Genomic DNA, 135,093 nt, shown 5'->3' on the forward strand with positions numbered 1-135,093 from the left:
GGAAGGCTTCTTTGCAGCGGCTTTCTTTTCACCGGCTGCCTTTTTGGGTGCTGCTGCCTTCTTTTTCTTATCACCGGCTGGGACCTTCTTCTTCTTTTCAGCGCTCTTTGCTTTAGGTTCCTTCGAGGCAGATGGGGACAATTTGAATGAACCGGAGGCACCCTTACCTTTAGTTTGGATCAATTTTCCACTAGCAACAGCGCTCTTCAAGTACTTCTTGATGAATGGGGCCAATTTTACAGCATCAACTTTGTATGTGCTGGCCAAGTATTTCTTGATGGCAGGCAATGAGGAACCACCACGTTCTTTCAATGTTTTGATGGCAGCATCGACCATTTGTTGGGTTGGTGGATGGCTTGGGGCAGCAGAGGGTTTCTTTGCCTTGGCAGCGGCTTTCTTAGGTGCCTTTTTCTCAACAGCGGCGACTGGAGATGCGGTGGCTTCAACAACGGCGGCGTCAGACATGATTTCACTTATATTTTTCTTTTTAAACACACTTTAACACTTTGTAAATATACACTCACTACTGGTGTACGCTGATTGGTTGAAAATATGGTTTCAACCTTTAGATTAGTGATGGCTGGGTACATCGAAATTATGAGAAGTACATAGTAGTCAACTACGAAATTTTGCGAAACGTTGTGTGGAAGCGAATAAAAATTTTTACAAAAGTTTTCACAGAATTATTCATTTTACGATGAGATAGTAACAATTTCTTTTTATTTTTTATACAATTCTTCTAGTAGAGATATCCAGCTAATCATTAAAGAAAATCCGAGTTAATTATCTTTAAGCGTTACCGAGTTATAAGGGTTTGAGTTGAAAGTTTATAAAAATGTTATGATAAAATTGTAACTAAATTATAAAAATTTTCCAATTTTTATTGAAAATTGGTTTTTATAAAAATTTAGTATGGAATCTTGATATGTTTTCTTGAAAGAAGTGTAAAAAAAAGTGAAAATTTGGATGATTTTCATAGTGAAATAATCGATTTTATTATGTAGTCTATGACAGTTGAATTCACCATATTGGCGTATTTTCCATGAATAAAAGTTTTTCTGCAAATTAATTTGAAAGCTCTAATGTAAAAATGTTTTAGGAAAATTTTATCATAAAATATTATAGAAATGATAGATTTCTATTAAAATGTTACATAATTTGTAAAAAGTGTACGTTTGTTACGAAAAGTCTAAAATATTACGATGCTATGTTATACCAACGTCGTTGGCTATGCAAAATGTGCGGTGAGCTCTATTGCATTTATTATAAAATATTTTTTTCTATATAAAGTGGACTTGAAACTAAATAAAAAATTTAAAAATGTAAATTCTAAACAATGTATTGTTGCAATCACAAATTTAAAAAAATATATAATTTTTTTTTGGAAATTAAACACAAATTCAAAAATGCCCTTGTCTAAGCAAGCAAATGTAGAACAGTTGCATACCGAACGAAATCTATTTCCCTTTAATAATTTAAAATATTAAAATACTATTTTATTCTTTTTAAAACAGTTTTTAGAATAGCAAAAAATATCATTTGTTTAAAAATAATAAAAAATACAGAAAAAATTTATATTCAATGTATCTAAATTATCTATTTAAGGTTAAAATTCTCTCGAATGTATTGGCCTGCCTGTTTTTATCTTCATTCATTCTTGTTATGTAGCTACTACGAAAAATCAAATTTTGCAAAAAGAATAACAGCAAATATACTGTTGCTAATAGAAAATAAAAATTTTCAATTTAACATAAAAAGTAAATTAAATAATTTTTTTTTAAAAAAAAGTTTTTGATTTCGCTCCATGTTTTGAAACCCAATATTACCAAAAGTAAAACGCATAGAAAAGAAAAAAATTTTTTTAATATAAATAGTGTATTTTTCCATCCCCAAAAAAAGACTATATTTATTTATTTTAATAAAAATAAAAAGGTGTAAGTTTTGAATAAATTTTTTTCTCTTTTTTATAAAAATATTGTGGTCCTGAAAAGGACCGATTGTTTTTGTAAAAAAAAGTTGGCTTTTAAAATGTCAATAATTTAAGCACGTTCTCCACGAATACGTCTGGCCAATTGGATATCCTTGGGCATGATGGTGACACGCTTGGCATGGATGGCACACAAGTTGGTATCTTCGAAGAGACCGACCAAGTAGGCTTCGCTAGCTTCTTGCAAGGCCATGACAGCAGAGCTCTGGAAACGCAAGTCAGTCTTGAAATCTTGGGCAATTTCACGAACCAAACGTTGGAAAGGCAATTTGCGGATCAACAACTCAGTACTCTTCTGGTAGCGACGGATTTCACGCAAAGCAACGGTACCAGGGCGGAAACGATGTGGCTTCTTAACACCACCGGTGGCTGGTGCGCTCTTACGAGCAGCTTTGGTAGCCAATTGCTTACGAGGGGCTTTGCCACCAGTAGATTTACGGGCAGTTTGCTTAGTACGAGCCATTTTTCACTAGAGGTTTTTAGTTCACTTCACGATATGCACACAAACACTGTTAACACTGTAATAGTTGCCTTACGGAGCGATTCCCGATATTTATAGAAAAAATTTGGCGGGCTACAGTTTCCAATAAGGGTGTGTGCTGCGTATATGCTTCAACATTTGTATCTGTACACACGAAGTGTATACGAACAACCCCGAAGATAGATCGAAGCGTATGTGTATGTAGTAAATTCAGAGCGGATTTTGTATAAATATGAGGTATCGCAGCATGGTAAGTATTAGTTCTTGTGCATAACTTGTGAAGTGAATTTAATTTAAAAAGTGAAAAAATGACTGGTCGTGGTAAAGGTGGCAAGAACCAGGTACCTGCGATTTGACTGCTGAATTGTGAAGCTGCTATTAACAAACAAGTGTGTTATTGTGCCGTCGACATCTGGTTGGCCGAAGACTCAGGCAACAAACTTGATATTTTACCGAGAAGATATTTCCGAAGACTGAAGCAACGAACCTGATTTTGGTGGCGAATTTTGAGAGACTTAAGACACAAAGTCATTATTGTGTTTGTGGTCATTTTCGGTCAGAGTATAGCACTTTCTCTGCATCGAATTCTCAAAGGTGCATTGGTGTGGCTGTGTGCTCCAATCCAGGGGTCACATAGCCAGTTAACAAGATGTCAGTACGTCCGAGGGTTGAGTCCGATGAGGAGTACCCTGAGAAACGAATGGCGATGGAGACTGACATCGTGGTTTTAAACCGCGGTGATCTGCGAGAGAAGGACGAACTCCTGGAGACTTATGGTCGCCAAATCCAGGAATACCAGAAGAATGAGGCCAGCTATAGGCGTGTTATTGACCAGCTTACGGCCGACAACGCCAGAATCCTAGCTGAATTTGAGGATTTCCGAAGAGAGATGCGAGCCATGGCTTATGGCCAGAGGATGGAGTGTGAATCTGTGTCCACAACGCCGGTGGCACAGCCCGGGCTCAACAAGCCAATGCCCGGGGGAAGTGGATGTGTGAAGGCACCGCCGGCCTCACAGGAAGAGCTATTGAAGACGACAGAGCCGATAGCCAGTACATCGGCGGAAGCTAAGAAGAATTTGGGGGCGAAATCATCCAAGAAGCCCAAACGCAAAGTCACTGTGACTATAGTGAGAGATGGCAGTACAACAGCAGAGCGGCAAGACGAGCCGGTCCAACAACAAAAGATGTCTGAAGAAGCAGCCGTGAAGAGAGATGATACTAGTCCTAAGATTAACGGCGGGGCAGCTAATATCAGTAATGGATCATCTATGGTATCTAAAGCTAGAGAGAAAGCAATGCCTGCAGTCACCATCTATGATGCAAGCGTCAAGGAAATAAGCAGTCTCCTGAGAGCAATTCTGCGTCCAGGTGAGTTTTTTATGAGTCTGATTCGAAAGTCCATTATCTCGGTTAGAATCAAGGTCCTGGCAGGTTTCGAGACATTTAGGTCTAGGCTATTGGAAAGGGGGTATAGGTTCCATACACACACCCCTAGTGCTCTGGTTCCTCACACTGTTGTGATTGAGGGGTTGTCTTCGGAGTTTACGGTGGATGAGGTGGCTGAGTTCTTTGATAGTCAGCCTGAGTTGAATGCTCAATTCGTTGGGGGTTATAGCGTTGCTGGTGATAAGTGGGTCGTTCGCCTGGCAAAGGGTTGTGACATCGGTAGGGTGTATGCGGTTACGAGGATGTTGCACTGTAGGGTGAAGATTAGAAGGGACAGGAAGCTGAAGGTGACACAGTGCTTCAGATGCCAACGGTTTGGACATGTTTCGATCAACTGCGGGATGCCCCGCCGTTGTGTGAAATGTGGACAGGACCATGAATCATCTGAGTGCACTGTGCCTCCAAGGGGTGAGGAGGTTCCGGTTGATGTGTTGGATGCTTCTACGGGCGAGGTACTTAGGAAGGCGACGAAGGAGGTGAGTTGTGTCAACTGTGGTGTGGTTGGGCACTCTGCTGGTTACGTGCAGTGTCCGAAACGCGTGGAGTTCCTTGGGAGGCTGAACGAACGAAGGGAGGAGGCTCGTGCGAGGGGCCAGGCGCGTTCTTCTCGTTTGGCTGATATTCGGGCTGGTGTTTCGTATGCGGCTGCGATTGGAGGGCGCCCTGTAGGGACGACATCTGGTCTTCGGGCTACCCGGCCCACTGTGACTGCGCCGTCTGATGCTGGCATGATGGCGGATTGCAGGGACATCTTGGGTGGGGATTTCCTGGGGATCTTCAGGGTTTTGAAGGAGTTTGGACCGTCGTATCGTCGGTTGAGGGAGGAGAAAGGTAGAGATGTTGCTTTTGCAGCACTCTTGGAAAGATTCTGTGATGATTAGTCCCCTTAAATGTATATTCCTGAACGTAAACTCTCTTATCTCTCTGGATAAGAGACATTACCTCAGGAACTTCATTAGGGGTCAAAAGCCTGATGTTCTTCTTCTGGCAGAACACAAGCTTTCTGACCGTCACAGGGTCGAGTTCGACGGGTATACTATGTATAGACAGCATAGGTCGGTAGGTAGAGGAGGCGGAACCGCTGTGCTTGTGCGCGAGACTTGCGGTCATGATTTTATTCCCCTTCGGCTGGAGGGCGTTGAGGGCTGTGCGGTGAGGTTGCGGCGGAGTGATGGCTCATCGATTTCCTTTGTTTCCTTATACCTTGCTCCTTCAGCGGGGTTTGATGTATCAGCGCTGGATCCTGTGGTACGGCTGGCGGATGAAGGTGAGGTTGTAGTGGGATGTGATCTCAATGCTAGGCACCCCCTCTGGGGTGATGTGATGCGTAATCGGAGGGGCAATTTGCTGGCTGAGTTCTTGATGGAAAGGGCGGCTTTTTGTGTTGTTCCGTCCGACAGGCCATCGAGGCCCAATGGAGTATCGGGGTCATATATAGACTTCTTCCTCAGGTCACAGGGAGTCTCCTTGGCAGGTGGCGATGGTATGTGTAGGGCGCTCGACTTTGAGTCGGATCATAGGGCGGTCGCTATTGAACTTAGATTGGGCAGTCTGATGAGGGTGGAAGGTCGCACCTTTATGGACTTCGAGAGGATGGATGTTAGGCGATTTAGGCGTAGGCTTAATGCGAGTTTGAGGGATTCTGCTCTTCCGGTGGACCGGAATGTTGGGCCCCGTGAGATCGACTTGTGTGTAAGGGATCTGGACTCTGCGTTTTGTAGTGCTATTGGGGCTGCTGTTCCGAAGGTCCGGATTAAACGCAGAATGCTGGGTGAACTTCCACCTAGGATTATGCATTTTATCCGTGAGAGGAAGAGGCTTCGGGCTGTTTTGCGCAGATGTCCTGATCCGGACAGGGCTCGTGTTCTGAGGGCTGATGTGCGGAATTTAGGATGCATAATAGGCGACTTGATAAGGTTGTTTGAGGGTGATCGGGCTAGGCATTATCTTGAGGGCATTCGTGTGGATGCTAGGTCCTATAGTCGTGTGAGGAGGGCCGCTGGGTTATCGGCTGGGAATCCTGTCGGAGCCCTGGATGGGGTGGATGGTGTGCCGGTTCAGGATGATACGGCTAGGGCGGACCTTCTGGCTGATTATGTGGGGAGTTCCTTCGTATTTGAGGGAGATTCTATAGATGTCCCCCTACGCAACCTTGTTGCTGGGGCGGCGGAGGCGGCGATTGATGAATCCCCTCTTGTGGAATTCTCCACTTCCTTTTCGGCTGATGGTCGTACTGTTCACGACAGATCCCTCTGGAAGGATGGGGGATTTGTTGACTGTGATGCGATTACTTTGGCTATTTCCCGCAGGCCCTCGAAGAGATCGTGTGGACTTGATGGGATTCCGGATGTGGCATTGAAGAGGGCCGGTGATGTGGTGCACTCTTTTCTGGTTGTGTTATTCAACCATTGTCTCAACGTGGGGTATTTTCCGACTGCCTGGAAGAGGGCGATGGTTGTTCCTATCTTGAAGCCGGGCTCCAACCCGGCTCGTTGTTCCAGTTACAGGCCGGTGTCTCTCCTCTCTGTTTTTGGCAAATTATTTGAGTCCTTTCTGCTCGCTAGGATCACAGATTTCATTGAGGATAGGGGGGTCCTGAAGGACTTCCAGTTTGGCTTTCGGTCGGGGCACTCAGCCACACATGCACTCGCGGTTTTTGCGAATTATGTGACTGAGGGTCTCAACCGGGGACGTGGCACGATTGCGGTCGGGCTCGACTTCGCGAAGGCCTTTGACACTGTCTGGCATGACGGTGTCATCTACAAGCTTCGATCAATCGGGATTGATCGTCGGATTTGTAGACTGGTGGCGAGCTTCCTGACGGGTAGGACCTTCAGGGTGAGGGTGGATAGTGGACTCTCTTCGGAGAGACAGGTGGTCGCTGGAGTTCCTCAGGGGTCCTTACTTGGACCGATTTTGTTTAATATTTTTGTCCACGATGTTCCGGATCCGCCTCCTGGTGGCCTCTTGTTGGCATATGCCGATGATGTACTTCTTGCTTTTTCTGGGGTAAGGGCGTCTACTGTGGGTGGTGCGATGAACTCCTTCTTGGAGGAACTTCACCACTACTATATGAGGTGGAGACTTAGGTTGAATGTGGGTAAGTGCTCGGCACTGGTGGTAAGAGGGAGACCGGGGGTGACGTTCCCTAATTTTAGGAGATACAGACCCCACCTCTCGATTGGGGGCGAGGATATCTCCGTGGCGGATACGATGAAATACCTGGGGGTGGTATTCGACTCTCGTTTCACTTTTGCGAGACATGTTGATCATGCTCTGGATAGGGCGAATAGGGCGTATTTTGCATATGGTAGTCTTTTACGGATGCGGGGTGGTCTATCTCGAGAGGTTCGCCTTCTTATATATAGACAGGTGGTCAGGCCGGTGTTGGCGCATGCATTCCCCGTGTGGTATGACATAACGTCGTGTCAGATGGAAAGGTTTAGGGCCTGGGAGAGGCGTGTCCTATGGCGTTGTTTGGGCCTTAGGGCTGTCGCCGACGGGAATGGCGTCTTCAGATATCCGGCGTCAAGGATTGTGTATGACGAGTTTGGGGATCGAAGGATAGATGTGTTCCTTATGGGCTGTGCCCTTGATTTTATAGAAAAATGCCAGGACCTTGATAATGGACTTGTTGCAGACTCTGTGTGCCGAATTGTGGACCTAGACTTCGTTCTCAGGAGAAGACATCTTCCGACTGCTGCTCTGCCCGCACTCAAGGAGGCAGGGCATTTATATGTTGATGGGCGTCTCCTCTTCTATCATCGGAGAGCTGACTCTTATGGTCTAAGGGACTTGGTCTATGATCCTACGCAGTAAAGATGGTGTCTGCAACAATTGTAGATAGTGTACATAGTTAGTATTAAGTATAGGTTAGTTGATAGAATTAAGTTATATATTAAGTGGAAAGCTGCCTTGGCCTTTTTTAAATCTATTTTTTGGGTCTAACTTTTTGATTTTGTTTGAATTTTAATTTTCATTTTGATGTATGTAGTAACTGTTGCCTAAGAACGCAGTACATTTTAAATTTAAGGTAGAGTACTCAAGATCGCATTAGCAATGAGATAGTAGTTCTAAGAATTTATCAGTAAGCGCCTCTGGTACATGCAAATATGAATTTAGAAATAAAGCGTTATATTTAAAACAAAAAAAACATGGTAAGTATTAGTTCTTGTGCATAACTTGTGAAGTGAATTTAATTTAAAAAGTGAAAAAATGACTGGTCGTGGTAAAGGTGGCAAAGGCTTGGGAAAAGGTGGCGCTAAACGTCATCGTAAAGTGTTGCGTGATAACATCCAAGGTATCACCAAGCCTGCAATCAGACGTTTGGCTCGTCGTGGCGGTGTAAAGCGTATCTCTGGATTGATTTACGAAGAAACCCGTGGTGTCCTGAAGGTGTTTTTGGAAAACGTTATTCGTGATGCTGTCACCTACACTGAACACGCTAAGCGTAAAACCGTCACCGCTATGGATGTCGTCTACGCTTTGAAGAGACAAGGCCGCACTTTGTACGGTTTCGGCGGTTAAACATTATCTTGACGCTATTTTGGAGAAAATTTTAAGAACTTTAAAACTAAAACAATCGGTCCTTTTCAGGACCACAAAACATATTTAAAAAGAGATATATCTTGTTATAAATTTTTACTAAAAAAAAATACATAAAATTTATTTGAAAATAAATATTACCATTTTTCAATTTGCCGTCGGCCAAAATGTAGCTTCTATAATATACATACATACATGACGAAACTAAAACCGACGCCATTAGAACAATACGATGAAACGATGGTATACAACACTAAAAAGCATACATACACACAGATACCAAAATGCACGCATATACTACCATTAAATGTTTCCTTTGCTTGGAGCTGCTAACTTTGTCACAAATGTACGAAGAGGGACGATCGTAGATACTTCGTTTCGATGTTTTGTTATTACATATGCCAATTTTTTTCAGCATCAGAAAATGAACAATGATTACCATGTGATATTCAAATGTAAAATAAATAGTTTTTACAGTACCCTAATGGTAACATTGATCCTATTAAATGCCGATAATCTTGAGTAGGGTCGATAAAACTAAATTCTTATTATGTTAATGTATGCAAAAAGGCGAAATGTTGATGCATGATAATTGATAACTGATAATTATGACATGTATATTAAAAGACCTGCAATAGTCGATAAGATGTAAACATATTTGAAAATGTTTACCTATAAACAATAGATGGCAGATTTTTTTTGTATTTACGCCTAAAACAGGATTGTTTAAGGAAATTTCGAATAACGAAATTGCTAGCAAATTACCAAATCCACTGAAAAAAAATCGACCAAAAAATATTTTTTAAATTTAACTACAATTAAAATTTTATTTATTATTTAAAACTATTTTTTAAGTAAATTTTCTTGATAAAATAAGGTTTGATATAGTTTTTTCTCTTTTAAAAAAATTTTTGTCGTCCTGAAAAGGACGGATTGTTGTTGTTGATTTATACGATGGCCTGTATTTACATTTTTTCTTTGATGCTCGTAGATAATTTAAGCCTTCTTTTCGGTCTTCTTGGGCAAGAGAACAGCTTGAATGTTTGGCAATACACCACCTTGAGCAATGGTGACACCGGACAGCAATTTGTTCAATTCTTCGTCATTACGGATAGCCAATTGCAAGTGACGGGGGATAATTCTTGTCTTCTTGTTGTCACGAGCAGCGTTGCCAGCCAATTCAAGAACTTCAGCGGCCAAATACTCCATGACAGCAGCCAAGTAAACTGGAGCTCCGGCACCAACACGTTCAGCATAGTTGCCTTTGCGCAACAAACGATGGATACGACCGACGGGGAATTGAAGACCAGCACGGTTGGAACGGGACTTTGCCTTTCCCTTAACTTTGCCACCTTTACCACGACCAGACATTTTTAGTTATTTTTTTTTAATTCACTTCACTTAGCACTGAAACACAAATGATATTAGTTCGCAGCATGAACTGCAGTATTTATACTTTCGGATCCAACGTGTAGCTAAATTTAGAGGGTTGTTTTCGTAAACATAGCGACTGTTTTCGTCTACCTGAATATCTTGTGCATGAAATGGTTTAAATATTCCGAGTAAGCCATCAAACACACAAAATCGTGAACAGTGTTAAAAGTGTTTGTGTGACTTAAAAAAAAAACCAAGTGAAAATGCCTCCAAAAGCCAGTGGTAAAGCAGCAAAGAAGGCCGGCAAAGCCCAAAAGAACATCACTAAGGGTGACAAGACCAAGAGACGCACCAAGCGTAAGGAGAGTTATGCTATCTACATTTACAAAGTGTTGAAGCAAGTCCATCCCGATACTGGTATCTCCTCAAAGGCCATGAGCATCATGAACAGTTTCGTCAACGATATCTTTGAACGTATCGCCGCCGAAGCCTCCCGTTTGGCTCACTACAACAAGCGTTCCACCATCACCAGTCGGGAAATCCAAACTGCCGTCCGTCTATTATTGCCCGGTGAGTTGGCTAAGCACGCTGTCAGTGAAGGTACCAAAGCCGTTACTAAGTACACCAGCTCCAAGTAAATGGCATACTTATTTCGTCGTACAATATTTTCCCTACAACATCAAAGGCCCTTTTCAGGGCCACAAAATAAATTAAAAAAGAGACTTAATTCGTTATTCAACTAAAATTAATTTATATTTACAAATTTAAAGAAAAAATATATCTACCACTCACCCTCACATTGCCCTTATTACTTTTTTAAAATAAAATATGTATACTACCCATACTCTAATATTGCCCTCCTTGCTTAGCACCATCTACATCTACAGTAATATGATCAACACATATTGCTCTTATGCTCAAACACTCGGTATGCAACGTTGTATTGATGTTCGAGTATATGTGAGCGTGTGTGTTGATACTAAATTTTTTAGGGATGTATACTAGTATGTTAGCGTGAAATGGTGTAGAGATGTATATGTGGACTTATGCGTTTGTACGCGAGATCTATGGGTAGGTATGCTCGTAAAGAATGAAATAGGTATGCTAAGTGCGATTTTTGAAGGGAATATTGTACGCCACTCTCTTATTGGTTAGGTATGCTAAATGAGATTTTCTTTAACATTAACTGATTTTCATAGTTCTTAGTAATTGCTTTGGTTTATGACCCTAAGTGAAACAGTTAATCCAGTTGCGGAAAAAATCCCATTTAACATGTGATTACTTAAATTTCCTTAAAGGGTAATGTATTCCCATATTAGGTAACAATGGTATTAAAAGATTTCAACAGATGTTTTACAGCTACGAAAAGGGCTGTGATTAGCTTTTCCCTTAAAATTAACATAGTATTTATTAGGTAATTAAAAAATTGTTTGAGTTAAATTTGGTCTCTTTTTAAAAATTTTTTTGTAGCCCTGAAAAGGGCTGTTAGATATACTGCTTTCGAATATCGAAAATAATCATTTTGACATGATAAGTAATTTTGCATGGAAAAATTACTTCTTAGCGGCGGTCTTCTTGGCAGCTGGCTTCTTTGCTGCGGCAGCCTTTTTGGGCTTGGCAGCGGTGGTTTTTGCCTTGGGTGCCTTTGGTTTAGTGGCTGATGCTTTGGCGGCTGTTTTTGCGGGTTTAGCTTTAACTGTACCTGTCTTTTTGGCAGTTTTAGCCTTGGCCTTTTCGGTCTTCTTCTTCTCGGCGGTCTTTTTAGCAGCGGAAGGCTTCTTTGCAGCGGCTTTCTTTTCACCGGCTGCCTTTTTGGGTGCTGCTGCCTTCTTTTTCTTATCACCGGCTGGGACCTTCTTCTTCTTTTCAGCGCTCTTTGCTTTAGGTTCCTTCGAGGCAGATGGGGACAATTTGAATGAACCGGAGGCACCCTTACCTTTAGTTTGGATCAATTTTCCACTAGCAACAGCGCTCTTCAAGTACTTCTTGATGAATGGGGCCAATTTTACAGCATCAACTTTGTATGTGCTGGCCAAGTATTTCTTGATGGCAGGCAATGAGGAACCACCACGTTCTTTCAATGTTTTGATGGCAGCATCGACCATTTGTTGGGTTGGTGGATGGCTTGGGGCAGCAGAGGGTTTCTTTGCCTTGGCAGCGGCTTTCTTAGGTGCCTTTTTCTCAACAGCGGCGACTGGAGATGCGGTGGCTTCAACAACGGCGGCGTCAGACATGATTTCACTTATATTTTTCTTTTTAAACACACTTTAACACTTTGTAAATATACACTCACTACTGGTGTACGCTGATTGGTTGAAAATATGGTTTCAACCTTTAGATTAGTGATGGCTGGGTACATCGAAATTATGAGAAGTACATAGTAGTCAACTACGAAATTTTGCGAAACGTTGTGTGGAAGCGAATAAAAATTTTTACAAAAGTTTTCACAGAATTATTCATTTTACGATGAGATAGTAACAATTTCTTTTTATTTTTTATACAATTCTTCTAGTAGAGATATCCAGCTAATCATTAAAGAAAATCCGAGTTAATTATCTTTAAGCGTTACCGAGTTATAAGGGTTTGAGTTGAAAGTTTATAAAAATGTTATGATAAAATTGTAACTAAATTATAAAAATTTTCCAATTTTTATTGAAAATTGGTTTTTATAAAAATTTAGTATGGAATCTTGATATGTTTTCTTGAAAGAAGTGTAAAAAAAAGTGAAAATTTGGATGATTTTCATAGTGAAATAATCGATTTTATTATGTAGTCTATGACAGTTGAATTCACCATATTGGCGTATTTTCCATGAATAAAAGTTTTTCTGCAAATTAATTTGAAAGCTCTAATGTAAAAATGTTTTAGGAAAATTTTATCATAAAATATTATAGAAATGATAGATTTCTATTAAAATGTTACATAATTTGTAAAAAGTGTACGTTTGTTACGAAAAGTCTAAAATATTACGATGCTATGTTATACCAACGTCGTTGGCTATGCAAAATGTGCGGTGAGCTCTATTGCATTTATTATAAAATATTTTTTTCTATATAAAGTGGACTTGAAACTAAATAAAAAATTTAAAAATGTAAATTCTAAACAATGTATTGTTGCAATCACAAATTTAAAAAAATATATAATTTTTTTTTGGAAATTAAACACAAATTCAAAAATGCCCTTGTCTAAGCAAGCAAATGTAGAACAGTTGCATACCGAACGAAATCTATTTCCCTTTAATAATTTAAAATATTAAAATACTATTTTATTCTTTTTAAAACAGTTTTTAGAATAGCAAAAAATATCATTTGTTTAAAAATAATAAAAAATACAGAAAAAATTTATATTCAATGTATCTAAATTATCTATTTAAGGTTAAAATTCTCTCGAATGTATTGGCCTGCCTGTTTTTATCTTCATTCATTCTTGTTATGTAGCTACTACGAAAAATCAAATTTTGCAAAAAGAATAACAGCAAATATACTGTTGCTAATAGAAAATAAAAATTTTCAATTTAACATAAAAAGTAAATTAAATAATTTTTTTTTAAAAAAAAGTTTTTGATTTCGCTCCATGTTTTGAAACCCAATATTACCAAAAGTAAAACGCATAGAAAAGAAAAAAATTTTTTTAATATAAATAGTGTATTTTTCCATCCCCAAAAAAAGACTATATTTATTTATTTTAATAAAAATAAAAAGGTGTAAGTTTTGAATAAATTTTTTTCTCTTTTTTATAAAAATATTGTGGTCCTGAAAAGGACCGATTGTTTTTGTAAAAAAAAGTTGGCTTTTAAAATGTCAATAATTTAAGCACGTTCTCCACGAATACGTCTGGCCAATTGGATATCCTTGGGCATGATGGTGACACGCTTGGCATGGATGGCACACAAGTTGGTATCTTCGAAGAGACCGACCAAGTAGGCTTCGCTAGCTTCTTGCAAGGCCATGACAGCAGAGCTCTGGAAACGCAAGTCAGTCTTGAAATCTTGGGCAATTTCACGAACCAAACGTTGGAAAGGCAATTTGCGGATCAACAACTCAGTACTCTTCTGGTAGCGACGGATTTCACGCAAAGCAACGGTACCAGGGCGGAAACGATGTGGCTTCTTAACACCACCGGTGGCTGGTGCGCTCTTACGAGCAGCTTTGGTAGCCAATTGCTTACGAGGGGCTTTGCCACCAGTAGATTTACGGGCAGTTTGCTTAGTACGAGCCATTTTTCACTAGAGGTTTTTAGTTCACTTCACGATATGCACACAAACACTGTTAACACTGTAATAGTTGCCTTACGGAGCGATTCCCGATATTTATAGAAAAAATTTGGCGGGCTACAGTTTCCAATAAGGGTGTGTGCTGCGTATATGCTTCAACATTTGTATCTGTACACACGAAGTGTATACGAACAACCCCGAAGATAGATCGAAGCGTATGTGTATGTAGTAAATTCAGAGCGGATTTTGTATAAATATGAGGTATCGCAGCATGGTAAGTATTAGTTCTTGTGCATAACTTGTGAAGTGAATTTAATTTAAAAAGTGAAAAAATGACTGGTCGTGGTAAAGGTGGCAAAGGCTTGGGAAAAGGTGGCGCTAAACGTCATCGTAAAGTGTTGCGTGATAACATCCAAGGTATCACCAAGCCTGCAATCAGACGTTTGGCTCGTCGTGGCGGTGTAAAGCGTATCTCTGGATTGATTTACGAAGAAACCCGTGGTGTCCTGAAGGTGTTTTTGGAAAACGTTATTCGTGATGCTGTCACCTACACTGAACACGCTAAGCGTAAAACCGTCACCGCTATGGATGTCGTCTACGCTTTGAAGAGACAAGGCCGCACTTTGTACGGTTTCGGCGGTTAAACATTATCTTGACGCTATTTTGGAGAAAATTTTAAGAACTTTAAAACTAAAACAATCGGTCCTTTTCAGGACCACAAAACATATTTAAAAAGAGATATATCTTGTTATAAATTTTTACTAAAAAAAAATACATAAAATTTATTTGAAAATAAATATTACCATTTTTCAATTTGCCGTCGGCCAAAATGTAGCTTCTATAATATACATACATACATGACGAAACTAAAACCGACGCCATTAGAACAATACGATGAAACGATGGTATACAACACTAAAAAGCATACATACACACAGATACCAAAATGCACGCATATACTACCATTAAATGTTTCCTTTGCTTGGAGCTGCTAACTTTGTCACAAATGTACGAAGAGGGACGATCGTAGATACTTCGTTTCGATGTTTTGTTATTACATATGCCAATTTTTTTCAGCATCAGAAAATGAACAATGATTACCATGTGATATTCAAATGTAAAATAAATAGTTTTTACAGTACCCTAATGGTAACATTGATCCTATTAAATGCCGATAATCTTGAGTAGGGTCGATAAAACTAAATTCTTATTATGTTAATGTATGCAAAAAGGCGAAATGTTGATGCATGATAATTGATAACTGATAATTATGACATGTATATTAAAAGACCTGCAATAGTCGATAAGATGTAAACATATTTGAAAATGTTTACCTATAAACAATAGATGGCAGATTTTTTTTGTATTTACGCCTAAAACAGGATTGTTTAAGGAAATTTCGAATAACGAAATTGCTAGCAAATTACCAAATCCACTGAAAAAAAATCGACCAAAAAATATTTTTTAAATTTAACTACAATTAAAATTTTATTTATTATTTAAAACTATTTTTTAAGTAAATTTTCTTGATAAAATAAGGTTTGATATAGTTTTTTCTCTTTTAAAAAAATTTTTGTCGTCCTGAAAAGGACGGATTGTTGTTGTTGATTTATACGATGGCCTGTATTTACATTTTTTCTTTGATGCTCGTAGATAATTTAAGCCTTCTTTTCGGTCTTCTTGGGCAAGAGAACAGCTTGAATGTTTGGCAATACACCACCTTGAGCAATGGTGACACCGGACAGCAATTTGTTCAATTCTTCGTCATTACGGATAGCCAATTGCAAGTGACGGGGGATAATTCTTGTCTTCTTGTTGTCACGAGCAGCGTTGCCAGCCAATTCAAGAACTTCAGCGGCCAAATACTCCATGACAGCAGCCAAGTAAACTGGAGCTCCGGCACCAACACGTTCAGCATAGTTGCCTTTGCGCAACAAACGATGGATACGACCGACGGGGAATTGAAGACCAGCACGGTTGGAACGGGACTTTGCCTTTCCCTTAACTTTGCCACCTTTACCACGACCAGACATTTTTAGTTATTTTTTTTTAATTCACTTCACTTAGCACTGAAACACAAATGATATTAGTTCGCAGCATGAACTGCAGTATTTATACTTTCGGATCCAACGTGTAGCTAAATTTAGAGGGTTGTTTTCGTAAACATAGCGACTGTTTTCGTCTACCTGAATATCTTGTGCATGAAATGGTTTAAATATTCCGAGTAAGCCATCAAACACACAAAATCGTGAACAGTGTTAAAAGTGTTTGTGTGACTTAAAAAAAAAACCAAGTGAAAATGCCTCCAAAAGCCAGTGGTAAAGCAGCAAAGAAGGCCGGCAAAGCCCAAAAGAACATCACTAAGGGTGACAAGACCAAGAGACGCACCAAGCGTAAGGAGAGTTATGCTATCTACATTTACAAAGTGTTGAAGCAAGTCCATCCCGATACTGGTATCTCCTCAAAGGCCATGAGCATCATGAACAGTTTCGTCAACGATATCTTTGAACGTATCGCCGCCGAAGCCTCCCGTTTGGCTCACTACAACAAGCGTTCCACCATCACCAGTCGGGAAATCCAAACTGCCGTCCGTCTATTATTGCCCGGTGAGTTGGCTAAGCACGCTGTCAGTGAAGGTACCAAAGCCGTTACTAAGTACACCAGCTCCAAGTAAATGGCATACTTATTTCGTCGTACAATATTTTCCCTACAACATCAAAGGCCCTTTTCAGGGCCACAAAATAAATTAAAAAAGAGACTTAATTCGTTATTCAACTAAAATTAATTTATATTTACAAATTTAAAGAAAAAATATATCTACCACTCACCCTCACATTGCCCTTATTACTTTTTTAAAATAAAATATGTATACTACCCATACTCTAATATTGCCCTCCTTGCTTAGCACCATCTACATCTACAGTAATATGATCAACACATATTGCTCTTATGCTCAAACACTCGGTATGCAACGTTGTATTGATGTTCGAGTATATGTGAGCGTGTGTGTTGATACTAAATTTTTTAGGGATGTATACTAGTATGTTAGCGTGAAATGGTGTAGAGATGTATATGTGGACTTATGCGTTTGTACGCGAGATCTATGGGTAGGTATGCTCGTAAAGAATGAAATAGGTATGCTAAGTGCGATTTTTGAAGGGAATATTGTACGCCACTCTCTTATTGGTTAGGTATGCTAAATGAGATTTTCTTTAACATTAACTGATTTTCATAGTTCTTAGTAATTGCTTTGGTTTATGACCCTAAGTGAAACAGTTAATCCAGTTGCGGAAAAAATCCCATTTAACATGTGATTACTTAAATTTCCTTAAAGGGTAATGTATTCCCATATTAGGTAACAATGGTATTAAAAGATTTCAACAGATGTTTTACAGCTACGAAAAGGGCTGTGATTAGCTTTTCCCTTAAAATTAACATAGTATTTATTAGGTAATTAAAAAATTGTTTGAGTTAAATTTGGTCTCTTTTTAAAAATTTTTTTGTAGCCCTGAAAAGGGCTGTTAGATATACTGCTTTCGAATATCGAAAATAATCATTTTGACATGATAAGTAATTTTGCATGGAAAAATTACTTCTTAGCGGCGGTCTTCTTGGCAGCTGGCTTCTTTGCTGCGGCAGCCTTTTTGGGCTTGGCAGCGGTGGTTTTTGCCTTGGGTGCCTTTGGTTTAGTGGCTGATGCTTTGGCGGCTGTTTTTGCGGGTTTAGCTTTAACTGTACCTGTCTTTTTGGCAGTTTTAGCCTTGGCCTTTTCGGTCTTCTTCTTCTCGGCGGTCTTTTTAGCAGCGGAAGGCTTCTTTGCAGCGGCTTTCTTTTCACCGGCTGCCTTTTTGGGTGCTGCTGCCTTCTTTTTCTTATCACCGGCTGGGACCTTCTTCTTCTTTTCAGCGCTCTTTGCTTTAGGTTCCTTCGAGGCAGATGGGGACAATTTGAATGAACCGGAGGCACCCTTACCTTTAGTTTGGATCAATTTTCCACTAGCAACAGCGCTCTTCAAGTACTTCTTGATGAATGGGGCCAATTTTACAGCATCAACTTTGTATGTGCTGGCCAAGTATTTCTTGATGGCAGGCAATGAGGAACCACCACGTTCTTTCAATGTTTTGATGGCAGCATCGACCATTTGTTGGGTTGGTGGATGGCTTGGGGCAGCAGAGGGTTTCTTTGCCTTGGCAGCGGCTTTCTTAGGTGCCTTTTTCTCAACAGCGGCGACTGGAGATGCGGTGGCTTCAACAACGGCGGCGTCAGACATGATTTCACTTATATTTTTCTTTTTAAACACACTTTAACACTTTGTAAATATACACTCACTACTGGTGTACGCTGATTGGTTGAAAATATGGTTTCAACCTTTAGATTAGTGATGGCTGGGTACATCGAAATTATGAGAAGTACATAGTAGTCAACTACGAAATTTTGCGAAACGTTGTGTGGAAGCGAATAAAAATTTTTACAAAAGTTTTCACAGAATTATTCATTTTACGATGAGATAGTAACAATTTCTTTTTATTTTTTATACAATTCTTCTAGTAGAGATATCCAGCTAATCATTAAAGAAAATCCGAGTTAATTATCTTTAAGCGTTACCGAGTTATAAGGGTTTGAGTTGAAAGTTTATAAAAATGTTATGATAAAATTGTAACTAAATTATAAAAATTTTCCAATTTTTATTGAAAATTGGTTTTTATAAAAATTTAGTATGGAATCTTGATATGTTTTCTTGAAAGAAGTGTAAAAAAAAGTGAAAATTTGGATGATTTTCATAGTGAAATAATCGATTTTATTATGTAGTCTATGACAGTTGAATTCACCATATTGGCGTATTTTCCATGAATAAAAGTTTTTCTGCAAATTAATTTGAAAGCTCTAATGTAAAAATGTTTTAGGAAAATTTTATCATAAAATATTATAGAAATGATAGATTTCTATTAAAATGTTACATAATTTGTAAAAAGTGTACGTTTGTTACGAAAAGTCTAAAATATTACGATGCTATGTTATACCAACGTCGTTGGCTATGCAAAATGTGCGGTGAGCTCTATTGCATTTATTATAAAATATTTTTTTCTATATAAAGTGGACTTGAAACTAAATAAAAAATTTAAAAATGTAAATTCTAAACAATGTATTGTTGCAATCACAAATTTAAAAAAATATATAATTTTTTTTTGGAAATTAAACACAAATTCAAAAATGCCCTTGTCTAAGCAAGCAAATGTAGAACAGTTGCATACCGAACGAAATCTATTTCCCTTTAATAATTTAAAATATTAAAATACTATTTTATTCTTTTTAAAACAGTTTTTAGAATAGCAAAAAATATCATTTGTTTAAAAATAATAAAAAATACAGAAAAAATTTATATTCAATGTATCTAAATTATCTATTTAAGGTTAAAATTCTCTCGAATGTATTGGCCTGCCTGTTTTTATCTTCATTCATTCTTGTTATGTAGCTACTACGAAAAATCAAATTTTGCAAAAAGAATAACAGCAAATATACTGTTGCTAATAGAAAATAAAAATTTTCAATTTAACATAAAAAGTAAATTAAATAATTTTTTTTTAAAAAAAAGTTTTTGATTTCGCTCCATGTTTTGAAACCCAATATTACCAAAAGTAAAACGCATAGAAAAGAAAAAAATTTTTTTAATATAAATAGTGTATTTTTCCATCCCCAAAAAAAGACTATATTTATTTATTTTAATAAAAATAAAAAGGTGTAAGTTTTGAATAAATTTTTTTCTCTTTTTTATAAAAATATTGTGGTCCTGAAAAGGACCGATTGTTTTTGTAAAAAAAAGTTGGCTTTTAAAATGTCAATAATTTAAGCACGTTCTCCACGAATACGTCTGGCCAATTGGATATCCTTGGGCATGATGGTGACACGCTTGGCATGGATGGCACACAAGTTGGTATCTTCGAAGAGACCGACCAAGTAGGCTTCGCTAGCTTCTTGCAAGGCCATGACAGCAGAGCTCTGGAAACGCAAGTCAGTCTTGAAATCTTGGGCAATTTCACGAACCAAACGTTGGAAAGGCAATTTGCGGATCAACAACTCAGTACTCTTCTGGTAGCGACGGATTTCACGCAAAGCAACGGTACCAGGGCGGAAACGATGTGGCTTCTTAACACCACCGGTGGCTGGTGCGCTCTTACGAGCAGCTTTGGTAGCCAATTGCTTACGAGGGGCTTTGCCACCAGTAGATTTACGGGCAGTTTGCTTAGTACGAGCCATTTTTCACTAGAGGTTTTTAGTTCACTTCACGATATGCACACAAACACTGTTAACACTGTAATAGTTGCCTTACGGAGCGATTCCCGATATTTATAGAAAAAATTTGGCGGGCTACAGTTTCCAATAAGGGTGTGTGCTGCGTATATGCTTCAACATTTGTATCTGTACACACGAAGTGTATACGAACAACCCCGAAGATAGATCGAAGCGTATGTGTATGTAGTAAATTCAGAGCGGATTTTGTATAAATATGAGGTATCGCAGCATGGTAAGTATTAGTTCTTGTGCATAACTTGTGAAGTGAATTTAATTTAAAAAGTGAAAAAATGACTGGTCGTGGTAAAGGTGGCAAAGGCTTGGGAAAAGGTGGCGCTAAACGTCATCGTAAAGTGTTGCGTGATAACATCCAAGGTATCACCAAGCCTGCAATCAGACGTTTGGCTCGTCGTGGCGGTGTAAAGCGTATCTCTGGATTGATTTACGAAGAAACCCGTGGTGTCCTGAAGGTGTTTTTGGAAAACGTTATTCGTGATGCTGTCACCTACACTGAACACGCTAAGCGTAAAACCGTCACCGCTATGGATGTCGTCTACGCTTTGAAGAGACAAGGCCGCACTTTGTACGGTTTCGGCGGTTAAACATTATCTTGACGCTATTTTGGAGAAAATTTTAAGAACTTTAAAACTAAAACAATCGGTCCTTTTCAGGACCACAAAACATATTTAAAAAGAGATATATCTTGTTATAAATTTTTACTAAAAAAAAATACATAAAATTTATTTGAAAATAAATATTACCATTTTTCAATTTGCCGTCGGCCAAAATGTAGCTTCTATAATATACATACATACATGACGAAACTAAAACCGACGCCATTAGAACAATACGATGAAACGATGGTATACAACACTAAAAAGCATACATACACACAGATACCAAAATGCACGCATATACTACCATTAAATGTTTCCTTTGCTTGGAGCTGCTAACTTTGTCACAAATGTACGAAGAGGGACGATCGTAGATACTTCGTTTCGATGTTTTGTTATTACATATGCCAATTTTTTTCAGCATCAGAAAATGAACAATGATTACCATGTGATATTCAAATGTAAAATAAATAGTTTTTACAGTACCCTAATGGTAACATTGATCCTATTAAATGCCGATAATCTTGAGTAGGGTCGATAAAACTAAATTCTTATTATGTTAATGTATGCAAAAAGGCGAAATGTTGATGCATGATAATTGATAACTGATAATTATGACATGTATATTAAAAGACCTGCAATAGTCGATAAGATGTAAACATATTTGAAAATGTTTACCTATAAACAATAGATGGCAGATTTTTTTTGTATTTACGCCTAAAACAGGATTGTTTAAGGAAATTTCGAATAACGAAATTGCTAGCAAATTACCAAATCCACTGAAAAAAAATCGACCAAAAAATATTTTTTAAATTTAACTACAATTAAAATTTTATTTATTATTTAAAACTATTTTTTAAGTAAATTTTCTTGATAAAATAAGGTTTGATATAGTTTTTTCTCTTTTAAAAAAATTTTTGTCGTCCTGAAAAGGACGGATTGTTGTTGTTGATTTATACGATGGCCTGTATTTACATTTTTTCTTTGATGCTCGTAGATAATTTAAGCCTTCTTTTCGGTCTTCTTGGGCAAGAGAACAGCTTGAATGTTTGGCAATACACCACCTTGAGCAATGGTGACACCGGACAGCAATTTGTTCAATTCTTCGTCATTACGGATAGCCAATTGCAAGTGACGGGGGATAATTCTTGTCTTCTTGTTGTCACGAGCAGCGTTGCCAGCCAATTCAAGAACTTCAGCGGCCAAATACTCCATGACAGCAGCCAAGTAAACTGGAGCTCCGGCACCAACACGTTCAGCATAGTTGCCTTTGCGCAACAAACGATGGATACGACCGACGGGGAATTGAAGACCAGCACGGTTGGAACGGGACTTTGCCTTTCCCTTAACTTTGCCACCTTTACCACGACCAGACATTTTTAGTTATTTTTTTTTAATTCACTTCACTTAGCACTGAAACACAAATGATATTAGTTCGCAGCATGAACTGCAGTATTTATACTTTCGGATCCAACGTGTAGCTAAATTTAGAGGGTTGTTTTCGTAAACATAGCGACTGTTTTCGTCTACCTGAATATCTTGTGCATGAAATGGTTTAAATATTCCGAGTAAGCCATCAAACACAGAACAACACATTACAGAATTACAAGAGCAGCGCTCGAAGTGTAAACATCAAGTGTTAGAAGTGAACTTATACGAAGTGCAAAAGAAGTTAACTTTCGTAGTATTACGAAGTCTTGAAGTGCATCATGAGTGATAACAGTGGTGGTGCTATTGGCACCCCAGACGATGAGAATCGCATAGTAGTCAATTCTATGAACAATAGAAACCCGAGCATTAATGGTACTCTCAACGCCAATGTTGCCGAAGAAGAATTTTTAACAGCCGATGGTTTCCAGGTGGTTCAGAGTCGTGAATCCACGAAGAGAAAGAAAAACAGATCGGGAAATTCCGGCGACAGGGATTTCAAAAAATTGAAAGCCGATGCAGCAATAATAGAGCTCACGAGACAACTAGAGCAATTAAAAAATGATCATCAGATAGCCCTCCAGAAAATAAATGAGCTTATGATGGTAAACAATCAATTAACATCAAAATTGGCCGGTGGAGACGCCAACATCAATCTCCAACCGCCAAATAATGTGAACTATTGCCAAACGACAACAATGGCAAAAACGAATATAAATGCCGAAGCAGCCAACCCCCTCGGCAAAACTACAAAAACAACGGAAGTCGTCAACAACCCGACTAGAACTATCACAAAAGCCGATGTCATGCCGACAGCACATCATATAACAGCAACAGAGTGGAGCCTAGAAATCGACCATGAAATCGATATGGACATGAATGTAGATATAGCAGGGCAGCAGGCCACATTACCAGCCAACAAAGGAGCAGTGCCAAAACAGCCAGGGCAGCAACAACAACAACTGCAGAGAAATACTGAGAAGGAAGCCATGGATCATGAGAGAGGCCAAATTAATTCAACAACAAAGGGACCGACAACGTCAACAGGATCGAAAGGTAAGGCCAGCCCACCCGTCATAAAAATATATAATTCCAATTCGAAGGTATTGATAAGTAATGTTAAGGAGAGATTAGGACATAATCTTTTTTCACTGCATATTGTTAATAAGAACTTGATAAATCTTAAATTGAATACGAATGGGGACCATGAGGTGATTAGGAAGTTTTTGGAGGAAAGGGGGGTCTCTCATTTCACCTTTACGCCTAGGGAGTTAAAACCGGTTTCGGTTATTATAAAGGGGTTGTCGGACACGTTTGACAAGGAGGATTTAGAGGGGTATATTAATGAGAATATGCCGGAGCTGGGTCTGAGGAATGTGGTCAAGCTGAGGGGTGACCGATGGGTAGTCCAATTGGACAAGAGTGCTGATATAAAGGCTTTTCGGAGGCTTAGGTATCTGTTGAACTGCAGGGTCAGGGTTGAGACCCACAAGAGGAAGGGTCTGGTTCAGTGCCATAATTGCCAGAGGTTCGGGCATGTGTCCACTAATTGTAGAATGCCGTACAGATGCGTCAAGTGCGGCCAGTCGCATGGGGCCGGGAAATGCGAGGTCCCGAATAGAGAGCAGAATTGTCAGGAGACTTTGGAGAAGGACCCTGTGACCGGGGAGATAGTGAGGAGAATAGGTCGGCAGGTTCACTGTGTTAATTGCGGGGTGGATGGCCACGTGGCCAGTTCAAAGGAGTGTCCAAAGAGGATAAGTCTCCTTAGGGAGATGGAGGAGAGGAAGTCGTTTGCGAGGGCGAATAATGTGAATAGAGCGGTGGGGCCCCGGAGAGAGGCGGTGGCGCCTAGTTTTGTGCAGCAGGGTAGGACCTTCGCTGGCGCTGTAGGGATGGCTGAGTCGGCCGGTTTACGGACTAGGGTGGATGCGGTACCGGTGTCTAGGGAAGCGTCTGGGCAGGTAGGAGCCGCGATGGGCTGGTTTGATGGGGAGCTGAAGAGGCTCATAGGAAAGGACTTTGTCACGTGCATGAGGAAAGTGAATGGGTTTGTCGACACATACAGGCGATATACGAATGATGATGAGAGATTGCAGGGCGTTTTCGGTCTGCTTCTTAGCCTGAGACTCTATGACTAGTTTGAAGTGTATTTTCTTGAATGTGAATTCCTTAGTGTCTCGCCAGAAGAGACACTACTTGGAGCTGTTTGTGAGGGAGCACAGACCTGATGTACTACTGATAGCCGAGACGAAGTTATCAGCTAGGCACACATATGGTCTGCAGGGCTATACGGTCTTTAGGCAGGATCGGAGAGGGGGCAGCGCCGGTGGTGGTACGGCGATATGCTTGACGGACAGGTTGAGTGGGGAGAGGCTTGCGTCGGATTTCGGAAACGTCGAGGCTACAGTAGTCAGGATCAAAGGGACCGGGGGCAGGAGCGTCGTTGCCATGTCGTTGTACTTACGGCCGACTGAGGCGCTGGGAGTGGGAAGCCTCGATGCGGTCGAGGCAGTCATTGGGACTGATGAGGCGGTCATAGGCGCAGATCTTAATGCCAAGCATGGCTCATGGGGTGGGGTCCAGATGAACACAAGGGGGAGGGCGCTCTACGAGTGGCTGCTGTCGTGCCCGTCTTTGCTGGTTAGACCTACGGTTGGGCCGACAAGGTGTGCGATGGGGACAGGGTCGTATATAGACATGATTCTGACTACTGTGGGTATTCGACCTACAGAGGGTGCCATGAGGAGGGGTGGACTGAGGATCGTGGATTTTGAATCCGATCATAAGGCGGTGGTGTTAGAGGCCACAACTATTGGGTTGCGGGCTGGAGAGAGGGTGGAGGTCTATGATTTCAATAGGATGGATGTCAGGGCCTTCAATCGGAAACTGGCCGAGAGGCTTGGATCGGAATTGCTCCCTAGGGATCGCAATGTGTTGCCGGCTGAGATAGATGAGGCAGTTGGAAAGCTTTCATCTGCTATTAATCAGACCATGGTAGAGACCATTAGGAAGGTTACGCCAAAGAGAGATGGGTTGCCGGAACTGCCGCCCGACATTTTGGATTTGATCCGCCAAAAGAAGACGCTCAGGAGGAGAGTACATAGGACTCTTGACCCGCAAGGCTACACCACTGCGAAGGCTATTATCAAGAGGATGAATAAACTGATTGGCGAGCGGATAGCAAGGTTTGAAGAGGAGTATTACCTTCGAAGGCTGCAGGCCATCTCCGCAGACAAGGACATGTACAGAAAGGTGAAGGGGCTGAGTGGTGCCCTAAGGAGAAGGGGAATCGATGACTTGGTGGACTCGGGTGGCAGGAGAGCTGTGGCCGATCGAGAAAAGGCCGAGATACTAGCTAGTGAATTTGCGAGAATACAGGGGACTGCTGTAGCCGGATACGCCCCTGATGACGATGAAGAGCCCTTGGCACCTATGGTGGATTTTGGCACAGACTATTTTGCAGATGGGACAGTGATCCCGGGATCGACCGCAGTACCGTTACGGCTGGTCAAAGTGGAGGAAATAGGAGCCTATCTCAAGAGGCTAAATAACAAAAAGAGTTGTGGAGAAGACGGAATCCCGAATTTTGTTCTGAAGAGGGCTGGCAGAGGGGCATGGTCTGCCCTGACCCTAATATTCAACCACTCATTAAATGTTGGATATTTCCCTAAGGAGTGGAAGGTGTCCAAGGTTGTCGCAGTACCTAAACTGGGCAAGGATCCCACTGACCCAGGTGGATATAGGCCAATCTCGCTTCTATCGAACGTGGGGAAGCTGTTTGAGATAGTGATTCTGGAGAGGCTGAACGAACATCTCGATACGGAGGCTGTTCTTGGCGATTGCCAATTTGGTTTTAGAAGGCAGACCTCGACGGTACATGCACTGATGACCCTGACGGACAGGGTGACAAGAAGGTTGAACGACCGCTGTGCTACCATAGCCGTCAGCTTGGATTTCCAGAAGGCCTTCGATACCGTGTGGCAGATGGGTATTGTAGAGAAGATGAGGACATTCGGTTTCGATCGGTATGTTGTTGCCTTGGTGGGGGAGTACCTCAGAGGCAGATCATTTGCTGTGGCCTTAGGGACCGTTAGGTCTGATACGAGGGCCGTGATGGCGGGGGTACCACAGGGCTCGGTGCTGGGCCCTGTACTGTACAACATATACTTAGCAGATATTCCTCTCCCACAGGGAGGGGAACTTCTGCTAATGTATGCGGACGACATAATGGTGGCGTCCACTCATGCCAGCGCGAGGATAGCTGAGAGGAATTTGACCAGGTACCTGGAGACCCTCAGGATTTATTTCGACAGATGGAGACTCTCGCTCAACGTGGAGAAGTGCAGAACGATTATGTTCAAGGGCATCAAGAAGCGGATATTCAAGAACACTAGGGGATATATACCTAGGGTGACCATCGGAGGGGAGGTGATTGCTAATGCAAGGGTCCTGAAGTACCTGGGCATTGTATTTCAAGAGGACATGACCTATACGCGTCATGTGGACCATGTCATGGCGAAGGGTAGGGTGGCTTTCCAGGCATTGTACAGTGCCCTCGCGGGAAGGGGAGGCCTGAGCCGGAGGGTTAAACTGGCCATATATAGACAGATTGTGCGTCCGTCGATGTCATACGGATTCCCGATATGGTTCTCCATATCATCTCATCAGATGGAGAGGATTCGGATGTTGGAGAGAAGGATCCTTAGATATTGTCTGGATCTCAGATGCAGGATGGATGAGGAAGGGCACTGGATCAGGCCTAGCTGTAGGAGGATATATGAATTGAGCGCTTTGGGCCGGATCGATGTATTTATGACACGGACTGCCCTTGATCAACTCTCGAAATGCTCCAGCCATCCAAATGAGATGGTAAGGGGCTGCGCTGTCTCTGATGAGACTTTTGACCGATACATTCGACAAGGGGCATACTTACCCCCGGCCTCCTTGTTAAACATGTCCGAGAATGGGAAACTTTACGATGAGAATGGTCGGCTGCTGTTTTATCATAGACGGTTCCGAACATACGGTTTTGACGATCTTGTTTATCGTACTTCGCAATGAGAGATCCCCTATGGGGGAAATAGAATTTGGAGAGAATAATTTTATGACCTTTTTGTAAATACCTTAATAATTTTGCTTTCAAGAATGGATTGTTAATTTAAGTTTATGAACCTGTAAATATTATGTAAATACCTTTTTGAATTTTTGTTTTATTATGATTTCCTTTTTAGTTTTTGTTATGTAAATACGTTTTATTAGTTTTAAGTAGGAAATATAAAAAAAAAACATTTGAGAGTTAGATCCTAGAGTTTTTCTTTACCTTTTTACTAGGGCAAATATGATAAGAGACTCCACGGGCTTTTAAAGTGGAACTAGAATGAAATAAGGATAATGGGTTTGGCTGGCCTACCAAAAACATTAGTATATAATTAGAATGTAAGAACTTTATAGAAATATATATATATATATGCTAAAGAAAATAAGACATAAGATCGTAGCTTATAAGGCAAAAATTGTTAAATGAAAAATATGGTAAATAAAATAAATAAATAAATAAATAAATAAATAAATAAATCAAACACACAAAATCGTGAACAGTGTTAAAAGTGTTTGTGTGACTTAAAAAAAAAACCAAGTGAAAATGCCTCCAAAAGCCAGTGGTAAAGCAGCAAAGAAGGCCGGCAAAGCCCAAAAGAACATCACTAAGGGTGACAAGACCAAGAGACGCACCAAGCGTAAGGAGAGTTATGCTATCTACATTTACAAAGTGTTGAAGCAAGTCCATCCCGATACTGGTATCTCCTCAAAGGCCATGAGCATCATGAACAGTTTCGTCAACGATATCTTTGAACGTATCGCCGCCGAAGCCTCCCGTTTGGCTCACTACAACAAGCGTTCCACCATCACCAGTCGGGAAATCCAAACTGCCGTCCGTCTATTATTGCCCGGTGAGTTGGCTAAGCACGCTGTCAGTGAAGGTACCAAAGCCGTTACTAAGTACACCAGCTCCAAGTAAATGGCATACTTATTTCGTCGTACAATATTTTCCCTACAACATCAAAGGCCCTTTTCAGGGCCACAAAATAAATTAAAAAAGAGACTTAATTCGTTATTCAACTAAAATTAATTTATATTTACAAATTTAAAGAAAAAATATATCTACCACTCACCCTCACATTGCCCTTATTACTTTTTTAAAATAAAATATGTATACTACCCATACTCTAATATTGCCCTCCTTGCTTAGCACCATCTACATCTACAGTAATATGATCAACACATATTGCTCTTATGCTCAAACACTCGGTATGCAACGTTGTATTGATGTTCGAGTATATGTGAGCGTGTGTGTTGATACTAAATTTTTTAGGGATGTATACTAGTATGTTAGCGTGAAATGGTGTAGAGATGTATATGTGGACTTATGCGTTTGTACGCGAGATCTATGGGTAGGTATGCTCGTAAAGAATGAAATAGGTATGCTAAGTGCGATTTTTGAAGGGAATATTGTACGCCACTCTCTTATTGGTTAGGTATGCTAAATGAGATTTTCTTTAACATTAACTGATTTTCATAGTTCTTAGTAATTGCTTTGGTTTATGACCCTAAGTGAAACAGTTAATCCAGTTGCGGAAAAAATCCCATTTAACATGTGATTACTTAAATTTCCTTAAAGGGTAATGTATTCCCATATTAGGTAACAATGGTATTAAAAGATTTCAACAGATGTTTTACAGCTACGAAAAGGGCTGTGATTAGCTTTTCCCTTAAAATTAACATAGTATTTATTAGGTAATTAAAAAATTGTTTGAGTTAAATTTGGTCTCTTTTTAAAAATTTTTTTGTAGCCCTGAAAAGGGCTGTTAGATATACTGCTTTCGAATATCGAAAATAATCATTTTGACATGATAAGTAATTTTGCATGGAAAAATTACTTCTTAGCGGCGGTCTTCTTGGCAGCTGGCTTCTTTGCTGCGGCAGCCTTTTTGGGCTTGGCAGCGGTGGTTTTTGCCTTGGGTGCCTTTGGTTTAGTGGCTGATGCTTTGGCGGCTGTTTTTGCGGGTTTAGCTTTAACTGTACCTGTCTTTTTGGCAGTTTTAGCCTTGGCCTTTTCGGTCTTCTTCTTCTCGGCGGTCTTTTTAGCAGCGGAAGGCTTCTTTGCAGCGGCTTTCTTTTCACCGGCTGCCTTTTTGGGTGCTGCTGCCTTCTTTTTCTTATCACCGGCTGGGACCTTCTTCTTCTTTTCAGCGCTCTTTGCTTTAGGTTCCTTCGAGGCAGATGGGGACAATTTGAATGAACCGGAGGCACCCTTACCTTTAGTTTGGATCAATTTTCCACTAGCAACAGCGCTCTTCAAGTACTTCTTGATGAATGGGGCCAATTTTACAGCATCAACTTTGTATGTGCTGGCCAAGTATTTCTTGATGGCAGGCAATGAGGAACCACCACGTTCTTTCAATGTTTTGATGGCAGCATCGACCATTTGTTGGGTTGGTGGATGGCTTGGGGCAGCAGAGGGTTTCTTTGCCTTGGCAGCGGCTTTCTTAGGTGCCTTTTTCTCAACAGCGGCGACTGGAGATGCGGTGGCTTCAACAACGGCGGCGTCAGACATGATTTCACTTATATTTTTCTTTTTAAACACACTTTAACACTTTGTAAATATACACTCACTACTGGTGTACGCTGATTGGTTGAAAATATGGTTTCAACCTTTAGATTAGTGATGGCTGGGTACATCGAAATTATGAGAAGTACATAGTAGTCAACTACGAAATTTTGCGAAACGTTGTGTGGAAGCGAATAAAAATTTTTACAAAAGTTTTCACAGAATTATTCATTTTACGATGAGATAGTAACAATTTCTTTTTATTTTTTATACAATTCTTCTAGTAGAGATATCCAGCTAATCATTAAAGAAAATCCGAGTTAATTATCTTTAAGCGTTACCGAGTTATAAGGGTTTGAGTTGAAAGTTTATAAAAATGTTATGATAAAATTGTAACTAAATTATAAAAATTTTCCAATTTTTATTGAAAATTGGTTTTTATAAAAATTTAGTATGGAATCTTGATATGTTTTCTTGAAAGAAGTGTAAAAAAAAGTGAAAATTTGGATGATTTTCATAGTGAAATAATCGATTTTATTATGTAGTCTATGACAGTTGAATTCACCATATTGGCGTATTTTCCATGAATAAAAGTTTTTCTGCAAATTAATTTGAAAGCTCTAATGTAAAAATGTTTTAGGAAAATTTTATCATAAAATATTATAGAAATGATAGATTTCTATTAAAATGTTACATAATTTGTAAAAAGTGTACGTTTGTTACGAAAAGTCTAAAATATTACGATGCTATGTTATACCAACGTCGTTGGCTATGCAAAATGTGCGGTGAGCTCTATTGCATTTATTATAAAATATTTTTTTCTATATAAAGTGGACTTGAAACTAAATAAAAAATTTAAAAATGTAAATTCTAAACAATGTATTGTTGCAATCACAAATTTAAAAAAATATATAATTTTTTTTTGGAAATTAAACACAAATTCAAAAATGCCCTTGTCTAAGCAAGCAAATGTAGAACAGTTGCATACCGAACGAAATCTATTTCCCTTTAATAATTTAAAATATTAAAATACTATTTTATTCTTTTTAAAACAGTTTTTAGAATAGCAAAAAATATCATTTGTTTAAAAATAATAAAAAATACAGAAAAAATTTATATTCAATGTATCTAAATTATCTATTTAAGGTTAAAATTCTCTCGAATGTATTGGCCTGCCTGTTTTTATCTTCATTCATTCTTGTTATGTAGCTACTACGAAAAATCAAATTTTGCAAAAAGAATAACAGCAAATATACTGTTGCTAATAGAAAATAAAAATTTTCAATTTAACATAAAAAGTAAATTAAATAATTTTTTTTTAAAAAAAAGTTTTTGATTTCGCTCCATGTTTTGAAACCCAATATTACCAAAAGTAAAACGCATAGAAAAGAAAAAAATTTTTTTAATATAAATAGTGTATTTTTCCATCCCCAAAAAAAGACTATATTTATTTATTTTAATAAAAATAAAAAGGTGTAAGTTTTGAATAAATTTTTTTCTCTTTTTTATAAAAATATTGTGGTCCTGAAAAGGACCGATTGTTTTTGTAAAAAAAAGTTGGCTTTTAAAATGTCAATAATTTAAGCACGTTCTCCACGAATACGTCTGGCCAATTGGATATCCTTGGGCATGATGGTGACACGCTTGGCATGGATGGCACACAAGTTGGTATCTTCGAAGAGACCGACCAAGTAGGCTTCGCTAGCTTCTTGCAAGGCCATGACAGCAGAGCTCTGGAAACGCAAGTCAGTCTTGAAATCTTGGGCAATTTCACGAACCAAACGTTGGAAAGGCAATTTGCGGATCAACAACTCAGTACTCTTCTGGTAGCGACGGATTTCACGCAAAGCAACGGTACCAGGGCGGAAACGATGTGGCTTCTTAACACCACCGGTGGCTGGTGCGCTCTTACGAGCAGCTTTGGTAGCCAATTGCTTACGAGGGGCTTTGCCACCAGTAGATTTACGGGCAGTTTGCTTAGTACGAGCCATTTTTCACTAGAGGTTTTTAGTTCACTTCACGATATGCACACAAACACTGTTAACACTGTAATAGTTGCCTTACGGAGCGATTCCCGATATTTATAGAAAAAATTTGGCGGGCTACAGTTTCCAATAAGGGTGTGTGCTGCGTATATGCTTCAACATTTGTATCTGTACACACGAAGTGTATACGAACAACCCCGAAGATAGATCGAAGCGTATGTGTATGTAGTAAATTCAGAGCGGATTTTGTATAAATATGAGGTATCGCAGCATGGTAAGTATTAGTTCTTGTGCATAACTTGTGAAGTGAATTTAATTTAAAAAGTGAAAAAATGACTGGTCGTGGTAAAGGTGGCAAAGGCTTGGGAAAAGGTGGCGCTAAACGTCATCGTAAAGTGTTGCGTGATAACATCCAAGGTATCACCAAGCCTGCAATCAGACGTTTGGCTCGTCGTGGCGGTGTAAAGCGTATCTCTGGATTGATTTACGAAGAAACCCGTGGTGTCCTGAAGGTGTTTTTGGAAAACGTTATTCGTGATGCTGTCACCTACACTGAACACGCTAAGCGTAAAACCGTCACCGCTATGGATGTCGTCTACGCTTTGAAGAGACAAGGCCGCACTTTGTACGGTTTCGGCGGTTAAACATTATCTTGACGCTATTTTGGAGAAAATTTTAAGAACTTTAAAACTAAAACAATCGGTCCTTTTCAGGACCACAAAACATATTTAAAAAGAGATATATCTTGTTATAAATTTTTACTAAAAAAAAATACATAAAATTTATTTGAAAATAAATATTACCATTTTTCAATTTGCCGTCGGCCAAAATGTAGCTTCTATAATATACATACATACATGACGAAACTAAAACCGACGCCATTAGAACAATACGATGAAACGATGGTATACAACACTAAAAAGCATACATACACACAGATACCAAAATGCACGCATATACTACCATTAAATGTTTCCTTTGCTTGGAGCTGCTAACTTTGTCACAAATGTACGAAGAGGGACGATCGTAGATACTTCGTTTCGATGTTTTGTTATTACATATGCCAATTTTTTTCAGCATCAGAAAATGAACAATGATTACCATGTGATATTCAAATGTAAAATAAATAGTTTTTACAGTACCCTAATGGTAACATTGATCCTATTAAATGCCGATAATCTTGAGTAGGGTCGATAAAACTAAATTCTTATTATGTTAATGTATGCAAAAAGGCGAAATGTTGATGCATGATAATTGATAACTGATAATTATGACATGTATATTAAAAGACCTGCAATAGTCGATAAGATGTAAACATATTTGAAAATGTTTACCTATAAACAATAGATGGCAGATTTTTTTTGTATTTACGCCTAAAACAGGATTGTTTAAGGAAATTTCGAATAACGAAATTGCTAGCAAATTACCAAATCCACTGAAAAAAAATCGACCAAAAAATATTTTTTAAATTTAACTACAATTAAAATTTTATTTATTATTTAAAACTATTTTTTAAGTAAATTTTCTTGATAAAATAAGGTTTGATATAGTTTTTTCTCTTTTAAAAAAATTTTTGTCGTCCTGAAAAGGACGGATTGTTGTTGTTGATTTATACGATGGCCTGTATTTACATTTTTTCTTTGATGCTCGTAGATAATTTAAGCCTTCTTTTCGGTCTTCTTGGGCAAGAGAACAGCTTGAATGTTTGGCAATACACCACCTTGAGCAATGGTGACACCGGACAGCAATTTGTTCAATTCTTCGTCATTACGGATAGCCAATTGCAAGTGACGGGGGATAATTCTTGTCTTCTTGTTGTCACGAGCAGCGTTGCCAGCCAATTCAAGAACTTCAGCGGCCAAATACTCCATGACAGCAGCCAAGTAAACTGGAGCTCCGGCACCAACACGTTCAGCATAGTTGCCTTTGCGCAACAAACGATGGATACGACCGACGGGGAATTGAAGACCAGCACGGTTGGAACGGGACTTTGCCTTTCCCTTAACTTTGCCACCTTTACCACGACCAGACATTTTTAGTTATTTTTTTTTAATTCACTTCACTTAGCACTGAAACACAAATGATATTAGTTCGCAGCATGAACTGCAGTATTTATACTTTCGGATCCAACGTGTAGCTAAATTTAGAGGGTTGTTTTCGTAAACATAGCGACTGTTTTCGTCTACCTGAATATCTTGTGCATGAAATGGTTTAAATATTCCGAGTAAGCCATCAAACACACAAAATCGTGAACAGTGTTAAAAGTGTTTGTGTGACTTAAAAAAAAAACCAAGTGAAAATGCCTCCAAAAGCCAGTGGTAAAGCAGCAAAGAAGGCCGGCAAAGCCCAAAAGAACATCACTAAGGGTGACAAGACCAAGAGACGCACCAAGCGTAAGGAGAGTTATGCTATCTACATTTACAAAGTGTTGAAGCAAGTCCATCCCGATACTGGTATCTCCTCAAAGGCCATGAGCATCATGAACAGTTTCGTCAACGATATCTTTGAACGTATCGCCGCCGAAGCCTCCCGTTTGGCTCACTACAACAAGCGTTCCACCATCACCAGTCGGGAAATCCAAACTGCCGTCCGTCTATTATTGCCCGGTGAGTTGGCTAAGCACGCTGTCAGTGAAGGTACCAAAGCCGTTACTAAGTACACCAGCTCCAAGTAAATGGCATACTTATTTCGTCGTACAATATTTTCCCTACAACATCAAAGGCCCTTTTCAGGGCCACAAAATAAATTAAAAAAGAGACTTAATTCGTTATTCAACTAAAATTAATTTATATTTACAAATTTAAAGAAAAAATATATCTACCACTCACCCTCACATTGCCCTTATTACTTTTTTAAAATAAAATATGTATACTACCCATACTCTAATATTGCCCTCCTTGCTTAGCACCATCTACATCTACAGTAATATGATCAACACATATTGCTCTTATGCTCAAACACTCGGTATGCAACGTTGTATTGATGTTCGAGTATATGTGAGCGTGTGTGTTGATACTAAATTTTTTAGGGATGTATACTAGTATGTTAGCGTGAAATGGTGTAGAGATGTATATGTGGACTTATGCGTTTGTACGCGAGATCTATGGGTAGGTATGCTCGTAAAGAATGAAATAGGTATGCTAAGTGCGATTTTTGAAGGGAATATTGTACGCCACTCTCTTATTGGTTAGGTATGCTAAATGAGATTTTCTTTAACATTAACTGATTTTCATAGTTCTTAGTAATTGCTTTGGTTTATGACCCTAAGTGAAACAGTTAATCCAGTTGCGGAAAAAATCCCATTTAACATGTGATTACTTAAATTTCCTTAAAGGGTAATGTATTCCCATATTAGGTAACAATGGTATTAAAAGATTTCAACAGATGTTTTACAGCTACGAAAAGGGCTGTGATTAGCTTTTCCCTTAAAATTAACATAGTATTTATTAGGTAATTAAAAAATTGTTTGAGTTAAATTTGGTCTCTTTTTAAAAATTTTTTTGTAGCCCTGAAAAGGGCTGTTAGATATACTGCTTTCGAATATCGAAAATAATCATTTTGACATGATAAGTAATTTTGCATGGAAAAATTACTTCTTAGCGGCGGTCTTCTTGGCAGCTGGCTTCTTTGCTGCGGCAGCCTTTTTGGGCTTGGCAGCGGTGGTTTTTGCCTTGGGTGCCTTTGGTTTAGTGGCTGATGCTTTGGCGGCTGTTTTTGCGGGTTTAGCTTTAACTGTACCTGTCTTTTTGGCAGTTTTAGCCTTGGCCTTTTCGGTCTTCTTCTTCTCGGCGGTCTTTTTAGCAGCGGAAGGCTTCTTTGCAGCGGCTTTCTTTTCACCGGCTGCCTTTTTGGGTGCTGCTGCCTTCTTTTTCTTATCACCGGCTGGGACCTTCTTCTTCTTTTCAGCGCTCTTTGCTTTAGGTTCCTTCGAGGCAGATGGGGACAATTTGAATGAACCGGAGGCACCCTTACCTTTAGTTTGGATCAATTTTCCACTAGCAACAGCGCTCTTCAAGTACTTCTTGATGAATGGGGCCAATTTTACAGCATCAACTTTGTATGTGCTGGCCAAGTATTTCTTGATGGCAGGCAATGAGGAACCACCACGTTCTTTCAATGTTTTGATGGCAGCATCGACCATTTGTTGGGTTGGTGGATGGCTTGGGGCAGCAGAGGGTTTCTTTGCCTTGGCAGCGGCTTTCTTAGGTGCCTTTTTCTCAACAGCGGCGACTGGAGATGCGGTGGCTTCAACAACGGCGGCGTCAGACATGATTTCACTTATATTTTTCTTTTTAAACACACTTTAACACTTTGTAAATATACACTCACTACTGGTGTACGCTGATTGGTTGAAAATATGGTTTCAACCTTTAGATTAGTGATGGCTGGGTACATCGAAATTATGAGAAGTACATAGTAGTCAACTACGAAATTTTGCGAAACGTTGTGTGGAAGCGAATAAAAATTTTTACAAAAGTTTTCACAGAATTATTCATTTTACGATGAGATAGTAACAATTTCTTTTTATTTTTTATACAATTCTTCTAGTAGAGATATCCAGCTAATCATTAAAGAAAATCCGAGTTAATTATCTTTAAGCGTTACCGAGTTATAAGGGTTTGAGTTGAAAGTTTATAAAAATGTTATGATAAAATTGTAACTAAATTATAAAAATTTTCCAATTTTTATTGAAAATTGGTTTTTATAAAAATTTAGTATGGAATCTTGATATGTTTTCTTGAAAGAAGTGTAAAAAAAAGTGAAAATTTGGATGATTTTCATAGTGAAATAATCGATTTTATTATGTAGTCTATGACAGTTGAATTCACCATATTGGCGTATTTTCCATGAATAAAAGTTTTTCTGCAAATTAATTTGAAAGCTCTAATGTAAAAATGTTTTAGGAAAATTTTATCATAAAATATTATAGAAATGATAGATTTCTATTAAAATGTTACATAATTTGTAAAAAGTGTACGTTTGTTACGAAAAGTCTAAAATATTACGATGCTATGTTATACCAACGTCGTTGGCTATGCAAAATGTGCGGTGAGCTCTATTGCATTTATTATAAAATATTTTTTTCTATATAAAGTGGACTTGAAACTAAATAAAAAATTTAAAAATGTAAATTCTAAACAATGTATTGTTGCAATCACAAATTTAAAAAAATATATAATTTTTTTTTGGAAATTAAACACAAATTCAAAAATGCCCTTGTCTAAGCAAGCAAATGTAGAACAGTTGCATACCGAACGAAATCTATTTCCCTTTAATAATTTAAAATATTAAAATACTATTTTATTCTTTTTAAAACAGTTTTTAGAATAGCAAAAAATATCATTTGTTTAAAAATAATAAAAAATACAGAAAAAATTTATATTCAATGTATCTAAATTATCTATTTAAGGTTAAAATTCTCTCGAATGTATTGGCCTGCCTGTTTTTATCTTCATTCATTCTTGTTATGTAGCTACTACGAAAAATCAAATTTTGCAAAAAGAATAACAGCAAATATACTGTTGCTAATAGAAAATAAAAATTTTCAATTTAACATAAAAAGTAAATTAAATAATTTTTTTTTAAAAAAAAGTTTTTGATTTCGCTCCATGTTTTGAAACCCAATATTACCAAAAGTAAAACGCATAGAAAAGAAAAAAATTTTTTTAATATAAATAGTGTATTTTTCCATCCCCAAAAAAAGACTATATTTATTTATTTTAATAAAAATAAAAAGGTGTAAGTTTTGAATAAATTTTTTTCTCTTTTTTATAAAAATATTGTGGTCCTGAAAAGGACCGATTGTTTTTGTAAAAAAAAGTTGGCTTTTAAAATGTCAATAATTTAAGCACGTTCTCCACGAATACGTCTGGCCAATTGGATATCCTTGGGCATGATGGTGACACGCTTGGCATGGATGGCACACAAGTTGGTATCTTCGAAGAGACCGACCAAGTAGGCTTCGCTAGCTTCTTGCAAGGCCATGACAGCAGAGCTCTGGAAACGCAAGTCAGTCTTGAAATCTTGGGCAATTTCACGAACCAAACGTTGGAAAGGCAATTTGCGGATCAACAACTCAGTACTCTTCTGGTAGCGACGGATTTCACGCAAAGCAACGGTACCAGGGCGGAAACGATGTGGCTTCTTAACACCACCGGTGGCTGGTGCGCTCTTACGAGCAGCTTTGGTAGCCAATTGCTTACGAGGGGCTTTGCCACCAGTAGATTTACGGGCAGTTTGCTTAGTACGAGCCATTTTTCACTAGAGGTTTTTAGTTCACTTCACGATATGCACACAAACACTGTTAACACTGTAATAGTTGCCTTACGGAGCGATTCCCGATATTTATAGAAAAAATTTGGCGGGCTACAGTTTCCAATAAGGGTGTGTGCTGCGTATATGCTTCAACATTTGTATCTGTACACACGAAGTGTATACGAACAACCCCGAAGATAGATCGAAGCGTATGTGTATGTAGTAAATTCAGAGCGGATTTTGTATAAATATGAGGTATCGCAGCATGGTAAGTATTAGTTCTTGTGCATAACTTGTGAAGTGAATTTAATTTAAAAAGTGAAAAAATGACTGGTCGTGGTAAAGGTGGCAAAGGCTTGGGAAAAGGTGGCGCTAAACGTCATCGTAAAGTGTTGCGTGATAACATCCAAGGTATCACCAAGCCTGCAATCAGACGTTTGGCTCGTCGTGGCGGTGTAAAGCGTATCTCTGGATTGATTTACGAAGAAACCCGTGGTGTCCTGAAGGTGTTTTTGGAAAACGTTATTCGTGATGCTGTCACCTACACTGAACACGCTAAGCGTAAAACCGTCACCGCTATGGATGTCGTCTACGCTTTGAAGAGACAAGGCCGCACTTTGTACGGTTTCGGCGGTTAAACATTATCTTGACGCTATTTTGGAGAAAATTTTAAGAACTTTAAAACTAAAACAATCGGTCCTTTTCAGGACCACAAAACATATTTAAAAAGAGATATATCTTGTTATAAATTTTTACTAAAAAAAAATACATAAAATTTATTTGAAAATAAATATTACCATTTTTCAATTTGCCGTCGGCCAAAATGTAGCTTCTATAATATACATACATACATGACGAAACTAAAACCGACGCCATTAGAACAATACGATGAAACGATGGTATACAACACTAAAAAGCATACATACACACAGATACCAAAATGCACGCATATACTACCATTAAATGTTTCCTTTGCTTGGAGCTGCTAACTTTGTCACAAATGTACGAAGAGGGACGATCGTAGATACTTCGTTTCGATGTTTTGTTATTACATATGCCAATTTTTTTCAGCATCAGAAAATGAACAATGATTACCATGTGATATTCAAATGTAAAATAAATAGTTTTTACAGTACCCTAATGGTAACATTGATCCTATTAAATGCCGATAATCTTGAGTAGGGTCGATAAAACTAAATTCTTATTATGTTAATGTATGCAAAAAGGCGAAATGTTGATGCATGATAATTGATAACTGATAATTATGACATGTATATTAAAAGACCTGCAATAGTCGATAAGATGTAAACATATTTGAAAATGTTTACCTATAAACAATAGATGGCAGATTTTTTTTGTATTTACGCCTAAAACAGGATTGTTTAAGGAAATTTCGAATAACGAAATTGCTAGCAAATTACCAAATCCACTGAAAAAAAATCGACCAAAAAATATTTTTTAAATTTAACTACAATTAAAATTTTATTTATTATTTAAAACTATTTTTTAAGTAAATTTTCTTGATAAAATAAGGTTTGATATAGTTTTTTCTCTTTTAAAAAAATTTTTGTCGTCCTGAAAAGGACGGATTGTTGTTGTTGATTTATACGATGGCCTGTATTTACATTTTTTCTTTGATGCTCGTAGATAATTTAAGCCTTCTTTTCGGTCTTCTTGGGCAAGAGAACAGCTTGAATGTTTGGCAATACACCACCTTGAGCAATGGTGACACCGGACAGCAATTTGTTCAATTCTTCGTCATTACGGATAGCCAATTGCAAGTGACGGGGGATAATTCTTGTCTTCTTGTTGTCACGAGCAGCGTTGCCAGCCAATTCAAGAACTTCAGCGGCCAAATACTCCATGACAGCAGCCAAGTAAACTGGAGCTCCGGCACCAACACGTTCAGCATAGTTGCCTTTGCGCAACAAACGATGGATACGACCGACGGGGAATTGAAGACCAGCACGGTTGGAACGGGACTTTGCCTTTCCCTTAACTTTGCCACCTTTACCACGACCAGACATTTTTAGTTATTTTTTTTTAATTCACTTCACTTAGCACTGAAACACAAATGATATTAGTTCGCAGCATGAACTGCAGTATTTATACTTTCGGATCCAACGTGTAGCTAAATTTAGAGGGTTGTTTTCGTAAACATAGCGACTGTTTTCGTCTACCTGAATATCTTGTGCATGAAATGGTTTAAATATTCCGAGTAAGCCATCAAACACACAAAATCGTGAACAGTGTTAAAAGTGTTTGTGTGACTTAAAAAAAAAACCAAGTGAAAATGCCTCCAAAAGCCAGTGGTAAAGCAGCAAAGAAGGCCGGCAAAGCCCAAAAGAACATCACTAAGGGTGACAAGACCAAGAGACGCACCAAGCGTAAGGAGAGTTATGCTATCTACATTTACAAAGTGTTGAAGCAAGTCCATCCCGATACTGGTATCTCCTCAAAGGCCATGAGCATCATGAACAGTTTCGTCAACGATATCTTTGAACGTATCGCCGCCGAAGCCTCCCGTTTGGCTCACTACAACAAGCGTTCCACCATCACCAGTCGGGAAATCCAAACTGCCGTCCGTCTATTATTGCCCGGTGAGTTGGCTAAGCACGCTGTCAGTGAAGGTACCAAAGCCGTTACTAAGTACACCAGCTCCAAGTAAATGGCATACTTATTTCGTCGTACAATATTTTCCCTACAACATCAAAGGCCCTTTTCAGGGCCACAAAATAAATTAAAAAAGAGACTTAATTCGTTATTCAACTAAAATTAATTTATATTTACAAATTTAAAGAAAAAATATATCTACCACTCACCCTCACATTGCCCTTATTACTTTTTTAAAATAAAATATGTATACTACCCATACTCTAATATTGCCCTCCTTGCTTAGCACCATCTACATCTACAGTAATATGATCAACACATATTGCTCTTATGCTCAAACACTCGGTATGCAACGTTGTATTGATGTTCGAGTATATGTGAGCGTGTGTGTTGATACTAAATTTTTTAGGGATGTATACTAGTATGTTAGCGTGAAATGGTGTAGAGATGTATATGTGGACTTATGCGTTTGTACGCGAGATCTATGGGTAGGTATGCTCGTAAAGAATGAAATAGGTATGCTAAGTGCGATTTTTGAAGGGAATATTGTACGCCACTCTCTTATTGGTTAGGTATGCTAAATGAGATTTTCTTTAACATTAACTGATTTTCATAGTTCTTAGTAATTGCTTTGGTTTATGACCCTAAGTGAAACAGTTAATCCAGTTGCGGAAAAAATCCCATTTAACATGTGATTACTTAAATTTCCTTAAAGGGTAATGTATTCCCATATTAGGTAACAATGGTATTAAAAGATTTCAACAGATGTTTTACAGCTACGAAAAGGGCTGTGATTAGCTTTTCCCTTAAAATTAACATAGTATTTATTAGGTAATTAAAAAATTGTTTGAGTTAAATTTGGTCTCTTTTTAAAAATTTTTTTGTAGCCCTGAAAAGGGCTGTTAGATATACTGCTTTCGAATATCGAAAATAATCATTTTGACATGATAAGTAATTTTGCATGGAAAAATTACTTCTTAGCGGCGGTCTTCTTGGCAGCTGGCTTCTTTGCTGCGGCAGCCTTTTTGGGCTTGGCAGCGGTGGTTTTTGCCTTGGGTGCCTTTGGTTTAGTGGCTGATGCTTTGGCGGCTGTTTTTGCGGGTTTAGCTTTAACTGTACCTGTCTTTTTGGCAGTTTTAGCCTTGGCCTTTTCGGTCTTCTTCTTCTCGGCGGTCTTTTTAGCAGCGGAAGGCTTCTTTGCAGCGGCTTTCTTTTCACCGGCTGCCTTTTTGGGTGCTGCTGCCTTCTTTTTCTTATCACCGGCTGGGACCTTCTTCTTCTTTTCAGCGCTCTTTGCTTTAGGTTCCTTCGAGGCAGATGGGGACAATTTGAATGAACCGGAGGCACCCTTACCTTTAGTTTGGATCAATTTTCCACTAGCAACAGCGCTCTTCAAGTACTTCTTGATGAATGGGGCCAATTTTACAGCATCAACTTTGTATGTGCTGGCCAAGTATTTCTTGATGGCAGGCAATGAGGAACCACCACGTTCTTTCAATGTTTTGATGGCAGCATCGACCATTTGTTGGGTTGGTGGATGGCTTGGGGCAGCAGAGGGTTTCTTTGCCTTGGCAGCGGCTTTCTTAGGTGCCTTTTTCTCAACAGCGGCGACTGGAGATGCGGTGGCTTCAACAACGGCGGCGTCAGACATGATTTCACTTATATTTTTCTTTTTAAACACACTTTAACACTTTGTAAATATACACTCACTACTGGTGTACGCTGATTGGTTGAAAATATGGTTTCAACCTTTAGATTAGTGATGGCTGGGTACATCGAAATTATGAGAAGTACATAGTAGTCAACTACGAAATTTTGCGAAACGTTGTGTGGAAGCGAATAAAAATTTTTACAAAAGTTTTCACAGAATTATTCATTTTACGATGAGATAGTAACAATTTCTTTTTATTTTTTATACAATTCTTCTAGTAGAGATATCCAGCTAATCATTAAAGAAAATCCGAGTTAATTATCTTTAAGCGTTACCGAGTTATAAGGGTTTGAGTTGAAAGTTTATAAAAATGTTATGATAAAATTGTAACTAAATTATAAAAATTTTCCAATTTTTATTGAAAATTGGTTTTTATAAAAATTTAGTATGGAATCTTGATATGTTTTCTTGAAAGAAGTGTAAAAAAAAGTGAAAATTTGGATGATTTTCATAGTGAAATAATCGATTTTATTATGTAGTCTATGACAGTTGAATTCACCATATTGGCGTATTTTCCATGAATAAAAGTTTTTCTGCAAATTAATTTGAAAGCTCTAATGTAAAAATGTTTTAGGAAAATTTTATCATAAAATATTATAGAAATGATAGATTTCTATTAAAATGTTACATAATTTGTAAAAAGTGTACGTTTGTTACGAAAAGTCTAAAATATTACGATGCTATGTTATACCAACGTCGTTGGCTATGCAAAATGTGCGGTGAGCTCTATTGCATTTATTATAAAATATTTTTTTCTATATAAAGTGGACTTGAAACTAAATAAAAAATTTAAAAATGTAAATTCTAAACAATGTATTGTTGCAATCACAAATTTAAAAAAATATATAATTTTTTTTTGGAAATTAAACACAAATTCAAAAATGCCCTTGTCTAAGCAAGCAAATGTAGAACAGTTGCATACCGAACGAAATCTATTTCCCTTTAATAATTTAAAATATTAAAATACTATTTTATTCTTTTTAAAACAGTTTTTAGAATAGCAAAAAATATCATTTGTTTAAAAATAATAAAAAATACAGAAAAAATTTATATTCAATGTATCTAAATTATCTATTTAAGGTTAAAATTCTCTCGAATGTATTGGCCTGCCTGTTTTTATCTTCATTCATTCTTGTTATGTAGCTACTACGAAAAATCAAATTTTGCAAAAAGAATAACAGCAAATATACTGTTGCTAATAGAAAATAAAAATTTTCAATTTAACATAAAAAGTAAATTAAATAATTTTTTTTTAAAAAAAAGTTTTTGATTTCGCTCCATGTTTTGAAACCCAATATTACCAAAAGTAAAACGCATAGAAAAGAAAAAAATTTTTTTAATATAAATAGTGTATTTTTCCATCCCCAAAAAAAGACTATATTTATTTATTTTAATAAAAATAAAAAGGTGTAAGTTTTGAATAAATTTTTTTCTCTTTTTTATAAAAATATTGTGGTCCTGAAAAGGACCGATTGTTTTTGTAAAAAAAAGTTGGCTTTTAAAATGTCAATAATTTAAGCACGTTCTCCACGAATACGTCTGGCCAATTGGATATCCTTGGGCATGATGGTGACACGCTTGGCATGGATGGCACACAAGTTGGTATCTTCGAAGAGACCGACCAAGTAGGCTTCGCTAGCTTCTTGCAAGGCCATGACAGCAGAGCTCTGGAAACGCAAGTCAGTCTTGAAATCTTGGGCAATTTCACGAACCAAACGTTGGAAAGGCAATTTGCGGATCAACAACTCAGTACTCTTCTGGTAGCGACGGATTTCACGCAAAGCAACGGTACCAGGGCGGAAACGATGTGGCTTCTTAACACCACCGGTGGCTGGTGCGCTCTTACGAGCAGCTTTGGTAGCCAATTGCTTACGAGGGGCTTTGCCACCAGTAGATTTACGGGCAGTTTGCTTAGTACGAGCCATTTTTCACTAGAGGTTTTTAGTTCACTTCACGATATGCACACAAACACTGTTAACACTGTAATAGTTGCCTTACGGAGCGATTCCCGATATTTATAGAAAAAATTTGGCGGGCTACAGTTTCCAATAAGGGTGTGTGCTGCGTATATGCTTCAACATTTGTATCTGTACACACGAAGTGTATACGAACAACCCCGAAGATAGATCGAAGCGTATGTGTATGTAGTAAATTCAGAGCGGATTTTGTATAAATATGAGGTATCGCAGCATGGTAAGTATTAGTTCTTGTGCATAACTTGTGAAGTGAATTTAATTTAAAAAGTGAAAAAATGACTGGTCGTGGTAAAGGTGGCAAAGGCTTGGGAAAAGGTGGCGCTAAACGTCATCGTAAAGTGTTGCGTGATAACATCCAAGGTATCACCAAGCCTGCAATCAGACGTTTGGCTCGTCGTGGCGGTGTAAAGCGTATCTCTGGATTGATTTACGAAGAAACCCGTGGTGTCCTGAAGGTGTTTTTGGAAAACGTTATTCGTGATGCTGTCACCTACACTGAACACGCTAAGCGTAAAACCGTCACCGCTATGGATGTCGTCTACGCTTTGAAGAGACAAGGCCGCACTTTGTACGGTTTCGGCGGTTAAACATTATCTTGACGCTATTTTGGAGAAAATTTTAAGAACTTTAAAACTAAAACAATCGGTCCTTTTCAGGACCACAAAACATATTTAAAAAGAGATATATCTTGTTATAAATTTTTACTAAAAAAAAATACATAAAATTTATTTGAAAATAAATATTACCATTTTTCAATTTGCCGTCGGCCAAAATGTAGCTTCTATAATATACATACATACATGACGAAACTAAAACCGACGCCATTAGAACAATACGATGAAACGATGGTATACAACACTAAAAAGCATACATACACACAGATACCAAAATGCACGCATATACTACCATTAAATGTTTCCTTTGCTTGGAGCTGCTAACTTTGTCACAAATGTACGAAGAGGGACGATCGTAGATACTTCGTTTCGATGTTTTGTTATTACATATGCCAATTTTTTTCAGCATCAGAAAATGAACAATGATTACCATGTGATATTCAAATGTAAAATAAATAGTTTTTACAGTACCCTAATGGTAACATTGATCCTATTAAATGCCGATAATCTTGAGTAGGGTCGATAAAACTAAATTCTTATTATGTTAATGTATGCAAATAGGCGAAATGTTGATGCATGATAATTGATAACTGATAATTATGACATGTATATTAAAAGACCTGCAATAGTCGATAAGATGTAAACATATTTGAAAATGTTTACCTATAAACAATAGATGGCAGATTTTTTTGTATTTACGCCTAAAACAGGATTGTTTAAGGAAATTTCGAATAACGAAATTGCTAGCAAATTACCAAATCCACTGAAAAAAAAAATCGACCAAAAAATATTTTTTAAATTTAACTACAATTAAAATTTTATTTATTATTTAAAACTATTTTTTAAGTAAATTTTCTTGATAAAATAAGGTTTGATATAGTTTTTTCTCTTTTAAAAAAATTTTTGTCGTCCTGAAAAGGACGGATTGTTGTTGATTTATACGATGGCCTGTATTTACATTTTTTCTTTGATGCTCGTAGATAATTTAAGCCTTCTTTTCGGTCTTCTTGGGCAAGAGAACAGCTTGGATGTTTGGCAATACACCACCTTGAGCAATGGTGACACCGGACAGCAATTTGTTCAATTCTTCGTCATTACGGATAGCCAATTGCAAGTGACGGGGGATAATTCTTGTCTTCTTGTTGTCACGAGCAGCGTTGCCAGCCAATTCAAGAACTTCAGCGGCCAAATACTCCATGACAGCAGCCAAGTAAACTGGAGCTCCGGCACCAACACGTTCAGCATAGTTGCCTTTGCGCAACAAACGATGGATACGACCGACGGGGAATTGAAGACCAGCACGGTTGGAACGGGACTTTGCCTTTCCCTTAACTTTGCCACCTTTACCACGACCAGACATTTTTAGTTATTTTTTTTTTTAATTCACTTCACTTAGCACTGAAACACAAATGATATTAGTTCGCAGCATGAACTGCAGTATTTATACTTTCGGATCCAACGTGTAGCTAATTTTAGAGGGTTGTTTTCGTAAACATAGCGACTGTTTTCGTCTACCTGAATATCTTGTGCATGAAATGGTTTAAATATTCCGAGTAAGCCATCAAACACACAAAATCGTGAACAGTGTTAAAAGTGTTTGTGTGACTTAAAAAAAAAACCAAGTGAAAATGCCTCCAAAAGCCAGTGGTAAAGCAGCAAAGAAGGCCGGCAAAGCCCAAAAGAACATCACTAAGGGTGACAAGACCAAGAGACGCACCAAGCGTAAGGAGAGTTATGCTATCTACATTTACAAAGTGTTGAAGCAAGTCCATCCCGATACTGGTATCTCCTCAAAGGCCATGAGCATCATGAACAGTTTCGTCAACGATATCTTTGAACGTATCGCCGCCGAAGCCTCCCGTTTGGCTCACTACAACAAGCGTTCCACCATCACCAGTCGGGAAATCCAAACTGCCGTCCGTCTATTATTGCCCGGTGAGTTGGCTAAGCACGCTGTCAGTGAAGGTACCAAAGCCGTTACTAAGTACACCAGCTCCAAGTAAATGGCATACTTATTTCGTCGTACAATATTTTCCCTACAACATCAAAGGCCCTTTTCAGGGCCACAAAATAAATTAAAAAAGAGACTTAATTCGTTATTCAACTAAAATTAATTTATATTTACAAATTTAAAGAAAAAATATATCTACCACTCACCCTCACATTGCCCTTATTACTTTTTTAAAATAAAATATGTATACTACCCATACTCTAATATTGCCCTCCTTGCTTAGCACCATCTACATCTACAGTAATATGATCAACACATATTGCTCTTATGCTCAAACACTCGGTATGCAACGTTGTATTGATGTTCGAGTATATGTGAGCGTGTGTGTTGATACTAAATTTTTTAGGGATGTATACTAGTATGTTAGCGTGAAATGGTGTAGAGATGTATATGTGGACTTATGCGTTTGTACGCGAGATCTATGGGTAGGTATGCTCGTAAAGAATGAAATAGGTATGCTAAGTGCGATTTTTGAAGGGAATATTGTACGCCACTCTCTTATTGGTTAGGTATGCTAAATGAGATTTTCTTTAACATTAAGTGATTTTCATAATTCTTAGTAATTGCTTTGGTTTATGACCCTAAGTGAAACAGTTAATCCAGTTGCGGAAAAAATCCCATTTAACATGTGATTACTTAAATTTCCTTAAAGGGTAATGTATTCCCATATTAGGTAACAATGGTATTAAAAGATTTCAACAGATGTTTTACAGCTACGAAAAGGGCTGTGATTAGCTTTTCCCTTAAAATTAACATAGTATTTATTAGGTAATTAAAAAATTGTTTGAGTTAAATTTGGTCTCTTTTTAAAAATTTTTTTGTAGCCCTGAAAAGGGCTGTTAGATATACTGCTTTCGAATATCGAAAATAATCATTTTGACATGATAAGTAATTTTGCATGGAAAAATTACTTCTTAGCGGCGGTCTTCTTGGCAGCTGGCTTCTTTGCTGCGGCAGCCTTTTTGGGCTTGGCAGCGGTGGTTTTTGCCTTGGGTGCCTTTGGTTTAGTGGCTGATGCTTTGGCGGCTGTTTTTGCGGGTTTAGCTTTAACTGTACCTGTCTTTTTGGCAGTTTTAGCCTTGGCCTTTTCGGTCTTCTTCTTCTCGGCGGTCTTTTTAGCAGCGGAAGGCTTCTTTGCAGCGGCTTTCTTTTCACCGGCTGCCTTTTTGGGTGCTGCTGCCTTCTTTTTCTTATCACCGGCTGGGACCTTCTTCTTCTTTTCAGCGCTCTTTGCTTTAGGTTCCTTCGAGGCAGATGGGGACAATTTGAATGAACCGGAGGCACCCTTACCTTTAGTTTGGATCAATTTTCCACTAGCAACAGCGCTCTTCAAGTACTTCTTGATGAATGGGGCCAATTTTACAGCATCAACTTTGTATGTGCTGGCCAAGTATTTCTTGATGGCAGGCAATGAGGAACCACCACGTTCTTTCAATGTTTTGATGGCAGCATCGACCATTTGTTGGGTTGGTGGATGGCTTGGGGCAGCAGAGGGTTTCTTTGCCTTGGCAGCGGCTTTCTTAGGTGCCTTTTTCTCAACAGCGGCGACTGGAGATGCGGTGGCTTCAACAACGGCGGCGTCAGACATGATTTCACTTATATTTTTCTTTTTAAACACACTTTAACACTTTGTAAATATACACTCACTACTGGTGTACGCTGATTGGTTGAAAATATGGTTTCAACCTTTAGACTAGTGATGGCTGGGTACATCGAAATTATGAGAAGTACATAGTAGTCAACTACGAAATTTTGCGAAACGTTGTGTGGAAGCGAATAAAAATTTTTACAAAAGTTTTCACAGAATTATTCATTTTACGATGAGATAGTAACAATTTCTTTTTATTTTTTATACAATTCTTCTAGTAGAGATATCCAGCTAATCATTAAAGAAAATCCGAGTTAATTATCTTTAAGCGTTACCGAGTTATAAGGGTTTGAGTTGAAAGTTTATAAAAATGTTATGATAAAATTGTAACTAAATTATAAAAATTTTCCAATTTTTATTGAAAATTGGTTTTTATAAAAATTTAGTATGGAATCTTGATATGTTTTCTTGAAAGAAGTGTAAAAAAAAGTGAAAATTTGGATGATTTTCATAGTGAAATAATCGATTTTATTATGTAGTCTATGACAGTTGAATTCACCATATTGGCGTATTTTCCATGAATAAAAGTTTTTCTGCAAATTAATTTGAAAGCTCTAATGTAAAAATGTTTTAGGAAAATTTTATCATAAGATATTATAGAAATGATAGATTTCTATTAAAATGTTACATAATTTGTAAAAAGTGTACGTTTGTTACGAAAAGTCTAAAATATTACGATGCTATGTTATACCAACGTCGTTGGCTATGCAAAATGTGCGGTGAGCTCTATTGCATTTATTATAAAATATTTTTTTCTATATAAAGTGGACTTGAAACTAAATAAAAAATTTAAAAATGTAAATTCTAAACAATGTATTGTTGCAATCACAAATTTAAAAAAATATATAATTTTTTTTTGGAAATTAAACACAAATTCAAAAATGCCCTTGTCTAAGCAAGCAAATGTAGAACAGTTGCATACCGAACGAAATCTATTTCCCTTTAATAATTTAAAATATTAAAATACTATTTTATTCTTTTTAAAACAGTTTTTAGAATAGCAAAAAATATCATTTGTTTAAAAATAATAAAAAATACAGAAAAAATTTATATTCAATGTATCTAAATTATCTATTTAAGGTTAAAATTCTCTCGAATGTATTGGCCTGCCTGTTTTTATCTTCATTCATTCTTGTTATGTAGCTACTACGAAAAATCAAATTTTGCAAAAAGAATAACAGCAAATATACTGTTGCTAATAGAAAATAAAAATTTTCAGTTTAACATAAAAAGTAAATTAAATAATTTTTTTTTAAAAAAAAGTTTTTGATTTCGCTCCATGTTTTGAAACCCAATATTACCAAAAGTAAAACGCATAGAAAAGAAAAAAATTTTTTTAATATAAATAGTGTATTTTTCCATCCCCAAAAAAAGACTATATTTATTTATTTTAATAAAAATAAAAAGGTGTAAGTTTTGAATAAATTTTTTTCTCTTTTTTATAAAAATATTGTGGTCCTGAAAAGGACCGATTGTTTTTGTAAAAAAAAGTTGGCTTTTAAAATGTCAATAATTTAAGCACGTTCTCCACGAATACGTCTGGCCAATTGGATATCCTTGGGCATGATGGTGACACGCTTGGCATGGATGGCACACAAGTTGGTATCTTCGAAGAGACCGACCAAGTAGGCTTCGCTAGCTTCTTGCAAGGCCATGACAGCAGAGCTCTGGAAACGCAAGTCAGTCTTGAAATCTTGGGCAATTTCACGAACCAAACGTTGGAAAGGCAATTTGCGGATCAACAACTCAGTACTCTTCTGGTAGCGACGGATTTCACGCAAAGCAACGGTACCAGGGCGGAAACGATGTGGCTTCTTAACACCACCGGTGGCTGGTGCGCTCTTACGAGCAGCTTTGGTAGCCAATTGCTTACGAGGGGCTTTGCCACCAGTAGATTTACGGGCAGTTTGCTTAGTACGAGCCATTTTTCACTAGAGGTTTTTAGTTCACTTCACGATATGCACACAAACACTGTTAACACTGTAATAGTTGCCTTACGGAGCGATTCCCGATATTTATAGAAAAAATTTGGCGGGCTACAGTTTCCAATAAGGGTGTGTGCTGCGTATATGCTTCAACATTTGTATCTGTACACACGAAGTGTATACGAACAACCCCGAAGATAGATCGAAGCGTATGTGTATGTAGTAAATTCAGAGCGGATTTTGTATAAATATGAGGTATCGCAGCATGGTAAGTATTAGTTCTTGTGCATAACTTGTGAAGTGAATTTAATTTAAAAAGTGAAAAAATGACTGGTCGTGGTAAAGGTGGCAAAGGCTTGGGAAAAGGTGGCGCTAAACGTCATCGTAAAGTGTTGCGTGATAACATCCAAGGTATCACCAAGCCTGCAATCAGACGTTTGGCTCGTCGTGGCGGTGTAAAGCGTATCTCTGGATTGATTTACGAAGAAACCCGTGGTGTCCTGAAGGTGTTTTTGGAAAACGTTATTCGTGATGCTGTCACCTACACTGAACACGCTAAGCGTAAAACCGTCACCGCTATGGATGTCGTCTACGCTTTGAAGAGACAAGGCCGCACTTTGTACGGTTTCGGCGGTTAAACATTATCTTGACGCTATTTTGGAGAAAATTTTAAGAACTTTAAAACTAAAACAATCGGTCCTTTTCAGGACCACAAAACATATTTAAAAAGAGATATATCTTGTTATAAATTTTTACTAAAAAAAAATACATAAAATTTATTTGAAAATAAATATTACCATTTTTCAATTTGCCGTCGGCCAAAATGTAGCTTCTATAATATACATACATACATGACGAAACTAAAACCGACGCCATTAGAACAATACGATGAAACGATGGTATACAACACTAAAAAGCATACATACACACAGATACCAAAATGCACGCATATACTACCATTAAATGTTTCCTTTGCTTGGAGCTGCTAACTTTGTCACAAATGTACGAAGAGGGACGATCGTAGATACTTCGTTTCGATGTTTTGTTATTACATATGCCAATTTTTTTCAGCATCAGAAAATGAACAATGATTACCATGTGATATTCAAATGTAAAATAAATAGTTTTTACAGTACCCTAATGGTAACATTGATCCTATTAAATGCCGATAATCTTGAGTAGGGTCGATAAAACTAAATTCTTATTATGTTAATGTATGCAAATAGGCGAAATGTTGATGCATGATAATTGATAACTGATAATTATGACATGTATATTAAAAGACCTGCAATAGTCGATAAGATGTAAACATATTTGAAAATGTTTACCTATAAACAATAGATGGCAGATTTTTTTGTATTTACGCCTAAAACAGGATTGTTTAAGGAAATTTCGAATAACGAAATTGCTAGCAAATTACCAAATCCACTGAAAAAAAAAATCGACCAAAAAATATTTTTTTTTAAATTTAACTACAATTAAAATTTTATTTATTATTTAAAACTATTTTTTAAGTAAATTTTCTTGATAAAATAAGGGGTTTGATATAGTTTTTTCTCTTTTAAAAAAATTTTTGTCGTCCTGAAAAGGACGGATTGTTGTTGATTTATACGATGGCCTGTATTTACATTTTTTCTTTGATGCTCGTAGATAATTTAAGCCTTCTTTTCGGTCTTCTTGGGCAAGAGAACAGCTTGGATGTTTGGCAATACACCACCTTGAGCAATGGTGACACCGGACAGCAATTTGTTCAATTCTTCGTCATTACGGATAGCCAATTGCAAGTGACGGGGGATAATTCTTGTCTTCTTGTTGTCACGAGCAGCGTTGCCAGCCAATTCAAGAACTTCAGCGGCCAAATACTCCATGACAGCAGCCAAGTAAACTGGAGCTCCGGCACCAACACGTTCAGCATAGTTGCCTTTGCGCAACAAACGATGGATACGACCGACGGGGAATTGAAGACCAGCACGGTTGGAACGGGACTTTGCCTTTCCCTTAACTTTGCCACCTTTACCACGACCAGACATTTTTAGTTATTTTTTTTTTTAATTCACTTCACTTAGCACTGAAACACAAATGATATTAGTTCGCAGCATGAACTGCAGTATTTATACTTTCGGATCCAACGTGTAGCTAATTTTAGAGGGTTGTTTTCGTAAACATAGCGACTGTTTTCGTCTACCTGAATATCTTGTGCATGAAATGGTTTAAATATTCCGAGTAAGCCATCAAACACACAAAATCGTGAACAGTGTTAAAAGTGTTTGTGTGACTTAAAAAAAAAACCAAGTGAAAATGCCTCCAAAAGCCAGTGGTAAAGCAGCAAAGAAGGCCGGCAAAGCCCAAAAGAACATCACTAAGGGTGACAAGACCAAGAGACGCACCAAGCGTAAGGAGAGTTATGCTATCTACATTTACAAAGTGTTGAAGCAAGTCCATCCCGATACTGGTATCTCCTCAAAGGCCATGAGCATCATGAACAGTTTCGTCAACGATATCTTTGAACGTATCGCCGCCGAAGCCTCCCGTTTGGCTCACTACAACAAGCGTTCCACCATCACCAGTCGGGAAATCCAAACTGCCGTCCGTCTATTATTGCCCGGTGAGTTGGCTAAGCACGCTGTCAGTGAAGGTACCAAAGCCGTTACTAAGTACACCAGCTCCAAGTAAATGGCATACTTATTTCGTCGTACAATATTTTCCCTACAACATCAAAGGCCCTTTTCAGGGCCACAAAATAAATTAAAAAAGAGACTTAATTCGTTATTCAACTAAAATTAATTTATATTTACAAATTTAAAGAAAAAATATATCTACCACTCACCCTCACATTGCCCTTATTACTTTTTTAAAATAAAATATGTATACTACCCATACTCTAATATTGCCCTCCTTGCTTAGCACCATCTACATCTACAGTAATATGATCAACACATATTGCTCTTATGCTCAAACACTCGGTATGCAACGTTGTATTGATGTTCGAGTATATGTGAGCGTGTGTGTTGATACTAAATTTTTTAGGGATGTATACTAGTATGTTAGCGTGAAATGGTGTAGAGATGTATATGTGGACTTATGCGTTTGTACGCGAGATCTATGGGTAGGTATGCTCGTAAAGAATGAAATAGGTATGCTAAGTGCGATTTTTGAAGGGAATATTGTACGCCACTCTCTTATTGGTTAGGTATGCTAAATGAGATTTTCTTTAACATTAAGTGATTTTCATAATTCTTAGTAATTGCTTTGGTTTATGACCCTAAGTGAAACAGTTAATCCAGTTGCGGAAAAAATCCCATTTAACATGTGATTACTTAAATTTCCTTAAAGGGTAATGTATTCCCATATTAGGTAACAATGGTATTAAAAGATTTCAACAGATGTTTTACAGCTACGAAAAGGGCTGTGATTAGCTTTTCCCTTAAAATTAACATAGTATTTATTAGGTAATTAAAAAATTGTTTGAGTTAAATTTGGTCTCTTTTTAAAAATTTTTTTGTAGCCCTGAAAAGGGCTGTTAGATATACTGCTTTCGAATATCGAAAATAATCATTTTGACATGATAAGTAATTTTGCATGGAAAAATTACTTCTTAGCGGCGGTCTTCTTGGCAGCTGGCTTCTTTGCTGCGGCAGCCTTTTTGGGCTTGGCAGCGGTGGTTTTTGCCTTGGGTGCCTTTGGTTTAGTGGCTGATGCTTTGGCGGCTGTTTTTGCGGGTTTAGCTTTAACTGTACCTGTCTTTTTGGCAGTTTTAGCCTTGGCCTTTTCGGTCTTCTTCTTCTCGGCGGTCTTTTTAGCAGCGGAAGGCTTCTTTGCAGCGGCTTTCTTTTCACCGGCTGCCTTTTTGGGTGCTGCTGCCTTCTTTTTCTTATCACCGGCTGGGACCTTCTTCTTCTTTTCAGCGCTCTTTGCTTTAGGTTCCTTCGAGGCAGATGGGGACAATTTGAATGAACCGGAGGCACCCTTACCTTTAGTTTGGATCAATTTTCCACTAGCAACAGCGCTCTTCAAGTACTTCTTGATGAATGGGGCCAATTTTACAGCATCAACTTTGTATGTGCTGGCCAAGTATTTCTTGATGGCAGGCAATGAGGAACCACCACGTTCTTTCAATGTTTTGATGGCAGCATCGACCATTTGTTGGGTTGGTGGATGGCTTGGGGCAGCAGAGGGTTTCTTTGCCTTGGCAGCGGCTTTCTTAGGTGCCTTTTTCTCAACAGCGGCGACTGGAGATGCGGTGGCTTCAACAACGGCGGCGTCAGACATGATTTCACTTATATTTTTCTTTTTAAACACACTTTAACACTTTGTAAATATACACTCACTACTGGTGTACGCTGATTGGTTGAAAATATGGTTTCAACCTTTAGACTAGTGATGGCTGGGTACATCGAAATTATGAGAAGTACATAGTAGTCAACTACGAAATTTTGCGAAACGTTGTGTGGAAGCGAATAAAAATTTTTACAAAAGTTTTCACAGAATTATTCATTTTACGATGAGATAGTAACAATTTCTTTTTATTTTTTATACAATTCTTCTAGTAGAGATATCCAGCTAATCATTAAAGAAAATCCGAGTTAATTATCTTTAAGCGTTACCGAGTTATAAGGGTTTGAGTTGAAAGTTTATAAAAATGTTATGATAAAATTGTAACTAAATTATAAAAATTTTCCAATTTTTATTGAAAATTGGTTTTTATAAAAATTTAGTATGGAATCTTGATATGTTTTCTTGAAAGAAGTGTAAAAAAAAGTGAAAATTTGGATGATTTTCATAGTGAAATAATCGATTTTATTATGTAGTCTATGACAGTTGAATTCACCATATTGGCGTATTTTCCATGAATAAAAGTTTTTCTGCAAATTAATTTGAAAGCTCTAATGTAAAAATGTTTTAGGAAAATTTTATCATAAGATATTATAGAAATGATAGATTTCTATTAAAATGTTACATAATTTGTAAAAAGTGTACGTTTGTTACGAAAAGTCTAAAATATTACGATGCTATGTTATACCAACGTCGTTGGCTATGCAAAATGTGCGGTGAGCTCTATTGCATTTATTATAAAATATTTTTTTCTATATAAAGTGGACTTGAAACTAAATAAAAAATTTAAAAATGTAAATTCTAAACAATGTATTGTTGCAATCACAAATTTAAAAAAATATATAATTTTTTTTTGGAAATTAAACACAAATTCAAAAATGCCCTTGTCTAAGCAAGCAAATGTAGAACAGTTGCATACCGAACGAAATCTATTTCCCTTTAATAATTTAAAATATTAAAATACTATTTTATTCTTTTTAAAACAGTTTTTAGAATAGCAAAAAATATCATTTGTTTAAAAATAATAAAAAATACAGAAAAAATTTATATTCAATGTATCTAAATTATCTATTTAAGGTTAAAATTCTCTCGAATGTATTGGCCTGCCTGTTTTTATCTTCATTCATTCTTGTTATGTAGCTACTACGAAAAATCAAATTTTGCAAAAAGAATAACAGCAAATATACTGTTGCTAATAGAAAATAAAAATTTTCAGTTTAACATAAAAAGTAAATTAAATAATTTTTTTTTAAAAAAAAGTTTTTGATTTCGCTCCATGTTTTGAAACCCAATATTACCAAAAGTAAAACGCATAGAAAAGAAAAAAATTTTTTTAATATAAATAGTGTATTTTTCCATCCCCAAAAAAAGACTATATTTATTTATTTTAATAAAAATAAAAAGGTGTAAGTTTTGAATAAATTTTTTTCTCTTTTTTATAAAAATATTGTGGTCCTGAAAAGGACCGATTGTTTTTGTAAAAAAAAGTTGGCTTTTAAAATGTCAATAATTTAAGCACGTTCTCCACGAATACGTCTGGCCAATTGGATATCCTTGGGCATGATGGTGACACGCTTGGCATGGATGGCACACAAGTTGGTATCTTCGAAGAGACCGACCAAGTAGGCTTCGCTAGCTTCTTGCAAGGCCATGACAGCAGAGCTCTGGAAACGCAAGTCAGTCTTGAAATCTTGGGCAATTTCACGAACCAAACGTTGGAAAGGCAATTTGCGGATCAACAACTCAGTACTCTTCTGGTAGCGACGGATTTCACGCAAAGCAACGGTACCAGGGCGGAAACGATGTGGCTTCTTAACACCACCGGTGGCTGGTGCGCTCTTACGAGCAGCTTTGGTAGCCAATTGCTTACGAGGGGCTTTGCCACCAGTAGATTTACGGGCAGTTTGCTTAGTACGAGCCATTTTTCACTAGAGGTTTTTAGTTCACTTCACGATATGCACACAAACACTGTTAACACTGTAATAGTTGCCTTACGGAGCGATTCCCGATATTTATAGAAAAAATTTGGCGGGCTACAGTTTCCAATAAGGGTGTGTGCTGCGTATATGCTTCAACATTTGTATCTGTACACACGAAGTGTATACGAACAACCCCGAAGATAGATCGAAGCGTATGTGTATGTAGTAAATTCAGAGCGGATTTTGTATAAATATGAGGTATCGCAGCATGGTAAGTATTAGTTCTTGTGCATAACTTGTGAAGTGAATTTAATTTAAAAAGTGAAAAAATGACTGGTCGTGGTAAAGGTGGCAAAGGCTTGGGAAAAGGTGGCGCTAAACGTCATCGTAAAGTGTTGCGTGATAACATCCAAGGTATCACCAAGCCTGCAATCAGACGTTTGGCTCGTCGTGGCGGTGTAAAGCGTATCTCTGGATTGATTTACGAAGAAACCCGTGGTGTCCTGAAGGTGTTTTTGGAAAACGTTATTCGTGATGCTGTCACCTACACTGAACACGCTAAGCGTAAAACCGTCACCGCTATGGATGTCGTCTACGCTTTGAAGAGACAAGGCCGCACTTTGTACGGTTTCGGCGGTTAAACATTATCTTGACGCTATTTTGGAGAAAATTTTAAGAACTTTAAAACTAAAACAATCTGTCCTTTTCAGGACCACAAAACATATTTAAAAAGAGATATATCTTGTTATAAATTTTTACTAAAAAAAAATACATAAAATTTATTTGAAAATAAATATTACCATTTTTCAATTTGCCGTCGGCCAAAATGTAGCTTCTATAATATACATACATACATGACGAAACTAAAACCGACGCCATTAGAACAATACGATGAAACGATGGTATACAACACTAAAAAGCATACATACACACAGATACCAAAATGCACGCATATACTACCATTAAATGTTTCCTTTGCTTGGAGCTGCTAACTTTGTCACAAATGTACGAAGAGGGACGATCGTAGATACTTCGTTTCGATGTTTTGTTATTACATATGCCAATTTTTTTCAGCATCAGAAAATGAACAATGATTACCATGTGATATTCAAATGTAAAATAAATAGTTTTTACAGTACCCTAATGGTAACATTGATCCTATTAAATGCCGATAATCTTGAGTAGGGTCGATAAAACTAAATTCTTATTATGTTAATGTATGCAAATAGGCGAAATGTTGATGCATGATAATTGATAACTGATAATTATGACATGTATATTAAAAGACCTGCAATAGTCGATAAGATGTAAACATATTTGAAAATGTTTACCTATAAACAATAGATGGCAGATTTTTTTGTATTTACGCCTAAAACAGGATTGTTTAAGGAAATTTCGAATAACGAAATTGCTAGCAAATTACCAAATCCACTGAAAAAAAAAATCGACCAAAAAATATTTTTTAAATTTAACTACAATTAAAATTTTATTTATTATTTAAAACTATTTTTTAAGTAAATTTTCTTGATAAAATAAGGTTTGATATAGTTTTTTCTCTTTTAAAAAAATTTTTGTCGTCCTGAAAAGGACGGATTGTTGTTGATTTATACGATGGCCTGTATTTACATTTTTTCTTTGATGCTCGTAGATAATTTAAGCCTTCTTTTCGGTCTTCTTGGGCAAGAGAACAGCTTGGATGTTTGGCAATACACCACCTTGAGCAATGGTGACACCGGACAGCAATTTGTTCAATTCTTCGTCATTACGGATAGCCAATTGCAAGTGACGGGGGATAATTCTTGTCTTCTTGTTGTCACGAGCAGCGTTGCCAGCCAATTCAAGAACTTCAGCGGCCAAATACTCCATGACAGCAGCCAAGTAAACTGGAGCTCCGGCACCAACACGTTCAGCATAGTTGCCTTTGCGCAACAAACGATGGATACGACCGACGGGGAATTGAAGACCAGCACGGTTGGAACGGGACTTTGCCTTTCCCTTAACTTTGCCACCTTTACCACGACCAGACATTTTTAGTTATTTTTTTTTTTAATTCACTTCACTTAGCACTGAAACACAAATGATATTAGTTCGCAGCATGAACTGCAGTATTTATACTTTCGGATCCAACGTGTAGCTAATTTTAGAGGGTTGTTTTCGTAAACATAGCGACTGTTTTCGTCTACCTGAATATCTTGTGCATGAAATGGTTTAAATATTCCGAGTAAGCCATCAAACACACAAAATCGTGAACAGTGTTAAAAGTGTTTGTGTGACTTAAAAAAAAAACCAAGTGAAAATGCCTCCAAAAGCCAGTGGTAAAGCAGCAAAGAAGGCCGGCAAAGCCCAAAAGAACATCACTAAGGGTGACAAGACCAAGAGACGCACCAAGCGTAAGGAGAGTTATGCTATCTACATTTACAAAGTGTTGAAGCAAGTCCATCCCGATACTGGTATCTCCTCAAAGGCCATGAGCATCATGAACAGTTTCGTCAACGATATCTTTGAACGTATCGCCGCCGAAGCCTCCCGTTTGGCTCACTACAACAAGCGTTCCACCATCACCAGTCGGGAAATCCAAACTGCCGTCCGTCTATTATTGCCCGGTGAGTTGGCTAAGCACGCTGTCAGTGAAGGTACCAAAGCCGTTACTAAGTACACCAGCTCCAAGTAAATGGCATACTTATTTCGTCGTACAATATTTTCCCTACAACATCAAAGGCCCTTTTCAGGGCCACAAAATAAATTAAAAAAGAGACTTAATTCGTTATTCAACTAAAATTAATTTATATTTACAAATTTAAAGAAAAAATATATCTACCACTCACCCTCACATTGCCCTTATTACTTTTTTAAAATAAAATATGTATACTACCCATACTCTAATATTGCCCTCCTTGCTTAGCACCATCTACATCTACAGTAATATGATCAACACATATTGCTCTTATGCTCAAACACTCGGTATGCAACGTTGTATTGATGTTCGAGTATATGTGAGCGTGTGTGTTGATACTAAATTTTTTAGGGATGTATACTAGTATGTTAGCGTGAAATGGTGTAGAGATGTATATGTGGACTTATGCGTTTGTACGCGAGATCTATGGGTAGGTATGCTCGTAAAGAATGAAATAGGTATGCTAAGTGCGATTTTTGAAGGGAATATTGTACGCCACTCTCTTATTGGTTAGGTATGCTAAATGAGATTTTCTTTAACATTAAGTGATTTTCATAATTCTTAGTAATTGCTTTGGTTTATGACCCTAAGTGAAACAGTTAATCCAGTTGCGGAAAAAATCCCATTTAACATGTGATTACTTAAATTTCCTTAAAGGGTAATGTATTCCCATATTAGGTAACAATGGTATTAAAAGATTTCAACAGATGTTTTACAGCTACGAAAAGGGCTGTGATTAGCTTTTCCCTTAAAATTAACATAGTATTTATTAGGTAATTAAAAAATTGTTTGAGTTAAATTTGGTCTCTTTTTAAAAATTTTTTTGTAGCCCTGAAAAGGGCTGTTAGATATACTGCTTTCGAATATCGAAAATAATCATTTTGACATGATAAGTAATTTTGCATGGAAAAATTACTTCTTAGCGGCGGTCTTCTTGGCAGCTGGCTTCTTTGCTGCGGCAGCCTTTTTGGGCTTGGCAGCGGTGGTTTTTGCCTTGGGTGCCTTTGGTTTAGTGGCTGATGCTTTGGCGGCTGTTTTTGCGGGTTTAGCTTTAACTGTACCTGTCTTTTTGGCAGTTTTAGCCTTGGCCTTTTCGGTCTTCTTCTTCTCGGCGGTCTTTTTAGCAGCGGAAGGCTTCTTTGCAGCGGCTTTCTTTTCACCGGCTGCCTTTTTGGGTGCTGCTGCCTTCTTTTTCTTATCACCGGCTGGGACCTTCTTCTTCTTTTCAGCGCTCTTTGCTTTAGGTTCCTTCGAGGCAGATGGGGACAATTTGAATGAACCGGAGGCACCCTTACCTTTAGTTTGGATCAATTTTCCACTAGCAACAGCGCTCTTCAAGTACTTCTTGATGAATGGGGCCAATTTTACAGCATCAACTTTGTATGTGCTGGCCAAGTATTTCTTGATGGCAGGCAATGAGGAACCACCACGTTCTTTCAATGTTTTGATGGCAGCATCGACCATTTGTTGGGTTGGTGGATGGCTTGGGGCAGCAGAGGGTTTCTTTGCCTTGGCAGCGGCTTTCTTAGGTGCCTTTTTCTCAACAGCGGCGACTGGAGATGCGGTGGCTTCAACAACGGCGGCGTCAGACATGATTTCACTTATATTTTTCTTTTTAAACACACTTTAACACTTTGTAAATATACACTCACTACTGGTGTACGCTGATTGGTTGAAAATATGGTTTCAACCTTTAGACTAGTGATGGCTGGGTACATCGAAATTATGAGAAGTACATAGTAGTCAACTACGAAATTTTGCGAAACGTTGTGTGGAAGCGAATAAAAATTTTTACAAAAGTTTTCACAGAATTATTCATTTTACGATGAGATAGTAACAATTTCTTTTTATTTTTTATACAATTCTTCTAGTAGAGATATCCAGCTAATCATTAAAGAAAATCCGAGTTAATTATCTTTAAGCGTTACCGAGTTATAAGGGTTTGAGTTGAAAGTTTATAAAAATGTTATGATAAAATTGTAACTAAATTATAAAAATTTTCCAATTTTTATTGAAAATTGGTTTTTATAAAAATTTAGTATGGAATCTTGATATGTTTTCTTGAAAGAAGTGTAAAAAAAAGTGAAAATTTGGATGATTTTCATAGTGAAATAATCGATTTTATTATGTAGTCTATGACAGTTGAATTCACCATATTGGCGTATTTTCCATGAATAAAAGTTTTTCTGCAAATTAATTTGAAAGCTCTAATGTAAAAATGTTTTAGGAAAATTTTATCATAAGATATTATAGAAATGATAGATTTCTATTAAAATGTTACATAATTTGTAAAAAGTGTACGTTTGTTACGAAAAGTCTAAAATATTACGATGCTATGTTATACCAACGTCGTTGGCTATGCAAAATGTGCGGTGAGCTCTATTGCATTTATTATAAAATATTTTTTTCTATATAAAGTGGACTTGAAACTAAATAAAAAATTTAAAAATGTAAATTCTAAACAATGTATTGTTGCAATCACAAATTTAAAAAAATATATAATTTTTTTTTGGAAATTAAACACAAATTCAAAAATGCCCTTGTCTAAGCAAGCAAATGTAGAACAGTTGCATACCGAACGAAATCTATTTCCCTTTAATAATTTAAAATATTAAAATACTATTTTATTCTTTTTAAAACAGTTTTTAGAATAGCAAAAAATATCATTTGTTTAAAAATAATAAAAAATACAGAAAAAATTTATATTCAATGTATCTAAATTATCTATTTAAGGTTAAAATTCTCTCGAATGTATTGGCCTGCCTGTTTTTATCTTCATTCATTCTTGTTATGTAGCTACTACGAAAAATCAAATTTTGCAAAAAGAATAACAGCAAATATACTGTTGCTAATAGAAAATAAAAATTTTCAGTTTAACATAAAAAGTAAATTAAATAATTTTTTTTTAAAAAAAAGTTTTTGATTTCGCTCCATGTTTTGAAACCCAATATTACCAAAAGTAAAACGCATAGAAAAGAAAAAAATTTTTTTAATATAAATAGTGTATTTTTCCATCCCCAAAAAAAGACTATATTTATTTATTTTAATAAAAATAAAAAGGTGTAAGTTTTGAATAAATTTTTTTCTCTTTTTTATAAAAATATTGTGGTCCTGAAAAGGACCGATTGTTTTTGTAAAAAAAAGTTGGCTTTTAAAATGTCAATAATTTAAGCACGTTCTCCACGAATACGTCTGGCCAATTGGATATCCTTGGGCATGATGGTGACACGCTTGGCATGGATGGCACACAAGTTGGTATCTTCGAAGAGACCGACCAAGTAGGCTTCGCTAGCTTCTTGCAAGGCCATGACAGCAGAGCTCTGGAAACGCAAGTCAGTCTTGAAATCTTGGGCAATTTCACGAACCAAACGTTGGAAAGGCAATTTGCGGATCAACAACTCAGTACTCTTCTGGTAGCGACGGATTTCACGCAAAGCAACGGTACCAGGGCGGAAACGATGTGGCTTCTTAACACCACCGGTGGCTGGTGCGCTCTTACGAGCAGCTTTGGTAGCCAATTGCTTACGAGGGGCTTTGCCACCAGTAGATTTACGGGCAGTTTGCTTAGTACGAGCCATTTTTCACTAGAGGTTTTTAGTTCACTTCACGATATGCACACAAACACTGTTAACACTGTAATAGTTGCCTTACGGAGCGATTCCCGATATTTATAGAAAAAATTTGGCGGGCTACAGTTTCCAATAAGGGTGTGTGCTGCGTATATGCTTCAACATTTGTATCTGTACACACGAAGTGTATACGAACAACCCCGAAGATAGATCGAAGCGTATGTGTATGTAGTAAATTCAGAGCGGATTTTGTATAAATATGAGGTATCGCAGCATGGTAAGTATTAGTTCTTGTGCATAACTTGTGAAGTGAATTTAATTTAAAAAGTGAAAAAATGACTGGTCGTGGTAAAGGTGGCAAGAACCAGCTACCTGCGCTTTTGACTGCTGAATTGTGAAGCCGTTATTAACAAACACGTGTGTTATTGTGCCGTCGGCATTTGGTTGCCCGAAGACTTAGGCAACAAACTTGATATTTTGCCGAGAAGATATTTGCTTTCGAAGACTGAAGCAACGAACCTGATTTTGGTGGCGAATTTTGAAGGACTTAAGACACAAAGTCATTATTGTGCTTGTTGTCATTTTCGGTCAGAGTATAGCACTTTCTCTGCATCGAATTCTCAAAGCTGCATTGGTGTGGCTGTGTGCTCCAATCCAGGGGTCACATAGCCAGTTAACAAGATGTCAGTACGTCCGAGGGTTGAGTCCGATGAGGAGTACCCTGAGAAGCGAATGGCGATGGAGACTGACATCGTGGTTTTAAACCGCGGTGATCTGCGAGAGAAGGAAGAACTCCTGGAGACTTATGGTCGCCAAATCCAGGAATACCAGAAGAATGAGGCCAGCTATAGGCGTGTTATCGACCAGCTTACGGCCGACAACGCCAGATTTCAAGCTGAACTTGCGGAATTTCGAAAAGAGATGCGAGGCATGGCTTATGGCCAGACGATGGAGTGTGAATCTGTGTCCACAACGCCGGTGGCACAGCCCGGGCTCAATAAGCCAATGCCCGGGGGAAGTGGATGTGTGAAGGCACCGCCGGCCTCACAGGAAGAGCTATTGAAGATGACAGAGCCGATAGCCAGTACATCGGCGGAAGCTAAGAAGAATTTGGGGGCGAAATCATCCAAGAAGCCCAAACGCAAAGTCACTGTGAGCATAGTGAGAAATGACAGTACAACAGCAGAGCGGCAAGACGAGCCGGTCCAACAACAAAAGATGTCTGAAGAAGCAGCCGTGAAGAGAGATGATACTAGTCCTAAGATTAACGGCGGGGCAGCTAATATCAGTAATGGGTCATCTATGGTATCTAAAGCTAGAGAGAGAGCAATGCCTGCAGTCACCATCTATGATGCGGGCGTCAAGGAAATAAGCAGTCTCCTGAGAGCAATTCTGCGTCCAGGTGAGTTTTTTATGAGTCTGGTTCGAAAGTCCATTATCTCGGTTAGAATCAAGGTCCTGGCAGGTTTCGAGACATTTAGGTCTAGGCTATTGGAAAGGGGGTATGGGTTCCATACACACACCCCTAGTGCTCTGGTTCCTCACACTGTTGTGATTGAGGGGTTGTCTTCGGAGTTTACGGTGGATGAGGTGGCTGAGTTCTTTGATAGTCAGCCTGAGTTGAATGCTCAATTCGTTGGGGGTTATAGCGTTGCTGGTGATAAGTGGGTCGTTCGCCTGGCAAAGGGTTGTGACATCGGTAGGGTGTATGCGGTTACGAGGATGTTGCACTGTAGGGTGAAGATTAGAAGGGACAGGAAGCTGAAGGTGACACAGTGCTTCAGATGCCAACGGTTTGGACATGTTTCGATCAACTGCGGGATGCCCCGCCGTTGTGTGAAATGTGGACAGGACCATGAATCATCTGAGTGCACTGTGCCTCCAAGGGGTGAGGAGGTTCCGGTTGATGTGTTGGATGCTTCTACGGGCGAGGTACTTAGGAAGGCGACGAAGGAGGTGAGTTGTGTCAACTGTGGTGTGGTTGGGCACTCTGCTGGTTACGTGCAGTGTCCGAAACGCGTGGAGTTCCTTGGGAGGCTGAACGAACGAAGGGAGGAGGCTCGTGCGAGGGGCCAGGCGCGTTCTTCTCGTTTGGCTGATATTCGGGCTGGTGTTTCGTATGCGGCTGCGATTGGAGGGCGCCCTGTAGGGACGACATCTGGTCTTCGGGCTACCCGGCCCACTGTGACTGCGCCGTCTGATGCTGGCATGATGGCGGATTGCAGGGACATCTTGGGTGGGGATTTCCTGGGGATCTTCAGGGTTTTGAAGGAGTTTGGACCGTCGTATCGTCGGTTGAGGGAGGAGAAAGGTAGAGATGTTGCTTTTGCAGCACTCTTGGAAAGATTCTGTGATGATTAGTCCCCTTAAATGTATATTCCTGAACGTAAACTCTCTTATCTCTCTGGATAAGAGACATTACCTCAGGAACTTCATTAGGGGTCAAAAGCCTGATGTTCTTCTTCTGGCAGAACACAAGCTTTCTGACCGTCACAGGGTCGAGTTCGACGGGTATACTATGTATAGACAGCATAGGTCGGTAGGTAGAGGAGGCGGAACCGCTGTGCTTGTGCGCGAGACTTGCGGTCATGATTTTATTCCCCTTCGGCTGGAGGGCGTTGAGGGCTGTGCGGTGAGGTTGCGGCGGAGTGATGGCTCATCGATTTCCTTTGTTTCCTTATACCTTGCTCCTTCAGCGGGGTTTGATGTATCAGCGCTGGATCCTGTGGTACGGCTGGCGGATGAAGGTGAGGTTGTAGTGGGATGTGATCTCAATGCTAGGCACCCCCTCTGGGGTGATGTGATGCGTAATCGGAGGGGCAATTTGCTGGCTGAGTTCTTGATGGAAAGGGCGGCTTTTTGTGTTGTTCCGTCCGACAGGCCATCGAGGCCCAATGGAGTATCGGGGTCATATATAGACTTCTTCCTCAGGTCACAGGGAGTCTCCTTGGCAGGTGGCGATGGTATGTGTAGGGCGCTCGACTTTGAGTCGGATCATAGGGCGGTCGCTATTGAACTTAGATTGGGCAGTCTGATGAGGGTGGAAGGTCGCACCTTTATGGACTTCGAGAGGATGGATGTTAGGCGATTTAGGCGTAGGCTTAATGCGAGTTTGAGGGATTCTGCTCTTCCGGTGGACCGGAATGTTGGGCCCCGTGAGATCGACTTGTGTGTAAGGGATCTGGACTCTGCGTTTTGTAGTGCTATTGGGGCTGCTGTTCCGAAGGTCCGGATTAAACGCAGAATGCTGGGTGAACTTCCACCTAGGATTATGCATTTTATCCGTGAGAGGAAGAGGCTTCGGGCTGTTTTGCGCAGATGTCCTGATCCGGACAGGGCTCGTGTTCTGAGGGCTGATGTGCGGAATTTAGGATGCATAATAGGCGACTTGATAAGGTTGTTTGAGGGTGATCGGGCTAGGCATTATCTTGAGGGCATTCGTGTGGATGCTAGGTCCTATAGTCGTGTGAGGAGGGCCGCTGGGTTATCGGCTGGGAATCCTGTCGGAGCCCTGGATGGGGTGGATGGTGTGCCGGTTCAGGATGATACGGCTAGGGCGGACCTTCTGGCTGATTATGTGGGGAGTTCCTTCGTATTTGAGGGAGATTCTATAGATGTCCCCCTACGCAACCTTGTTGCTGGGGCGGCGGAGGCGGCGATTGATGAATCCCCTCTTGTGGAATTCTCCACTTCCTTTTCGGCTGATGGTCGTACTGTTCACGACAGATCCCTCTGGAAGGATGGGGGATTTGTTGACTGTGATGCGATTACTTTGGCTATTTCCCGCAGGCCCTCGAAGAGATCGTGTGGACTTGATGGGATTCCGGATGTGGCATTGAAGAGGGCCGGTGATGTGGTGCACTCTTTTCTGGTTGTGTTATTCAACCATTGTCTCAACGTGGGGTATTTTCCGACTGCCTGGAAGAGGGCGATGGTTGTTCCTATCTTGAAGCCGGGCTCCAACCCGGCTCGTTGTTCCAGTTACAGGCCGGTGTCTCTCCTCTCTGTTTTTGGCAAATTATTTGAGTCCTTTCTGCTCGCTAGGATCACAGATTTCATTGAGGATAGGGGGGTCCTGAAGGACTTCCAGTTTGGCTTTCGGTCGGGGCACTCAGCCACACATGCACTCGCGGTTTTTGCGAATTATGTGACTGAGGGTCTCAACCGGGGACGTGGCACGATTGCGGTCGGGCTCGACTTCGCGAAGGCCTTTGACACTGTCTGGCATGACGGTGTCATCTACAAGCTTCGATCAATCGGGATTGATCGTCGGATTTGTAGACTGGTGGCGAGCTTCCTGACGGGTAGGACCTTCAGGGTGAGGGTGGATAGTGGACTCTCTTCGGAGAGACAGGTGGTCGCTGGAGTTCCTCAGGGGTCCTTACTTGGACCGATTTTGTTTAATATTTTTGTCCACGATGTTCCGGATCCGCCTCCTGGTGGCCTCTTGTTGGCATATGCCGATGATGTACTTCTTGCTTTTTCTGGGGTAAGGGCGTCTACTGTGGGTGGTGCGATGAACTCCTTCTTGGAGGAACTTCACCACTACTATATGAGGTGGAGACTTAGGTTGAATGTGGGTAAGTGCTCGGCACTGGTGGTAAGAGGGAGACCGGGGGTGACGTTCCCTAATTTTAGGAGATACAGACCCCACCTCTCGATTGGGGGCGAGGATATCTCCGTGGCGGATACGATGAAATACCTGGGGGTGGTATTCGACTCTCGTTTCACTTTTGCGAGACATGTTGATCATGCTCTGGATAGGGCGAATAGGGCGTATTTTGCATATGGTAGTCTTTTACGGATGCGGGGTGGTCTATCTCGAGAGGTTCGCCTTCTTATATATAGACAGGTGGTCAGGCCGGTGTTGGCGCATGCATTCCCCGTGTGGTATGACATAACGTCGTGTCAGATGGAAAGGTTTAGGGCCTGGGAGAGGCGTGTCCTATGGCGTTGTTTGGGCCTTAGGGCTGTCGCCGACGGGAATGGCGTCTTCAGATATCCGGCGTCAAGGATTGTGTATGACGAGTTTGGGGATCGAAGGATAGATGTGTTCCTTATGGGCTGTGCCCTTGATTTTATAGAAAAATGCCAGGACCTTGATAATGGACTTGTTGCAGACTCTGTGTGCCGAATTGTGGACCTAGACTTCGTTCTCAGGAGAAGACATCTTCCGACTGCTGCTCTGCCCGCACTCAAGGAGGCAGGGCATTTATATGTTGATGGGCGTCTCCTCTTCTATCATCGGAGAGCTGACTCTTATGGTCTAAGGGACTTGGTCTATGATCCTACGCAGTAAAGATGGTGTCTGCAACAATTGTAGATAGTGTACATAGTTAGTATTAAGTATAGGTTAGTTGATAGAATTAAGTTATATATTAAGTGGAAAGCTGCCTTGGCCTTTTTTAAATCTATTTTTTGGGTCTAACTTTTTGATTTTGTTTGAATTTTAATTTTCATTTTGATGTATGTAGTAACTGTTGCCTAAGAACGCAGTACATTTTAAATTTAAGGTAGAGTACTCAAGATCGCATTAGCAATGAGATAGTAGTTCTAAGAATTTATCAGTAAGCGCCTCTGGTACATGCAAATATGAATTTAGAAATAAAGCGTTATATTTAAAACAAAAACAAAACATGGTAAGTATTAGTTCTTGTGCATAACTTGTGAAGTGAATTTAATTTAAAAAGTGAAAAAATGACTGGTCGTGGTAAAGGTGGCAAAGGCTTGGGAAAAGGTGGCGCTAAACGTCATCGTAAAGTGTTGCGTGATAACATCCAAGGTATCACCAAGCCTGCAATCAGACGTTTGGCTCGTCGTGGCGGTGTAAAGCGTATCTCTGGATTGATTTACGAAGAAACCCGTGGTGTCCTGAAGGTGTTTTTGGAAAACGTTATTCGTGATGCTGTCACCTACACTGAACACGCTAAGCGTAAAACCGTCACCGCTATGGATGTCGTCTACGCTTTGAAGAGACAAGGCCGCACTTTGTACGGTTTCGGCGGTTAAACATTATCTTGACGCTATTTTGGAGAAAATTTTAAGAACTTTAAAACTAAAACAATCGGTCCTTTTCAGGACCACAAAACATATTTAAAAAGAGATATATCTTGTTATAAATTTTTACTAAAAAAAAATACATAAAATTTATTTGAAAATAAATATTACCATTTTTCAATTTGCCGTCGGCCAAAATGTAGCTTCTATAATATACATACATACATGACGAAACTAAAACCGACGCCATTAGAACAATACGATGAAACGATGGTATACAACACTAAAAAGCATACATACACACAGATACCAAAATGCACGCATATACTACCATTAAATGTTTCCTTTGCTTGGAGCTGCTAACTTTGTCACAAATGTACGAAGAGGGACGATCGTAGATACTTCGTTTCGATGTTTTGTTATTACATATGCCAATTTTTTTCAGCATCAGAAAATGAACAATGATTACCATGTGATATTCAAATGTAAAATAAATAGTTTTTACAGTACCCTAATGGTAACATTGATCCTATTAAATGCCGATAATCTTGAGTAGGGTCGATAAAACTAAATTCTTATTATGTTAATGTATGCAAATAGGCGAAATGTTGATGCATGATAATTGATAACTGATAATTATGACATGTATATTAAAAGACCTGCAATAGTCGATAAGATGTAAACATATTTGAAAATGTTTACCTATAAACAATAGATGGCAGATTTTTTTGTATTTACGCCTAAAACAGGATTGTTTAAGGAAATTTCGAATAACGAAATTGCTAGCAAATTACCAAATCCACTGAAAAAAAAAATCGACCAAAAAATATTTTTTAAATTTAACTACAATTAAAATTTTATTTATTATTTAAAACTATTTTTTAAGTAAATTTTCTTGATAAAATAAGGTTTGATATAGTTTTTTCTCTTTTAAAAAAATTTTTGTCGTCCTGAAAAGGACGGATTGTTGTTGATTTATACGATGGCCTGTATTTACATTTTTTCTTTGATGCTCGTAGATAATTTAAGCCTTCTTTTCGGTCTTCTTGGGCAAGAGAACAGCTTGGATGTTTGGCAATACACCACCTTGAGCAATGGTGACACCGGACAGCAATTTGTTCAATTCTTCGTCATTACGGATAGCCAATTGCAAGTGACGGGGGATAATTCTTGTCTTCTTGTTGTCACGAGCAGCGTTGCCAGCCAATTCAAGAACTTCAGCGGCCAAATACTCCATGACAGCAGCCAAGTAAACTGGAGCTCCGGCACCAACACGTTCAGCATAGTTGCCTTTGCGCAACAAACGATGGATACGACCGACGGGGAATTGAAGACCAGCACGGTTGGAACGGGACTTTGCCTTTCCCTTAACTTTGCCACCTTTACCACGACCAGACATTTTTAGTTATTTTTTTTTTTTAATTCACTTCACTTAGCACTGAAACACAAATGATATTAGTTCGCAGCATGAACTGCAGTATTTATACTTTCGGATCCAACGTGTAGCTAATTTTAGAGGGTTGTTTTCGTAAACATAGCGACTGTTTTCGTCTACCTGAATATCTTGTGCATGAAATGGTTTAAATATTCCGAGTAAGCCATCAAACACACAAAATCGTGAACAGTGTTAAAAGTGTTTGTGTGACTTAAAAAAAAAACCAAGTGAAAATGCCTCCAAAAGCCAGTGGTAAAGCAGCAAAGAAGGCCGGCAAAGCCCAAAAGAACATCACTAAGGGTGACAAGACCAAGAGACGCACCAAGCGTAAGGAGAGTTATGCTATCTACATTTACAAAGTGTTGAAGCAAGTCCATCCCGATACTGGTATCTCCTCAAAGGCCATGAGCATCATGAACAGTTTCGTCAACGATATCTTTGAACGTATCGCCGCCGAAGCCTCCCGTTTGGCTCACTACAACAAGCGTTCCACCATCACCAGTCGGGAAATCCAAACTGCCGTCCGTCTATTATTGCCCGGTGAGTTGGCTAAGCACGCTGTCAGTGAAGGTACCAAAGCCGTTACTAAGTACACCAGCTCCAAGTAAATGGCATACTTATTTCGTCGTACAATATTTTCCCTACAACATCAAAGGCCCTTTTCAGGGCCACAAAATAAATTAAAAAAGAGACTTAATTCGTTATTCAACTAAAATTAATTTATATTTACAAATTTAAAGAAAAAATATATCTACCACTCACCCTCACATTGCCCTTATTACTTTTTTAAAATAAAATATGTATACTACCCATACTCTAATATTGCCCTCCTTGCTTAGCACCATCTACATCTACAGTAATATGATCAACACATATTGCTCTTATGCTCAAACACTCGGTATGCAACGTTGTATTGATGTTCGAGTATATGTGAGCGTGTGTGTTGATACTAAATTTTTTAGGGATGTATACTAGTATGTTAGCGTGAAATGGTGTAGAGATGTATATGTGGACTTATGCGTTTGTACGCGAGATCTATGGGTAGGTATGCTCGTAAAGAATGAAATAGGTATGCTAAGTGCGATTTTTGAAGGGAATATTGTACGCCACTCTCTTATTGGTTAGGTATGCTAAATGAGATTTTCTTTAACATTAAGTGATTTTCATAATTCTTAGTAATTGCTTTGGTTTATGACCCTAAGTGAAACAGTTAATCCAGTTGCGGAAAAAATCCCATTTAACATGTGATTACTTAAATTTCCTTAAAGGGTAATGTATTCCCATATTAGGTAACAATGGTATTAAAAGATTTCAACAGATGTTTTACAGCTACGAAAAGGGCTGTGATTAGCTTTTCCCTTAAAATTAACATAGTATTTATTAGGTAATTAAAAAATTGTTTGAGTTAAATTTGGTCTCTTTTTAAAAATTTTTTTGTAGCCCTGAAAAGGGCTGTTAGATATACTGCTTTCGAATATCGAAAATAATCATTTTGACATGATAAGTAATTTTGCATGGAAAAATTACTTCTTAGCGGCGGTCTTCTTGGCAGCTGGCTTCTTTGCTGCGGCAGCCTTTTTGGGCTTGGCAGCGGTGGTTTTTGCCTTGGGTGCCTTTGGTTTAGTGGCTGATGCTTTGGCGGCTGTTTTTGCGGGTTTAGCTTTAACTGTACCTGTCTTTTTGGCAGTTTTAGCCTTGGCCTTTTCGGTCTTCTTCTTCTCGGCGGTCTTTTTAGCAGCGGAAGGCTTCTTTGCAGCGGCTTTCTTTTCACCGGCTGCCTTTTTGGGTGCTGCTGCCTTCTTTTTCTTATCACCGGCTGGGACCTTCTTCTTCTTTTCAGCGCTCTTTGCTTTAGGTTCCTTCGAGGCAGATGGGGACAATTTGAATGAACCGGAGGCACCCTTACCTTTAGTTTGGATCAATTTTCCACTAGCAACAGCGCTCTTCAAGTACTTCTTGATGAATGGGGCCAATTTTACAGCATCAACTTTGTATGTGCTGGCCAAGTATTTCTTGATGGCAGGCAATGAGGAACCACCACGTTCTTTCAATGTTTTGATGGCAGCATCGACCATTTGTTGGGTTGGTGGATGGCTTGGGGCAGCAGAGGGTTTCTTTGCCTTGGCAGCGGCTTTCTTAGGTGCCTTTTTCTCAACAGCGGCGACTGGAGATGCGGTGGCTTCAACAACGGCGGCGTCAGACATGATTTCACTTATATTTTTCTTTTTAAACACACTTTAACACTTTGTAAATATACACTCACTACTGGTGTACGCTGATTGGTTGAAAATATGGTTTCAACCTTTAGACTAGTGATGGCTGGGTACATCGAAATTATGAGAAGTACATAGTAGTCAACTACGAAATTTTGCGAAACGTTGTGTGGAAGCGAATAAAAATTTTTACAAAAGTTTTCACAGAATTATTCATTTTACGATGAGATAGTAACAATTTCTTTTTATTTTTTATACAATTCTTCTAGTAGAGATATCCAGCTAATCATTAAAGAAAATCCGAGTTAATTATCTTTAAGCGTTACCGAGTTATAAGGGTTTGAGTTGAAAGTTTATAAAAATGTTATGATAAAATTGTAACTAAATTATAAAAATTTTCCAATTTTTATTGAAAATTGGTTTTTATAAAAATTTAGTATGGAATCTTGATATGTTTTCTTGAAAGAAGTGTAAAAAAAAGTGAAAATTTGGATGATTTTCATAGTGAAATAATCGATTTTATTATGTAGTCTATGACAGTTGAATTCACCATATTGGCGTATTTTCCATGAATAAAAGTTTTTCTGCAAATTAATTTGAAAGCTCTAATGTAAAAATGTTTTAGGAAAATTTTATCATAAAATATTATAGAAATGATAGATTTCTATTAAAATGTTACATAATTTGTAAAAAGTGTACGTTTGTTACGAAAAGTCTAAAATATTACGATGCTATGTTATACCAACGTCGTTGGCTATGCAAAATGTGCGGTGAGCTCTATTGCATTTATTATAAAATATTTTTTTCTATATAAAGTGGACTTGAAACTAAATAAAAAATTTAAAAATGTAAATTCTAAACAATGTATTGTTGCAATCACAAATTTAAAAAAATATATAATTTTTTTTTGGAAATTAAACACAAATTCAAAAATGCCCTTGTCTAAGCAAGCAAATGTAGAACAGTTGCATACCGAACGAAATCTATTTCCCTTTAATAATTTAAAATATTAAAATACTATTTTATTCTTTTTAAAACAGTTTTTAGAATAGCAAAAAATATCATTTGTTTAAAAATAATAAAAAATACAGAAAAAATTTATATTCAATGTATCTAAATTATCTATTTAAGGTTAAAATTCTCTCGAATGTATTGGCCTGCCTGTTTTTATCTTCATTCATTCTTGTTATGTAGCTACTACGAAAAATCAAATTTTGCAAAAAGAATAACAGCAAATATACTGTTGCTAATAGAAAATAAAAATTTTCAGTTTAACATAAAAAGTAAATTAAATAATTTTTTTTTAAAAAAAAGTTTTTGATTTCGCTCCATGTTTTGAAACCCAATATTACCAAAAGTAAAACGCATAGAAAAGAAAAAAATTTTTTTAATATAAATAGTGTATTTTTCCATCCCCAAAAAAAGACTATATTTATTTATTTTAATAAAAATAAAAAGGTGTAAGTTTTGAATAAATTTTTTTCTCTTTTTTATAAAAATATTGTGGTCCTGAAAAGGACCGATTGTTTTTGTAAAAAAAAGTTGGCTTTTAAAATGTCAATAATTTAAGCACGTTCTCCACGAATACGTCTGGCCAATTGGATATCCTTGGGCATGATGGTGACACGCTTGGCATGGATGGCACACAAGTTGGTATCTTCGAAGAGACCGACCAAGTAGGCTTCGCTAGCTTCTTGCAAGGCCATGACAGCAGAGCTCTGGAAACGCAAGTCAGTCTTGAAATCTTGGGCAATTTCACGAACCAAACGTTGGAAAGGCAATTTGCGGATCAACAACTCAGTACTCTTCTGGTAGCGACGGATTTCACGCAAAGCAACGGTACCAGGGCGGAAACGATGTGGCTTCTTAACACCACCGGTGGCTGGTGCGCTCTTACGAGCAGCTTTGGTAGCCAATTGCTTACGAGGGGCTTTGCCACCAGTAGATTTACGGGCAGTTTGCTTAGTACGAGCCATTTTTCACTAGAGGTTTTTAGTTCACTTCACGATATGCACACAAACACTGTTAACACTGTAATAGTTGCCTTACGGAGCGATTCCCGATATTTATAGAAAAAATTTGGCGGGCTACAGTTTCCAATAAGGGTGTGTGCTGCGTATATGCTTCAACATTTGTATCTGTACACACGAAGTGTATACGAACAACCCCGAAGATAGATCGAAGCGTATGTGTATGTAGTAAATTCAGAGCGGATTTTGTATAAATATGAGGTATCGCAGCATGGTAAGTATTAGTTCTTGTGCATAACTTGTGAAGTGAATTTAATTTAAAAAGTGAAAAAATGACTGGTCGTGGTAAAGGTGGCAAGAACCAGCTACCTGCGCTTTTGACTGCTGAATTGTGAAGCCGTTATTAACAAACACGTGTGTTATTGTGCCGTCGGCATTTGGTTGCCCGAAGACTTAGGCAACAAACTTGATATTTTGCCGAGAAGATATTTGCTTTCGAAGACTGAAGCAACGAACCTGATTTTGGTGGCGAATTTTGAAGGACTTAAGACACAAAGTCATTATTGTGCTTGTTGTCATTTTCGGTCAGAGTATAGCACTTTCTCTGCATCGAATTCTCAAAGCTGCATTGGTGTGGCTGTGTGCTCCAATCCAGGGGTCACATAGCCAGTTAACAAGATGTCAGTACGTCCGAGGGTTGAGTCCGATGAGGAGTACCCTGAGAAGCGAATGGCGATGGAGACTGACATCGTGGTTTTAAACCGCGGTGATCTGCGAGAGAAGGAAGAACTCCTGGAGACTTATGGTCGCCAAATCCAGGAATACCAGAAGAATGAGGCCAGCTATAGGCGTGTTATCGACCAGCTTACGGCCGACAACGCCAGATTTCAAGCTGAACTTGCGGAATTTCGAAAAGAGATGCGAGGCATGGCTTATGGCCAGACGATGGAGTGTGAATCTGTGTCCACAACGCCGGTGGCACAGCCCGGGCTCAATAAGCCAATGCCCGGGGGAAGTGGATGTGTGAAGGCACCGCCGGCCTCACAGGAAGAGCTATTGAAGATGACAGAGCCGATAGCCAGTACATCGGCGGAAGCTAAGAAGAATTTGGGGGCGAAATCATCCAAGAAGCCCAAACGCAAAGTCACTGTGAGCATAGTGAGAAATGACAGTACAACAGCAGAGCGGCAAGACGAGCCGGTCCAACAACAAAAGATGTCTGAAGAAGCAGCCGTGAAGAGAGATGATACTAGTCCTAAGATTAACGGCGGGGCAGCTAATATCAGTAATGGGTCATCTATGGTATCTAAAGCTAGAGAGAGAGCAATGCCTGCAGTCACCATCTATGATGCGGGCGTCAAGGAAATAAGCAGTCTCCTGAGAGCAATTCTGCGTCCAGGTGAGTTTTTTATGAGTCTGGTTCGAAAGTCCATTATCTCGGTTAGAATCAAGGTCCTGGCAGGTTTCGAGACATTTAGGTCTAGGCTATTGGAAAGGGGGTATGGGTTCCATACACACACCCCTAGTGCTCTGGTTCCTCACACTGTTGTGATTGAGGGGTTGTCTTCGGAGTTTACGGTGGATGAGGTGGCTGAGTTCTTTGATAGTCAGCCTGAGTTGGATGCTCAGTTCGTTGGGGGTTATAGCGTTGCAGGTGATAAGTGGGTCGTTCGCCTGGCAAAGGGTTGTGACATCGGTAAGGTGTATGCGGTTACGAGGATGTTGCACTGTAGGGTGAAGATCAGAAGGGACAGGAAGCTGAAGGTGACACAGTGCTTCAGATGCCAACGGTTTGGACATGTTTCGATCAACTGCGGGATGCCCCGCCGTTGTGTGAAATGTGGACAGGACCATGAATCATCTGAGTGCACTGTGCCTCCAAGGGGTGAGGAGGTTCCGGTTGATGTGTTGGATGCTTCCACGGGCGAGGTACTTAGGAAGGCGACGAAGGAGGTGAGCTGTGTCAACTGTGGTGTGGTTGGGCACTCTGCTGGTTACGTGCAGTGTCCGAAGCGCGTGGAGTTCCTTGGGAGGCTGAACGAACGAAGGGAGGAGGCCCGTGCGAGGGGCCAGGCGCGTTCTTCTCGTTTGGCTGATATTCGGGCTGGTGTTTCGTATGCGGCTGCAGTTGGGGGGCGCCCTGTAGGGACGACATCTGGTCTTCGGGCTACCCGGCCCACGGTGACTGCGCCGTCTGATGCTGGCATGATGGCGGATTGCAGGGACATCTTGGGTGGGGATTTCCTGGGGATCTTCAGGGTTTTGAAGGAGTTTGGACCGTCGTATCGTCGGTTGAGGGAGGAGAAAGGTAGAGATGCTGCTTTTGCAGCACTCCTAGAAAGATTCTGTGATGGTTAGTCCCCTTAAGTGTATATTCCTGAACGTGAACTCTCTTATCTCTCTGGATAAGAGACATTACCTCAGGAATTTCATTAGGTGTCAAAAGCCTGATGTTCTTCTTCTGGCAGAACACATGCTTTCTGACCGTCACAGGGTCGAGTTCGACGGGTATACTATGTATGACGAGTTTGGGGATCGAAGGATGGGTGTGTTCCTTATGGGCTGTGCCCTTGATTTTATAGAAAAATGCCAGGACCTTGATAATGGACTTGTTGCAGACTCTGTGTGCCGAATTGTGGACCTAGACTTCGTTCTCAGGAAAAAACATCTTCCGACTGCTGCTCTGCCCGCACTCAAAGAGGCAGGGCATTTATATGTTGATGGGCGTCTCCTCTTCTATCATCGGAGAGCTGACTCTTATGGTCTAAGGGACTTGGTCTATGATCCTACGCAGTAAGGATGGTGACTGCAACAATTGTAAATAGTGTACATAGTTAGTATTAAGTATAGGTTAGTTGATAGTTAGAATTAAGTTATATATTAATTGGAAAGCTGCCTTGGCCTTTTTTGAATCTATTTTTTGGGTCTAACTTTCTGTTTTTGTTTGAATTTTAATTTTCATTTTGATGTATGTAGTAACTGTTGCCTAAGAACGCAGTACATTTGAATTTAATGTAGAGTACTCAAGATCGCATTAGCAATGAGATAGTAGCTCTAAGAATTTATCAGTAAGCGCCTCTGTTACATGCAAATATGAATTTAGAAATAAAGCGTTATATTTGAACTTGAACTTGAACATGGTAAGTATTAGTTCTTGTGCATAACTTGTGAAGTGAATTTAATTTAAAAAGTGAAAAAATGACTGGTCGTGGTAAAGGTGGCAAAGGCTTGGGAAAAGGTGGCGCTAAACGTCATCGTAAAGTGTTGCGTGATAACATCCAAGGTATCACCAAGCCTGCAATCAGACGTTTGGCTCGTCGTGGCGGTGTAAAGCGTATCTCTGGATTGATTTACGAAGAAACCCGTGGTGTCCTGAAGGTGTTTTTGGAAAACGTTATTCGTGATGCTGTCACCTACACTGAACACGCTAAGCGTAAAACCGTCACCGCTATGGATGTCGTCTACGCTTTGAAGAGACAAGGCCGCACTTTGTACGGTTTCGGCGGTTAAACATTATCTTGACGCTATTTTGGAGAAAATTTTAAGAACTTTAAAACTAAAACAATCGGTCCTTTTCAGGACCACAAAACATATTTAAAAAGAGATATATCTTGTTATAAATTTTTACTAAAAAAAAATACATAAAATTTATTTGAAAATAAATATTACCATTTTTCAATTTGCCGTCGGCCAAAATGTAGCTTCTATAATATACATACATACATGACGAAACTAAAACCGACGCCATTAGAACAATACGATGAAACGATGGTATACAACACTAAAAAGCATACATACACACAGATACCAAAATGCACGCATATACTACCATTAAATGTTTCCTTTGCTTGGAGCTGCTAACTTTGTCACAAATGTACGAAGAGGGACGATCGTAGATACTTCGTTTCGATGTTTTGTTATTACATATGCCAATTTTTTTCAGCATCAGAAAATGAACAATGATTACCATGTGATATTCAAATGTAAAATAAATAGTTTTTACAGTACCCTAATGGTAACATTGATCCTATTAAATGCCGATAATCTTGAGTAGGGTCGATAAAACTAAATTCTTATTATGTTAATGTATGCAAATAGGCGAAATGTTGATGCATGATAATTGATAACTGATAATTATGACATGTATATTAAAAGACCTGCAATAGTCGATAAGATGTAAACATATTTGAAAATGTTTACCTATAAACAATAGATGGCAGATTTTTTTGTATTTACGCCTAAAACAGGATTGTTTAAGGAAATTTCGAATAACGAAATTGCTAGCAAATTACCAAATCCACTGAAAAAAAAAATCGACCAAAAAATATTTTTTAAATTTAACTACAATTAAAATTTTATTTATTATTTAAAACTATTTTTTAAGTAAATTTTCTTGATAAAATAAGGTTTGATATAGTTTTTTCTCTTTTAAAAAAATTTTTGTCGTCCTGAAAAGGACGGATTGTTGTTGATTTATACGATGGCCTGTATTTACATTTTTTCTTTGATGCTCGTAGATAATTTAAGCCTTCTTTTCGGTCTTCTTGGGCAAGAGAACAGCTTGGATGTTTGGCAATACACCACCTTGAGCAATGGTGACACCGGACAGCAATTTGTTCAATTCTTCGTCATTACGGATAGCCAATTGCAAGTGACGGGGGATAATTCTTGTCTTCTTGTTGTCACGAGCAGCGTTGCCAGCCAATTCAAGAACTTCAGCGGCCAAATACTCCATGACAGCAGCCAAGTAAACTGGAGCTCCGGCACCAACACGTTCAGCATAGTTGCCTTTGCGCAACAAACGATGGATACGACCGACGGGGAATTGAAGACCAGCACGGTTGGAACGGGACTTTGCCTTTCCCTTAACTTTGCCACCTTTACCACGACCAGACATTTTTAGTTATTTTTTTTTTTAATTCACTTCACTTAGCACTGAAACACAAATGATATTAGTTCGCAGCATGAACTGCAGTATTTATACTTTCGGATCCAACGTGTAGCTAATTTTAGAGGGTTGTTTTCGTAAACATAGCGACTGTTTTCGTCTACCTGAATATCTTGTGCATGAAATGGTTTAAATATTCCGAGTAAGCCATCAAACACACAAAATCGTGAACAGTGTTAAAAGTGTTTGTGTGACTTAAAAAAAAAACCAAGTGAAAATGCCTCCAAAAGCCAGTGGTAAAGCAGCAAAGAAGGCCGGCAAAGCCCAAAAGAACATCACTAAGGGTGACAAGACCAAGAGACGCACCAAGCGTAAGGAGAGTTATGCTATCTACATTTACAAAGTGTTGAAGCAAGTCCATCCCGATACTGGTATCTCCTCAAAGGCCATGAGCATCATGAACAGTTTCGTCAACGATATCTTTGAACGTATCGCCGCCGAAGCCTCCCGTTTGGCTCACTACAACAAGCGTTCCACCATCACCAGTCGGGAAATCCAAACTGCCGTCCGTCTATTATTGCCCGGTGAGTTGGCTAAGCACGCTGTCAGTGAAGGTACCAAAGCCGTTACTAAGTACACCAGCTCCAAGTAAATGGCATACTTATTTCGTCGTACAATATTTTCCCTACAACATCAAAGGCCCTTTTCAGGTCCACAAAATAAATTAAAAAAGAGACTTAATTCGTTATTCAACTAAAATTAATTTATATTTACAAATTTAAAGAAAAAATATATCTACCACTCACCCTCACATTGCCCTTATTACTTTTTTAAAATAAAATATGTATACTACCCATACTCTAATATTGCCCTCCTTGCTTAGCACCATCTACATCTACAGTAATATGATCAACACATATTGCTCTTATGCTCAAACACTCGGTATGCAACGTTGTATTGATGTTCGAGTATATGTGAGCGTGTGTGTTGATACTAAATTTTTTAGGGATGTATACTAGTATGTTAGCGTGAAATGGTGTAGAGATGTATATGTGGACTTATGCGTTTGTACGCGAGATCTATGGGTAGGTATGCTCGTAAAGAATGAAATAGGTATGCTAAGTGCGATTTTTGAAGGGAATATTGTACGCCACTCTCTTATTGGTTAGGTATGCTAAATGAGATTTTCTTTAACATTAAGTGATTTTCATAATTCTTAGTAATTGCTTTGGTTTATGACCCTAAGTGAAACAGTTAATCCAGTTGCGGAAAAAATCCCATTTAACATGTGATTACTTAAATTTCCTTAAAGGGTAATGTATTCCCATATTAGGTAACAATGGTATTAAAAGATTTCAACAGATGTTTTACAGCTACGAAAAGGGCTGTGATTAGCTTTTCCCTTAAAATTAACATAGTATTTATTAGGTAATTAAAAAATTGTTTGAGTTAAATTTGGTCTCTTTTTAAAAATTTTTTTGTAGCCCTGAAAAGGGCTGTTAGATATACTGCTTTCGAATATCGAAAATAATCATTTTGACATGATAAGTAATTTTGCATGGAAAAATTACTTCTTAGCGGCGGTCTTCTTGGCAGCTGGCTTCTTTGCTGCGGCAGCCTTTTTGGGCTTGGCAGCGGTGGTTTTTGCCTTGGGTGCCTTTGGTTTAGTGGCTGATGCTTTGGCGGCTGTTTTTGCGGGTTTAGCTTTAACTGTACCTGTCTTTTTGGCAGTTTTAGCCTTGGCCTTTTCGGTCTTCTTCTTCTCGGCGGTCTTTTTAGCAGCGGAAGGCTTCTTTGCAGCGGCTTTCTTTTCACCGGCTGCCTTTTTGGGTGCTGCTGCCTTCTTTTTCTTATCACCGGCTGGGACCTTCTTCTTCTTTTCAGCGCTCTTTGCTTTAGGTTCCTTCGAGGCAGATGGGGACAATTTGAATGAACCGGAGGCACCCTTACCTTTAGTTTGGATCAATTTTCCACTAGCAACAGCGCTCTTCAAGTACTTCTTGATGAATGGGGCCAATTTTACAGCATCAACTTTGTATGTGCTGGCCAAGTATTTCTTGATGGCAGGCAATGAGGAACCACCACGTTCTTTCAATGTTTTGATGGCAGCATCGACCATTTGTTGGGTTGGTGGATGGCTTGGGGCAGCAGAGGGTTTCTTTGCCTTGGCAGCGGCTTTCTTAGGTGCCTTTTTCTCAACAGCGGCGACTGGAGATGCGGTGGCTTCAACAACGGCGGCGTCAGACATGATTTCACTTATATTTTTCTTTTTAAACACACTTTAACACTTTGTAAATATACACTCACTACTGGTGTACGCTGATTGGTTGAAAATATGGTTTCAACCTTTAGACTAGTGATGGCTGGGTACATCGAAATTATGAGAAGTACATAGTAGTCAACTACGAAATTTTGCGAAACGTTGTGTGGAAGCGAATAAAAATTTTTACAAAAGTTTTCACAGAATTATTCATTTTACGATGAGATAGTAACAATTTCTTTTTATTTTTTATACAATTCTTCTAGTAGAGATATCCAGCTAATCATTAAAGAAAATCCGAGTTAATTATCTTTAAGCGTTACCGAGTTATAAGGGTTTGAGTTGAAAGTTTATAAAAATGTTATGATAAAATTGTAACTAAATTATAAAAATTTTCCAATTTTTATTGAAAATTGGTTTTTATAAAAATTTAGTATGGAATCTTGATATGTTTTCTTGAAAGAAGTGTAAAAAAAAGTGAAAATTTGGATGATTTTCATAGTGAAATAATCGATTTTATTATGTAGTCTATGACAGTTGAATTCACCATATTGGCGTATTTTCCATGAATAAAAGTTTTTCTGCAAATTAATTTGAAAGCTCTAATGTAAAAATGTTTTAGGAAAATTTTATCATAAAATATTATAGAAATGATAGATTTCTATTAAAATGTTACATAATTTGTAAAAAGTGTACGTTTGTTACGAAAAGTCTAAAATATTACGATGCTATGTTATACCAACGTCGTTGGCTATGCAAAATGTGCGGTGAGCTCTATTGCATTTATTATAAAATATTTTTTTCTATATAAAGTGGACTTGAAACTAAATAAAAAATTTAAAAATGTAAATTCTAAACAATGTATTGTTGCAATCACAAATTTAAAAAAATATATAATTTTTTTTTGGAAATTAAACACAAATTCAAAAATGCCCTTGTCTAAGCAAGCAAATGTAGAACAGTTGCATACCGAACGAAATCTATTTCCCTTTAATAATTTAAAATATTAAAATACTATTTTATTCTTTTTAAAACAGTTTTTAGAATAGCAAAAAATATCATTTGTTTAAAAATAATAAAAAATACAGAAAAAATTTATATTCAATGTATCTAAATTATCTATTTAAGGTTAAAATTCTCTCGAATGTATTGGCCTGCCTGTTTTTATCTTCATTCATTCTTGTTATGTAGCTACTACGAAAAATCAAATTTTGCAAAAAGAATAACAGCAAATATACTGTTGCTAATAGAAAATAAAAATTTTCAGTTTAACATAAAAAGTAAATTAAATAATTTTTTTTTAAAAAAAAGTTTTTGATTTCGCTCCATGTTTTGAAACCCAATATTACCAAAAGTAAAACGCATAGAAAAGAAAAAAATTTTTTTAATATAAATAGTGTATTTTTCCATCCCCAAAAAAAGACTATATTTATTTATTTTAATAAAAATAAAAAGGTGTAAGTTTTGAATAAATTTTTTTCTCTTTTTTATAAAAATATTGTGGTCCTGAAAAGGACCGATTGTTTTTGTAAAAAAAAGTTGGCTTTTAAAATGTCAATAATTTAAGCACGTTCTCCACGAATACGTCTGGCCAATTGGATATCCTTGGGCATGATGGTGACACGCTTGGCATGGATGGCACACAAGTTGGTATCTTCGAAGAGACCGACCAAGTAGGCTTCGCTAGCTTCTTGCAAGGCCATGACAGCAGAGCTCTGGAAACGCAAGTCAGTCTTGAAATCTTGGGCAATTTCACGAACCAAACGTTGGAAAGGCAATTTGCGGATCAACAACTCAGTACTCTTCTGGTAGCGACGGATTTCACGCAAAGCAACGGTACCAGGGCGGAAACGATGTGGCTTCTTAACACCACCGGTGGCTGGTGCGCTCTTACGAGCAGCTTTGGTAGCCAATTGCTTACGAGGGGCTTTGCCACCAGTAGATTTACGGGCAGTTTGCTTAGTACGAGCCATTTTTCACTAGAGGTTTTTAGTTCACTTCACGATATGCACACAAACACTGTTAACACTGTAATAGTTGCCTTACGGAGCGATTCCCGATATTTATAGAAAAAATTTGGCGGGCTACAGTTTCCAATAAGGGTGTGTGCTGCGTATATGCTTCAACATTTGTATCTGTACACACGAAGTGTATACGAACAACCCCGAAGATAGATCGAAGCGTATGTGTATGTAGTAAATTCAGAGCGGATTTTGTATAAATATGAGGTATCGCAGCATGGTAAGTATTATTATTATTATTATTATTGGCTGAGCAGCCGTGGTGACAACACCAAGTGAAGTGCAGTGAACAGTAAATAATTAAACAAGTGAAGTGAGATAAAGCAATTGCTTTAAGATAGAGGAGAAGGTGGAAACGATTAAAGTGTCGGCCGAGAATTTCTCTTATGAGATAAATATTCCGGCCAATTTATCGAATGTGACACTGGAAGGCAGTGCCAATAACATGTCTGGCAACCACAATGACGACATTGGCGGTCGACGACCCAATGAGAACGACTGTCGGCGACAGCAAAATACTGATTTTAACGGCCACCCCATGGATTTGGCTAAATCGTCAATTGAATCTGACAAGGAAGATTCAAAAATGCGGAAGCGGAAGAAGGGCCATGGTTCTGATGGCGATTCCAGCTATAACGCCATGAAATTGCAACTTGCCGTTGAGAGGCTTGAGACAGCGAATAGAAATCTTGAAGCGCGGAATCAGGACTTGATTGCTAGAATGGAAGCACAGTGTGCTCTTGTGGAGACGCTGCGCTGTAAAATTGAACAGCTTGAAGGCACACGATCTGGTTTCGTTGCTGCTGCTAACATCACTACTGAGGCTACTGTACACCAATCGCAGTCAGCAAGAAACAACAATGATATTACTACCACCACTACATCTGGTAGTACATTTACGACAAACTGGCTTGCTGCCAGCACCACCACTAAAGCTGCCATGCACCAATTGCAGCCAACAGCAACCAACTATGACAGCACTACCATAGCTACATCTGGTAGTAAGGCTATAACCGAATGGTCCACCGAGGTAGCCGAAAACCTCGGTGCAGCGTTGATGGAAGAGGATGATGTCGCACCGCCGGCGACTGTAGACATGTCAAAAGGGGCTATTCGCAAGACCACACAGAAGCAGCCACAAACGACCCAAGCTAATAATGGAAAGTCATCAACAACTATGACAACAACAACCTTGAATCACCAGAGGACCACTACCAGGAACAGAGGCGCTGACTCGAACACGGATGCGGGAAGGACCGTTGGATCAGGTAAGGTCAGCCCACCTATAGTGAAGGTTTATGGGGTAAATGTTAAGACATTCATGTCAGGTCTTAAGGGGCTTTTAGGACATGATCTCTTTAATATTGATATAAAGAATAGGAACATGATTGTTCTTAAATTAGTGAGACTGGAAGATCACGCTAGGGTCAAGCAATATTTGATAGGAGAGGGTACGTCCTTCTACACCTTCACACCGAGGAATATGAGGCCATATACGATAATGCTTTCTGGTTTGTCTAGCACCTATGATGTAGAGGATTTAAAGGCCTTCCTGGACGCGACTGGCATCAAGATCTGCGATATGGTCATAAAGAAACTCATGTACGACAGATGGATCGTACAATTAGGCCAGGATTCCGATGTGAAGGCTTTCCGTAGGCAAAGATACATACTGGGCTGCAGAATAGACATGGTGAAGAACAAAGCAGGAGGGGTTACCCAATGCCATAACTGCCAGAGGTTCGGGCACGTTGCGGCCAATTGCAGCATGGAGCACAGATGCGTGCGATGCGCATCTCCACACGGACCAGGAGAGTGCAGTGTGCCATCGGCCGAGGCCGGGGGAGAAGGGACCTTATCCAAGGATCCGGCTACAGGGGAGATTGTCAGGGCGGCTGTTGCCCCTCTATATTGCGCTAATTGTAAGGCTAGCGGACACATGGCCAGCGACAAGAATTGCCCGAAGCGCCTGGAAGTACTCCAGCGCATGCAAGAGAGGAAAGTGACCATGGCGCCTCCAAAGAGGGCCCAGGTGCTGGCTCCGGCGCCACCACCACCAAGGATGACCGCGGGCTCTTATGCCAACGTTGCCAGGCATGTGAATTCTCCAACGATCACCCCAGTTGGAATGAGGAATGAGACGGCGCAGAGGGCGGCTCAGGCAATGGGCTTCTTCAATGCGGAGTGTAGACGGCTGTTCGGACAGGACTTCCATGTATACATGGCCAAGATTGCTGGGTTCGCTGAGACCTTCAGGGGACTGAACTCTGATGCTGAGAAAAGGCAGGCGCTGTTCGGCCTTGGTTTGAGCATGGCTCCTGATGGGAATTAAATGCATTTTTGTGAATTTACACTCGGTAGTATCTCGACACAAGAGACACTACTTACAACTTTTCGTGGAGGAGCATAAACCGGACGTTTTGATGCTGGCGGAGCACTGCTTGTCGGCGCGTCATAATTTTGTTTTGAAGGGGTACTCGATTCATAGACAGGACCGGACTAGTGGTGCTGGTGGTGGGACGGCGATCTGTTTGAGGGGAAATGTCCGTGGTGAAAGGGTTGATGCAAGCCTTGGGAGAATGGAGGGTACTGTTGTTGCGATAAATAGGCCTGATATGGGCAGGATACTTCTGGTATCTTTGTATCTTAGACCCCAGGATACCCTGGGTGTGTCTGATCTGGACGCTTTGGAGAGGGTTATTGGGACAGAAGAGGCTATAATTGGAGCGGACCTCAATGCGAGGCATCGCGTTTGGGGGGATTCTACTGTTAACACTTCCGGGAGGAGATTAAAGGAATGGCTTGATATGAGCCCAACGGTCGTGATGAGACCAACCGATGGACCAACGAGGATACAGGGGAGGAGTCGGTCTTTTATAGACGTTATAATGACTACGACGGGATTAAGACTGACTGACGGACCTAATGGTAGACAGACGGTGCACGGTCTACGGACGCTAGACTATGAATCGGACCATAGGGCGGTGGAGATTTCTGTCTCGGTTGACAGCATTGAGGAGGTTACTCCAAGAGTAATATACGACTACAAGAGGATGCGGACCGGTGTCCTGAACGATGAACTGGCAGAGAGGCTTCAAGGGTGTGCACCACCTATATATTGGAACGCCGACACATCGGAGATTGATATGGCAGTAGGGGCTCTTGCTGGGGGCCTGGCACATGCAATGGAGAAGGCAATTCCGAAAGTAAGGCCCAGGGGGAATTGTCTGACACAACTTCCTCCGGATATTCTGGCACTTATCTCCCAGAAAAGGACCCTCCGCAGGAGATTGCACAGGCTGCATGACACACGCGATGCAAATGAAGTACGGGCCATCATGAAGAACCTGGATAAAATAATACAACAACGGATTCGTTTATTTGAGGACGACAATTTCATTAGGACACTGGAGGGGATCACTCCCGGAAACGACATGTTTCGAAAAGTGAAGCGATACACAGCCAGGAAGGTAGGAGGTGAAATGGCTGATCTGGCAACTCCCAACAACGAAAGGGTAACCTCGACGAGGGCAAAGGCAGACCTGCTGGCATCGACATTTGCACTGGCCCAGTGCGATGGTCCCATGCCTGACACGAATGTGGTAGAACGGACACCGATGATCATATTTGGCCAGGATTGCACGGCTGATGGAATAATGATGGAGGGATCCTCACCCCCCCCTGTGGCACTAGTGAGACCCTCGGAGGTCGGCTCTATCCTACGCCGACTCAATAATAAGAAGAGCTGTGGGGAAGACGGCATTCCGAATTTCGTTCTTAGGAGGCTGGACCAGCGGGCCTGGGCCTATATGGCAGCGATTTTCAACCACTGCCTGAATTTGGGGTATTTTCCCGTAGCGTGGAAGAAATCGAAGGTGATACCCATCCTGAAGAAGGGTAAGGAACCAAGCGATCCGTCTTCATACAGGCCCATATCACTCCTTTCCAGCCTTGGAAAGGCATTTGAGGTTGTGATCAATCATAGGGTGAACGATCATCTGGAGGACTCAGGGACACTGGGTGATTTCCAATTCGGCTTCCGCAAGGAGACGACCACGACGCACGCGTTGATGACCTTGTCAGACAGGATAGCGAGGGGATTCCAGGCTAGGAGTCCGACAATCGCGGTCAGCCTCGATTTTGAGAAGGCGTTCGATACCGTCTGGCAAGACGGTATCACGCAGAAAATGGATACATTCCATGATTTCGACCCCCATCTCACGAGACTCATTGGGGACTACCTCAAAGGTCGGAGCTTTTCAGTGTCTGTTGGAGACACAGTGTCCTCCACACATAGGACCAGATCAGGAGTACCACAGGGATCGGTGCTTGGACCTGTACTTTATAATATATACCTATCGGACATACCGAGGCCTGAGAGGGACTGCCTCATTATCACGTATGCCGATGACATCTTGGTGGCTGCCACGCACCCTCGGGCCAGTATTGCGGAAAGAAACCTGACGCGATATCTCGCTAGACTGGAGGAATACTTCCGGCAGTGGAAACTTAATCTCAATGTGGACAAATGCAAGACCATCATTTTCAAGGGCAGGAGCAGGAACCTCTACCGGAACGCCAGGGGCTATATCCCCAGTATAAGGATCGGCGACACGGTTATACAAAACTCCAATACCCTGAAGTACCTGGGTGTTGTGTATGAAGAGGATATGTCGTTTATCAGACACATTGATGAGGCGATCGGAAAGGGAAGGGCGGCGTACCACGCCTTCCGTACGATGTTGGCCCGTAGAAGAGGATTGAGCCAGAGGGTCAAACTGGCGATTTATAAGCAGGTGGTGAGACCGACGGTTGCATATGCCTTCCCGATTTGGTACACGGTGTCCTCGCACCAGATGGAGAGATTGAGGGTGCTCGAGAGAAAAATGTTAGTCCAATGTCTCGGACTGAGAGGAAGGAGATCGGAGCAAGGGTACTGGATTGGGCCCTCCTGCCGGAAAATCTACGAGGAGTCTCGGATGTGTCGTATAGATGCCTTTATGGTCCGTTTGGGCATTGAACATCTTGAGAGGGCCATTTCACATTGGAACCCCATGGTACAACGGTGCCAAACGTCCAGGGGGGACTACCTACGCGTGAGGGAGATGGGTGGCCACCTTTCTCCCATGTGCCTTTTGCATCTTAACGATGATGGCTTGGTGTACGACTCGGAGGGACGTACCCTTTTCTACCACAGGAGATTCCGCCAATATGGCATGGATGATATGGTATACGCCACGGCACAGTGGGTGCCTGTGGTCTGATTGTAAATAGTGTAGATAGTTGTGGAGATGTATATAGCTTTATGATTTTGTTCATTTTATTTTATTTTATTTTGCTTTTATTGCGATGGACGCATTTCTTTCTTTCTTTTATTCGTTTTGGTTTTATTAGATTTAGTTAGTGATAGTTTAGCTTAGGTTTTATATAGTAGGTTTTACATTCCCTGTTTTTCCATTTTTTCGGGGAGGATTTAATGTATCCGTGCATTCGGGAATAGATACTTATGGTAAATCGGCTGGGCTGGCCTTGCTAGAATTTATTTGGAATTATTATAGACTCAGAGAAATGTAGAACAAGCATGTTGAGTATTATATGTATATAGGACTACAATGGAAATGTAAAATAATTTTAAGTGAATTGGAAAATAAATATGAATCCATGAATCCATGGTAAGTATTAGTTCTTGTGCATAACTTGTGAAGTGAATTTAATTTAAAAAGTGAAAAAATGACTGGTCGTGGTAAAGGTGGCAAAGGCTTGGGAAAAGGTGGCGCTAAACGTCATCGTAAAGTGTTGCGTGATAACATCCAAGGTATCACCAAGCCTGCAATCAGACGTTTGGCTCGTCGTGGCGGTGTAAAGCGTATCTCTGGATTGATTTACGAAGAAACCCGTGGTGTCCTGAAGGTGTTTTTGGAAAACGTTATTCGTGATGCTGTCACCTACACTGAACACGCTAAGCGTAAAACCGTCACCGCTATGGATGTCGTCTACGCTTTGAAGAGACAAGGCCGCACTTTGTACGGTTTCGGCGGTTAAACATTATCTTGACGCTATTTTGGAGAAAATTTTAAGAACTTTAAAACTAAAACAATCGGTCCTTTTCAGGACCACAAAACATATTTAAAAAGAGATATATCTTGTTATAAATTTTTACTAAAAAAAAATACATAAAATTTATTTGAAAATAAATATTACCATTTTTCAATTTGCCGTCGGCCAAAATGTAGCTTCTATAATATACATACATACATGACGAAACTAAAACCGACGCCATTAGAACAATACGATGAAACGATGGTATACAACACTAAAAAGCATACATACACACAGATACCAAAATGCACGCATATACTACCATTAAATGTTTCCTTTGCTTGGAGCTGCTAACTTTGTCACAAATGTACGAAGAGGGACGATCGTAGATACTTCGTTTCGATGTTTTGTTATTACATATGCCAATTTTTTTCAGCATCAGAAAATGAACAATGATTACCATGTGATATTCAAATGTAAAATAAATAGTTTTTACAGTACCCTAATGGTAACATTGATCCTATTAAATGCCGATAATCTTGAGTAGGGTCGATAAAACTAAATTCTTATTATGTTAATGTATGCAAATAGGCGAAATGTTGATGCATGATAATTGATAACTGATAATTATGACATGTATATTAAAAGACCTGCAATAGTCGATAAGATGTAAACATATTTGAAAATGTTTACCTATAAACAATAGATGGCAGATTTTTTTGTATTTACGCCTAAAACAGGATTGTTTAAGGAAATTTCGAATAACGAAATTGCTAGCAAATTACCAAATCCACTGAAAAAAAAAATCGACCAAAAAATATTTTTTAAATTTAACTACAATTAAAATTTTATTTATTATTTAAAACTATTTTTTAAGTAAATTTTCTTGATAAAATAAGGTTTGATATAGTTTTTTCTCTTTTAAAAAAATTTTTGTCGTCCTGAAAAGGACGGATTGTTGTTGATTTATACGATGGCCTGTATTTACATTTTTTCTTTGATGCTCGTAGATAATTTAAGCCTTCTTTTCGGTCTTCTTGGGCAAGAGAACAGCTTGGATGTTTGGCAATACACCACCTTGAGCAATGGTGACACCGGACAGCAATTTGTTCAATTCTTCGTCATTACGGATAGCCAATTGCAAGTGACGGGGGATAATTCTTGTCTTCTTGTTGTCACGAGCAGCGTTGCCAGCCAATTCAAGAACTTCAGCGGCCAAATACTCCATGACAGCAGCCAAGTAAACTGGAGCTCCGGCACCAACACGTTCAGCATAGTTGCCTTTGCGCAACAAACGATGGATACGACCGACGGGGAATTGAAGACCAGCACGGTTGGAACGGGACTTTGCCTTTCCCTTAACTTTGCCACCTTTACCACGACCAGACATTTTTAGTTATTTTTTTTTTTAATTCACTTCACTTAGCACTGAAACACAAATGATATTAGTTCGCAGCATGAACTGCAGTATTTATACTTTCGGATCCAACGTGTAGCTAATTTTAGAGGGTTGTTTTCGTAAACATAGCGACTGTTTTCGTCTACCTGAATATCTTGTGCATGAAATGGTTTAAATATTCCGAGTAAGCCATCAAACACACAAAATCGTGAACAGTGTTAAAAGTGTTTGTGTGACTTAAAAAAAAAACCAAGTGAAAATGCCTCCAAAAGCCAGTGGTAAAGCAGCAAAGAAGGCCGGCAAAGCCCAAAAGAACATCACTAAGGGTGACAAGACCAAGAGACGCACCAAGCGTAAGGAGAGTTATGCTATCTACATTTACAAAGTGTTGAAGCAAGTCCATCCCGATACTGGTATCTCCTCAAAGGCCATGAGCATCATGAACAGTTTCGTCAACGATATCTTTGAACGTATCGCCGCCGAAGCCTCCCGTTTGGCTCACTACAACAAGCGTTCCACCATCACCAGTCGGGAAATCCAAACTGCCGTCCGTCTATTATTGCCCGGTGAGTTGGCTAAGCACGCTGTCAGTGAAGGTACCAAAGCCGTTACTAAGTACACCAGCTCCAAGTAAATGGCATACTTATTTCGTCGTACAATATTTTCCCTACAACATCAAAGGCCCTTTTCAGGGCCACAAAATAAATTAAAAAAGAGACTTAATTCGTTATTCAACTAAAATTAATTTATATTTACAAATTTAAAGAAAAAATATATCTACCACTCACCCTCACATTGCCCTTATTACTTTTTTAAAATAAAATATGTATACTACCCATACTCTAATATTGCCCTCCTTGCTTAGCACCATCTACATCTACAGTAATATGATCAACACATATTGCTCTTATGCTCAAACACTCGGTATGCAACGTTGTATTGATGTTCGAGTATATGTGAGCGTGTGTGTTGATACTAAATTTTTTAGGGATGTATACTAGTATGTTAGCGTGAAATGGTGTAGAGATGTATATGTGGACTTATGCGTTTGTACGCGAGATCTATGGGTAGGTATGCTCGTAAAGAATGAAATAGGTATGCTAAGTGCGATTTTTGAAGGGAATATTGTACGCCACTCTCTTATTGGTTAGGTATGCTAAATGAGATTTTCTTTAACATTAAGTGATTTTCATAATTCTTAGTAATTGCTTTGGTTTATGACCCTAAGTGAAACAGTTAATCCAGTTGCGGAAAAAATCCCATTTAACATGTGATTACTTAAATTTCCTTAAAGGGTAATGTATTCCCATATTAGGTAACAATGGTATTAAAAGATTTCAACAGATGTTTTACAGCTACGAAAAGGGCTGTGATTAGCTTTTCCCTTAAAATTAACATAGTATTTATTAGGTAATTAAAAAATTGTTTGAGTTAAATTTGGTCTCTTTTTAAAAATTTTTTTGTAGCCCTGAAAAGGGCTGTTAGATATACTGCTTTCGAATATCGAAAATAATCATTTTGACATGATAAGTAATTTTGCATGGAAAAATTACTTCTTAGCGGCGGTCTTCTTGGCAGCTGGCTTCTTTGCTGCGGCAGCCTTTTTGGGCTTGGCAGCGGTGGTTTTTGCCTTGGGTGCCTTTGGTTTAGTGGCTGATGCTTTGGCGGCTGTTTTTGCGGGTTTAGCTTTAACTGTACCTGTCTTTTTGGCAGTTTTAGCCTTGGCCTTTTCGGTCTTCTTCTTCTCGGCGGTCTTTTTAGCAGCGGAAGGCTTCTTTGCAGCGGCTTTCTTTTCACCGGCTGCCTTTTTGGGTGCTGCTGCCTTCTTTTTCTTATCACCGGCTGGGACCTTCTTCTTCTTTTCAGCGCTCTTTGCTTTAGGTTCCTTCGAGGCAGATGGGGACAATTTGAATGAACCGGAGGCACCCTTACCTTTAGTTTGGATCAATTTTCCACTAGCAACAGCGCTCTTCAAGTACTTCTTGATGAATGGGGCCAATTTTACAGCATCAACTTTGTATGTGCTGGCCAAGTATTTCTTGATGGCAGGCAATGAGGAACCACCACGTTCTTTCAATGTTTTGATGGCAGCATCGACCATTTGTTGGGTTGGTGGATGGCTTGGGGCAGCAGAGGGTTTCTTTGCCTTGGCAGCGGCTTTCTTAGGTGCCTTTTTCTCAACAGCGGCGACTGGAGATGCGGTGGCTTCAACAACGGCGGCGTCAGACATGATTTCACTTATATTTTTCTTTTTAAACACACTTTAACACTTTGTAAATATACACTCACTACTGGTGTACGCTGATTGGTTGAAAATATGGTTTCAACCTTTAGACGCCTTTGGCTGATTTATTAATTTTCAAAACACTTATCGTTAGGACAATTAGGAACATTCTTAAAGTTATGTTGTCTATATACGTATAAATTTAGCGTAAAATATTATTACTTATCTAAATATATTCTCTATTCGAAAGAGGTGCAGAGGCGCAGCCATAGCACATAACTATTACTTTATTCTTTTAACCATAGTACCTGGAAGGAAAGTTAATATCCAATAATACTTATAAACTAAGATAAAATAATGACACTTATAGACTAAATATTATATACTATATACACATTTAGGAGCCCAATGCCCCCGCAGAAGACTGCCTACTGGGCAGTGTTGTAGACCAGGTCCTCAATTCCGGTGGATCCGAACCTCCTATTATAGAACAGGAGTCTGCCATCCCTAGAAAGCAGGCCCTGTTCCTCCAAATCCGCAAGGCACACCGGCGGCCGGTGTGGCACTTCCAACAAACGTCCAGGACTTATGCCGCCCTGAAGACATCCCCTCACCAAACCATTGTCCACAGTGGACGCCTTCTCCAAGAAACCCAACGCGCACCTGACAAGGAACACATCGATCCTCTCAAGACCTGCCATGGAGTAGACCATCTCACAGGATGGCCGTCGCATCACCCCATCAGGGCCCATAGCAGGTCTGAGGCCCAGACAAGAGACGAGGATCCTCCTCTCCCAGATCCTCAACCTTTCCATTTGGTTGGACGTGATGTCGAACCATACCGGAAAGGCGTACGCGGTGATAGGCCTGATGATCTGTTTATAGATCAGCAGCTTCACACGCCTACTGAGACCCCCTGAGGTTCTAAAGACCCTCAGGTAGGAGAAGAAGACCCCTTTGACCTTGTTGAGCAGATAATCAATGTGTCTAACAAAGGTGAACCTTTCCTGGAAGACAACGCCTAGATACTTAATGCTGTCGCGAGTGGCGATGGCCTGACCTCCAATGGCAAGAGCGGGTTCGTACGCCCGTGAACGGGGGTACAAGTTCCGCCTCTTACCCTTGAAGATCATGCCCTCGCATTTGTCAACATTAAGCTTCAGCCTCCATCTGTCAAAATAGACAGAGAGCTCCTCCAAGTAATGGTTCACTCTGGCATCCACAACCGCAGCGTCTGGTCCCGATGCCGCAATGAGAATGTCATCGGCATAAGCAAGGAGCAGGTCGCCAGCGGGTGGTTCCGGAATGTCAGACACAAAGATGTTGTACAAAATCGGGCCCAGGAGAGACCCCTGGGGTACCCCGGTTCGCACGTCTCTACTACCCGACAAAGTCTCGCCTACCCGGATCCTGAAAGTTCTGCCACCAAGGAAATCTCTGACCAATCGGCAGAGGTTCGTGTCAAAACCCAGGATCCTCATCTTGTATATGATAGCATCATGCCATACGCTATCAAACGCCCTGGAGAAATCAAGGCTCACGGCAATCGTGACGTGTCGCCGGTTGAGCCCCCTAGAAACATGGTCCCCGAATACAGTCAGGGCATGAGAGGTGGAGAGACCCCGCCTGAAACCGAACTGGCAGTCAGGCAGGATCGCCCTGTCATCGAGAGTTTCCCTGATGCCCTCAAGCATGAAAAACTCAAAGAGCTTGCCCAACGAAGGGAGCAAGCTGATCGGTCTGTAAGCATCACCCCTGGATGGGTCCTTCCCCGGCTTAAGGATGGGGACCGTAATGGCCTCCTTCCAAGACGCCGGGAAATAACCCAAATTAAGGCAATGATTAAATAGGACCGCGATGACACCCCAGGCCCTCCTGTCCGTCCTCTTAAGGACGATGTCAGGAACGCCGTCCAAACCGCAGGATCTACGATTACGCCTAGCCCGAAGGGCATCTCCCACCGCGTCGGCTGAAACAAATCGGCCCCTGCGCCAGTCCACAGAGCCTCCTCCAGGGGAGCCATCAGCGGCCAGAGCTGCAGAAAATTCCACCAGAGGGACACCGCCGACCAGCGACGAAACCTCGTCTCTGACCAACCCGTCTATAGGAAGTCCCCTCCCGTCCATCTCCGACACGTCACCCTGGACATGATCCGCCAGTATGTCCGCCTTGAGACGGTCATCCGAGACGACAGACCCGTCCGCCCGGACAAGATCAGGGATCGGAACCCTTTTCTTAATGCCGGCAGCGGCCCTAACCTTAGAGTAAACCCTATCGTCCACCCTCACACTCGCCAGATGACGAGCTTGGCGCTCCTCATCGTACCGTCGTATCTCATCACGCAAGATACGGTCCAAATCCCGGATCTCCATCCTATACAAGTCGTACCGGAAAGGATCCGTGGTCCTATGAAGAGCGCGCCTAAGCCTTTTCTTCGTCCGGAACAGTTCCACAACCTCCGGGGAAAGTCTCCGAGAGTCACCACGCCTAGGGCGTACCCTTGGTGTGGAGGACTCCATGGCATCACGAAGTGCCCCACTCAGGGAATCAATGCACGCATCGATCTCCTCGCATGTGACATTTCGGTCCACCGGCAGAGAACATTCACCCAGATTGTTGGCAAGAACCCTGTGGAACCTGTGTCGGTCCATCCTAGCGTAGTCATAGACCAAAGCAGGCTCCCTCGTATCCGGGCGAACACCGGAGACAAGGATCTCCAAGGCCCTATGATCAGACTCATAGTCCAGAGTGCCGATCATCCTACCACGCGTACCGGACACTGCAACGCCGGGCGATGCCAAACAGATATCGATGTAGGAGGCTGACCCCCTACCGAACCTGGTTGGTCCGTCCGTCGGAACAACGTCCAGATCGGGACACCGGAGCAAAAACTCGCGTACCAATCTCCCTCTGCCGCAAGTAGAGCCGCCGCCCCACTCGACGTGCCTGGCATTCAGGTCAGCGCCGACCAGGACCTCACAGCCCGCAGCCAATGACCCCAGCGCATCTAGGGAAGATACATCAAAGTCATTGGCCGGTGCGCAGTAGAGGGAAACCACACAGAGCGGCCTTCCGCCCTCTCTGTGTATCCTGACACAGGTCCCCTCGAGAACCCCTAAGTCCAACTGGACCCTATCACACCTGATATTGTCCCTGACCAACACAGCCGTTCCGCCACCCACGCGGTCCCGTCTGTACTGGGCAAAGACAATATACCCTTCCATCTCAAAGCGATGCCCCGCGTTCAGCTTATGCTCGGCCACAAGCATGACGTCAGGGCTGTGTCTATCCAAGAATAGTCTAAGATAATGTCTCTTCAGCCTAGAAACGACTGAATTGGCATTAACAAATACTACTCTCAGATCTCTAGACATCGCAGAGAGAGTCAACTACCGACATCATGGCTCCACAAATGTCGCCTACCTCTACCATCGTCCTGATGTCAGCAGATCGCTGACGCAGGACGGCTGCGCAGGTAAGGAAGTCCTTACCGAAAGCATCCCTGCACTTCGCGTCAAACGAGGCGAATAGACCAGCAGCGGATGCGGCGGCAGAACCAGCCCCATTCGGCACCGCAGCAAGTGCGGGACGAACAGCGGCCGGTGCCACAACAGGCGCAGTGCGAACCGTGGCCACAGCAGCATAGGAGACACCCCGTTGGGCGTAGCGTCCAACCGGAGCCGCCGAAGCAGCCGTTGCAGCAGGCGTAGATGAAGCACCAGACTTCATCAGTGCCCGCTGGGCCAGAAGAGCCTGCCTCTTAGGGCAGTTCTTCGCGCTCGCAGCGTGGCCGTCAACACCACAATTGACGCACCTCAACGCAAACTCAGGACGCACCGTCACAACTCCAGTGGTAGGGTCCTGCACCTTTATCGAACGGGGTTGTGAGACCCCCTTCGGAATGGCGCACTTCCCAGGGCCATGTTCGCCACCACATTTGACGCACCGGAATGGCATGCCGCAGTTGGTGGAAACATGGCCGAACCTCTGGCAGTTGAAACACTGCGAGACCCCGACCTTCACGTCCTTCCTAAACAAGACCCTACAGCTGAGAAATCTTCTAACCTCGAAGAGTCCGTCAACGTCGGGTCCTCTGGCCAAGTGGATAAGCCACTTATTCCCCCCTAACCTCACAACTCGTCTGATGTCCAGGCTTAGTGGCAGACCACGTAGCCCAGCCCGGACATCTTCCTCATCATAAGACGACGACAGACCCTCGAGCACGACGGAGCGTGCGGTCTGTCCCTTGGGAGAGTAGGTGAACGAAGCGATCCCCTTTTCCCTAATCATGGAGAGAACCTTCGCATGCTCGTCCATGGACAAGATCCGAAGGTTCACCCCATTCCTGCCAACCAGCGACAACGTATACTTGTCGTGTCCCAGCAAGGCCCTAACGTCATCTGCGAACCCCTTGACATTCACCCCTACCACCGAGATCACCGGAATTGAGGACTTACCTGGTCTCTGATCCGTTGGAGCGGGTGGGGTAGGTGGGGCTGGTGCAGATGCTGATGCTGATTTGAGGGGAATGGACCGATTGCCCGAGTAAACGGCCACAACCCTTGCCCTTGCCCTCTTTGTTTTTTTCTTCGTCTTGCCATCCGGTTGGGTAGCAATCTTCTTATCCACAGTAGATGCGGCCTTTGCTGCTGCTGCTGCTGATGTAGATGGCAGGTCATCTGCCATTGTTGTTTTAAACGATGATGCTGCAGCTGATGATGTTGATGGAACTGCAGTTGTTGATGGTGCTGCCACAGCTGGGGTGCCAGGAGGTCCATCGCTCAATATCGTCTTGGCCGGCTTCTTCGGTACCACCACGTGTGAGGCCGGCGCTGCACTCACAACATTGATCTTCCCGGGCATCGGCTTTATGACCACGGGCTGCTGCACTGGCGGTGTGTCAGCAGGCTCCATATCCATGGCATCCATTGTGCCATTGTTGGCATTAGGTCCCTTGACCTCTGCCAGCTGTTTCTGCAAGGAGCCCAGCAAGCGTTTATAGCTGAACTCCTTGTTCCCGAGCTCTTGGACTTGGTGGCCAAGCTCTTTAACAAGCGCCAATAGACGTTGTTGCTCTTGGCGCTGACTTTCGACCAAATCTACCAGGGACTGGTATTCGGTCCTATTGATAGTAACGACGTCCAGCATTGTCGTTGCTTTTTTATCTGGCGCGCTCTTCGACGGTCCGTCGGAATCTTCATCGGAGGTAATTTTCCTTCGAACTGACATGGCACCATAGGCTTTGCGCACTCAGTCACGATATCTGCTGTTGTTGTTGACGGCTGCCAAACTGACCGCAGGTATCCAATTCGCTAATCGTTGGGAAAGCCCACGGTAAAACCTAATAGCGATGTTATTACCGTGGCTTGCTGTTGTTGTTGTTGTAGTCTTGGCAAAGGGTTGATGCCTTGACTCTTTTCTTCCGCTGCATCCAGGCTACGCCAGGCCAAAGATGAATCGATGTTACCTGCCCTCGGCACGTGAATAACGAAAAGCCGCTGGCAGGTATAACTTCACTTATATTTTTCTTTTTAAACACACTTTAACACTTTGTAAATATACACTCACTACTGGTGTACGCTGATTGGTTGAAAATATGGTTTCAACCTTTAGACTAGTGATGGCTGGGTACATCGAAATTATGAGAAGTACATAGTAGTCAACTACGAAATTTTGCGAAACGTTGTGTGGAAGCGAATAAAAATTTTTACAAAAGTTTTCACAGAATTATTCATTTTACGATGAGATAGTAACAATTTCTTTTTATTTTTTATACAATTCTTCTAGTAGAGATATCCAGCTAATCATTAAAGAAAATCCGAGTTAATTATCTTTAAGCGTTACCGAGTTATAAGGGTTTGAGTTGAAAGTTTATAAAAATGTTATGATAAAATTGTAACTAAATTATAAAAATTTTCCAATTTTTATTGAAAATTGGTTTTTATAAAAATTTAGTATGGAATCTTGATATGTTTTCTTGAAAGAAGTGTAAAAAAAAGTGAAAATTTGGATGATTTTCATAGTGAAATAATCGATTTTATTATGTAGTCTATGACAGTTGAATTCACCATATTGGCGTATTTTCCATGAATAAAAGTTTTTCTGCAAATTAATTTGAAAGCTCTAATGTAAAAATGTTTTAGGAAAATTTTATCATAAAATATTATAGAAATGATAGATTTCTATTAAAATGTTACATAATTTATAAAAAGTGTACATTTGTTACGAAAAGTCTAAAATATTACGATGCTATGTTATACCAACGTCGTTGGCTATGCAAAATGTGCGGTGAGCTCTATTGCATTTATTATAAAATATTTTTTTCTATATAAAGTGGACTTGAAACTAAATAAAAAATTTAAAAATGTAAATTCTAAACAATGTATTGTTGCAATCACAAATTTAAAAAAATATATAATTTTTTTTTGGAAATTAAACACAAATTGAAAAATGCCCTTGTCTAAGCAAGCAAATGTAGAACAGTTGCATACCGAACGAAATCTATTTCCCTTTAATAATTTAAAATATTAAAATACTATTTTATTCTTTTTAAAACAGTTTTTAGAATAGCAAAAAATATCATTTGTTTAAAAATAATAAAAAATACATAAAAAATGTATATTCAATGTATCTAAATTATCTATTTAAGGTTAAAATTCTCTCGAATGTATTGGCCTGGCTGTTTTTATCTTCATTCATTCTTGTTATGTAGCTACTACGAAAAATCAAATTTTGCAAAAAGAATAACAGCAAATATACTGTTGCTAATAGAAAATAAAAATTTTCAATTTAACATAAAAAGTAAATTAAATAATTTTTTTTTAAAAAAAAGTTTTTGATTTCGCTCCATGTTTTGAAACCCAATATTACCAAAAGTAAAACGCATAGAAAAGAAAAAATTTTTTTTAATATAAATAGTGTATTTTTCCATCCCCAAAAAAAGACTATATTTATTTATTTTAATAAAAATAAAAAGGTGTAAGTTTTGAATAAATTTTTTTCTCTTTTTTATAAAAATATTGTGGTCCTGAAAAGGACCGATTGTTTTTGTAAAAAAAAGTTGGCTTTTAAAATGTCAATAATTTAAGCACGTTCTCCACGAATACGTCTGGCCAATTGGATATCCTTGGGCATGATGGTGACACGCTTGGCATGGATGGCACACAAGTTGGTATCTTCGAAGAGACCGACCAAGTAGGCTTCGCTAGCTTCTTGCAAGGCCATGACAGCAGAGCTCTGGAAACGCAAGTCAGTCTTGAAATCTTGGGCAATTTCACGAACCAAACGTTGGAAAGGCAATTTGCGGATCAACAACTCAGTACTCTTCTGGTAGCGACGGATTTCACGCAAAGCAACGGTACCAGGGCGGAAACGATGTGGCTTCTTAACACCACCGGTGGCTGGTGCGCTCTTACGAGCAGCTTTGGTAGCCAATTGCTTACGAGGGGCTTTGCCACCAGTAGATTTACGGGCAGTTTGCTTAGTACGAGCCATTTTTCACTAGAGGTTTTTAGTTCACTTCACGATATGCACACAAACACTGTTAACACTGTAATAGTTGCCTTACGGAGCGATTCCCGATATTTATAGAAAAAATTTGGCGGGCTACAGTTTCCAATAAGGGTGTGTGCTGCGTATATGCTTCAACATTTGTATCTGTACACACGAAGTGTATACGAACAACCCCGAAGATAGATCGAAGCGTATGTGTATGTAGTAAATTCAGAGCGGATTTTGTATAAATATGAGGTATCGCAGCATGGTAAGTATTAGTTCTTGTGCATAACTTGTGAAGTGAATTTAATTTAAAAAGTGAAAAAATGACTGGTCGTGGTAAAGGTGGCAAAGGCTTGGGAAAAGGTGGCGCTAAACGTCATCGTAAAGTGTTGCGTGATAACATCCAAGGTATCACCAAGCCTGCAATCAGACGTTTGGCTCGTCGTGGCGGTGTAAAGCGTATCTCTGGATTGATTTACGAAGAAACCCGTGGTGTCCTGAAGGTGTTTTTGGAAAACGTTATTCGTGATGCTGTCACCTACACTGAACACGCTAAGCGTAAAACCGTCACCGCTATGGATGTCGTCTACGCTTTGAAGAGACAAGGCCGCACTTTGTACGGTTTCGGCGGTTAAACATTATCTTGACGCTATTTTGGAGAAAATTTTAAGAACTTTAAAACTAAAACAATCGGTCCTTTTCAGGACCACAAAACATATTTAAAAAGAGATATATCTTGTTATAAATTTTTACTAAAAAAAAATACATAAAATTTATTTGAAAATAAATATTACCATTTTTCAATTTGCCGTCGGCCAAAATGTAGCTTCTATAATATACATACATACATGACGAAACTAAAACCGACGCCATTAGAACAATACGATGAAACGATGGTATACAACACTAAAAAGCATACATACACACAGATACCAAAATGCACGCATATACTACCATTAAATGTTTCCTTTGCTTGGAGCTGCTAACTTTGTCACAAATGTACGAAGAGGGACGATCGTAGATACTTCGTTTCGATGTTTTGTTATTACATATGCCAATTTTTTTCAGCATCAGAAAATGAACAATGATTACCATGTGATATTCAAATGTAAAATAAATAGTTTTTACAGTACCCTAATGGTAACATTGATCCTATTAAATGCCGATAATCTTGAGTAGGGTCGATAAAACTAAATTCTTATTATGTTAATGTATGCAAATAGGCGAAATGTTGATGCATGATAATTGATAACTGATAATTATGACATGTATATTAAAAGACCTGCAATAGTCGATAAGATGTAAACATATTTGAAAATGTTTACCTATAAACAATAGATGGCAGATTTTTTTGTATTTACGCCTAAAACAGGATTGTTTAAGGAAATTTCGAATAACGAAATTGCTAGCAAATTACCAAATCCACTGAAAAAAAAAATCGACCAAAAAATATTTTTTAAATTTAACTACAATTAAAATTTTATTTATTATTTAAAACTATTTTTTAAGTAAATTTTCTTGATAAAATAAGGTTTGATATAGTTTTTTCTCTTTTAAAAAAATTTTTGTCGTCCTGAAAAGGACGGATTGTTGTTGATTTATACGATGGCCTGTATTTACATTTTTTCTTTGATGCTCGTAGATAATTTAAGCCTTCTTTTCGGTCTTCTTGGGCAAGAGAACAGCTTGGATGTTTGGCAATACACCACCTTGAGCAATGGTGACACCGGACAGCAATTTGTTCAATTCTTCGTCATTACGGATAGCCAATTGCAAGTGACGGGGGATAATTCTTGTCTTCTTGTTGTCACGAGCAGCGTTGCCAGCCAATTCAAGAACTTCAGCGGCCAAATACTCCATGACAGCAGCCAAGTAAACTGGAGCTCCGGCACCAACACGTTCAGCATAGTTGCCTTTGCGCAACAAACGATGGATACGACCGACGGGGAATTGAAGACCAGCACGGTTGGCCATGTTCGCCACCACATTTGACGCACCGGAATGGCATGCCGCAGTTGGTGGAAACATGGCCGAACCTCTGGCAGTTGAAACACTGCGAGACCCCGACCTTCACGTCCTTCCTAAACAAGACCCTACAGCTGAGAAATCTTCTAACCTCGAAGAGTCCGTCAACGTCGGGTCCTCTGGCCAAGTGGATAAGCCACTTATTCCCCCCTAACCTCACAACTCGTCTGATGTCCAGGCTTAGTGGCAGACCACGTAGCCCAGCCCGGACATCTTCCTCATCATAAGACGACGACAGACCCTCGAGCACGACGGAGCGTGCGGTCTGTCCCTTGGGAGAGTAGGTGAACGAAGCGATCCCCTTTTCCCTAATCATGGAGAGAACCTTCGCATGCTCGTCCATGGACAAGATCCGAAGGTTCACCCCATTCCTGCCAACCAGCGACAACGTATACTTGTCGTGTCCCAGCAAGGCCCTAACGTCATCTGCGAACCCCTTGACATTCACCCCTACCACCGAGATCACCGGAATTGAGGACTTACCTGGTCTCTGATCCGTTGGAGCGGGTGGGGTAGGTGGGGCTGGTGCAGATGCTGATGCTGATTTGAGGGGAATGGACCGATTGCCCGAGTAAACGGCCACAACCCTTGCCCTTGCCCTCTTTGTTTTTTTCTTCGTCTTGCCATCCGGTTGGGTAGCAATCTTCTTATCCACAGTAGATGCGGCCTTTGCTGCTGCTGCTGCTGATGTAGATGGCAGGTCATCTGCCATTGTTGTTTTAAACGATGATGCTGCAGCTGATGATGTTGATGGAACTGCAGTTGTTGATGGTGCTGCCACAGCTGGGGTGCCAGGAGGTCCATCGCTCAATATCGTCTTGGCCGGCTTCTTCGGTACCACCACGTGTGAGGCCGGCGCTGCACTCACAACATTGATCTTCCCGGGCATCGGCTTTATGACCACGGGCTGCTGCACTGGCGGTGTGTCAGCAGGCTCCATATCCATGGCATCCATTGTGCCATTGTTGGCATTAGGTCCCTTGACCTCTGCCAGCTGTTTCTGCAAGGAGCCCAGCAAGCGTTTATAGCTGAACTCCTTGTTCCCGAGCTCTTGGACTTGGTGGCCAAGCTCTTTAACAAGCGCCAATAGACGTTGTTGCTCTTGGCGCTGACTTTCGACCAAATCTACCAGGGACTGGTATTCGGTCCTATTGATAGTAACGACGTCCAGCATTGTCGTTGCTTTTTTATCTGGCGCGCTCTTCGACGGTCCGTCGGAATCTTCATCGGAGGTAATTTTCCTTCGAACTGACATGGCACCATAGGCTTTGCGCACTCAGTCACGATATCTGCTGTTGTTGTTGACGGCTGCCAAACTGACCGCAGGTATCCAATTCGCTAATCGTTGGGAAAGCCCACGGTAAAACCTAATAGCGATGTTATTACCGTGGCTTGCTGTTGTTGTTGTTGTAGTCTTGGCAAAGGGTTGATGCCTTGACTCTTTTCTTCCGCTGCATCCAGGCTACGCCAGGCCAAAGATGAATCGATGTTACCTGCCCTCGGCACGTGAATAACGAAAAGCCGCTGGCAGGTATAACTTCACTTATATTTTTCTTTTTAAACACACTTTAACACTTTGTAAATATACACTCACTACTGGTGTACGCTGATTGGTTGAAAATATGGTTTCAACCTTTAGACTAGTGATGGCTGGGTACATCGAAATTATGAGAAGTACATAGTAGTCAACTACGAAATTTTGCGAAACGTTGTGTGGAAGCGAATAAAAATTTTTACAAAAGTTTTCACAGAATTATTCATTTTACGATGAGATAGTAACAATTTCTTTTTATTTTTTATACAATTCTTCTAGTAGAGATATCCAGCTAATCATTAAAGAAAATCCGAGTTAATTATCTTTAAGCGTTACCGAGTTATAAGGGTTTGAGTTGAAAGTTTATAAAAATGTTATGATAAAATTGTAACTAAATTATAAAAATTTTCCAATTTTTATTGAAAATTGGTTTTTATAAAAATTTAGTATGGAATCTTGATATGTTTTCTTGAAAGAAGTGTAAAAAAAAGTGAAAATTTGGATGATTTTCATAGTGAAATAATCGATTTTATTATGTAGTCTATGACAGTTGAATTCACCATATTGGCGTATTTTCCATGAATAAAAGTTTTTCTGCAAATTAATTTGAAAGCTCTAATGTAAAAATGTTTTAGGAAAATTTTATCATAAAATATTATAGAAATGATAGATTTCTATTAAAATGTTACATAATTTATAAAAAGTGTACATTTGTTACGAAAAGTCTAAAATATTACGATGCTATGTTATACCAACGTCGTTGGCTATGCAAAATGTGCGGTGAGCTCTATTGCATTTATTATAAAATATTTTTTTCTATATAAAGTGGACTTGAAACTAAATAAAAAATTTAAAAATGTAAATTCTAAACAATGTATTGTTGCAATCACAAATTTAAAAAAATATATAATTTTTTTTTGGAAATTAAACACAAATTGAAAAATGCCCTTGTCTAAGCAAGCAAATGTAGAACAGTTGCATACCGAACGAAATCTATTTCCCTTTAATAATTTAAAATATTAAAATACTATTTTATTCTTTTTAAAACAGTTTTTAGAATAGCAAAAAATATCATTTGTTTAAAAATAATAAAAAATACATAAAAAATGTATATTCAATGTATCTAAATTATCTATTTAAGGTTAAAATTCTCTCGAATGTATTGGCCTGGCTGTTTTTATCTTCATTCATTCTTGTTATGTAGCTACTACGAAAAATCAAATTTTGCAAAAAGAATAACAGCAAATATACTGTTGCTAATAGAAAATAAAAATTTTCAATTTAACATAAAAAGTAAATTAAATAATTTTTTTTTAAAAAAAAGTTTTTGATTTCGCTCCATGTTTTGAAACCCAATATTACCAAAAGTAAAACGCATAGAAAAGAAAAAATTTTTTTTAATATAAATAGTGTATTTTTCCATCCCCAAAAAAAGACTATATTTATTTATTTTAATAAAAATAAAAAGGTGTAAGTTTTGAATAAATTTTTTTCTCTTTTTTATAAAAATATTGTGGTCCTGAAAAGGACCGATTGTTTTTGTAAAAAAAAGTTGGCTTTTAAAATGTCAATAATTTAAGCACGTTCTCCACGAATACGTCTGGCCAATTGGATATCCTTGGGCATGATGGTGACACGCTTGGCATGGATGGCACACAAGTTGGTATCTTCGAAGAGACCGACCAAGTAGGCTTCGCTAGCTTCTTGCAAGGCCATGACAGCAGAGCTCTGGAAACGCAAGTCAGTCTTGAAATCTTGGGCAATTTCACGAACCAAACGTTGGAAAGGCAATTTGCGGATCAACAACTCAGTACTCTTCTGGTAGCGACGGATTTCACGCAAAGCAACGGTACCAGGGCGGAAACGATGTGGCTTCTTAACACCACCGGTGGCTGGTGCGCTCTTACGAGCAGCTTTGGTAGCCAATTGCTTACGAGGGGCTTTGCCACCAGTAGATTTACGGGCAGTTTGCTTAGTACGAGCCATTTTTCACTAGAGGTTTTTAGTTCACTTCACGATATGCACACAAACACTGTTAACACTGTAATAGTTGCCTTACGGAGCGATTCCCGATATTTATAGAAAAAATTTGGCGGGCTACAGTTTCCAATAAGGGTGTGTGCTGCGTATATGCTTCAACATTTGTATCTGTACACACGAAGTGTATACGAACAACCCCGAAGATAGATCGAAGCGTATGTGTATGTAGTAAATTCAGAGCGGATTTTGTATAAATATGAGGTATCGCAGCATGGTAAGTATTAGTTCTTGTGCATAACTTGTGAAGTGAATTTAATTTAAAAAGTGAAAAAATGACTGGTCGTGGTAAAGGTGGCAAAGGCTTGGGAAAAGGTGGCGCTAAACGTCATCGTAAAGTGTTGCGTGATAACATCCAAGGTATCACCAAGCCTGCAATCAGACGTTTGGCTCGTCGTGGCGGTGTAAAGCGTATCTCTGGATTGATTTACGAAGAAACCCGTGGTGTCCTGAAGGTGTTTTTGGAAAACGTTATTCGTGATGCTGTCACCTACACTGAACACGCTAAGCGTAAAACCGTCACCGCTATGGATGTCGTCTACGCTTTGAAGAGACAAGGCCGCACTTTGTACGGTTTCGGCGGTTAAACATTATCTTGACGCTATTTTGGAGAAAATTTTAAGAACTTTAAAACTAAAACAATCGGTCCTTTTCAGGACCACAAAACATATTTAAAAAGAGATATATCTTGTTATAAATTTTTACTAAAAAAAAATACATAAAATTTATTTGAAAATAAATATTACCATTTTTCAATTTGCCGTCGGCCAAAATGTAGCTTCTATAATATACATACATACATGACGAAACTAAAACCGACGCCATTAGAACAATACGATGAAACGATGGTATACAACACTAAAAAGCATACATACACACAGATACCAAAATGCACGCATATACTACCATTAAATGTTTCCTTTGCTTGGAGCTGCTAACTTTGTCACAAATGTACGAAGAGGGACGATCGTAGATACTTCGTTTCGATGTTTTGTTATTACATATGCCAATTTTTTTCAGCATCAGAAAATGAACAATGATTACCATGTGATATTCAAATGTAAAATAAATAGTTTTTACAGTACCCTAATGGTAACATTGATCCTATTAAATGCCGATAATCTTGAGTAGGGTCGATAAAACTAAATTCTTATTATGTTAATGTATGCAAATAGGCGAAATGTTGATGCATGATAATTGATAACTGATAATTATGACATGTATATTAAAAGACCTGCAATAGTCGATAAGATGTAAACATATTTGAAAATGTTTACCTATAAACAATAGATGGCAGATTTTTTTGTATTTACGCCTAAAACAGGATTGTTTAAGGAAATTTCGAATAACGAAATTGCTAGCAAATTACCAAATCCACTGAAAAAAAAAATCGACCAAAAAATATTTTTTAAATTTAACTACAATTAAAATTTTATTTATTATTTAAAACTATTTTTTAAGTAAATTTTCTTGATAAAATAAGGTTTGATATAGTTTTTTCTCTTTTAAAAAAATTTTTGTCGTCCTGAAAAGGACGGATTGTTGTTGATTTATACGATGGCCTGTATTTACATTTTTTCTTTGATGCTCGTAGATAATTTAAGCCTTCTTTTCGGTCTTCTTGGGCAAGAGAACAGCTTGGATGTTTGGCAATACACCACCTTGAGCAATGGTGACACCGGACAGCAATTTGTTCAATTCTTCGTCATTACGGATAGCCAATTGCAAGTGACGGGGGATAATTCTTGTCTTCTTGTTGTCACGAGCAGCGTTGCCAGCCAATTCAAGAACTTCAGCGGCCAAATACTCCATGACAGCAGCCAAGTAAACTGGAGCTCCGGCACCAACACGTTCAGCATAGTTGCCTTTGCGCAACAAACGATGGATACGACCGACGGGGAATTGAAGACCAGCACGGTTGGAACGGGACTTTGCCTTTCCCTTAACTTTGCCACCTTTACCACGACCAGACATTTTTAGTTATTTTTTTTTTTAATTCACTTCACTTAGCACTGAAACACAAATGATATTAGTTCGCAGCATGAACTGCAGTATTTATACTTTCGGATCCAACGTGTAGCTAATTTTAGAGGGTTGTTTTCGTAAACATAGCGACTGTTTTCGTCTACCTGAATATCTTGTGCATGAAATGGTTTAAATATTCCGAGTAAGCCATCAAACACACAAAATCGTGAACAGTGTTAAAAGTGTTTGTGTGACTTAAAAAAAAAACCAAGTGAAAATGCCTCCAAAAGCCAGTGGTAAAGCAGCAAAGAAGGCCGGCAAAGCCCAAAAGAACATCACTAAGGGTGACAAGACCAAGAGACGCACCAAGCGTAAGGAGAGTTATGCTATCTACATTTACAAAGTGTTGAAGCAAGTCCATCCCGATACTGGTATCTCCTCAAAGGCCATGAGCATCATGAACAGTTTCGTCAACGATATCTTTGAACGTATCGCCGCCGAAGCCTCCCGTTTGGCTCACTACAACAAGCGTTCCACCATCACCAGTCGGGAAATCCAAACTGCCGTCCGTCTATTATTGCCCGGTGAGTTGGCTAAGCACGCTGTCAGTGAAGGTACCAAAGCCGTTACTAAGTACACCAGCTCCAAGTAAATGGCATACTTATTTCGTCGTACAATATTTTCCCTACAACATCAAAGGCCCTTTTCAGGGCCACAAAATAAATTAAAAAAGAGACTTAATTCGTTATTCAACTAAAATTAATTTATATTTACAAATTTAAAGAAAAAATATATCTACCACTCACCCTCACATTGCCCTTATTACTTTTTTAAAATAAAATATGTATACTACCCATACTCTAATATTGCCCTCCTTGCTTAGCACCATCTACATCTACAGTAATATGATCAACACATATTGCTCTTATGCTCAAACACTCGGTATGCAACGTTGTATTGATGTTCGAGTATATGTGAGCGTGTGTGTTGATACTAAATTTTTTAGGGATGTATACTAGTATGTTAGCGTGAAATGGTGTAGAGATGTATATGTGGACTTATGCGTTTGTACGCGAGATCTATGGGTAGGTATGCTCGTAAAGAATGAAATAGGTATGCTAAGTGCGATTTTTGAAGGGAATATTGTACGCCACTCTCTTATTGGTTAGGTATGCTAAATGAGATTTTCTTTAACATTAAGTGATTTTCATAATTCTTAGTAATTGCTTTGGTTTATGACCCTAAGTGAAACAGTTAATCCAGTTGCGGAAAAAATCCCATTTAACATGTGATTACTTAAATTTCCTTAAAGGGTAATGTATTCCCATATTAGGTAACAATGGTATTAAAAGATTTCAACAGATGTTTTACAGCTACGAAAAGGGCTGTGATTAGCTTTTCCCTTAAAATTAACATAGTATTTATTAGGTAATTAAAAAATTGTTTGAGTTAAATTTGGTCTCTTTTTAAAAATTTTTTTGTAGCCCTGAAAAGGGCTGTTAGATATACTGCTTTCGAATATCGAAAATAATCATTTTGACATGATAAGTAATTTTGCATGGAAAAATTACTTCTTAGCGGCGGTCTTCTTGGCAGCTGGCTTCTTTGCTGCGGCAGCCTTTTTGGGCTTGGCAGCGGTGGTTTTTGCCTTGGGTGCCTTTGGTTTAGTGGCTGATGCTTTGGCGGCTGTTTTTGCGGGTTTAGCTTTAACTGTACCTGTCTTTTTGGCAGTTTTAGCCTTGGCCTTTTCGGTCTTCTTCTTCTCGGCGGTCTTTTTAGCAGCGGAAGGCTTCTTTGCAGCGGCTTTCTTTTCACCGGCTGCCTTTTTGGGTGCTGCTGCCTTCTTTTTCTTATCACCGGCTGGGACCTTCTTCTTCTTTTCAGCGCTCTTTGCTTTAGGTTCCTTCGAGGCAGATGGGGACAATTTGAATGAACCGGAGGCACCCTTACCTTTAGTTTGGATCAATTTTCCACTAGCAACAGCGCTCTTCAAGTACTTCTTGATGAATGGGGCCAATTTTACAGCATCAACTTTGTATGTGCTGGCCAAGTATTTCTTGATGGCAGGCAATGAGGAACCACCACGTTCTTTCAATGTTTTGATGGCAGCATCGACCATTTGTTGGGTTGGTGGATGGCTTGGGGCAGCAGAGGGTTTCTTTGCCTTGGCAGCGGCTTTCTTAGGTGCCTTTTTCTCAACAGCGGCGACTGGAGATGCGGTGGCTTCAACAACGGCGGCGTCAGACATGATTTCACTTATATTTTTCTTTTTAAACACACTTTAACACTTTGTAAATATACACTCACTACTGGTGTACGCTGATTGGTTGAAAATATGGTTTCAACCTTTAGACTAGTGATGGCTGGGTACATCGAAATTATGAGAAGTACATAGTAGTCAACTACGAAATTTTGCGAAACGTTGTGTGGAAGCGAATAAAAATTTTTACAAAAGTTTTCACAGAATTATTCATTTTACGATGAGATAGTAACAATTTCTTTTTATTTTTTATACAATTCTTCTAGTAGAGATATCCAGCTAATCATTAAAGAAAATCCGAGTTAATTATCTTTAAGCGTTACCGAGTTATAAGGGTTTGAGTTGAAAGTTTATAAAAATGTTATGATAAAATTGTAACTAAATTATAAAAATTTTCCAATTTTTATTGAAAATTGGTTTTTATAAAAATTTAGTATGGAATCTTGATATGTTTTCTTGAAAGAAGTGTAAAAAAAAGTGAAAATTTGGATGATTTTCATAGTGAAATAATCGATTTTATTATGTAGTCTATGACAGTTGAATTCACCATATTGGCGTATTTTCCATGAATAAAAGTTTTTCTGCAAATTAATTTGAAAGCTCTAATGTAAAAATGTTTTAGGAAAATTTTATCATAAAATATTATAGAAATGATAGATTTCTATTAAAATGTTACATAATTTATAAAAAGTGTACATTTGTTACGAAAAGTCTAAAATATTACGATGCTATGTTATACCAACGTCGTTGGCTATGCAAAATGTGCGGTGAGCTCTATTGCATTTATTATAAAATATTTTTTTCTATATAAAGTGGACTTGAAACTAAATAAAAAATTTAAAAATGTAAATTCTAAACAATGTATTGTTGCAATCACAAATTTAAAAAAATATATAATTTTTTTTTGGAAATTAAACACAAATTGAAAAATGCCCTTGTCTAAGCAAGCAAATGTAGAACAGTTGCATACCGAACGAAATCTATTTCCCTTTAATAATTTAAAATATTAAAATACTATTTTATTCTTTTTAAAACAGTTTTTAGAATAGCAAAAAATATCATTTGTTTAAAAATAATAAAAAATACATAAAAAATGTATATTCAATGTATCTAAATTATCTATTTAAGGTTAAAATTCTCTCGAATGTATTGGCCTGGCTGTTTTTATCTTCATTCATTCTTGTTATGTAGCTACTACGAAAAATCAAATTTTGCAAAAAGAATAACAGCAAATATACTGTTGCTAATAGAAAATAAAAATTTTCAATTTAACATAAAAAGTAAATTAAATAATTTTTTTTTAAAAAAAAGTTTTTGATTTCGCTCCATGTTTTGAAACCCAATATTACCAAAAGTAAAACGCATAGAAAAGAAAAAATTTTTTTTAATATAAATAGTGTATTTTTCCATCCCCAAAAAAAGACTATATTTATTTATTTTAATAAAAATAAAAAGGTGTAAGTTTTGAATAAATTTTTTTCTCTTTTTTATAAAAATATTGTGGTCCTGAAAAGGACCGATTGTTTTTGTAAAAAAAAGTTGGCTTTTAAAATGTCAATAATTTAAGCACGTTCTCCACGAATACGTCTGGCCAATTGGATATCCTTGGGCATGATGGTGACACGCTTGGCATGGATGGCACACAAGTTGGTATCTTCGAAGAGACCGACCAAGTAGGCTTCGCTAGCTTCTTGCAAGGCCATGACAGCAGAGCTCTGGAAACGCAAGTCAGTCTTGAAATCTTGGGCAATTTCACGAACCAAACGTTGGAAAGGCAATTTGCGGATCAACAACTCAGTACTCTTCTGGTAGCGACGGATTTCACGCAAAGCAACGGTACCAGGGCGGAAACGATGTGGCTTCTTAACACCACCGGTGGCTGGTGCGCTCTTACGAGCAGCTTTGGTAGCCAATTGCTTACGAGGGGCTTTGCCACCAGTAGATTTACGGGCAGTTTGCTTAGTACGAGCCATTTTTCACTAGAGGTTTTTAGTTCACTTCACGATATGCACACAAACACTGTTAACACTGTAATAGTTGCCTTACGTACTTACCATGATATTTATTTATTTCCATATTCACTTATGTTTACGTTTACAAGATTCTCTTATAACTATGCGTTCATATGCTCTAACTATTAAATAATATTCTCTAGAGATATACATTTCTTCTCCAATAATGACCTGATCGAGTCCAGCCCATTCATATCTTATTAAATATCTGTGGAAGCAATCCATTAAAAGTCCTGTACCCCCGAATAAAAGGAAAAATCGGGATCTATCCTTAACCATAAACTAAATCTAATTAACAAGCTAACTACAACTAATTAAAACTAATAACATCAACTAAATAAAATGTGTAATCCAATGCAAAGGAACAAAAATTAACTATTTACAAAAAACAAAATAAAATAAAAGCAAAATATACAAATAATATACAGAAATAAACAAAATAAATCAATCAGAACAAAATAAAATAAAATAAATCCAATCCAATAGACTATTTACATATTTACAATCACCTTATAGCCCGCAGGCTACTATTGATCAAGACAATACACAGGGTCGTCAAAGTCCTGTCTCCCATATCTCCTGTGGTAGTACATAAGACGACCATTCGAGTCGTACATCATACCATCCTCAACCATATGCAGAAGGCATGTGGGAGGGAGGATTCCTCCAGCAGTCTTAAGGCTGTCGAATCGTCGACGTGTTGGAAGGGAGTCGCGAACCATCCCATTCGGGTGTGTGGCGTATCCATCGATGTGCTTGACGGCCATGCCGACCATGAATGCGTCGATCCTGGGTATTCCTGCAGCCCCATATACCCTCCTGTTAGCGGGCGACCTAAATTGTCCTTGCGGCGTCATCATCTTCCTAAGGCCCAGTGAGTACCGAAGCATCTTCCTCTCAAAGACCCTTATCCGTTCCATTTGGCACGATGAAATTGAGCTCCACACTGGGAATGCATATGTCATTGTTGGTCTGACCACCTGCCTGTATATACAGAGCTTTACCTTCCTGCTCAATCCACTTGTCTTCTTCATCATACCAGCGTATGCATGGAATGCATTCTTTGCCCTCTCCAATAGTCGATCAACATGTCTAGTGAAGGCCATGTCTTCCTGAAAGGTGACGCCCAAGTACCTCAACGACCCATAGTTCGTGATGGCTTCATTCCCAATCCTGATGTTGGGGACATAGGACCTGGCATTCCTATAGAGATTCCGCTTCCTCCCCCTGAATACCATAGTCCTGCATTTAGAAATATTTAGACACAATCGCCACTCGGTGAAATATCGCTGAAGGACCTCAAGATACTCCTCAAGATTCCGGGCAGCCCTTTTTGCCCTAGCATGAGTAGATGCCACCAAGATGTCATCCGCATATATCAGAAGCAGCTCACCTGCAGTCGGCTGCGGTATATCGGCCAAATAGAGATTGTACAGGACCGGCCCAAGCACAGATCCCTGCGGCACCCCGGCTCTGACACTCCTCAAGGCTGACCTAGATTCAGCCACCATCACCCTGAACGACCTCCCCTTGAGGTAGTCTTCCACCATGTCAATGATGAAGCCATCAAAGCCATATCCCCTCATCTTATGAACCAGGCCCTCATGCCAGACTGTGTCAAAGGCCTTAGCAAAATCGAGGCTCGCTGCTATCGTTACACTCCTGTCATTCATTCCCTCTGTGACCCTATTCGTCAGGGTCATTAGTGCATGCGTTGTAGATGTTGATCGCCTGAATCCAAACTGGAACTCCCGTAGCACCTGGGACTCCTCGACATGATCATTGATTGACTGAAGAATAAAAATCTCAAACAATTTAGAAACTGATGACAACAGGGATATGGGCCTATATCCAGCGGGTGACGTAGGATCCTTGCCTGGCTTCAAGATTGGGACCACTTTCGCAGTCTTCCATTTCGCGGGGAAATATCCTAAATTAAGGCAATGATTAAAAGTTATTGCCAGGAATCGCCATGTTCTCGCATCCGTCCTGCGGAGTATATAATTCGGCACGCCGTCCTCTCCAGAGCTCTTCTTATTATTCATTCTCTGGAGGACAGCTCCAATCTCCGCAGGTTTAATCAAACGGAATGGACCCTCCGTGGTAACCGAAGCATCAGCCATATTCCTTTCATTGAAGTCCATTTTAGGAGCATAGGTTCTCGATGTAAATTCAGGAATCCTGTTCGACATCTGGGGTGTTGCAGCGTTTTGAGCCTTGGCAAATTCGTCAGCTATAACATTCGCCTTTCCTTCATCAGTCGTAACCTGGTTACCGCTCTCCTCAATTAGATTCTTGATCCTGTTACGTCTTCTAGCGCCACTAATGCTCTTGAGTTTCCTGAACATTTCATTGTTAGGTTTTATACCCTCCAACATCCGAATATAACTCTCTTCTTCAAAGCGAGCGATGCGCTGAGCGATAATATTCCCCAGATTCTTTATAATAGCACCGAGGGTCGAGGCTTCCTGTTGATCTATGATTCTATGTCTCCTTCTTCGTAGGGTCTTTTTTCTGTTTATGAGGTTCACAATGTCCTCAGGCAGGCTTCTCAAGGTCCCTTTATATGGCCTAATTCTCTTCATACTACTATTCATTGCCTCGGAGAAAGCCGTATCCATTCCTTCAATCGCCCTGTCCACTTCGTCCTTCGTGACAATCCTTGTCGTAGGCAACTCATACTCGCGGAGGCCCTCGGTTAGTGTATCATTCAGGGCTCGGATCCTTAAACTACCAAAATCAAAAATCTCCTTTGGCCGGCACTCCTCAATATCAATATCGGTTGTCTCCAAGAGCACTGCTCTATGATCCGAGTCAAAATCAAGCGTCTCTAGGCCCCTGTAGTCCCGGGCCGAGTCCGCAAGTCGCAGTCCACTCGTCTTCATGAACACGTCAATGAAAGACCTTGTCGATGCAGTAACTCTTGTTGGCCCCTCAGTCCTTAGGAGTGAAATAGTGGGAGTCATCCTCAACCACTCGTGAAGTATGCGGCCGTTCCTATTAATATCGTCTCCACCCCAGTCAACATGCTTAGCGTTCAGGTCACCGCCTATCACCGCCTCGGCAGGACCTATAAGATCTGCAAGCCCATCCAGTGCCCCACTAGGCAAGATGTCAGTTGGTCTATTATACAGAGAGACAAAATACGTATATCCCCCAGAAATCCTCACCTTGACGACCGTACACTCAATCCCGTCTAGATTGCATTCACATCCCTCAGCCATCATATTCGATCTCACCAATATCGCAGTACCTCCGCCCCTCCTGCCATTAGTCCTGTCCCGTCTGAAGCAATTGTAGCCATCAATCTCAAACACATGTCTACTCGAAAGTCCATGTTCCGCCATCATCAAAACATCCGGTTTATGTCGATCCATAAACATCTTGAGATAGTGTCTCTTTTGGCGAGACACTATAAAATTCACATTTATAAAAATAGTCTTAAATCCGGACATCAAGGCGCATGGATAACAATAGCCCATAGAGCGCACGGGTCCTCTCATCATCGTTCCTAAGTTGTCGATATGTGTCAGCATATGCCCCAATTTTCCTGATGCAGGTCATTAAATCACCACCAAGGAGACGCCTACATTCACCGTCAAAGTGGTCCAGTGCCCTGTCAATGCCGCCAGAGGGAGCAGCTCGAGCAGTATCCGCTGAAGATCCCATACGTACTCCACGGGCCATATCAGCAAACGACCCACCTCTGCCATCAATGGGAGGAGGGGGAGGAGCAACAATCGTCGTCCTGCGTCCCGGTGCTCTCCTGGCGGTTCTCTTCTGAAGCAGTTCTAACCGTTTTGGACATTCCTTGGAACTGGCCACATGTCCATCAGTCCTACAATTGACACAGTGGACAGGGACGCCAATAGTCTTAACAATACGACCCGTAGACGGCTCAGTCACCACATTCTCCATCGTGTTCAGATCCCTCTCAGGAATGCTGCAATTGTCTGGCCCATGCGAGCCTCCACACTTAACGCAACGGAATACCATCTTGCAATTCGTCGATATATGCCCAAACCGCTGGCAATTTCTGCATTGCGTCAGGCCACCCGACTTATGCCTCTTCACGTTAACCCGACAATGTAGTATATACTGCAGTCTCTTAAAGCCGGCGACGTCAGACCCATTCCCCAATTGGACGATCCAGCGATCCCTTTCCAACTTAATAATCTTCAAGACGTCCAATTCAAGTCCACAGCCCTCCAGAAACTGCCGAAGGTCCTCAATGTCATACGTACTAGACAAGCCCCGTATCATAAGGGAGAAAGGCCTCAATTCCCTTGGTGTAAAGGTAAAAAAGTTCAAACCTAGCTCCGTCAAGAAATCCTTGGTCTTAACGTGATCCTCCATCTTGCTCAGATACAAGCCAACTAAGTTCCTGTTCACTAACTTAATACTAAACAAGGAGTGTCCTAGATGCCTAGTCAAACCATCAATCATCTCCTTAGGATTGCCTCCATATACCCTAATAACAGGTGGGCTGGACTTACCTTTACCACGTGTATTCATCTGCGCACTTGGTTCGCCACTGCTTGCCTGCGCCACTCTGTTGTCATCATCAGTCATCCTTCTCTCGGGTAATTTGACTGGAATAGTTGCCTTCTTGATAGCACCCTTGTTGGTTCCCATGGTTGGTTTATCGTTTTCGGATGCCTTCACCCATACTTCTTTCTGTGGTACCACAGTCTTCTTAGGAATCATCTTCGCAGTGTCAAAGCTTTCGGCTGCTTTGACCGACAATATATCTTTATTTAGGGCGGCAGCTTCGTTGACGACCTCCATGTCATCGCCATTGTTTGAGCTGCTTCCATTATTCATGGTGCCATGTATATGACCTTGGCCATCATTGGCAACAGTCGATGATGCCATACAAGTATTAACATTGGCCTGCATAAGTAAGCGTAATTCGGTCACTTCCTTAGCAAGTTGATTTTTCTCCTCCTGTAGTTTCTCAATTGTCTCCATAAATTGAGACGTAATCAATTCAATGCGGAAATCCTCATATTGGGAATCACTTCCACTTCCGCTGCCACTCTTCTTCTTCTTCTTACGCTTGCGTTTCAGGATCTCATTGGTGGAGAGACCCCCATCAGACGTACATGTATCGTTTGTTTTCATATTGGCTCCTTTAGGACCTGAAGCTGTCTTATTATTCTGATTTTGAGCAGTGCCCTGTGCATGCTCAGTAAGTATACTGTAGTAATTCTCACCAGCCATTAGTTCATGATGACGGTCAGAACTATTTGTGGCCTGATTGCCAGTCTCTAATGGCGCACATGAGAAATGTGCGCCGGTATCGTTTCTGTGGTCTCTCTGCTTCTCCACTGGTACGTATCAATCGAGGCAAGTGACTACTATCACTTCTCAAAATTTCAAGTGATGTTTCACAAATCACTAACTACTATGTGATTCTCAATGTTTGTACTTAATAAAAGTTTTCAATGGTGACTACTATCACTTCTCATAAATTTGAATGAGGTAACACAATTTTAAAGACTACTATCACTTCTCAAAAGTTCGAGTGACTTATCAAATTTGTCAAAGTGTTCTGCGCTTACTATGCGCTTCTCACCAATAGCACTTAACCAATCAAAAGATCACTGGTTGAGATTAAAATTTGTCATCAAACACAAGGCTGAGATTAAAATTTGTTATTAAACACTTGAAACTATCCGCAAATTGATCTTCACTGCACAAGAGCTTAACAATGAATTGTGTTGTTGCCTTACGGAGCGATTCCCGATATTTATAGAAAAAATTTGGCGGGCTACAGTTTCCAATAAGGGTGTGTGCTGCGTATATGCTTCAACATTTGTATCTGTACACACGAAGTGTATACGAACAACCCCGAAGATAGATCGAAGCGTATGTGTATGTAGTAAATTCAGAGCGGATTTTGTATAAATATGAGGTATCGCAGCATGGTAAGTATTAGTTCTTGTGCATAACTTGTGAAGTGAATTTAATTTAAAAAGTGAAAAAATGACTGGTCGTGGTAAAGGTGGCAAAGGCTTGGGAAAAGGTGGCGCTAAACGTCATCGTAAAGTGTTGCGTGATAACATCCAAGGTATCACCAAGCCTGCAATCAGACGTTTGGCTCGTCGTGGCGGTGTAAAGCGTATCTCTGGATTGATTTACGAAGAAACCCGTGGTGTCCTGAAGGTGTTTTTGGAAAACGTTATTCGTGATGCTGTCACCTACACTGAACACGCTAAGCGTAAAACCGTCACCGCTATGGATGTCGTCTACGCTTTGAAGAGACAAGGCCGCACTTTGTACGGTTTCGGCGGTTAAACATTATCTTGACGCTATTTTGGAGAAAATTTTAAAAACTTTAAAACTAAAACAATCGGTCCTTTTCAGGACCACAAAACATATTTAAAAAGAGATATTTCTTGTTATAAATTTTTACAAAAAAAAAAAATACATAAAATTTATTTGAAAATAAATATTACCATTTTTCAATTTGCCGTCGGCCAAAATGTAGCTTCTATAATATACATACATACATGACGAAACTAAAACCGACGCCATTAGAACAATACGATGAAACGATGGTATACAACACTAAAAAGCATACATACACACAGATACCAAAATGCACGCATATACTACCATTAAATGTTTCCTTTGCTTGGAGCTGCTAACTTTGTCACAAATGTACGAAGAGGGACGATCGTAGATACTTCGTTTCGATGTTTTGTTATTACATATGCCAATTTTTCTTAGCATCAGAAAATGAACAATGATTACCATGTGATATTCAAATGTAAAATAAATAGTTTTTACAGTACCCTAATGGTAACATTGATCCTATTAAATGCCGATAATCTTGAGTAGGGTCGATAAAACTAAATTCTTATTATGTTAATGTATGCAAAAAGGCGAAATGTTGATGCATGATAATTGATAACTGATAATTATGACATGTATATTAAAAGACCTGCAATAGTCGATAAGATGTAAACATATTTGAAAATGTTTACCTATAAACAATAGATGGCAGATTTTTTTTGTATTTACACCTAAAACAGGATTGTTTAAGGAAATTTCGAATAACGAAATTGCTAGCAAATTACCAAATCCACTGAAAAAAAAATCGACCAAAAAATATTTTTTAAATTTAACTACAATTAAAATTTTATTTATTATTTAAAACTATTTTTTAAGTAAATTTTCTTGATAAAATAAGGTTTGATATAGTTTTTTCTCTTTTAAAAAAATTTTTGTCGTCCTGAAAAGGACGGATTGTTGTTGATTTATACGATGGCCTGTATTTACATTTTTTCTTTGATGCTCGTAGATAATTTAAGCCTTCTTTTCGGTCTTCTTGGGCAAGAGAACAGCTTGGATGTTTGGCAATACACCACCTTGAGCAATGGTGACACCGGACAGCAATTTGTTCAATTCTTCGTCATTACGGATAGCCAATTGCAAGTGACGGGGGATAATTCTTGTCTTCTTGTTGTCACGAGCAGCGTTGCCAGCCAATTCAAGAACTTCAGCGGCCAAATACTCCATGACAGCAGCCAAGTAAACTGGAGCTCCGGCACCAACACGTTCAGCATAGTTGCCTTTGCGCAACAAACGATGGATACGACCGACGGGGAATTGAAGACCAGCACGGTTGGAACGGGACTTTGCCTTTCCCTTAACTTTGCCACCTTTACCACGACCAGACATTTTTAGTTATTTTTTTTTTTTTAATTCACTTCACTTAGCACTGAAACACAAATGATATTAGTTCGCAGCATGAACTGCAGTATTTATACTTTCGGATCCAACGTGTAGCTAATTTTAGAGGGTTGTTTTCGTAAACATAGCGACTGTTTTCGTCTACCTGAATATCTTGTGCATGAAATGGTTTAAATATTCCGAGTAAGCCATCAAACACACAAAATCGTGAACAGTGTTAAAAGTGTTTGTGTGACTTAAAAAAAAAACCAAGTGAAAATGCCTCCAAAAGCCAGTGGTAAAGCAGCAAAGAAGGCCGGCAAAGCCCAAAAGAACATCACTAAGGGTGACAAGACCAAGAGACGCACCAAGCGTAAGGAGAGTTATGCTATCTACATTTACAAAGTGTTGAAGCAAGTCCATCCCGATACTGGTATCTCCTCAAAGGCCATGAGCATCATGAACAGTTTCGTCAACGATATCTTTGAACGTATCGCCGCCGAAGCCTCCCGTTTGGCTCACTACAACAAGCGTTCCACCATCACCAGTCGGGAAATCCAAACTGCCGTCCGTCTATTATTGCCCGGTGAGTTGGCTAAGCACGCTGTCAGTGAAGGTACCAAAGCCGTTACTAAGTACACCAGCTCCAAGTAAATGGCATACTTATTTCGTCGTACAATATTTTCCCTACAACATCAAAGGCCCTTTTCAGGGCCACAAAATAAATTAAAAAAGAGACTTAATTCGTTATTCAACTAAAATTAATTTATATTTACAAATTTAAAGAAAAAATATATCTACCACTCACCCTCACATTGCCCTTATTACTTTTTTAAAATAAAATATGTATACTACCCATACTCTAATATTGCCCTCCTTGCTTAGCACCATCTACATCTACAGTAATATGATCAACACATATTGCTCTTATGCTCAAACACTCGGTATGCAACGTTGTATTGATGTTCGAGTATATGTGAGCGTGTGTGTTGATACTAAATTTTTTAGGGATGTATACTAGTATGTTAGCGTGAAATGGTGTAGAGATGTATATGTGGACTTATGCGTTTGTACGCGAGATCTATGGGTAGGTATGCTCGTAAAGAATGAAATAGGTATGCTAAGTGCGATTTTTGAAGGGAATATTGTACGCCACTCTCTTATTGGTTAGGTATGCTAAATGAGATTTTCTTTAACATTAACTGATTTTCATAGTTCTTAGTAATTGCTTTGGTTTATGACCCTAAGTGAAACAGTTAATCCAGTTGCGGAAAAAATCCCATTTAACATGTGATTACTTAAATTTCCTTAAAGGGTAATGTATTCCCATATTAGGTAACAATGGTATTAAAAGATTTCAACAGATGTTTTACAGCTACGAAAAGGGCTGTGATTAGCTTTTCCCTTAAAATTAACATAGTATTTATTAGGTAATTAAAAAATTGTTTGAGTTAAATTTGGTCTCTTTTTAAAAATTTTTTTGTAGCCCTGAAAAGGGCTGTTAGATATACTGCTTTCGAATATCGAAAATAATCATTTTGACATGATAAGTAATTTTGCATGGAAAAATTACTTCTTAGCGGCGGTCTTCTTGGCAGCTGGCTTCTTTGCTGCGGCAGCCTTTTTGGGCTTGGCAGCGGTGGTTTTTGCCTTGGGTGCCTTTGGTTTAGTGGCTGATGCTTTGGCGGCTGTTTTTGCGGGTTTAGCTTTAACTGTACCTGTCTTTTTGGCAGTTTTAGCCTTGGCCTTTTCGGTCTTCTTCTTCTCGGCGGTCTTTTTAGCAGCGGAAGGCTTCTTTGCAGCGGCTTTCTTTTCACCGGCTGCCTTTTTGGGTGCTGCTGCCTTCTTTTTCTTATCACCGGCTGGGACCTTCTTCTTCTTTTCAGCGCTCTTTGCTTTAGGTTCCTTCGAGGCAGATGGGGACAATTTGAATGAACCGGAGGCACCCTTACCTTTAGTTTGGATCAATTTTCCACTAGCAACAGCGCTCTTCAAGTACTTCTTGATGAATGGGGCCAATTTTACAGCATCAACTTTGTATGTGCTGGCCAAGTATTTCTTGATGGCAGGCAATGAGGAACCACCACGTTCTTTCAATGTTTTGATGGCAGCATCGACCATTTGTTGGGTTGGTGGATGGCTTGGGGCAGCAGAGGGTTTCTTTGCCTTGGCAGCGGCTTTCTTAGGTGCCTTTTTCTCAACAGCGGCGACTGGAGATGCGGTGGCTTCAACAACGGCGGCGTCAGACATGATTTCACTTATATTTTTCTTTTTAAACACACTTTAACACTTTGTAAATATACACTCACTACTGGTGTACGCTGATTGGTTGAAAATATGGTTTCAACCTTTAGACGCCTTTGGCTGATTTATTAATTTTCAAAACACTTATCGTTAGGACAATTAGGAACATTCTTAAAGTTATGTTGTCTATATACGTATAAATTTAGCGTAAAATATTATTACTTATCTAAATATATTCTCTATTCGAAAGAGGTGCAGAGGCGCAGCCATATCACATAACTATTACTTTATTCTTTTAACCATAGTACCTGGAAGGAAAGTTAATATCCAATAATACTTATAAACTAAGATAAAATAATGACACTTATAGACTAAATATTATATACTATATACACATTCAGGAGCCCAATGCCCCCGCAGAAGACTGCCTACTGGGCAGTGTTGTAGACCAGGTCCTCAATTCCGGTGGATCCGAACCTCCTATTATAGAACAGGAGTCTGCCATCCCTAGAAAGCAGGCCCTGTTCCTCCAAATCCGCAAGGCACACCGGCGGCCGGTGTGGCACTTCCAACAAACGTCCAGGACTTATGCCGCCCTGAAGACATCCCCTCACCAAACCATTGTCCACAGTGGACGCCTTCTCCAAGAAACCCAACGCGCACCTGACAAGGAACACATCGATCCTCTCAAGACCTGCCATGGAGTAGACCATCTCACAGGATGGCCGTCGCATCACCCCATCAGGGCCCATAGCAGGTCTGAGGCCCAGACAAGAGACGAGGATCCTCCTCTCCCAGATCCTCAACCTTTCCATTTGGTTGGACGTGATGTCGAACCATACCGGAAAGGCGTAGGCGGTGATAGGCCTGATGATCTGTTTATAGATCAGCAGCTTCACACGCCTACTGAGACCCCCTGAGGTTCTAAAGACCCTCAGGTAGGAGAAGAAGACCCCTTTGACCTTGTTGAGCAGATAATCAATGTGTCTAACAAAGGTGAACCTTTCCTGGAAGACAACGCCTAGATACTTAATGCTGTCGCGAGTGGCGATGGCCTGACCTCCAATGGCAAGAGCGGGTTCGTACGCCCGTGAACGGGGGTACAAGTTCCGCCTCTTACCCTTGAAGATCATGCCCTCGCATTTGTCAACATTAAGCTTCAGCCTCCATCTGTCAAAATAGACAGAGAGCTCCTCCAAGTAATGGTTCACTCTGGCATCCACAACCGCAGCGTCTGGTCCCGATGCCGCAATGAGAATGTCATCGGCATAAGCAAGGAGCAGGTCGCCAGCGGGTGGTTCCGGAATGTCAGACACAAAGATGTTGTACAAAATCGGGCCCAGGAGAGACCCCTGGGGTACCCCGGTTCGCACGTCTCTACCACCCGACAAAGTCTCGCCTACCCGGATCCTGAAAGTTCTGCCACCAAGGAAATCTCTGACCAATCGGCAGAGGTTCGTGTCAAAACCCAGGATCCTCATCTTGTATATGATAGCATCATGCCATACGCTATCAAACGCCCTGGAGAAATCAAGGCTCACGGCAATCGTGACGTGTCGCCGGTTGAGCCCCCTAGAAACATGGTCCCCGAATACAGTCAGGGCATGGGAGGTGGAGAGACCCCGCCTGAAACCGAACTGGCAGTCAGGCAGGATCGCCCTGTCATCGAGAGTTTCCCTGATGCCCTCAAGCATGAAAAACTCAAAGAGCTTGCCCAACGAAGGGAGCAAGCTGATCGGTCTGTAAGCATCGCCCCTGGATGGGTCCTTCCCCGGCTTAAGGATGGGGACCGTAATGGCCTCCTTCCAAGACGCCGGGAAATAACCCAAATTAAGGCAATGATTAAATAGGACCGCGATGACACCCCAGGCCCTCCTGTCCGTCCTCTTAAGGACGATGTCAGGAACGCCGTCCAAACCGCAGGATCTACGATTACGCCTAGCCCGAAGGGCATCTCCCACCGCGTCGGCTGAAACAAATCGGCCCCTGCGCCAGTCCACAGAGCCTCCTCCAGCGGAGCCATCAGCGGCCAGAGCCGCAGAAAATTCCACCAGAGGGACACCGCCGACCAGCGACGAAACCTCGTCTCTGACCAACCCGTCTATAGGAAGTCCCCTCCCGGCCATCTCCGACACGTCACCCTGGACATGATCCGCCAGTATGTCCGCCTTGAGACGGTCATCCGAGACGACAGACCCGTCCGCCCGGACAAGATCAGGGATCGGAACCCTTTTCTTAATGCCGGCAGCGGCCCTAACCTTAGAGTAAACCCTATCGTCCACCCTTACACTCGCCAGATGACGAGCTTGGCGCTCCTCATCGTACCGTCGTATCTCATCACGCAAGATACGGTCCAAATCCCGGATCTCCATCCTATACAAGTCGTACCGGAAAGGATCCGTGGTCCTATGAAGAGCGCGCCTAAGCCTTTTCTTCGTCCGGAACAGTTCCACAACCTCCGGGGAAAGTCTCCGAGAGTCACCACGCCTAGGGCGTACCCTTGGTGTGGAGGACTCCATGGCATCACGAAGTGCCCCACTCAGGGAATCAATGCACGCATCGATCTCCTCGCATGTGACATTTCGGTCCACCGGCAGAGAACATTCACCCAGATTGTCGGCAAGAACCCTGTGGAACCTGTGTCGGTCCATTCTAGCGTAGTCATAGACCAAAGCAGGCTCCCTCGTATCCGGGCGAACACCGGAGACAAGGATCTCCAAGGCCCTATGATCAGACTCATAGTCCAGAGTGCCGATCATCCTACCACGCGTACCGGACACTGCAACGCCGGGCGATGCCAAACAGATATCGATGTAGGAGGCTGACCCCCTACCGAACCTGGTTGGTCCGTCCGTCGGAACAACGTCCAGATCGGGACACCGGAGCAAAAACTCGCGTACCAATCTCCCTCTGCCGCAAGTAGAGCCGCCGCCCCACTCGACGTGCCTGGCATTCAGGTCAGCGCCGACCAGGACCTCACAGCCCGCAGCCAATGACCCCAACGCATCTAGGGAAGATACATCAAAGTCATTGGCCGGTGCGCAGTAGAGGGAAACCACACAGAGCGGCCTTCCGCCCTCTCTGTGTATCCTGACACAGGTCCCCTCGAGAACCCCTAAGTCCAACTGGACCCTATCACACCTGATATTGTCCCTGACCAACACAGCCGTTCCGCCACCCACGCGGTCCCGTCTGTACTGGGCAAAGACAATATACCCTTCCATCTCAAAGCGATGCCCCGCGTTCAGCTTATGCTCGGCCACAAGCATGACGTCAGGGCTGTGTCTATCCAAGAATAGTCTAAGATAATGTCTCTTCAGCCTAGAAACGACTGAATTGGCATTAACAAATACTACTCTCAGATCTCTAGACATCGCAGAGAGAGTCAACTACCGACATCATGGCTCCACAAATGTCGCCTACCTCTACCATCGTCCTGATGTCAGCAGATCGCTGACGCAGTACGGCTGCGCAGGTAAGGAAGTCCTTACCGAAAGCATCCCTGCACTTCGCGTCAAACGAGGCGAATAGACCAGCAGCGGATGCGGCGGCAGAACCAGCCCCATTCGGCACCGCAGCAAGTGCGGGACGAACAGCGGCCGGTGCCACAACAGGCGCAGTGCGAACCGTGGCCACAGCAGCATAGGAGACACCCCGTTGGGCGTAGCGTCCAACCGGAGCCGCCGAAGCAGCCGTTGCAGCAGGCGTAGATGAAGCACCAGACTTCATCAGTGCCCGCTGGGCCAGAAGAGCCTGCCTCTTAGGGCAGTTCTTCGCGCTCGCAGCGTGGCCGTCAACACCACAATTGACGCACCTCAACGCAAACTCAGGACGCACCGTCACAACTCCAGTGGTAGGGTCCTGCACCTTTATCGAACGGGGTTGTGAGACCCCCTTCGGAATGGCGCACTTCCCAGGGCCATGTTCGCCACCACATTTGACGCACCGGAATGGCATGCCGCAGTTGGTGGAAACATGGCCGAACCTCTGGCAGTTGAAACACTGCGAGACCCCGACCTTCACGTCCTTCCTAAACAAGACCCTACAGCTGAGAAACCTTCTAACCTCGAAGAGTCCGTCAACGTCGGGTCCTCTGGCCAAGTGGATAAGCCACTTATTCCCCCCTAACCTCACAACTCGTCTGATGTCCAGGCTTAGTGGCAGACCACGTAGCCCAGCCCGGACATCTTCCTCATCATAAGACGACGACAGACCCTCGAGCACGACGGAGCGTGCGGTCTGTCCCTTGGGAGAGTAGGTGAACGAAGCGATCCCCTTTTCCCTAATCATGGAGAGAACCTTCGCATGCTCGTCCATGGACAAGATCCGAAGGTTCACCCCATTCCTGCCAACCAGCGACAACGTATACTTGTCGTGTCCCAGCAAGGCCCTAACGTCATCTGCGAACCCCTTGACATTCACCCCTACCACCGAGATCACCGGAATTGAGGACTTACCTGGTCTCTGATCCGTTGGAGCGGGTGGGGTTGGAGCGGGTGGGGTAGGTGGGGCTGGTGCAGATGCTGATGCTGATTTGAGGGGAATGGACCGATTGCCCGAGTAAACGGCCACAACCCTTGCCCTTGCCCTCTTTGTTTTTTTCTTCGTCTTGCCATCCGGTTGGGTAGCAATCTTCTTATCCACAGTAGATGCGGCCTTTGCTGCTGCTGCTGCTGATGTAGATGGCAGGTCATCTGCCATTGTTGTTTTAAACGATGATGCTGCAGCTGATGATGTTGATGGAACTGCAGTTGTTGATGGTGCTGCCACAGCTGGGGTGCTAGGAGGTCCATCGCTCAATATCGTCTTGGCCGGCTTCTTCGGTACCACAACGTGTGAGGCCGGCGCTGCACTCACAACATTGATCTTCCCGGGCATCGGCTTTATGACCACGGGCTGCTGCACTGGCGGTGTGTCAGCAGGCTCCATATCCATGGCATCCATTGTGCCATTGTTGGCATTAGGTCCCTTGACCTCTGCCAGCTGTTTCTGCAAGGAGCCCAGCAAGCGTTTATAGCTGAACTCCTTGTTCCCGAGCTCTTGGACTTGGTGGCCAAGCTCTTTAACAAGCGCCAGTAGACGTTGTTGCTCTTGGCGCTGACTTTCGACCAAATCTACCAGGGACTGGTATTCGGTCCTATTGATTGTAACGACGTCCAGCATTGTCGTTGCTTTTTTATCTGGCGCGCTCTTCGACGGTCCGTCGGAATCTTCATCGGAGGTAATTTTCCTTCGAATTGACATGGCACCATAGGCTTTGCGCACTCAGTCACAATATCTGCTGTTGTTGTTGACGGCTGCCAAACTGACCGCAGGTATCCAATTCGCTAATCGTTGGGAAAACCCACGGTAAAACCTAATAGCGATGTTATTACCGTGGCTTGCTGTTGTTGTTGTTGTAGTCTTGGCAAAGGGTTGATGCCTTGACTCTTTTCTTCCGCTGCATCCAGGCTACGCCAGGCCAAAGATGAATCGATGTTACCTGCCCTCGGCACGTGAATAACGAAAAGCCGCTGGCAGGTATAACTTCACTTATATTTTTCTTTTTAAACACACTTTAACACTTTGTAAATATACACTCACTACTGGTGTACGCTGATTGGTTGAAAATATGGTTTCAACCTTTAGACTAGTGATGGCTGGGTACATCGAAATTATGAGAAGTACATAGTAGTCAACTACGAAATTTTGCGAAACGTTGTGTGGAAGCGAATAAAAATTTTTACAAAAGTTTTCACAGAATTATTCATTTTACGATGAGATAGTAACAATTTCTTTTTATTTTTTATACAATTCTTCTAGTAGAGATATCCAGCTAATCATTAAAGAAAATCCGAGTTAATTATCTTTAAGCGTTACCGAGTTATAAGGGTTTGAGTTGAAAGTTTATAAAAATGTTATGATAAAATTGTAACTAAATTATAAAAATTTTCCAATTTTTATTGAAAATTGGTTTTTATAAAAATTTAGTATGGAATCTTGATATGTTTTCTTGAAAGAAGTGTAAAAAAAAGTGAAAATTTGGATGATTTTCATAGTGAAATAATCGATTTTATTATGTAGTCTATGACAGTTGAATTCACCATATTGGCGTATTTTCCATGAATAAAAGTTTTTCTGCAAATTAATTTGAAAGCTCTAATGTAAAAATGTTTTAGGAAAATTTTATCATAAAATATTATAGAAATGATAGATTTCTATTAAAATGTTACATAATTTATAAAAAGTGTACATTTGTTACGAAAAGTCTAAAATATTACGATGCTATGTTATACCAACGTCGTTGGCTATGCAAAATGTGCGGTGAGCTCTATTGCATTTATTATAAAATATTTTTTTCTATATAAAGTGGACTTGAAACTAAATAAAAAATTTAAAAATGTAAATTCTAAACAATGTATTGTTGCAATCACAAATTTAAAAAAATATATAATTTTTTTTTGGAAATTAAACACAAATTGAAAAATGCCCTTGTCTAAGCAAGCAAATGTAGAACAGTTGCATACCGAACGAAATCTATTTCCCTTTAATAATTTAAAATATTAAAATACTATTTTATTCTTTTTAAAACAGTTTTTAGAATAGCAAAAAATATCATTTGTTTAAAAATAATAAAAAATACATAAAAAATGTATATTCAATGTATCTAAATTATCTATTTAAGGTTAAAATTCTCTCGAATGTATTGGCCTGGCTGTTTTTATCTTCATTCATTCTTGTTATGTAGCTACTACGAAAAATCAAATTTTGCAAAAAGAATAACAGCAAATATACTGTTGCTAATAGAAAATAAAAATTTTCAATTTAACATAAAAAGTAAATTAAATAATTTTTTTTTAAAAAAAAGTTTTTGATTTCGCTCCATGTTTTGAAACCCAATATTACCAAAAGTAAAACGCATAGAAAAGAAAAAAATTTTTTTAATATAAATAGTGTATTTTTCCATCCCCAAAAAAAGACTATATTTATTTATTTTAATAAAAATAAAAAGGTGTAAGTTTTGAATAAATTTTTTTCTCTTTTTTATAAAAATATTGTGGTCCTGAAAAGGACCGATTGTTTTTGTAAAAAAAAGTTGGCTTTTAAAATGTCAATAATTTAAGCACGTTCTCCACGAATACGTCTGGCCAATTGGATATCCTTGGGCATGATGGTGACACGCTTGGCATGGATGGCACACAAGTTGGTATCTTCGAAGAGACCGACCAAGTAGGCTTCGCTAGCTTCTTGCAAGGCCATGACAGCAGAGCTCTGGAAACGCAAGTCAGTCTTGAAATCTTGGGCAATTTCACGAACCAAACGTTGGAAAGGCAATTTGCGGATCAACAACTCAGTACTCTTCTGGTAGCGACGGATTTCACGCAAAGCAACGGTACCAGGGCGGAAACGATGTGGCTTCTTAACACCACCGGTGGCTGGTGCGCTCTTACGAGCAGCTTTGGTAGCCAATTGCTTACGAGGGGCTTTGCCACCAGTAGATTTACGGGCAGTTTGCTTAGTACGAGCCATTTTTCACTAGAGGTTTTTGTTCACTTCACGATATGCACACAAACACTGTTAACACTGTAATAGTTGCCTTACGGAGCGATTCCCGATATTTATAGAAAAAATTTGGCGGGCTACAGTTTCCAATAAGGGTGTGTGCTGCGTATATGCTTCAACATTTGTATCTGTACACACGAAGTGTATACGAACAACCCCGAAGATAGATCGAAGCGTATGTGTATGTAGTAAATTCAGAGCGGATTTTGTATAAATATGAGGTATCGCAGCATGGTAAGTATTATATATTCATTGTTAAGCTCTTGTGCAGTGAAGATCAATTTGCGGATAGTTTCAAGTGTTTAATAACAAATTTTAATCTCAGCCTTGTGTTTGATGACAAATTTTAATCTCAACCAGTGAAGTTTTCAAGTTTTCAAGTTTTGATTTATTCCCATGTTATTTCAAATTTCTTTTACAAGTTGTGTCTTATAACTATCTTATTTCTAATACAATTTCTCTTAGCACTTATATCTATCTAAGAATATTCCTTCCATAAGAACTTAAATGTTTATACTGAAGTCCAGCCCATTTCCAACTTTAATCCGAAGGTTTCCAAAACCCTAACTCAATATTCCAAAACCCAGGAAAGGGACAAAACCTAGGTCCATGAAAACTAAAGCTACTTAATACTATAGTAAACAAAAATCACAAAAGGTATTTACAAAAACAAAATAAAAGTAAAAACAAACCAAATACTTCACACAAAAGGTATATACAAAAACTAAACAAAACAATAATAACCCAGAGCATACTATGTACAACTATTTACAAGTCCCTGTCTACTGATCGGTGGCGTAGACCGTATCTCCAATGTCAAGACTCCCAAACCTTCTGTGGTAAAACAAAAGTTTACCATCACCATCATATAACATGCCGCTATCGGCCATAAGAGGAAGACATGTGGGGGGAAGGGCTTTCCCATCAACCTTTAATCGTTCAAATCTTTCCCCAGTGGGAAATAACTCTCGGACATGTCCGTTCGGGTGAGTTGGATAGCGCTGTAGGTGGCAGATAGATGATCCAACCATGAAGGCATCAATTCTGGGCATGCCGCCTTCTCTATAAACCCGACGATTCGAAGGCATCCTCATTTCCCCGCTCGCCGTCATATACCATCTCATATCGAGGGCGTATCGCAGCATATGGCGCTCAAAACGCCTCACACGTTCCATTTGCGCCGATGATATAAACGCCCATACAGGATGTGCGTACGAAAGGACCGGTCTAACAACCTGCTTATACATTATGAGCTTCACCCGGCTGCTCAATCCCCTTCTTCCTCTAAAGAGGGACCCATATGCATGAAAAGCAGCCCTTGCCTTCTCCAATGTGTAGTCTATGTGGCGAGTGAAAGTAAATTCCTCCTGAAAGACCACTCCGAGGTATTTCATTGTCTTCTCGTTCCTTATGAGCTGACCGTTCATTCTTATCTCAGGGACATAGCCACGAGCATTCTTGTAAAGATTCTTCCTCTTCCCTCTAAAAACGATCGAAGAGCATTTCTCAATATTAAGCCTAAGCCTCCATTCCCTGAAATACACTTCCAGTTTCCCAAGGTACAGTGACAAATTCCTGGCGGCCATCTTCGCCCTGGGATGGCAGGATGTCACTAATATATCATCCGCATATATGACCAGAGTTTCCCCTGTCTCAGGCTCCGGAATATCTGCCAGGTACAAATTATACAATACCGGTCCCAGTACCGAACCCTGAGGGACTCCAGCCACAATCGCCCTATCCCTCGATGTCGCCTGCCCAATAAACACCGAAAAAGATCTCCTCTTGAGATAGCTGGAAATCATTACGCAAAGATGTTCAACGAAGCCGTAGGAATGTCTCATTTTCCTAACAATACCCTCCTGCCATACCGTATCGAACGCTTTCTCAAAGTCCAATCCTACTGCTATAGTCGCACAACGGGCATTAAAACCATCCGTGACCTTGCTCGCGAGGGACAGGAGGGCATGTGTAGTCGAAGTCGCTCTTCTAAAACCAAATTGCGCGTCCTTAAGGATGGCATTATCCTCTATATGGTCATTCAACCTCTCCAGAATCACATTCTCGAGCAGTTTCGATACGTTGGACAGCAACGATATGGGCCTGTAACTGGCAGCAGCTGTCGGATCCTTACCCGGTTTAAGGACTGGGACAACCTTTGATTTCTTCCATAACCCTGGGAAATATCCCAGGTTAAGACAATGGTTGAAAAGGATGGTCAGGAACTCCCAGGTTGCCGCGTCCACCTTCCTCAGAATGAAGTTCGGAATACCATCAGTGCCCGAGCTTTTCTTGTTGTTCAGCCGTCTGATTATAGAACCTACCTCATTCGTCTTTAGTAGTTTCAATTGCCTTGGGACTCCCAGGGAGCCATCAGCTCTGATTTCCTCGCTGAACTCGACTATAGGTGTATGTGACGTCAAGTCTATGAATCCCTCCTCATCATCGGTGGACCCTGCACGCTGCTGAATCTCCGAGAGCTTATCGGCCAAAGTCTCCGCCTTGGACTCCTCCGAGATCTGTAGTTCGCCGTTCGGCCCCATGAGATCTCCAATCTTTGTCCTTCTCTTGGCCGCACAAAGTCCCTTCAGCTTCTGAAACATATTACAACCTGGCCTGATGGCTCCTAATATCTCCAGTTTGGCCTCCTCTTCAAAAATGGCAATTCTTTGAGCAATTATATTGCCTAAGTTCCGAATAATCGCTCCCAGGGTATTAGCCTCCTGACGGTCAAGCAGCCGGTGTCGTCTTCTCCTGAGAGACTTCTTCTGTCTGATCAACTCCAGTATATCCTCTGGAAGGTCCCTCATTACTCCTCGGCAAGGTCTGAATCGCTTGATCGACTGGCTCATGGCCTCCTCAAAGGCTGAATTCATCCCGGCAATTGCGCCATCCACCTCCTCTATAGTGCAATTCCTATTTACAGGAAGTCTGTATCTATCTAGTCCCTGTGCCAGAACGCTATTAAGTCTCCTGATCTTGACAGACCTATAATCAAAAGCCTCTATTGGAGGGAGGGTCTGCAATCTGTCCAGTTCCACGTTCATCAATACTGCCTCGTGATCTGAATCGTAGTCTAAGGTTGCCAAAAGGGTTGCCCCAGCTGGTCTAAGTCCGCTTGTAGTCATAAAAATGTCAATATATGACTCACAGGTCGCGCTACACCTTGTAGGTTCCGCCGTTGGCCAGATCTTAATCGTGGGACTTAACCTCATCCACTCCTTAAGTGTCCTACCGCTTCGATTGATGTCATTGCCACCCCAATCCGTGTGTTTGGCATTCAGGTCCCCTGCTAGCACCGCCTCACTCGGTCCTATAATGTCTAGCAGCCTATCGAGATCTCCAGTCCCCAGGGCAACATGCGGTGCACAATATAAAGATGCGAAGTAGACGAATCCACCATCTGTCCATACCTTAACGATAGTCCCCTCTAGCTCACCTAGGTCCGCAACACAGCACTCAGACCTTATATTTTCCTTTATAAATATCGCCGTCCCTCTTTTCCTATCAGACTTGTCCGTCCTGTAGCACCTATAACCTCTTAGTTCCAGCCGATTACATCTCCTCATCCCATGTTCCGCCACCATCAGAACATCCGGTCTATGTGTATCCACGAAAATCTTCAAGTAGTGTCTTCTGTGCAAGGACACTATGGAATTCACATTTATGAATATACACTTATATCTAGACATCAAGCTTCATAGACAACAAAAGCCCGTACAGCGCACGGGTCCTCTCTTCATCCGTCTGCAGCCTCCGGTAGGTCTCAGCATAGCTGCCGATCTTATTCAGACAAGTTATAAGGTTTCCGCCTAGAAGCCGTCTGCATTCCTCATCAAACATGTCCACGGCCCGATTGACTCCTGATCCTCCTTGTTGAGTCATTCCAGGCCCATTCGCCAGGGTTCCCCTTATAGCCTCCGCAAATGTCCTACCATCCGTGACCGAATGCGGATTTGTCCTATTCACTGAAACCGCGATAGGTGGTGCAATCGTACGTCTTGATCTCTTCTGAAGAATCTCCAGTCGTCTCGGGCAGTCTTTGGCACTCGCCACATGTCCATTGATCTTGCAGTTAATGCAATATACGGGAACTCCAATAGCGCGCACTATCTGCCCAGTCGTCGGATCCGCTGTTATCACCTCTTCGGTGTTGTTCTCTCTATCGGGGATTTGGCATTTCTCTGGTCCATGCGAGCCACCACACTTCACACACCGGTACGTCATCTGACAGTTCGAGGATACATGTCCATATCGTTGGCAATTACGGCATTGGGTGAGACCCTTCATCTTATTCCTCTTGATCTCAACGCGGCAGTGAAGAATATAGCGTATACCCATAAAGGCCCTGATGTCCGAGTCATTTCCTAGTTGGACGATCCATCTGCCTCCCGCTAGTTTAATTATTTTCTTTAAGTCCAGTTCAATGTCAAGACTCTCGAGAAAAGCCTTCAAATCATCCTCCTCGTATGTTTCCGATAGCCCACGTATCAGATGTGTACTGGGTTTGGACTCTTTTGGAGTGTAAGTATAATAATTCAAATTCATATCCTTTAACAAAACCAAAGTTCTCTCATGATCCTCCACCTTAGACAGCTGGAGACCTACCACATTCCTATTAATCAGTCT

The 135,093-nt window shown here is 40.1% G+C and overlaps 20 protein-coding genes across 20 annotated transcripts; 1 reads left to right on the plus strand and 19 right to left on the minus strand.

Annotated features, from left to right (window-relative positions):
* Window positions 1-2,051: 2,051 nt before the first annotated feature.
* Window positions 2,052-2,450, minus strand: LOC131995634 (histone H3-like; the record flags this gene model as incomplete). The annotated part of the gene is made up of 1 exon (XM_059364425.1): window positions 2,052-2,450. A coding segment is annotated over exon 1 (399 nt), but the record flags the coding sequence as incomplete, so codon positions are not given.
* An 11,205-nt stretch (window positions 2,451-13,655) lies between these two features.
* On the minus strand, window positions 13,656-14,054 carry LOC131995629 (histone H3-like; the record flags this gene model as incomplete). The annotated part of the gene is made up of 1 exon (XM_059364420.1): window positions 13,656-14,054. A coding segment is annotated over exon 1 (399 nt), but the record flags the coding sequence as incomplete, so codon positions are not given.
* A 5,850-nt stretch (window positions 14,055-19,904) lies between these two features.
* LOC131995645 (histone H3-like) lies at window positions 19,905-20,303 on the minus strand (the record flags this gene model as incomplete). The annotated part of the gene is made up of 1 exon (XM_059364436.1): window positions 19,905-20,303. A coding segment is annotated over exon 1 (399 nt), but the record flags the coding sequence as incomplete, so codon positions are not given.
* Window positions 20,304-31,582: 11,279 nt separating this feature from the next.
* Window positions 31,583-31,981, minus strand: LOC131995639 (histone H3-like; the record flags this gene model as incomplete). The annotated part of the gene is made up of 1 exon (XM_059364430.1): window positions 31,583-31,981. A coding segment is annotated over exon 1 (399 nt), but the record flags the coding sequence as incomplete, so codon positions are not given.
* Window positions 31,982-37,831: 5,850 nt separating this feature from the next.
* On the minus strand, window positions 37,832-38,230 carry LOC131995633 (histone H3-like; the record flags this gene model as incomplete). Its single annotated transcript, XM_059364424.1, has 1 exon — window positions 37,832-38,230. A coding segment is annotated over exon 1 (399 nt), but the record flags the coding sequence as incomplete, so codon positions are not given.
* Window positions 38,231-44,080: 5,850 nt separating this feature from the next.
* LOC131995876 (histone H3-like) lies at window positions 44,081-44,479 on the minus strand (the record flags this gene model as incomplete). The annotated part of the gene is made up of 1 exon (XM_059365123.1): window positions 44,081-44,479. A coding segment is annotated over exon 1 (399 nt), but the record flags the coding sequence as incomplete, so codon positions are not given.
* A 1,540-nt stretch (window positions 44,480-46,019) lies between these two features.
* LOC131995875 (histone H2A-like) lies at window positions 46,020-52,758 on the minus strand. Its single transcript, XM_059365122.1, has 2 exons — window positions 52,739-52,758; window positions 46,020-46,508 (listed from the first exon to the last, which is right to left on the minus strand). The coding sequence occupies exons 1-2, from the start codon at window positions 52,756-52,758 to the stop codon at window positions 46,130-46,132; spliced, it is 399 nt and encodes a 132-aa protein (XP_059221105.1). The 3' UTR covers window positions 46,020-46,129.
* A 3,825-nt stretch (window positions 52,759-56,583) lies between these two features.
* On the minus strand, window positions 56,584-56,982 carry LOC131995643 (histone H3-like; the record flags this gene model as incomplete). Its single annotated transcript, XM_059364433.1, has 1 exon — window positions 56,584-56,982. A coding segment is annotated over exon 1 (399 nt), but the record flags the coding sequence as incomplete, so codon positions are not given.
* Window positions 56,983-58,522: 1,540 nt separating this feature from the next.
* Window positions 58,523-59,034, minus strand: LOC131995888 (histone H2A). The gene has a single exon (XM_059365166.1). The coding sequence runs from the start codon at window positions 59,005-59,007 to the stop codon at window positions 58,633-58,635; it is 375 nt and encodes a 124-aa protein (XP_059221149.1). The 5' UTR covers window positions 59,008-59,034; the 3' UTR covers window positions 58,523-58,632.
* Window positions 59,035-62,832: 3,798 nt separating this feature from the next.
* On the minus strand, window positions 62,833-63,231 carry LOC131995632 (histone H3-like; the record flags this gene model as incomplete). The annotated part of the gene is made up of 1 exon (XM_059364423.1): window positions 62,833-63,231. A coding segment is annotated over exon 1 (399 nt), but the record flags the coding sequence as incomplete, so codon positions are not given.
* Window positions 63,232-70,133: 6,902 nt separating this feature from the next.
* LOC131995886 (histone H2A) lies at window positions 70,134-70,653 on the minus strand. Its single transcript, XM_059365163.1, has one exon. It carries the CDS (start codon window positions 70,616-70,618, stop codon window positions 70,244-70,246), a length of 375 nt encoding a protein of 124 aa, XP_059221146.1. The 5' UTR covers window positions 70,619-70,653; the 3' UTR covers window positions 70,134-70,243.
* A 3,791-nt stretch (window positions 70,654-74,444) lies between these two features.
* LOC131995637 (histone H3-like) lies at window positions 74,445-74,843 on the minus strand (the record flags this gene model as incomplete). Its single annotated transcript, XM_059364428.1, has 1 exon — window positions 74,445-74,843. A coding segment is annotated over exon 1 (399 nt), but the record flags the coding sequence as incomplete, so codon positions are not given.
* A 4,406-nt stretch (window positions 74,844-79,249) lies between these two features.
* On the minus strand, window positions 79,250-79,765 carry LOC131995889 (histone H2A). Its single transcript, XM_059365167.1, has one exon. It carries the CDS (start codon window positions 79,732-79,734, stop codon window positions 79,360-79,362), a length of 375 nt encoding a protein of 124 aa, XP_059221150.1. The 5' UTR covers window positions 79,735-79,765; the 3' UTR covers window positions 79,250-79,359.
* A 3,794-nt stretch (window positions 79,766-83,559) lies between these two features.
* LOC131995636 (histone H3-like) lies at window positions 83,560-83,958 on the minus strand (the record flags this gene model as incomplete). Its single annotated transcript, XM_059364427.1, has 1 exon — window positions 83,560-83,958. A coding segment is annotated over exon 1 (399 nt), but the record flags the coding sequence as incomplete, so codon positions are not given.
* A 297-nt stretch (window positions 83,959-84,255) lies between these two features.
* Window positions 84,256-86,916, plus strand: LOC131995847 (uncharacterized). Its single transcript, XM_059365044.1, has one exon. The coding sequence runs from the start codon at window positions 84,452-84,454 to the stop codon at window positions 86,336-86,338; it is 1,887 nt and encodes a 628-aa protein (XP_059221027.1). The 5' UTR covers window positions 84,256-84,451; the 3' UTR covers window positions 86,339-86,916.
* Window positions 86,917-90,950: 4,034 nt separating this feature from the next.
* LOC131995870 (histone H2A) lies at window positions 90,951-91,462 on the minus strand. Its single transcript, XM_059365107.1, has one exon. The coding sequence runs from the start codon at window positions 91,433-91,435 to the stop codon at window positions 91,061-91,063; it is 375 nt and encodes a 124-aa protein (XP_059221090.1). The 5' UTR covers window positions 91,436-91,462; the 3' UTR covers window positions 90,951-91,060.
* Window positions 91,463-98,980: 7,518 nt separating this feature from the next.
* Window positions 98,981-101,162, minus strand: LOC131996157 (histone H3-like). Its single transcript, XM_059365610.1, has 2 exons — window positions 100,764-101,162; window positions 98,981-99,166 (listed from the first exon to the last, which is right to left on the minus strand). The coding sequence occupies exons 1-2, from the start codon at window positions 101,160-101,162 to the stop codon at window positions 98,981-98,983; spliced, it is 585 nt and encodes a 194-aa protein (XP_059221593.1).
* Window positions 101,163-104,528: 3,366 nt separating this feature from the next.
* On the minus strand, window positions 104,529-106,710 carry LOC131996158 (histone H3-like). The gene is made up of 2 exons (XM_059365611.1): window positions 106,312-106,710; window positions 104,529-104,714 (listed from the first exon to the last, which is right to left on the minus strand). Exons 1-2 carry the CDS (start codon window positions 106,708-106,710, stop codon window positions 104,529-104,531), a joined length of 585 nt encoding a protein of 194 aa, XP_059221594.1.
* A 1,540-nt stretch (window positions 106,711-108,250) lies between these two features.
* On the minus strand, window positions 108,251-108,762 carry LOC131995844 (histone H2A). Its single transcript, XM_059365033.1, has one exon. It carries the CDS (start codon window positions 108,733-108,735, stop codon window positions 108,361-108,363), a length of 375 nt encoding a protein of 124 aa, XP_059221016.1. The 5' UTR covers window positions 108,736-108,762; the 3' UTR covers window positions 108,251-108,360.
* Window positions 108,763-120,202: 11,440 nt separating this feature from the next.
* Window positions 120,203-120,722, minus strand: LOC131996281 (histone H2A). Its single transcript, XM_059365823.1, has one exon. It carries the CDS (start codon window positions 120,685-120,687, stop codon window positions 120,313-120,315), a length of 375 nt encoding a protein of 124 aa, XP_059221806.1. The 5' UTR covers window positions 120,688-120,722; the 3' UTR covers window positions 120,203-120,312.
* Between the last annotated feature and the right edge of the window lie 14,371 nt (window positions 120,723-135,093).

Source organism: Stomoxys calcitrans, chromosome 3, assembly GCF_963082655.1.
Source record: "Stomoxys calcitrans chromosome 3, idStoCalc2.1, whole genome shotgun sequence".
Taxonomy (NCBI): domain Eukaryota; kingdom Metazoa; phylum Arthropoda; class Insecta; order Diptera; family Muscidae; genus Stomoxys; species Stomoxys calcitrans.

Bases quoted from the DNA above. Each gene is read 5' to 3' on its own strand.
- LOC131995844 (XM_059365033.1), bottom strand. From the start codon at position 108,735: ATGTCTGGTCGTGGTAAAGGTGGCAAAGTTAAGGGAAAGGCAAAGTCC.
- LOC131996158 (XM_059365611.1), bottom strand. From the start codon at position 106,710: ATGGCTCGTACTAAGCAAACTGCCCGTAAATCTACTGGTGGCAAAGCC. The intron at 104,715-106,311 runs GAACGTGCTTAA...TATACCTGCCAG, and splicing joins TGGCCAGACGTATTCGTGGA to CGGCTTTTCGTTATTCACGT.
- LOC131995889 (XM_059365167.1), bottom strand. From the start codon at position 79,734: ATGTCTGGTCGTGGTAAAGGTGGCAAAGTTAAGGGAAAGGCAAAGTCC.
- LOC131996157 (XM_059365610.1), bottom strand. From the start codon at position 101,162: ATGGCTCGTACTAAGCAAACTGCCCGTAAATCTACTGGTGGCAAAGCC. The intron at 99,167-100,763 runs GAACGTGCTTAA...TATACCTGCCAG, and splicing joins TGGCCAGACGTATTCGTGGA to CGGCTTTTCGTTATTCACGT.
- LOC131996281 (XM_059365823.1), bottom strand. From the start codon at position 120,687: ATGTCTGGTCGTGGTAAAGGTGGCAAAGTTAAGGGAAAGGCAAAGTCC.
- LOC131995888 (XM_059365166.1), bottom strand. From the start codon at position 59,007: ATGTCTGGTCGTGGTAAAGGTGGCAAAGTTAAGGGAAAGGCAAAGTCC.
- LOC131995875 (XM_059365122.1), bottom strand. From the start codon at position 52,758: ATGTCTGGTCGTGGTAAAGG. The intron at 46,509-52,738 runs TGGCAAAGTTAA...AAAAAAATAACT, and splicing joins ATGTCTGGTCGTGGTAAAGG to AAAAATGTCTGGTCGTGGTA.
- LOC131995847 (XM_059365044.1), top strand. From the start codon at position 84,452: ATGTCTGGCAACCACAATGACGACATTGGCGGTCGACGACCCAATGAG.
- LOC131995870 (XM_059365107.1), bottom strand. From the start codon at position 91,435: ATGTCTGGTCGTGGTAAAGGTGGCAAAGTTAAGGGAAAGGCAAAGTCC.
- LOC131995886 (XM_059365163.1), bottom strand. From the start codon at position 70,618: ATGTCTGGTCGTGGTAAAGGTGGCAAAGTTAAGGGAAAGGCAAAGTCC.